Source organism: Sabethes cyaneus, chromosome 3 (genome assembly GCF_943734655.1).
Source record: "Sabethes cyaneus chromosome 3, idSabCyanKW18_F2, whole genome shotgun sequence".
Lineage (NCBI taxonomy): Eukaryota > Metazoa > Arthropoda > Insecta > Diptera > Culicidae > Sabethes > Sabethes cyaneus.
Window position 1 is genome coordinate 56565251 of NC_071355.1, and position 144179 is coordinate 56709429.

The 144179-nt window shown below is 40.3% G+C and overlaps 5 protein-coding genes across 15 annotated transcripts; 4 read left to right on the top strand and 1 right to left on the bottom strand.

The window, feature by feature from the left end:
* Positions 1-34415: 34415 nt before the first annotated feature.
* LOC128743057 (dynein axonemal heavy chain 3) lies at positions 34416-62280 on the top strand. The gene is made up of 18 exons (XM_053839570.1): positions 34416-34548; positions 34605-35119; positions 35209-35312; positions 48929-49652; positions 49724-50688; positions 50754-51273; positions 51345-52565; positions 52628-52946; positions 53003-53973; positions 54034-54472; positions 54535-54649; positions 54709-54913; positions 54976-57703; positions 57803-57932; positions 57998-60875; positions 60947-61573; positions 61690-61728; positions 61978-62280. Exons 1-18 carry the CDS (start codon positions 34416-34418, stop codon positions 62278-62280), a joined length of 12936 nt encoding a protein of 4311 aa, XP_053695545.1.
* Positions 62281-80494: 18214 nt separating this feature from the next.
* Positions 80495-89784, top strand: LOC128742582 (ammonium transporter Rh type A). Its single transcript, XM_053838984.1, has 5 exons — positions 80495-80669; positions 87964-88751; positions 88816-89049; positions 89118-89211; positions 89678-89784. The coding sequence occupies exons 1-5, from the start codon at positions 80495-80497 to the stop codon at positions 89782-89784; spliced, it is 1398 nt and encodes a 465-aa protein (XP_053694959.1).
* Positions 89785-97393: 7609 nt separating this feature from the next.
* Positions 97394-118558, top strand: LOC128741480 (uncharacterized). Of its 11 annotated transcripts, none has more exons than XM_053837330.1 (4): positions 107088-108373; positions 108451-108693; positions 117452-118084; positions 118151-118558. In XM_053837330.1, the coding sequence occupies exons 3-4, from the start codon at positions 117470-117472 to the stop codon at positions 118337-118339; spliced, it is 804 nt and encodes a 267-aa protein (XP_053693305.1). In that variant the 5' UTR covers positions 107088-108373; positions 108451-108693; positions 117452-117469; the 3' UTR covers positions 118340-118558. The 11 variants fall into 11 exon arrangements, with proteins under 11 accessions (XP_053693300.1, XP_053693311.1, XP_053693305.1 ...); XM_053837331.1 differs by having other exon boundaries at positions 108474-108693; XM_053837328.1 differs by having other exon boundaries at positions 107088-107653; positions 108300-108693.
* Positions 118559-127643: 9085 nt separating this feature from the next.
* LOC128739345 (uncharacterized) lies at positions 127644-132337 on the top strand. Its single transcript, XM_053834826.1, has 2 exons — positions 127644-131849; positions 131906-132337. The coding sequence occupies exon 1, from the start codon at positions 128119-128121 to the stop codon at positions 131827-131829; it is 3711 nt and encodes a 1236-aa protein (XP_053690801.1). The 5' UTR covers positions 127644-128118; the 3' UTR covers positions 131830-131849; positions 131906-132337.
* An 8204-nt stretch (positions 132338-140541) lies between these two features.
* Positions 140542-143779, bottom strand: LOC128742630 (leucine--tRNA ligase, mitochondrial). The gene is made up of 4 exons (XM_053839048.1): positions 143608-143779; positions 141751-143545; positions 141220-141695; positions 140542-141154 (listed from the first exon to the last, which is right to left on the bottom strand). The coding sequence occupies exons 1-4, from the start codon at positions 143710-143712 to the stop codon at positions 140852-140854; spliced, it is 2679 nt and encodes an 892-aa protein (XP_053695023.1). The 5' UTR covers positions 143713-143779; the 3' UTR covers positions 140542-140851.
* Positions 143780-144179: the final 400 nt, after the last annotated feature.

Below are 144179 nucleotides of genomic sequence, written 5' to 3' on the forward strand. Positions count from 1 at the left end.
AGATCAATCGATTTTGATGAAATTACAATTCTTCGTATTGAAGCAGCTATCCTCGGAGCTGCCAACTACACCAAATTGACATCTCAGCGTAGAAGCTGCAGAATGCTTAATTTGCAGATGCCAATTCCGGTTCCTGGAAAATTGAGACAATCCCATTCGTTCCGGTCCGGTATATCGAGAAAGCTCGTTGCAACGACCTATACGTAGCAATAGCCACAGGCAGATACATCGTGCGTCTACCGACAGTTGAAAATTCTGAAATAATCCTCAAAGAATCCAGACCAATCGCAGACCGTAGTCTCCTGTGCCTGAATAACCCGGGCAACCAAGAAGTCGTTACCGCAGAAATTCCACTAATCCGATCGCCACTTACGAACTACAGACCAGTGACATACGGAACGGCAAGTGCTTCATGCCTAAGAACAAAGACGGTTTAGCAGATTGCAAAGGATCATGATCAGAAATCATCAGAAAGCTCAATTCCGATGGGCTCACGCTGAAAAACATCTAACGCCCCGGAAGTTCTGAAGAATGTTCCGCCAGAAGATCTGGTAATTCAACCGCTACACGACGTGCAGAATGAGCAGACAAACTCCACAATCGGCCTTTTGTGGGATCCCTTGAATCAGCTTCGGTTTAAGGTTGAGTTGCCTCTCTCTGCGGCCATCCTCACCAAGCGGAATGTGATGTCTTACATCACCCAAATATTCGACATTCTTGGACTGTTATGCCCAACGACATAACATCGAGTTCTTTATGCAACGATTGTGGACACTGAAGCGTGATTGTGAACGGGGCTCTCTATTAGGAAAACTCCAATTTTCACGAAAACTGTTCCACCCTACCCTACTCTATACATTCTCGCCAATATCCTTATTCCTCGATTTAAACTGGCTTCTGAAGTCAAAAATATTCAGCTGCATTTCTTCACCGACGCTTCTTGAATCGCTTACGGTGCCTACAACCAGGCTACAACTATGCGCCGCAAAATTAGTCACTCAACTGGACACTGTACTACAGTGGCTACGTGCCTCTCCATATCGCTGGAAGACATTCGTCGTTAATCGAGTCTCTAAAATCTGAACTATGATGATTCACGCGGCTTAAATCCACCGGACCTTCTCAACTTATCTTATTGGTGGAACGACTCGTACTGCCTCGTGTTGAGTCCCGGTCGCTGACCCAAGACTATTCTCACGCTACTCTGAATACAGAAGACTTCAACAAAATAGTAGCATACTGCGTTACTGCGATATTCAACGATTGCGGAAGTGGGCAATGATTCATCGTTCTGGGTTGAATATCGCTACAATGATCGTGAGCGCACCATACTATTCGTTCATTCCACCACTCACCAAGTTTTTCAGACGCGTCCATTATCCATGTGCGGTGTGGACTATTGTGGACCGTTCTACTTAGAGGCTGCATGGCCATCTTCGTCTGCTTTTCAACTAAAGGTGTTCTAATCGAGTTAGTGAGTGACCTAACAACTCCTGCATTCTTAACTGTGCTCCGATGTCTTTTCGCCCGCCAAGCAAAGGTGTGGGAGCTCCATTCCGACAATCCTACTACCTTCAAGGGGGCCTCAAATGCTCTCAACCAAGGATGGAAAAAATCGCTTCTAGTGATCAAGATCATAGAAGCGATCAGATTCAGATTCATTGACATCACTACTTGTAAACGACAAACACTTTGTCGCGATCCGCACAGATTATAACAAACCTCATGTCAGATCATGTTCATTGCATGATTGCGTTGAGAAATATAACAGACTAGCTGACCCGACAAACTTCGTATTGCCACAAATTAACCTGTGTTGTACATAAATCATGAATCTCGGATGATCTTTGTCACTATCTCGAGTTTTGCAAGCCCCCCAGTGGGCGGCACTTCCGACGGCGGGTCACCGGCAACACTCGCGACCGGCTCGTCCTGAATGATCTAGTGTTACTATAGATAGTTTTTGTGGTCTTGTTATTGATTAATGTTTTATGGAAGAGTCTCGAATTTCTCGAGTTGGATTAGTTTTTGAGTTTCGCAAAAATTTCTGTTTTATTTGTATGAGAGTCCATATCCCCCTACCACAGGGGTGAGAGGTCTCTAACTATCATAAAATAAATTCAAGACTCAAAAATCTCCTACATGCTAAATTTGGTTCCATTTGCTTGATTAGTACTCAAATTATAAGGAAATTTGTATTTCATTTGTATGGGAGCCCACCCTCTTAAAAGGGAAAGGGGTCGTAATACACCACAGAAAAAAAATTCTGCCATCTAAAACTCTCACATGCCAAATTTGGTTCCATTTGCTTGATTAGTTCTAAAGTTATGAGCAAATTTGTATTTCGTTTGAATGGGAGCCCCCCCCCCTCCTAAAAAGGTAAGAAGTCCTAATTCATAATGGGAAAAATGGTTGCCTCCAAAAACACCCACATGCCAAATATGGTTCCATTTGCTTGATTAGTTCTCGAATTACACTCAAGTCTTTTTTTACACGGTTTGTTTTTTTCGATTACTCAAGAACGGTGTAACTTAGGGACCATTTACAAACTACGTGACGAATGTCGGGCCGCTCCCAAATGTATTGAGAAATAGATGAATGGTCCCTGTGTTGCCCCGTTCTTAATGATCGAAAAAACAAACCGTGTAAAAAAAGTACTTGAGTGTATGAGGAAATTTGTATTTCATTTGTGTAGAAGCCCCCCCTCTTGAAGTGTGGAAGGATCCTAATTCACCGTAGAAAATATTTTTGCCTCCAAAAACCTCCACATGCCGAATTTGGTTCTATTTGCTTGATTAGTTCTCGAGTTATGGGGAAATTTGTATTTCATTTGTATTGGAGCCCCCCCTCCTAATGTGGGAAGAGGTCCTAATTCATCACAGAAAAAATTCTTGCCTCCAAAAACACCTACACGCCAAATTTGGTTCCATTTGCTGGATTAGTTCTCGAGTTATGAGGAAATTTGTATTTCGTTTGTATAGGACCCCCCCTCCTAAAGTGGGGAGGGGTCCCAATTCATCATTGAAAAAAAATTGTCTCCAAAAACACACATATGCCAAATTTGGTTCAATTCGCTTGATTAGTTCTCGAGTTATGAGGAAATTTGTATTTCATTTGTACAGGAGCCCCTCCTCTTAAAGTGGGGAGGGGTCCTAATTCACCATAGAAAATTTTCTTGCTCTCGAAAACCTTCACATGCCAAATTTGGTTGCATTTGCTTGATTAGTTCTCGAGTTATGAGGAAATTTGTATGGAAGCCCCCCCTCTTAAAGGGGAGAGGAGTTATAATTCCTCTTATAAAGAGGGGAGGGGTCTCAATTCATCATAGAATAAATTCTTGTCACCAAAAAAAACACCCACATGCCAAATGTTGTTCTATTTGCTTGATTAGTTCTCGAGTTAGGAGGAAATTGGTATTTCATTTGTACAGGAGCCCCCCCTCTTAAAGTGAGGAGGGGTCCTAATTCAACATAGAAAATTTTCTTGCCCTCGAAAACTTTCACATGCCAAATTTGGTTCCATTTGCTTGATTAGTTCTCGAGTTATGAGGAAATTTGTATGGAAACCCCCCCTCTTAAAGGGGAGAGGAGTTATAATTCCCCTTATAAAGAGGGGAGGGGTCTCAAATTACCCTAGAATAAATTCTTGTCACCGAAAACACCCACATGCCAAATTTGGTTCTATTTGCTTGATTAGTTCTCGAGTTATGCAGAAATTTGTGTTTCATTTGTATGGGAGCCCCCCCTCTTAGTGGGGGGAGGGGTCTCTAACCATCACTAAAACCTTTCCTGGCCCCAAAAACCTCTACATGCAAATTTTCACGCCGATTGGTTCAGTAGTTTTTGATTCTATAAGGAACACAGGACAGACAGAAAGACAGACAGACAGACAGACAGACAGACAGAAATCCTTCTTTATAGGTATAGATACAGGCGATTGGCTGTGTGCATCGTATGAATCACAATACAAACAAAATGTGTGACCTTTTTTCTCGCAGCTAGGTAAGATGTAACACTGTGATCGACTGCTGAGACTGTTTAGAGAACAAAATCTTGTGATCAACGCTAAAGATTCACTGTTTGTCATGATCTGTGCGTGTGGCGATAACTCACAGATTTTATCAAAATCACTGATCTTCCATCCCTGCTCTCAACAGAATCTAGAGCATGCTGAAGGCCTAAGCCGCCGATCGTGAACAGATCTTCATCTGGTGTTCAACCAACAAAATAATTTGGAAGTTCATTTCGCCTAGAGCCCCACATTTCGAAGGGCTCTGGGAAACAGTCGTCAAATTGGTAAAAAGTCGTCTCCTCAAGGTAACAGGCAGCGTTAACTTGGTTTATGAGCATCTGCTGACCTTACATATATGCCTGACCCTCGTTCCGATATTGAGGGACCCTAATAATCTGAAAATTCTTACACCTGGACACGCACACTAGACAAGCACCTCGAATTCTTAAATTTCAAACTCGGGGTGCCCATTGTTTAATTTCGTCCATCAGATAGGTTATTGATGTGTGGATTAATGGTGGGAATACTGTTTACCGGACAAACGCTACTGGTGGGATCTGTTATCAAGATAGACTATTATATTTATGATGTTATGTTGTAATGGTGTTATACTAGCTGCTTGCCGATGTGTCGTCAACGAAAGCCGCTGACCGAATGACGATGCGCACCGTAAGGCAAGCAATGTTTCAAATACAACCTTTAAAATTATACCACGGATGTGACTCGAAAGCTGCCAGCCCGATGCGTCAATCACCAAAACCGCTGACTGAATGTCGATGAGCATTGCGAAGGCAAGCAGAAGCAATGTTTCAAATACAACTATTCCTACCGATATATCGTGACCGAATGACGATGTACAGAGCGCAGTAAAAGGAAGGCAAGCAGAAGCAATGTTTCAAATACAACCTTTCCTGCTGATGTGTCACGACCGAATGACGATGAGCAGCAAAAGGCAGGCAAGCAGCAGCAATGTTTAAAATGCAACCTTTCCTGCCGATGTGTCGCGACCGAATGACGATGAGCAGCAAAGGCAGGCAGAGGCATGCAGAAGCAATGTTTCAAATACAACCTTTCCTGCCGATGTGTCGCGACCGAATGACGATCGTTTGCTGGCGGATGAGTTGTTGGATTCTTCGGTTTGCTGGCGTCTCGCTTGGTGAATTTGGATATCTTCGTTGCCTTATCCGGGGAAGCAGCAACAGCTAGGGCGTAAATTAAATACAATGATAAGGGAGCTTAACCCATAGCTCATCTCGTATATATTTGTGTCATCTGTGCTAGGAAAGCATTGACGTGTGCTCGAAGTTTAGGAACGACGAGTGCTAAGAACGATCTTCACCGGCGTAGAGGAAAATGGAGTATGGAGACGGGGGATGAACCATGAACTGGCATAGCTTTATGGCGAACCCAGTATGCAAAATGTAGCTAAAGCTGGACGGATACGTCCAGGGTATGACATGTTGCAAGAATGCCGGAAATTTATCCTGGAAAGATGGTGTTTGCCTCAAATCTGGTAGGAACAAGACGACCAGGAGCGCAACGAGCAAGATGGTTAGACTAGGTGAAGTGAGATCTGGCGGAGAATACTTGGTGTCCAGGGAATTGGAGAGCCGTAGCCCACAACCGAGTTAATTGGAGAAACCTTGTTCAACAGGCTTTATTGTCTTAGGACGGCAAACCACTTAAGCAAGTAAACGTTCTAACATTGTCTGCCACAGTCCACAGCTCATTCCGTTTGACTGAATCGTACACCGTTGTGCTCCCAGAACTTGTCTAATAACTGAGGTAGGGCCAGGGATGGTTCGATCACTTAGACTCAATTTTGATTCATTTGACACTATCGTCTCAGCCGAGCAAAAATTGACAAAGTTATGTATGAGACATTTGTAGAACTCGTTATTATTTACAATTTTGCTGAATAAAGTGTTGCTGTAACTTTTGTAGTTACGGAGCTACAATGCTAGTACCTCTTTAGTAACTAAATGAACGTTCATTTAGTTACTTATGAGGTACTAGCATTGTAGCACTGTAACTATAAAAGATACAGCAACCTTTTATTCAGCAAAATTGTAGATCTAGTTATTATCTACAAATGTCCCATACATCAATTTGTCAAATTTTGCTCGGTTAGGACGCTACTGTCAAATGAATCAAAATTGAGTCAAAGTGATCGAACCATCCCTGGGTAGGGCAAACATATAATCTGTCATGGACTCATGGGGTGACCCTCAAGAAAAGCAGGTCGGTACGCGCTGACGAAGGAATCCGCTAACGACCTCAGTCTAGTCTTGGCAAAGTTGAGTAATGTAATCGATAGTTTTTACACTAGAGTTGATGCCCTTTTTTAAAAATAGGGTCAATGAGGCCAACCAACCACTCCTTCGATATTCGTTCTTCCTCGTAGATCTTGGCAATGTGCCAGAGGTAATGGCAGAGTGCTTCGTACAGCCGCTTATTCCCCGCTTTTAAAAGTTTAGCCGGGATACCGTCCTTCCCAGCACTCTTACCGTTTTTAGCTCACTGATTGCCTTCTTTATCTCCTCCTGTGGTGGTGGTTCAGCAGCTTCGTCATCGCTCACAATTCTTGTCATGTTTCCTGCTGATCTCCGCGTTTATCATTCCATTTAGCAGCGTCTGGAGTGCTTGTTCTACATGGCTGCTACCGCCCTTTTATCAGTAAGCAACTTACGTGCACTATCGTTACGTTAGGCATCGTGCCTAACCACCTCTCTCGTTTTAGTCACCCAACATTGCCCAATTAACTAGCACAAGTAAATAATAAAACTATAAAAATTTGTACGAAATTGTTTTTTTATGCAAAAGTATCCAGAACATCACAATTTGTTATGTTGATTCTATGTTGAAAATGCATTTTTTTCATTAAAATACATGATTTAGTCAAGAATTTTCTTCAGGTACACCTGTTCAAACATACTTTCACTAACAATTTAGATAGAATTACGCATGTCCCAGATATTCAAAACGCCATAACTCCCAAACTACCAATATTGTTTTTTCTAGTTTAGTGATTCTTATGTAGAATTTTATGGCGAACATTTTAAGCATATTTATTTGAAAATAAAATTGGGGGTGTTTTGAGATATTCGCATTTTTAGTTTTAAATTGCACAAAAATGTATGATTTCGACAAATTAGAGAAAAACAGATAACATCATTCGATTGCTCGCCCAAAAACCCATAGAAAAAGTATATTGGCATGACTTCACATCAAACTGTTTCAGAGATATTTAAACCCGTAAAACTTTTTTGACTTTTTTTTGAAAATCTGTAAAAAAGGAAGTAGCACCATTGCTAGGAGAAGGATTGATCAATCGGCATAAAACTTTGGGAAATTGGTTATGTGGGTCGGGATGAACAATTATGCCAATTTTGGTTAAAATCGCTGATGGTCGGATCCAATTTTTCCAATTTTTGTGATAGAACTTGAGATGGAATGACCCATATATAAAAATGTGCCGCTTGTGATATACAGTGCTTATAAAAATATTTTACTACAATTAGGCCTCTAAGAAAGTGAGTTTGACATCTTCAACTTTTGGCATTGCTAATCGACAGACCCGTTTAATTATTTTTTCACGTCAAATAAATGAATAATGGCCTCATCATTCGTTTCTGGACATGCAAGTGACAAATTGTTCGCTGGAAAAAATACAACTCGACAGACGCCTCCGAGATGCCTAATTTACGCGATAAGTTGCGGCGAACAAAATTAATGGAGAAGCTGTCGAAAACCATATTTTCTCGTTAAAGGCAAATTGGCATCAAGAAGCTAGTTAGTTCGTGACTGCTGCCGTGACTCGACTGTACGCCTCCACCCGGCCCATTACCCAGCCAGCCAGCTAGCCACCCTGAGCATAATGTGTATCAATTAAAGTTCCGTTGTTAGCATTGGACAAAATTTATGCAACAGTGAATCTGCGACCATCGCAAGTATGGATGTTATTTCCCCTATTACATAGCACGCTCCCCAACGGACAACGGTTCTATACGGGAATAAATTTAATCTCTTTGCTAATGGTGAGCCAGGTTGGACCATGTTCGAAATGCAATTAAACTAACTTGCCCGCCCATAGGATATAGCAGTCCCGTTCAGTTGGGTTGTCGTTTACAGCAGTACAAACACCTCATCCTCTATACTATCATCACGGGATTTCATAGAAGAAAACTGTATATTTATCACGGTACTACGTACTACTGTTCCGATGCTGACCGGTGTGTGTGCTCTGGAACGACATTCCGAATAGATACCTACCGGTAATCGCGGCTAGCGAAAAGTACAACGATATCAGTTTGCGATAGATTGGATGATTTGGTCGTACCTTCAAAACCGTGGGGGACAGATTTCCCGTCGCATGTTTTACGGAATAATTACCAACGATGTAAAATCAATAACGTGTAACCTGTTTCAAATTCAAATGTAATTGTACTTGCATAGTCATCCATTTAGGGAAAAATTGAAGCAGTAAAAAATTGATAATACAAAAATAAACTAAAATACTGTACTTTTTTAAATTCGGTAACCAGCTCAAATTGAATTCAAAACTAACTATTCTTCCCAAAAAAATCATCATAATGCATTTACCATCTGTTCTCTTTTATAAGTACGATCCTCACTGCACTGCAACGTTTTCATAAAACTGTGTTGGGTTGCATTTATTCATCTAGTTCGCTTCAATTCTCCCGTTGTCTGAACAAAGAGATCAATGCAGTAGCCACAGTTGGATAGAACAACTGCTTTCACTTGTTAAAAGCTTGTTACATGAGAGAGCCTCTAAAACTGATGATCAAACATTTCTCGTTGAAATTTAAAGTTTTAGAAATTTTATTTACAAATTTTTCACCTTTCAAAATATTTTCAATTTGCATCCACCCTACAACAAACCAAACACAAAATTGAATAGATTGTACAAGTCAAATAGGCAAGAAATTTTCCCAATGTAAACTATACCCATAATCCAATCCTCCAAAGGGACCACCTCTACGACCTTCGTCCTCGTCGTCATCATCGTCATCATCATCAGCATCATCATCACTATCATCAACAACAATAGCAATAGTAGAAAGTGCTGCATGGCTATAAAAGTTAACATCAACAACAGCACAGCATGGTTCAAGGCTGAAATCAAATAGTTTTCGAGCTTCGATTCGAATTGTAAACCCCGCCACAGTAGTGCTTTGGGTGGATGGTAATGGATCTGTTCGACGAGCACAAAACACCACTAGGAATCGGAAAGTTCTACTGCCAGTCAGCGCTGTGCTCTATAGTGGATTTTATTGAACGTTCTGGCAGTGCAAACTTGTGGTTACCGTTATGAACCGTTGCCCGATGACGGTGCCCAGTCGCAGGAGGACCACATGGCATGTCCAGCTTTTCAGTGGAGTTTCAAAATGTGCGAACGTATGATATGTCGATGCTCTTGATTGCACTAAATTCCAAACAGTTCAACTGTACCCAGTATGTGCCACTGTGTGTCACAAAAGAGCTTTATGAGGTTTGGTGGTTTTGTGGCGGACAAATATGTTTCCCTCCGTAGAGAATGCATCGGTTGTTCCCCTTCGTTTGGTTCGTTTCAAACTATCAATATCACCCGGCCGGATGGCGTTCGAGGAATGCGACCGATGAAAACCACTGGAAGAAATCCGAAGTAGTTCTATTCTGTTCTCAAATGTTGGATCAAATGATGAATGCATGCAACAATTGCTAGCTACGGGTACCACCCGGAAGAATATTGGTAACAAAATGATTATGGATTAAAATTGAAGCTATTGCCTCATAACTGTAACGAAGCAATCAACTAATGTTGGATAATAAATTTTGACATAGGTATCACAAAATTGGAATAACAGCAATAATAAAAACAGATCTGTCTTAAAATATACAAAATATGTAATATTTAAAATATCATAAACTTATAGTGCGGTAGGTAACATTGTGACAACGTGAAGGTAAATTCATTTTAGTGAAAGATTGTTCTTTGTGAAAGTTGGCAAAGTGTGGGTGGGAAAGGGTGTGAAACTGGGGTAAGGTCAGTGCTAGACGAATCGAAAGGGCTAGAGGGAAAAGTAGTGAACGCAATAAGAACAAGGATATTGTTGAGTCCTAGTTATCCCGCATTTGAGGCTTCTTCAAACACAATCAACAGTCTTTGAATTCAAATGTCAGAAAAGCATCAAAGAAAATACTTACTTGCAAGCAACTACTATAACTCAACTCGATATTCAGATATCAAAACATTATTTTTTATAAACTTGTTTCAACTTTTAAATATCAATTTCCCTAACAGGCAGTATAGTTAGGTTGGACATTTTAAAAAGTATGAGAATTTCCATTACAATACCAGATATACAAATGTCTGAAAGACAAAGGGGTCCCGAGTAAGATCTGGTACTTAGCTACTACGTACACTAGAATCTCTATTTTACGTTCTTTCATTTTACATGACTTCTTTATACTTGCTCGTTTTTTCGTCCAAAATTTGAATTATTGTTCTTTCTTTTTACGTCCAAAATTTGAATTACTGTCATCTCTTTTTGCGTCTAGAATTCGAATTGACTTCCTCGTTGTTCCATGTAAAATTTTAAATTGAAAGCCCCTTTTCTTGGGCGACTTTATTTACCTCCCTCCTTAGGGGACGTTAAACGAGACTTGACTGTATATAACGGGCGGCTTGTATACACAGGGTGTCATTCCATAATTTAAATTGTAGCTTACTTACTTACTTAAGTGTCCATGTCCGCCGGTCCGGTAGAACAAAGGGATAAAATCAGAGATTTTTACTATTGACAGATAGCCGCCTCTGGTCTGCCAGTTCTACGCTGTCCTTGCGAATTCCAGTCGAGTCCCAGATAACACAAAATCGTAATAGAAAGTTCACATTAAATCGTTTTCATGTCAATTTCACATCGGAATTACATAATGATTAGAGTATGTCAAACCGAAGTGAACAATAAGTTGTTTTGCAGTCGTGCGTGTCTTCATATACAATTCATGACTGTGATTTATAAAGCAGTATAGACAATTGCAATATTTGATTATATCTTAATCATATATTCAGAAGTATTTAGTTGCGTGTTATAAAAACTACGCAAAATAGAATTACAAATAGTTGTCAAAATTTTCGCACGTATATCGCCTCCACTTTGGTACATATATGTTCTTATATGGCGTGAAATATAACTTTTTCGTTCAGATATGATTTCGTATATCTCAGTTGTAATCGAGATACAAACAAAATGGTTTACTGGGGTGCTTCTCGAGTGCTCAAATTGTAGCTACCGTCACGAAAGTATGAAAGAATTTGAACGCTGGTAGCTCTGCCAAATTTTCATGGTTTAGATTCCAATAGATCAGAGGTTGGAAAACTCGCAAAATGAATATATACGCCGAGCATCGGCAAACGGTTTTTATCATGATAAAACAGCTACGCGAGTGGTTCAATTCGCCTATAACAATGAGCATCATACACTCACGCTTCATAGCATCGCTGAATATACGAATATCGTGAGCAACGCAAAAGTGTAAATTACTGCTTTCTGGTGCTTGTAAAGCCACTAACACTATTTTAAACTATTCCCTTTTCGTGGTAATATTGTTTTGAATACTTTCTGGCGTCCCCGGACATTCTATATCCGATAAATCGAACACACTCAATGTTCAATATTCAATTTTTGAACGAATTCTGATGTTCACATTGAGGTTCTGTTCGTGATAAAATTCAAAGCTGATGCGTGCATTATCGCCGAGGCAGGCGAATAGTGTGTGTTCATGAGGGATGTTCATCGATTCAAACGATCACTTTTTCGCGAATTCTCCAACCACTGCAATAGATACAAATCCTTGATCACTGATCATTAAGACCAAAATACACGCCGATATTCAGTAAATATTACTGGTATAAAAATCTTGTCTCGAATGAATATAGTTTCAACGTAATTCCTGAATATTGTTTAGGCTACCGCTTAATGGGCTGAGAATACCCTCCCGTACCCTATTAGTTCAATTTACCCAGCTACTATTCCAGCATGGACTGGTGTCTGTGTTTTTTAGATCCGACCGGCCGAAATAGCCTGAATAGGGATTAGCTGCTTTTCAAAAACAGATCTAAAGAGAGACCGATGAATAACTTGTCGGTACAGCAGACTCTCGGAAAAGTTAATCGATTGAGGAATGGGTCGATTAACTTTTCTGGGTAGTCCTAGAAGTCATTGAAAATGATAAATACAAAAGCGAAAAATACATTCTCGAATATAGGAAATACATTTTTATGCATCTGGAAGTTGTAATGGAATGAAATATGTAGCAAGATCTTATCTTATTAATACTTAGTTCGTTTCAGTAAGTTCAAAATAGTCGGTTATATTAGCTTACTTTTGTTTTTTCGTAGTCTATGACTACGTTTTGATAATATTCGTGCTTATTATTTGTTCTCTGCTGTTGCTTCTTTTGCATTTAAAAATCAATCTGAGTTTGCGCTTTTCCAGTATGTTATCAAACATCATGAAGTAAAAATGTGTCCGTATTAAACTATTGCTGCAACTGTCAGGTAAATGAATTTAATTTAATCCAAGTTATGATGCGACTCTGTATGAAACTGTGAAAGGCGACAATCAACCGAAAAATGAGAAATAAAGATAGAAGGTAAACACACGTGTGTGAACAACACACAACCAATAAATTCAAACTCTCAGAAAAGTTAAGACAAAAATTAACTTTTTAGAGTGTTGCCTGAGATACTGACTTTTCTGAACAATTAACTTTTCAGAGAGTTAACTTTTCCGAGAGTCCACTGTATTGCCTAGATACCGGTTCATTGAAGATAACTAGTTTTGCAGTGAAAACAGCTTGCTGCTGGCACTAAAGTATCATTGAATCGTGCATATACATTAGCACCAGAAGCAAGTGGTTGTCACTCAAATACTAGCTATGTCAACACGATAGAAGAGTTTCAGGCGCAACTGCATCACATCTTGGTAGTAGTGTAAATAAAGCACCGTATGCTGAAATTAAAAGCAAAAGGCTGCAGATTGCTAGTGAATAAAAATTGATTTACATTTTCATATCACAGGGGAATTTTTGTGTTCTTCCGTGATGAAAAGGAGTAGAATTGTTCTGTGACATCATATTCACAGCTTAAACAGCTAGTTGCTAGAATAAGTAAACGTGATCATAACGGTGTGTTTTTCAAACCATCATCAAGAGCGGATACGCGTAAGCGATTGCTGCTGGTTTGTTTCAGCCTGATTACGTACCAGTGGAAAAACAATGGTTTTGATGTTTATTGAATAAAATTTAGCAAGTTACTTACATTTACTAGTATTGTTATATAGCGGCAAAGTTTTTATTTGGGAAAGCGCAGCAAAAAAAGGTAATGTATGCCGAATTTAGTAGCGTGCTGGAAATACCCTCCCGTACCCTATCAGGTGATAATAAAGTGAAAGCTGAAGGTGAAGAAGCAGTCACCAGCGACGTTGCTCATATGAAGAATAATTGGTGAAACCGGCAGGCCTAGACCGTAACTGAAGAAGGTGTGCGCTAGCTGATGAACAATATCAATAGTAAAGTGAGAGAATATTTTCGAAATAATGATGAATAATTTGTTTCAGTTTTTTCATGAAATGTAATGTCAATACTTTTTATTGATCTTTCGAAAGTATCTGGATTGAAAGAATGGTTAAACATCCACTAGAGCCTTGCGGATGTCCAGGCCCTTTTTGGCGCCCTCAAGACCTAGCGTCCTTGGCGGGGGCCAGTCTGGCTACCCGCGCGCTACGGCGCTGTCTATAGGTCAATTCATTTGATATTGACATTATCTACATGAAAATTAAATCTAAAATTAAGTCTATTGCAGCATCCTGGACCTTGTTATTCTTCTACTGAAAGCGTGTAGGGTAACTTCCCATGTCAAATAAGTCTTCGACCAGCGTGAAGACACCGTGAATGACAGCGTGAACGATAGTGGTTCATAAAATCCGTACATGGTCCGATGGAATCTAGTTGTCACTTTGTCAGTAGACTCGATGAACGAAACTATCTACATGAAGCTCGAAAATCAATTCGAGACAGCAAACCCGGGGCATCAAGTTCATTATTGAGAAACTTGGCTACAAAAGTCGCTTGTTGATTCTTCCGATGACTCTCTAGTGTTTCCATGTCTAAAAGCTGGCATCGTTCTTCGTAGCGAGGAAGATTATCAGGTAGACGCCACGGTAAATGTCTTAGAGCGATACGGACAAATCTTCGTTGCACACGTTCTATTCTATCTGTCCAGCACAAGTTATGGAGATTCCAGATGATTAAAGCGTTTTCAAGTATTTGTCGTACTAATGCGCAGTACAATGTACAATGCTTTCAAGCAGTGCGGATCTTTAAAGCCGCGAGCGATTTTTGTGATGAATCCCAGTTGATTGAAAGTAAGCTTGTTATCCAACAGAACTCCAAGATCATGAATCTGATCGACGCGTTCGACAACAGCTCCGTTTATCTGATAGTCAAATGAGGAAGGTACATTACATTACAACGATAAAATGGTCGGTGTTAAGTCAGACCGAACCAAGTGACAAAATTCTGATTTCGAGAAAAACGAAGTCAAAGTTCGCTACTCTGGTATGTTTGTAGGTATCGATCGTTCAAAATAATCTCATATCTCTGGCTGTTTACAACATTTATGTAATCTGACTAGAGTAAAATGTAGCTTAGGAAATTGTTGATCGTGAGCTGTCATTAACTCTTTTTTTTAAATTTGCGACTTGGTCCAGTCTGACTTAACACCGACCAAATGGTTTAGCCACACATTTAACGATGCGTATTATTAGCTTGTTTCTGTTACACCGATCAGCAAAGGTGTCCAACAATGTTTGTAATCGGCGGCAATTATCGACAGATTTTACAACTAAATAGATCTTTAGACAGTCGGCAGATACTAGTACACAACCGGAACCTAGCAGAATAGTAATGTCGTACAAGGCGAAAAGCAAAGACCCCAAGTTACTACCTTGTGCGACACGAAATGCACGTGAAACTGTGGAATTCAGTGACATGTAAAGTACAGTCTGTAAGATATGAGTTCGACCATGAAGTCAGTCTATCAGATATACCCAGCTTGGAAAGCTTGCGCAAGAGTAACAAACCGAGTGAGGGTTATTTTCTGCTGAACTAGCATAGGGAAAGAAACCCTCACTCGGTTTTTTACATTTTGCAGATTGACCCCCGTTTGAAAAGTTGGTTCCGATTTGATGATCTACTGTGTCGAACGCGGCCTTAATATCTGTGGTTTGATAATGCATAAAACAGCAACTCCTATCCCTACCCATACGTGCTACTAGCCAGAATACGAGCAACTTTAGCGGAGATCGGGTAACCAACCCGTGTGAAAACTAAGGTCGTATACCAACAGGGAAGGAGGCACCTTGTTGTCTCGACACTATAAGATGGCAGCCCCATCACGAGACTCGGTAGCGTAGGCCCTAGAACGACTACCTATTTGAAAACAGAACAATAACAAGAGTCAAAAAAATTTTACTCGGAACATTCGGCATGGACAAAGACGCCGAAATAAAGACATGGTACCTGGAACTGCAGATCGCTAAATTTTGTTGGTGGCAATAGGATGCTGCTCGATCAGTAAGAAACCCGAAAGTTTGGCATCGTGGCACTACAGCAGATCTGTCACAAAGGCGAGAAGATGTAGAGGATCCGTGGTGGCAGAGCCCAATTATTCCAGAGCGGTGGAGCGACCAACGAGCTAGGAACGGGCTTCGTAGCGATGAGCAAAATGCAGGATCCCGTAATGGACTGGAAAGCGATCAACGAGAGGATGTGCATGTTGAGGATAAAAGGCCGTTTCATCAACTACACCATCATGAACGTACACTGTCCACACGAAGGTAGACTAGACGACGGGAAGGAAGCATTCTATGCGCAGCTGGAGGCATCGTACGATGGTTGCTCACCACGGGACATCAAGCTCGTCATCAGGGATATGAACGCCCAAGTCGGCAAGGAAGCAATGTATAGACCGGTGATCGGGCCCCATAGCCTGCATACCGACACAGACGATAATGGCCAGCGATACATCAACCTTGCAGCTTCCTGGGGCTTTGTGATCAGAAGCACTTTCTTTCCTCACAAAGATATCCACAAAGCCACCTGGAGATCACCTGACCAGCGAACTTCAACATATTCTCATCGAGGGCCTGTTTTTCTCGAACATCAACAGCGTATGCTCCTTACGGACCATTACCTAGTAGCAGTACATGTGCGCTCAAAACACAGCTAAACCTGACATGTGTAGGGACAAGGGAGGGGATCTTATCACAAACGAGCGCAAGGTGGTCGACAGGTGGAAGCAGTTCTTCGATGAGCATCAGCAACAGGAGACGCACCGGAAGTTAACCTTGAAGTGCCTACAAACGAAAACAGCGTGCTGGTTTCCGATCTCGAAGAGAACCGGCGAGAAATTCGACAGCTGAAGAATAATAGAGCCGCCGGAAAGGACTAACTCCCGGCAGAACTGTATAAAAATGGGCAAGAACCGCTAGCAACGGCACTTCACTGGATAATTTCAAGGTTTTGGGAGGAGGAGAAACTACTGAAGGAGTGGTGTGGAAGGTGTAGTCTTTCCCAACTACAAAAAGGGCGACCGGCTAGATTGCTGTAATTACAACGGCATCACGTTAGTCAACGCCGCCTACAAGGTGCTCTCCCAGATTTTGTTCCGTCGTCTATCTCCAATAGCAAGAGAATTCGTAGGGCAGTATCAGGCGAGCTTTATGGGGGCCCGTGCTACTACGGATCAAATTTTCACTCTCCGACAAATCCTCCAGAAACGTCGAGAGTACAACGTGCCCACACATCATATTTTCGTCGATTTCAGAGCACCATACGATACCGTTGAAAGCGAACAGCTATAGATTAGAAATTAATGCGTCGAAAACCAAATATATGGTTGGAAGTGGTTCCAGAGAAAGCAACGTTTGCCTCCCACGGACAGTGACTAATGACAGCGATGAACTGGAAGTGGTTGATGAATTCGTATATTTGGGATCTCTGGTCACCTCCTACAATAATACGAGTAAGGAGACTCAATGACGCGTTCAACCTGGAAATCGTGCCTACTTTTGCTTTTTAGGACGCTTCGATCAAGGAGCATACGCTGCCGCACAAACCTGGCGATTTACATAACTCTAATCAGACCGGTCGATAGTCCTCTACGGACTTAAGACATCAACGCTTACGGAAGACATTCGTGCACTTGCCATATTTGAACGAAAGGTGTTGCGTACTATTTTTGGTGAAGTACGAACGGAAAGCAGAGAACGGCGCAGGCGTATTTATAAGCCACGAGTTGCCGGCATTACTTGCAGAGATTCCCATCGTACACCTGGCACAAGTTGGGAGACTACGGTGGGCCGGCCACGTCGCAAGGATGCCGGACGGCTGTGCAGAGAAATCCGTTCTCTACCCTACCGGCACAAGGAATAGAGGGACTCAACGTGCGAGATGGCTCGACCAGGTTGAAGCCGCCTTACGTGTGTCAAGGCACGGAACGAATTGGCGACGAGTAGCCCAGGACCGAGCAATTCTTGATACGGTAAGAGCCACTCCGACTCTCGGTTGGTAAAGTAAGTAAGTAAGTAAGATAATAATTGGACCACAAGTTAGACTGTCTTGAGCCATGAACACAGATTTAACGCAGGGCGAATTGTGTTCCATCATTTAAAAATATTCAAAGAGTGGAATTCATAGATTGTTGTAGAAGTATCGAATTGTAGCATACACTTCGCCCTATCAACGATATTTTTATATAACATCAAAAGAAAGGTCCGTAGTATCAATATTAGGAGGAAAGACTGCACTTTTAGGTCAACTGGAGATCACTTGATCTTGATACTCTCTAAGAACGAATCGTGTAAAAACGATCACAATATGGCGATCTATTTACTTTGGTGAATAATTCGGGCGTCAAAATATCTATGAGTATTTCGAGTGAAATTAGTCTTGAACTTTCCGAGCTGTATTCCTGCAAGCTGTTCCTAGTTTTTTCTTCTAGGTTCTAAGTGTGATCTAATGCCAGTTAATCCTCGGTTAGGATCTCGAACGTATTCTTGGTGTAAGACTAGGAATGTATTCTAGTCTTACACCAAGAATACGTTCGACTCTTGAGTTACAGATCCTCCTAATTTCAAGAGTGAAAAAAGGTTCAAGGATTGATTGGCATTAGATCACAATCAACTTACTTTTACTTACTTATGTGTCCATGTCCGCCGGTCCGGCAGAACAAAGGGATGAAATCAGAAATCTCCACTGCTGACGGTTACCCGCCATGGCTTTTACCTGTCGCCAGGACAGGTTCTCGTCTACAGCCCGGATGTCGTTGGCTAAGCTCCGTCTCCATGAGCCTCTGGGTCTGCCTCTTCTACGCTGTCCTTGTGGATTCCAGTCGAGTGCTGCTCTGCAAACCTCGTTCGCACCTTTCCTCAAGGTGTGTCCGATCCACTTCCACCTACGCTCACGAATTTCTGTGGCTATCGGCCGTTGATGACACCGACGATGGAGTTCCTCATTGGATATCCAATTATCAGGCCACCAGGCACGAATAATATATCGCCGGCAGTTTTTGCGTTGTCTCCGCTGAGACGCACCACGTTTCGCAGGCATACAGCAGTACGGATTTAACGTTTGAATTAAAGATTCGGGTTTTCGTACGTAGAGTGATCTGGTTTGAGCGCCAAATGTTTCGCAGACCTGCAAAGGCACCCCTGGCCTTCCTGATCCGTGTGGCTATATCAGTCTTGGTACCACCATCGGGCGTTGTTTGGCTACCAAGATATTGAAAGACGGCTACCTGCTCAACTTGTTGTCCCGCTACTGTAAAGTTGGTGGAATTGTCAGTGTTCACTACCATAGACTTAGTTTTCGCTACATTGACTGTGAGACCTGCTGCCTGGGAGCTTTCGGAAAGGTCGTCTAACTTGCTCTGCATATCGTTTCGGCGTTGTGCGAGCAAGACAATGTCGTCGGCTAGGTCGAAGTCATTTAGCTGCTCCATCGTTAGAGGATTCCAAGGCAATCCACGATTTGGTTTACTGTCAATTGCTCCAACTAATATCTCATCCATAACTATGAGAAACAGAAGCGGTGATAAAATGCAGCCCTGTCTCACGCCAGCAGTAACCCTTATGGGGTCGGACAAGACGCCGTCGTGCAAAACCTTGCACGAGAACGCCTCGTACTGAGCCTCGATGAGATGGACTAGGTTATCTGGAACTCCTCTACGCCTAAGTGCGCCCCAGATGTTTTCGTGATTGAGTCGGTCGAACGCCTTTTCGAAGTCAACGAACACCAGCAGAAGAGAGTCCTTGAATTCGTTGATCTGCTCCAATATAATACGGAGCGTTGTGATATGGTCCACACATGATCGGCCAGCACGGAATCCAGCTTGCTGCCGCCGGAGAGTAGCGTCGATCTTCTCCTGAATCCGGTTGAGTATTACCTTACAGAGTACTTTGAGAGTAATACAGAGCAACGTGATGCCACGCCAGTTACCGCATTCCGTTAGGTCTCCTTTCTTAGGGACTTTGACCAATATGCCCTGCATCCAGTCCACCGGAAAAGTTGCGGTTTCCCAAATATTGCTGAAAAGCTGATGCATCATCTGGGCTGACAAAGATGGGTCAGCTTTGAGCATTTCGGCTGAAATACGATCTATCCCTGGCGCTTTATTGGATTTCATACTCTTGATGGCTGCTACAATTTCATCCAGCGATGGCGCCTCCGAGTTCACGCGATTTATTTGACGAACTGTAGGCGTCGTACGCTGCTGGTTTTGTTGGTCTCTGACATTTGAAACTCGGAAGAGTTGTTCAAAATGTTCAGTCCATCGCTTAAGCTGTTCTGTACGGTCAGTCAATAGCTGACCAGCTCTGTCCTTTAGCGGCATCTTTGTATTCATCCTGGCACCACTAAGGCGGCGAGAAATATCGTACAACAAACGGATATCAGTATTGGCGGCGGCGGTTTCTCCTTGTTCGGCTAGGGAGTTAGTCCAGGCTCTCTTGTCCCGCCTACAAGCACGTTTAACAGCCCTCTCCAGTTCGGCGTATCGTTGACGGGCAGCTGTCTTAGCCGATCTGGTCCGCGCTCGCTCAATGCCGGCTTTCGCCTCTCTCCGCTCGTCGATCTTCCTCCAAGTTTCATCCGAAATCCACTCCCTCCGCCCACTGCGCGTTTTGCCGAGGGTTTCATCACTGGTCGTGATGAAGGCGTTCTTGATGCCGGTCCATTGCTCTTCGACGGTTCCACCAGATGGCAACTCCGAGGCTCGAGATTCAAGTTGTTCAACAAAGGCCCTTTTCACCTCAGGATTCTCCAATCGGCGGACGTCGTAGCGACACCCAACTTTCTCCTCCCGTCGTTGGACACGCGCGACGCGCAGACGTATCTCAGCGATAACAAGATGATGGTCGGATGCAATGTCAGCGCTGCGTTTGTTGCGTACATCAAGAAGGCTCCTTCTCCATTTCCGGCTGATGCAGATGTGGTCGATTTGGTTTTCTGTTCGGCCGTCGCGGGAAACCCACGTGACTTTATGTACTGGTCTATGGGGGAAGAGCGATCCACCAATGACCATGTCGTTATTACCACAGAATTCTGTAAACAGCTCCCCGTTTTCGCTCATCTCTCCTAGGCCATGGCGTCCCATGACGCGTTCAAGGTCCGCGTTGTTTGAGCCAATATTCGCGTTGAAGTCGCCCATGTGAATTTGGATGTCCCACTTCGGGACTTTCTCAACCACGCTGTTCAGCTGGCTGTAAAAGCTCTCTTTCTCCTGCAGGTCGGCAGCATCTGTTGGCGCATAGCACTCGATTGCCGTAAGGTTCCTAACCCGTGTTCTAAATCTGGCAACGATTATTCGCTCATTTATTGGTTCCCACTTCATCAGGGCCGCATGTGCCCCTGGGCTCAGTAGGAATCCAACTCCTCTTTCACGAGTAGCATTTTCACCTCGTATGCCAGAGTAGAGCAAGACTTGCCCGGATGATGTCCTGTGTTCGCCAGTACCCGGCCAGCGGATCTCGCTCAGCCCCAGGATTTCAAGCTTCAGGCGGCTAGCTTCCCTTGCAAGTTGAGCCAGCTTGCCCTGCTGGGCAAGGGTCAGTATATTCCATGTTCCGATTCGTGTCCGTGTTTTCATGCTAAAGGTCGTTGCCAATAATCCGGAGAGATTTCTTCTTTCATTTTCATTAACTTTTTGTGTGTTCTGGTACAGTAGGCTGTTAACCTAAGGTCCTTATCGCGCTGATGGGGCTGCCATCTTAATGTGGGCGGGAGCCACTGTGCCCCCTTTCTTGTTAGTATACGACAACCGAAGTTGCGTACCCCAGCCGGCACCTCGTGGAGGTAGGAATAGGAGTTAATGAACAGGTTATGGAATGCACATGTTCACCCTTTGCCAGCCAAATCACAGATCACAATCAACACCTGGAAGAAAACTAAGTACAAACTAGATAAATTGAACATTATTTCCCATTTGACGGACATTTTTATTCATGTAACAAAAATTCGAATTTAATTACGCAACTTTCAAACCACATGAACAGTCATCATCAAACTTAGAAGTTAAGGTGTTGAAGAAATCTTCCTGTAGTAAATTTCATCATCAAAATTAATTCAGCCATCTCCGAGAAAAGCGAAAAGTGCACTTAAACAGAAAATCCTCAGTTGGCGAAACTGAGTCGAATGGAATCTAATACACGGCTCAACTGATCTCGTTTAGAAGTTGGGTGTTAACAGGAATTGCTAAAACTTTCTGGAAAGACAACAATTTCCTATCATCTTAAGCTTTTGCAATTAACTAAGACAGCAATAGATGTAAATACACAGTGTAATTGATTTACCAAGAAAACTGAAGCCATTAACTTGGTCGCTCGTATGTCGAACAAACATCCAATCGCTGTTGAATTATTTTTGTGCAAACTAAGTTGGGAAAGTTTCCCACCTTTCTGCATTTCCAATCAGCATGCAGCCAAAAAGTTTTTCCTCTTCCGGTGAAACCGTGCGCATTGTTTCACGTGCCAAGTGAAGCTTTATGCAGGTGATGTAGGTACCTACCTACTTTCTTACTGCGAACGAACGAGCCCATCGATCGCTCGGTGGAGGTGTCGTCGGAGGGGTTGTCGATGGTCGCCTTGTTTAGGAGGACGGCAGTAGCATGCACTCATCTCCCCGGGGTCCTTTTTCTCTCGGTTTCTTTATGCACATTTTTAATTAAATTACAGAACTTTACTTATTAATTTTCTTGTCGGCTCGTAATCGTGCCGAACAAAATAATGAACAGTCAGCCGACGGCCTCGCGGTGGCTTTATGAACAATGCAAAATGGCAGACACATTCGCTTTGGGGAGGGTAAATTCGACGATTCTAGTTTGGGGATTCGAAGGAGCTTTACCTACATCCAAATTAAATCTTCCTGCATTCATATCTAACTTATATGTAAGTATTGTTACAATCCGTACATTTGCATGTCATCATCGTTACCTTACTTTAGTTTATTCGATTCGAATGAAATCAAACTGAAAAAGGATAAATACACACTAAAAGGTATGAAAGCATCGAATCATTTACAATTTTTCTTCGTTTTCGGTTTTACTCTTTTTTTTGCGAATTGTCATCCAGAACGTGTGTTGATTACTGTCCGAAAGCTGACAGCCAAATAGCAACCCGCAAAGTTCCTCACAAAATAATACATTGTAATTGGATTTCTTCCATTTTTTTTAATTTTCAATTTTTTTCGCCTTCATCGTCGCGGTTACTGCCAAGTTTTCATTCCTGCGGCGGTTCCGTGTGCAACGGTTGCGAAAATTATCGAAAATTAAATTATAAATTACGGCAAGGAATTGCCGATGAACTTCTTTCGTTTTTCTTTCCAGATGCTCGCGGAAGGGAACAAAAAATGCATCTGCAAAAATATGCGGAAATTGTAAGAAAACCGACCCCGCAGTTTTCAGTGAAAGTTTGTCTGCCAGTTCATGCTCAAGCTCTCGGTCGATGTCGGCGGGGAAAAAGTGCAGCCATTCGTCCGACGGAGCTGTCGAGTTGAGAATTATTGTCAAGTAAGCTTAAAACATTTATCACTTCATCCGCGCGATCATCTCGACAACGAGCTGTTTTTTGTCCTTCCTTCGTGAAAATTTCATGTTTGGTCGTTCGTTCCGTTGGAAATCAACAGTAGAGGGTACCTACCCCAGCCAGTCAGCCAGGATTGGGAAAAGAATAAAACTTTGCAAATCTCATCAATAATCACAGCACACGGGAGGGCAGGGAGTGTATTTTTGCAGCTCGTTCTCGTTTCCAGCGCGCGCTCGGATTCCGTTCCGATCGAAAATGAAAACTTTTCCAACTCGCTGCCAGATTAAGTTTAGTTTAAGTTGTCGTTTCAATTGTTATAGAGCGTGTAGCTTTCTTTCGGTTTTTCGTCCGCAATCTTTTTTTTTTCCTCTTTCAACAAATAGAACTTGCCAACTGAGTTGGTAATTCGATTGATATTCGACGTTTTTTTATGCATGAGTTGTCAACAGATTGAAGGTTTTATGATGAAGTTCAGTTATTTCATAAGTTTGCGAGAAAATTTATCAATTCATCTTATTCTAAATGGTTAGTGCTATTTGAATTTGATAGTAACGGTTTGATTGAAATAAATAATTTGATAATCTAACGGTATCTCTACACTCAGGAGTTTTTTCACCTATGATTAGTTTTGGTTATGTGTTAAAATTTTGGAGGAAACATGAAATTATGCCAACCAAATTTTCTTAACTGACATTTAAGAATTATGATAGAAATTTGATTTAATTACCATAAAACTGAAAGAAAAGTTTCGTGAAGATGACGCCATGTCTGATGACTTTCTGATACCTTCCAGCAACTGTTTTCCGTATAATAAATGCAGTAACATATTGCCATTATTAGTTGACGTAAGCCATTGAAAGAGGCATTAGAATGCCAAAATATCAACAAACTTATAAGCTGACTGAAGCCGTATTAATCGGCACTGTTCTTTTCTTGAAATCTAGGGTAAGGGCACTATAATTCGACCTATGAAACCAACGCATAGCAAACAAAATGCAATATATCGTCCAAATAGCGCTATTTTTTCGAAAATATGATAGAATAGTACGAAAGGATGTATATTTAATTAACATTTAAAAGCAAATAAGTGTACGATTTATATTTTTTCACTCATTTTCTCGTTTCAATTCAATATCCCATTGGGCTAATTTTCGCCCCTTTGTTTTAGTTTTCGACCCTTGCGTGTTCTAATATTCGACCCAAGTACAAAGTAATGTATTTTCAAAGTCGAGGGTTGTTTAAATTGATGAATTTAATGCAAAAAAATAACTGCAGCATTTTTGTAATATCACATTGGTATTATTTTTTTTTTACTAAACCGTAAGCCTTGTTTTGTAGACTATTTCAATTACCCTTCTCCTTTGAATGAATAGATGTAACATGTTTGAAATGCAATCCCGGAAAACGCCTGAAGTCATACAATTGCTTTCGGGTCTGAATACTTTCCACTTCCATGGCTTTTGAACGATGGGTCGAAAAATGAAACAAGCGTCTTTGAAAGCATACAGCAGGCTGTTTCGACCGGTCGAAATCTGGAACACAAACAGTTTCGCGTTTCAATTTTCGTACTTTTTTAAACGTCTTTAATTACATCATAAAAAAACAAATATGCACTGCAACAAAAGAAAATTGGACAGAAATATTGCCTTTTCTTTGTATAATAACATATTGCATGAATTCAGTGTCCTAATATACACAATTTATGGAAATTTTGATTCCGTATCTGTTTTCACTAGACGAAAAGAAATCACTCGAACTCCAGTCCCAGTTTCATAAACTTGATTATTTGGACGTGCAGACGCAAATTTTGATGGGGTATTGCAAAATTTCTTGCAAAATAACAACCTTGACAATATCCTAAATAATAGCTTTTCTCTACCTTTTTCTCAGCAATCTATCTGATGAATGTTTCAGCAGTGGTGCGAAAACTAGCACAGGGTCGAAAACTAGATCCCTTACCCTATCTATTTTATTTTTATATTCTATCGAAGCATTCCAACTCGCTGACCAGATCTCCCACAAAGGTCAGGTGTAGGTAGGTGTAAACCACCATGGGAAAAGCAACCAATAACACAGGATTCATTTAGCGCATCGTTACCTGTATAGATTTAATTGAAAGACTAGTACATTTATTTATTGCGTGAAATCGCGTTAACAGCTGGCTGGCCCGTGTAGGTACGTGTTTGATTGGCTTTCATGAGGTCCAATCCCTGTGCAGACGCTCTCGTTGTGGTCGTCGGGCAGAAATTGATGCGTGGCCTAGCGCTGACCGTACGCGTCGTACACCGGTGCGATGGGTGATTTCGACCGAGAGTGGATTAGGTATATGAGGTGCGAATGGGCTAAGAATTACGTGAACTAGGGCTCTCTGGTCTGGTGAAATAATTCTGATGATGACCGAAACCGAATCATGCTGTTCTGTTATTATTAGCTACCCCGACGCATGGGAATGTTTATTGATTTATTGCTGTAGCATTAGAGTTAGAATAATGAGAATTATTTATAAATTGATTACAATTTGTGAGAATTTTCGCGGTGTAATTATGTTTCTATTAATTTTGGATTTTGGATTTTGAATTGTGTGTTTAAATCAAAAGTGTGTAAAAAAAGTGGAAAATGGAAATTATATATTTAATTTTCTGTGTAGATTAATGATGCAAAATGGAAAGGAAAAAGCTATATTAATTGGCAACGATTACATGGCAAGATATCTCTTGTTGTACCACCTGACAAATACAGTGAAAAATTTATTGCGAAATCAATTTTTAACATCTACAGTATCTTTCATGAGATTAACTCCTAACAATGAAGTGTAATCATTTCTTTACAGGTTAGCTCTGTATACACAATTGAACTCAATTCTCACATGCAGGGGGATCCAACAGTTGAACGCAAGAGCTGGTTGCATGCAAGAGCTCATACAAACAACACCTCGCGCGGATAATATCTTGCATTGTATGTTGCATGCGGTGTTAGAGGAGAGCGTCCTACGCTTCATGTCTTTAGCAACAACATAGAAAAAATTTAAGCCCATTTAGAATGACCTATTCTAAGAAAGAAAGCTCTGATAGTAAGTCAAGTTCTTCAATAAATTCTTTTATAAGAACATTCACATTCTCAGTTTCTAAATTAAAGTTTCTGATTGATATAGTTTCTACCGAATTGTTGACAAATTATTAATTGAAACGAAATTCGCACAAACGTACAGCATACCTACTGTGTGTGTTACCTGACTCACTGCGAATATGCGTTGTGTTCGCGGGATCATGTTGGTTCGAAAGGTTACGAAAAATATCACTTTTGTATCGAAAATATCGTTAATTTTGATCACTAAAAATGACGTACTTAGACGTTATATTTCAAGTGCCAGTAGTACGCAATAATTGTATCGTGAAACTAAATTGTTATTTATGGAACTTTTTACAAGTTAAATGCAATAACAAAAGCACAACTTATAACAACTCGTTTGTTATCGATATTAGCTGCATATGCTTTATCTATACCTATAAATAAGGATTTCTGTCTGTCTGTCTGTCTGTCTGTCTGTCTGTCTGTCTGTCTGTCTGTCTGTCCGTATGTTCCTTATAGAATCGAAAACTACTGAACCAATCGGCATGAAAATATGCATGTAGAGGTTTTTTGGGGCCAGGAAAGGTTTTAGTGATGGTTAGAAACCCCTCCCCCCATTAAGAGGGGGGGCTTCGATACAAATGAAACACAAATTTCTCCATAACTCGACAACTAATCAAGCAAATAGAACAAAATTTGGCATGTGGGTGTTTTAGGTGACAAGAATTTATTCTATGGTAAATTGAGACCCCTCCCCTCTTTATAAGGGGAATTATAACACCTCTCCTCTTTAAAAGGGGGGGCTTCCATACAAATTTCCTCAGAACTCGAGAACTAATCACGCAAATGGAACCAAATTTGGCATGTGAAGGTTTTCGAGGGCAATAATATTTTCTATAGTAAATTAGGACCCCTCCCCACTTTAAGAGGGGGGGCTCCTGTACCAAAGAAACACAATTTTCCTCATAACTCGAGAAGTAATTAAGCAAATGGAACCAAATTTGGCATGTGAGTGTTTTTGGAGACAAAAATTTTTTCTATGATGAATTGGGACCCCTACCCGTTTTAGGAAGGGGGGCTCCTATACAAAGGAAATGCAAATTTCCTCACAACTCGAGATTTAATCAAGCAAATGGAACCAAATTTGGCATGTGCCAGTTTTCTAGGACATGAATATATTCTATAGTGAATTAGAACCCCTCCCCACTTTAAGAGGGGGGGCTCCTATACAAACGAAATACAAATTTCCTCATAACTCGAGAACTAATCAAGCAAATGGAACCAAATTTGGCATGTGAAAGTTTTCGAGCGCAAGAATATTTTCTATGGTGAATTGGGACCACTCCCAACTTTAAGAGGGGGGGGCTCCTATACAAACGAAATACAAATTTCCTCATAACTCGAGAACTAATCAAGCAAATGGAACCAAATTTGGCACGTGGGTGTTTTTGGAGACAAAAATTTTTTCTATGATGGATCGGGACCCCTACCTACTTTAGGAGGGGGGGCTCCTATACAAATGAAATTCAAATTTCCTCATAACTCGAGAACTAATCAAGCAAATAGAACCAAATTGGGCATGTGGAGGTTTTTGGAGGCAAAAATATTTTCTATGGTGAATTAGGACCCCTCCCAACTTTAAGAGGGGGTGCTTCTACACAAATGAAATACAAATTTCCTCATAATTCGAGAACTAATCAAGCAAATGGAACCATATTTGGCATGTGGGTGTTTTTGGAGGCAACCATTTATTCTATGATGAATTATGACCCCTTACCTTTTTAAGAGGGGGGGCTCTCATACAAACGAAATACAAATTTCCTCATAACTCTAGAACTAATCAAGCAAATGGAACCAAATTTATCATGTGGGTGTTTTTGTAGGCAAGAATATTTTCTATGGTATATTTTCTATGGATTTCCCAACTTTAAGAGGGGGGGGGCTCCTATACAAATGAAAAACAAATTTCCTCATAACTCGAGAACTAATCAAGCAAATGGAACCAAATTTGACATGTAAGTGGTTTTGGACGCAAGATTTTTTTGTATGGTGAATTGAGACCCCTCTCTTCTTTAGAAAGCGAGTTATGGCCCATCTCCCCTTTAAGAGGGTGGGCTTCCATACAAATGAAATGCAAATTTCCTCTTATCTCGAGAACTAATCAATCGAATGGAACCAAATTTGGCATGTGGGAGTTTTAGATGGCAGAAGTTTTTTCTATGGTGAATTACGACCCCTTCCCCTTTTAAGAGGGGAGCTCCCATACAAATGAAATTCAAATTTCCTTATAACTTGAGAACTAATCAAGCAAATGGAACCAAATTTGGCATGTGGGAGATTTTGGAGTCTTGAATTTATTTTACGATAGTTAGAGACCTCTCACCCCTGTGGTAGGGGGATGTGGACTCTCATACAAATAAAACAGTAATTTTTGCGAAACTCAAAAACTAATCGAACTCGAGAAATTCGAGACTCTTCCATAAAACATTAGTCAATACAAGACCACAAAAACTATCTATAGTAACATTAGATCATTCAGGACGAGACGGTCGCGAGTGTTGCCGGTGACCCGCCGTCGGAAGCGCCGCCCACTGGGGGGCTTGCAAAACTTGAGATTGTGACAAAGATCATCCGAGATTCATGATTTATGTACAACACAGGTTAATTTGTGGCAATACGAAGTTTGTCGGGTCAGCTAGTAAACGAATAAAACGTATGGTTACGTTTTATTTTAATAACACGTAGGGTATGGGAGGGTATTTCGAGCACACTACTAAATTCGGCATACATTACCTTTTTTCACTGCGCTTTCCCAAATAAAAACTTTGCCGCTATAAAACAATAATGAAACGGATGTAGCACTAATAAGCTTTAATGTGTTATAACTATTTTCATAAAAATGTAAGTAATTTGCTAAATTTTATTCAATAAACATCAAAACCACTATTTTTCCACTGGCACATAATCAGGCTGAAAAAACCAGCAGCAATCACTTACGCGTATCCGCTCTTGATGATGGTTTGGAAAACACACAATTATGATCGCGTTTACTTATTCTAGCAACTAAACAGCTGTGAATATGATGTCACAGAATAATTTTACTTCTTTTCATCACGGAAGAACACAAAAAGCTCCCTTCTGATATGAAAATATAAATCAATTTTCATTCACTAGCAGTCTGTAGCATTTTGCTTTTAATTTCAGCATATGGTGCTTTATTTACACTACTACCAAGATGTGATGCAGTTGCGCCTGAAACTCTTCTATCGTGTTGACATAGCTATTATTTGAGTGACAACCACTTGTTTCTGGTGCTAATGTATATATACGATTCAACTAGCGCCAGCAGCAAGCTGTTGTCACTGCAAAACTAGTTATCTTCAATGAACCGGTATCTAGGCAATACCGACACGTTATCCATCGGTCTCTGTTTTGATCTGTTTTTGAAAAGCATTTAATCCCTGTGCAGGCTATTTCGACTGGTCGGATTTAAAAAAACACAGACACCACTATAGAAAATGGGCCCAATTTAGCCGTAGCGACTTCATCATTTCTCGCGACTATAACTCAAATTTAGTAGCGTTTCATTAAGACCAAAATACACGCCGATATTCAGTAAATATTATTCCATCAACTGGTATAAAAATCTTGTCTCGAATGAATATAGTTTTAACGTAATTCCTGAATATTGTTTAAGCTACCGCTTAATGGGCTGAAAATACCCTCCCGTACCCTATATTCGCAGTGAGTCAGGTAAAACAGTAGTATATAACTTGACATTCATACAAGTTTCATTTACGTTAAAAGTTTGTAAATTTTAATTTGTTTTTAAGCTCTGTAGGTCAACTGAAATATTACCCAAGGAACAATTTCTGCACAGTAAACGTTTATACGATAAGCTTTATTCAACTCAGGCTGAATAGCTGCTTCCAAAACATATCTAAACGCCTCTGTTAAATGCTTATGCACTTGGTTCTTTGAGCACGTTTGCTGATTGATTATCTACCTTCAAGGATGTAGCCAGAAAATGTTCTTAGAAGTAACCCCCTCTAAAAAAATCTAATATAACCTAACTTCGATAAAGCCTAAAAATACTTTTATATGTTTATGTCTCCTCGCCTTCAATTTATAAATAAAAATAGATAGCAGATTTGGCTTCCATTGATCGAGTTATTGAATTCTAGTGTCATTTAAGGTATCGCACGATAAGTTTTTGTTTATGGACAAAACTGGCCGCTGGTCTGGGTTATCCCGGAAGTCCCCGGAACTTGCCCATATATAACCCACGTGGCGCTAGGTAGTTGATCTGGCTGGCAGTGATCTAGTTTTTAAATTCTGGTGTAATTTGAGGTGTCGCTTGATAAGTATTTGTTCATGTTCGATACTGGCTATTTACCGCAGCAATAACTTAATCCGGAATATTTCCGGTTAATCCCAATACAGCGTAAAACTCCTAAAATGGTCGACAATGGGCAATGTTGCATAAAAATCAATACCGGCTGTGAATTACGTTCATTTTGGAAGTGTCATTGAAGATTTTTATTTACTTTATATGAGCGGTCTGCCTTTTAAAACTTTAAAAAGGCGTAACTCAAAAATTACTCATAGGAAAACTTTGAAATCGAACATTTTGTTCTAGATGTCATTTTTCTTCAAACGTAAAAAAGAGACTATTCGCACCATAATTTTTCGGAATTCTTGTTTTTGAAGGATGATAACTTTTGAACGCATGGTCAGAATGTTGTGATATTAGTATCAACATGTTAGCAAATCTGTTCTGAACATATTTCTCATATTGTCAATTCAAGCCAAATTTCGTATGTGGCTCTGGAGCTCCAAAAGCGAAGGCCGTCTACAGACGGTCTTACCCGTTAGAGGGTTAAACAGGTTTCCTAGGACTCGTAGAGCACGTGGGTTCACCCACTTCTACTCCAGACTTGGACTTGGACCTGAACTTGAACTTGGACTCGGATTTGGACTTTGGCTTGAACTTGAACAGGTACTTGTACTTACTTGCACTTGGATTTGGATTTTTACTTGGACTTGGACTTGGGCTCTTGGTCGCTTTGACTCTTGGGATTTTGGACATTTGGACTATTGGTCTCTTGAACTCTTGGACTCTTGAACTATTGGACTCTTGGGTTCTTGAACTCTTGGACTGTTGGAATCTTGGACTCTCGGATTCTGGAGTCTTGGACTCTTGAACTCTAGGACTCTTAGGACTCTTGGGCTTTTGGACTCTTCGGCTCTTGGATTCTTGGACTGTTGAACTCTTGGATTCTTGGAATCTTACACTCTCGGTTTCTGGGGTCCTTGGACCCTGGGATTCTTTCTTGGATTCTTGGATACTTGGACTCTTGTATTATCGGACTCTTGGAGTCTTGGACTCTTGGACTGTTGGATTCTTGGACTCTTGGACTCTTAGTCTCTTGGACTCTTGAACTCTTGGATTCTTGGACTTTTGGACTCTAGAACTCTCGTATACTTGGACCCTTGGAGTCTTACACCACAGACTAACTGATGTAACACTGAAGCCTCATTCCATCGCTAACGAATTTCCAATTTTCACTTAAGCCAAGACTTAAACAACAGTCGCTGCGCGAGAACACCGCCTGCACTGTTGCCAGATAATACACCAGTAAATTTATAACGTTACTAAATGTATAGCGACCTACTCTGCATAACGCGAAGACTACACCAGGTGTTGCTAGTGTTTTTTCCAAATTTTAGGGGTGTCATTGCAACACTATTTTGTTAGAAAAAATTCGAAGTGTTACGTCTGATGCTGGTACGTCTGTTAGTCTGTGCTTGAACTACTGGTTTCTTAGATTCTTGGAATCTTTGACTCTTGGATACTTGTACTTGGACTTGGACTCTTGGACTCTTGAACTGTTGGACTTTAGGACTCTTGAACACTTGAACTTTTGGACTCTTGTGCACTTGGACTTGGACTTGGACCTACACTTCGACTTGGCTTTAGACTTGGAGCTTGGTCTAGCGCTCAAAATTGGACTTCAGTAGAAACATGGATTTTTGTTTTGAACTAAAACGTGGACGTAACCTTGACTATTAGATTAATCAGGGATTGCGCTAAATAGGAAAAAATGTGGAACAACAATAGCAATGGTTCAAAGAGCTAACGCACATAACTCTCTCCAGACTGTTCTTCGACTTTCGGAAACATCCTGATGCATTCTGTAATCGGTTCATGAGTTTCAAAGGTGGTCCAAACGTGGTGAAACGGTATTTGCAGCAAACAAAGCTTAAGCATACTCGGGTAAGACGGCAGGTTATCAGAATGCCGCCATGGGAGATGCCGTAAAGCCAGTCGAATAAATCGTCGTAACACACGTTGAATCCGTAGGTTCCAAGTAAGATGACTGGGAAGCCAAACCAAATTACAGTTCTCCAGTAGCGAACGAACTAAGGCGCAATACAATAATTGAAAGCAGTGAACACCACTAAAGTTGCGCCCAATGTCAACAATAAATCCAAGTGGACGAGTCACCTTAGAAACAATAATCAATTATTGATTTGTGGTGTAAAACACTAAGGTTGCTAACTTAATCCACTCTGCGTAGTTCAATGTCATCGATAGTATAATTGAAGCAAATTGAATTTCTAATCCGGTGAAAGCTCATAACTTCACGATTTGCTATCCTCATAATAAACCAATTCAGTGTGCACCATTCAGCAAATAGATTGAGCAGATCTTGCATGTGGCGGTAGTTGTTGTGAAAGAAAAACTGCGGAAAACTCCGAGTTCCAGCAGAATCGCAACATCATTAAAGAACAATGGCAAAAGCTATGGTCCCATCGCAAGTTGCTACCTTGAGGAACAATGTATTCTAGTATTGCTAAGATATGAATGAAACCAATCAATCATTTTCTGGGATGCACCAAGTCATTGAAGTTTTCGCAACAGTATTGCATAGTCAGTCCGATCGAAAGCCGCTTTCAGCTCGGTATAGTTGACATCAACCTGTTTCTTGCATTTCCATTTACAAAATACACGTCGAAGTAACCTATAACAAATTAGTATAGACGGATCCAAGGTTAGTCACTCACCTTGGACGGATCGACCAGGCATAAAGCCGTGCTGAACAATGGATTTGTAGTTTTTAGTGCGAGACAGTATTGCACCACTGACAATTATTTCAAACAATGTTGATGCCGCAGAGAGACTAGCAATTCCGCGGTAGGTCCTTACATCATCACGATCGCCAGATTTACTTACTAGAAATATAAACCATTGCTTCCAAATGTCGGGGAATTTGCTTTACTTTGAAATACTTATAAAATATTGTGCATAAAGCCCCAAACTCGGAGAAGTCTACTAAAAATCACACAGGACACAGGTAACACACTGTTTTGGCCTGGTTTCGCGACATGCCGTTATGTGCGTTACATATTGGATTGGTATTCTGAAAACAACGCCGCGTTGGGCTCTGACGAAAGAAAAACTGTGGAAGAAGGTAACGCAGCCTACGATACCGAGAAATTCAAAACGGGTTGGAAAAATCGATGGAACAGTTGTTCAAAACCTGAAAAGGAATATTAGAAAATTAATGCGTGCCTTGGCCAAGTCTACCAAAAATTGACTAATTAATATTTTTTTTGGTTTCTTATATACCTAATTAAAATGAATTTGTTTCATCTGAATTCGGATTACTTCGTATCTAAATAATTTTTTTGTAAACCCATAATTTACGATGCGGTCCACGACTTAAATAAATAAATAAACATTTCAATCGTGGATACAGTCCTCAGTTAGCAGTCAGGCTACACGACATTCCTGAAGAGATAAACCAAAACAAACTTGTTGGACACTATTGTGTCACTCATAACTTTGAAATATCGTCCAACTCTCTGGCAGTGTACCTGTGGATATTTGTTTGGTCAACAAGCACATGGTATAAACAAGATCAACAAGTTGAATTTTTGTTTACAAACAGTAACAACAAATTGCTGATTACCGGCACCCACTTGTTGGAATTGTTTACCATGAATTTCATTCAACAAGTAGTTGAATGAAGCACGTGATTCGCAAAACCCTACGTTACCATCGTCCTGGCGACTACTGCGATTTCGTTTACGGCATTCAAACAAATTGACAGAATTTTCATTCTTAAATCGGAAGACCTAAAATGCATTAGTTCTGTGCTAATTTTCTAAAAACTTTTATAAAATATGTTGAAAAAGGCCAAAAAAGTGAAACCAAAAGCGAAAAGGAACATCGAGGATGTGCCGTTCTATAAATTTGTTTATCGCAGAGACGAACTGCCACTGGATCCGGCCAGGAGCTTCATAGAAGAACAAATTTGTAAACTAAGTCGAAGGTTTTTAAACTTTAAGCTTAATGAAACTACCTTTTTTCAGCAAAAATCAACGTCATAAAACCACCCTGCTTTAGCAGGGATTACAGTCTGCACCGCTATCCGAGAGGCGATGGTCGAGGATTTCGCGATTTACTGCTTCCGGAGAAGCTTTCCTCTACGGAAAGTCCCGAATACCCGCTGACCGGTTCCTCTTCAACGTCTCCGCTTCAAAAACATCTACCGGATATGACCGAACAGCTCGTCAGACTGCACAAAGATCTGCGGTTGAAAATTTTCCACGATCTAGCCCTTACCAAGCCGCTGCTGATGGGTAACGAGTTCTTCCGGCGCTACGGCAGGCCTGGTCAAAATGGCCGCCGCAAGCTAGCCGCCATTCGGCGTCCGAAACGTCCGAAACGTTTTCACTTCGACGAGTTTGCCTACCGTACGCCGGAAGAGAACGACGAAGCCTTGCTGCGCATCCAGCGCCACCTGGACCGGATGATCGCTAAAAGCATTCGCGAGGCGGAAAAACGTCGCCAGCAGAAGGAGGAGCAAGCGCGAAAGGCGCAAGTTGTAAGTGTGGATTTTCATTAAAACTACATAGCATAGTGTTTTGGTGAAAATTTATTAGGAAAAATTTGTTTGTTTTATTCCATTGTCAGTGTACTTCGAAGACCAAAGGAAATAATGTGTATTCAGTGAAGATTAAACGGAAACGGTTGAGTAATGAACAATACATCAAAAAACTAAAACTGGACGAGAGCCTGTAAGTACTGTAAACTAAAAATTTATGGTATTCTATGGTATATTCCTATGCTTAAGTTTTTTTTTCAATATTTGTATATTATTTAATGTTTCTGTGCTTAGAATATCTAAATAAGATTATTTCTGAACAGGAATATGGCTGGCGTTGAAATTGTCATCATGTTACTATTGATAGAACTTTCATACATAGGTTGAACATAACTAAGTAGAAGGCCAATTTGCTTTGAACTGTTTCTCACTTCCTACTGCTTTCTGAGTTTTTTTTTCAGTTTGGGGCAGTTCCGGAAAGTTTGGAGGGCTTTTGTCGTTGGTTACAATTTGCGTGGTTTTGGATCTATTCCTTATTCATTTTCCCTTACTTATAGGAAGCCAGATTAGGCCAAAACAGTACGGAGCAACTTTATTTGCTCAAAGCATGCAACAAGATTTTCTTTTCTTTTTCTTAGCTAGTGATGTCCGGTAATCGCTCGTTAATCGAGTAATCGATAGAGCATGCAATAATCGAATAATTTGTAATTAAATACTGCCGGCACGAGTAATTTATCAATCGAATAGTTCAAAAGGGATAAAAAAAATGCGAATAATCCCCATTAATCGTACATAATCGTTCGATTAATCGAATTATTAAACGAAATATTCGAATATTTATAATCGAATACTACTAGCACGAATATTGAACTAATCGATTAGAGCATACAATGCTAACCGATTAGTCGGTAATCGAATAATTGAAAATTTCGGACATCACTATTTCTTACAAACATTTCTCCACATAAATATGTATCGTAATTGACAGTGTCAGTTTTCACGGAATTTTAAGCCCGCCGGTGCAAATTGCTTGCTAAACCAAGTATGTTGTCGGGAACTATGACAGCTTTTTGTGTTCAAACTTATCTTGAAACTTTCCTTTTCTAATAGACATGTAAAACTCTTGATCTGAAATCTAGGTATCTGCTAGGAATCCGTCTTGACAAATGTTTCATCATCCGTGACGTGTACAACTTACGCGCTCTTGCTTTAGCCGTCATATTTTGCTTATCATCTCGATTAGGTTCACTGTAACCTCGATAAGTTGGCAGTCTGGCTCAATTCTTGCCTTTTTGCACTGTGATATTCCCAAGTTATTTCTGGTGCTTCAATTTTACCTAACAACGTTTATTACAGTCGATTTGGCCACTTTCAGCGAGTCAAATACGTCAGCATAAGGGTACCGTCAGAGTGCAAGCGGCATGTGACGCGACGCGACATTTCTTGCTGTAGTTATACGCGCAGCCCTTTTTTCGCCCGAAGCAGGACTGTGCATTTAGCAACATGAGAGCGAAGTCGTGTCGCGTCGCTGTCGCGTTAACTCTGTACGGGGCCTAAGTAGTAATGTCCGTTAATCGTTCGATTAATTCAACTAATCGAATAACACATGGAGTATTTGAATAATTTTTAATCGAATACTTTCAGCACGAGTAGTTGAATTAATCGAATAGTTCAATGAGTACGAATAATACACCAATAATGCTCGTTAATCGTTCATAATCGTTCGATTAATCAAATTAATCAAAGAAATATTCGAATATTTTTAATCGAACACCACTGACACGAATAGTTGAATTAATCGATTAGTGCAGACAACGCTCACCGATTAATCGGTAGTCGAATAATTGAAAATTTCGGACATCACTAGCCTAAGAATAATTTGGATTTTGAATATGCAGGAGCTAAGTTTAAATATACTGTTCCTCTTACTTCGACCCATTTTTTTAGAACTGAATTCAAACTGCACGAAAATGAAAAAAGAGGGGTTGTGTACAAGACACGACCGCATAGGTGACGCAGGACTACGTAAGTCTCTGAGCAGATAATAGCATCTATCGATGCCTGTAATACGATTCGTCATATATACATGCTAGATGCAGCATATATAAGGTTTGTTGAGACTAGCAGCAGGTTGAGATAATTCGTTTATTTTTAAATGAATGTTAATAGCGCCTCAAATCTTACCTCAACATCAAACACTATTTACATATATACATGATATCAAAAAATTGTTATATTAAATGCTTATGGTTGGCTGTGCTGCAGGTTCAAAAATCCAAATTTTTGCAAGACGATAATTTATTTACATCGTTTTATTCATTTTCATAATTGAAAACTATTATGTAAGTAAGTTAAAGTTGTTTGCAAAACGTTTTGTACTTTGCTGCCTTATACTGAGTTGAGTACTGATTAGTGAGTTTCACTTTCAGGACACCAATTTGGACTAGATTCAATGTTTAAAAATAAAATCGGTTGAAGAAAGAGGATGGTTTTAGACATTAACAAAATTGTTTACTTTCAGGACATCAAATTGGACTAGGTTAAATGTTTAAACGATAAAAACGGTTGCAGAAGATGAGTGGTGGCGTACTTCCCAAACACATCATATCAAATTGGTATAGATTTAAAGGTCGTAATCTTCGACCTGTTGGGACGGGGAGTCGGTCTTCTGCTTACTTTAACAAACTTCTCTGCTTCATAAATAGAACAAACCTATTCAGAAGCTGCCACCTAAACAAAATCTGTGAAATTTAAGCCAGTAAATATTTAAATGAGGAACAAAAAAACAAATGATCCATGGGCATTTCGTTTTCCTTCGTCACAAAATATGTGGGTGTACACTTTCATGCTTTTATTGTTTTATTTTTTAGTGCACCTGCCAGCGAATACTCAACCACCCAAAAGCGTGGTTTAAAAACCGATGCTAAACTAGCAAATCGAAAATGATAACATATGTAAAAGCCGGAGTTTGATGTCCCGAGAGCAAAGTGAGTTGAAAATGTGTACGATAGTCCGTTGTGAAATTTAAAGCAGTAAATATTTAAGTGAGGAACAAAAGAAACAAACAATCTATTGGCATTTTATTTTTCTTCGTCAGCTGCTAGCTAGAGTTGACTTCTGTTTTGAATAGATCATTTGAAACGCATGAATTGATTATAGTGATCACGAATTTCAATTTGCTTTACTTTCAGGACACAAAAAACGGATAATGCGTATCATCTTTGACTTGCCAGCGTTAGTATAGCGCTTTAGTCCTGGCCACGATTGTAAATTTAGTACGTGATATTAACGTACAAAGATAAAACAATATAAGCATAAAAGTCTACAACCACATACGCTGTGTGAGAAGTTAACGTAGGACCGTGTATGAATATTATAACGTAAGTCTTACTATAGGATGACAACAAATTTAGGGGCAGGCACACGTTACGAAATAATTAAAGGTTTTAATCGATAACAACTCTGACAGTTCTGATTCTGTACGAGTTTCAATGGTTTGAATACCAATCGAGTCATAAAATATTTCATACACTGTTCTACATTATCTCCTTGTACAACATACGTTGATGTATGTAGGGTGGTAACCAACCAACGTATTTTGCAGCTGTAAATAATTTGGAAACTTACAGCAAAATCAAATGGAAGGGAAGTGTCCAAATTATGTATAGATGCTGATGGGGTCCAAAATAGGTTAGTTACCCTACACTTTCCTGCTTTTGTTACCTCACCTGTTATTGCACTTAACGTCGAACTTTCCTACCGACAAAAAGCGTGGTTCGAAAGCCGATGCTAAGCTAGCAAATCGGAAATGGTATCATTCGCAGAGGCCGGAGTTTGATGTCCTGAAAGTAAAGTGAGATGGAAATATGTACGATAACTCTTTTCATTCCGATCAATTTATGGTTTTTTATGATCTATTTAAAACTGAAGATTTGTTGTAAAACCGTAATTGATGGAACATATACAATAATTGGGACGAACCAAATAATAAATAAATAAGATAAAACAATAAAAACATGAAAGTATACATCCACATAAGTCACATAGTTACCTTCTCGCACAACATATGTGGGTGTACACTCATGCTTTTATTGTTTTACCTATTATCGCGCTTACCATCGAATTACTAATCATTAAAAAGCGTGGTTCAGAATTTGATGCTGAAGCTAGCAAATCGAAAACGGTAACATACGGAAAAGCCGGAGTTTGATGTCATGATAGTAAAATGAGTTGTAAATATGTACGATAGTCCGTTGTGAAATTTAAAGCAGTGAATATTTAAGTGAGGAACAAAAGAAACAAACTATGGGCATTTCATTTTCCTTCGTTAGCTGCTAGCTAGAGTTGATTTTCAATTTGCTTTACTTTCAGGACATTAAACACCAGATAATGCGTATGTCATCATCTTGGACTTGGATTTTCTAACTCTTTAGTATAAAGTTCATGGCCACGATTGTTAGTTTAGTACGTGATAAAACAATAAAAGCATAAAAGTGTACATACGCTTAGGCTGTGTTAGAAGTTAACATAGGACCGTGTATGAATATTTTAGCGCAATTCTTACCATAAGATGTCATAACCAAATTTAGGTTCAAGCACACGTCACGAATAGTGATGTCCGAAATTTTCAATTATTCGATTACCGATTAATCGGTGAGCGTTGTCTGCACTAATCGATTAATTCAACTATTCGTGCCAGTGGTGTTCGATTAGAAATATTCGAATATTTCTTTGATTAATTCGATTAATCAAACGATTATGAACCATTAACGAGCATTATTCGGGGATTATTCGTGCTCATTGAACTATTCGATTAATTCAACTACTCGTGCTGGCAGTATTCGATTAAAAATTATTCGAATATTCCATGTATTATTCGATTAGTTTAATTAATCGAACGATTAATGGACATCACTAGTCACGAAATAATTCAAGATTTTAAACGTTAACGACTCTGCCAGTTCTGAACGGGTTTCAATGGTTTGAATACCAATCGAGTCATAAAAGTTCCATACACGGTTCTACATTATCTCCTCGTACAACATTCGAGGGTGGATATACACTTTCCTGCTTTTGTTGCATTACCTTTTAGTACACCCAACTTCGAATATAACCAATAAAAAGCGTGGTTCAAAATCCGATGTTGAGTTAGCCAAATCGGAAATCGTAACATAACATACGCAAAAGCCGGAGTTTGATGTCCTGAAAGTAAAGTGAGTTGAAAGCAAAGCATTATTCTGGTGATAATTCTGACGGAATACGACCTTTACGTGATATTAACGCACAAAGATAAAGCAATATAAGCATAAAAGTCTACACTCATATAGGCTGTGTGAGAAGTTAACGTAGGACCGTGTATGAATATTATGACGTAAGTCTTACTATGGGATGGCAACGAAATTTAGGGGCAGGCACACGTTACGAAATAATTACAGGTTTTAAACGATAACAACTCTGACAATTCTGATTCTGTACGAGTTTCAATGGTTTGAATACCAATCGAGTCATAAAAGTTTCATACACTGTTCTACATTATCTCCTCGTAAAACATACGTTGATGTATGTAGGGTGGTAACCAACCAACGTATTTTGGACCCCATCAGCTGCGGTACATAATTTGGAAACTTACAGCAAAATCAAATGGAAGGGAAGTGTCCAAATTATGTATAGATGCTGATGGGGTCCAAAATAGGTTAGTTACTCTACACTTTCATGCTTTTGTTACATTACCTTTTACTGCACTTAACGTCGAACTTTCCTACCGACAAAAAGCGTGGTTCGAAAGCCGATGCTAAGCTAGCAAATCGGAAATGGTATCATTCGCAGAGGCCGGAGTTTGATGTCCTGAAAGTAAAGTGAGATGGAAATATGTACGATAACTCTTTTCATTCCGATCAATTTATGGTTTTTTATGATCTATTTAAAACTGAAGATTTGTTGTAAAACCGTAATTGATGGAACATATACAATAACTGGGACGAACCAAATAATAAATAAATAAGATAAAACAATAAAAACATGAAAGTATACATCCACATAAGTCACATAGTTACCTTCTCGCACAACATATGTGGGTGTACACTCATGCTTTTATTGTTTTACCTATTATCGCGCTTACCATCGAATTACTAATCATTAAAAAGCGTGGTTCAGAATTTGATGCTGAAGCTAGCAAATCGAAAACGGTAACATACGGAAAAGCCGGAGTTTGATGTCCTGAGAGTAAAATGAGTTGTAAATATGTACGATAGTCCGTTGTGAAATTTAAAGCAGTGAATATTTAAGTGAGGAACAAAAGAAACAAACTATGGGCATTTCATTTTCTTTCGTTAGCTGCTAGCTAGAGTTGATTTTCAATTTGCTTTACTTTCAGGACATTAAACACCAGATAATGCGTATGTCATCATCTTGGACTTGGATTTTCTAACTCTTTAGTATAAAGTTCATGGCCACGATTGTTAGTTTAGTACGTGATAAAACAATAAAAGCATAAAAGTGTACATACGCATAGGCTGTGTTAGAAGTTAACATAGGACCGTGTATGAATATTTTAGCGCAATTCTTACCATAAGATGTCATAACCAAATTTAGGTTCAAGCACACGTCACGAATAGTGATGTCCGAAATTTTCAATTATTCGATTACCGATTAATCGGTGAGCGTTGTCTGCACTAATCGATTAATTCAACTATTCGTGCCAGTGGTGTTCGATTAGAAATATTCGAATATTTCTTTGATTAATTCGATTAATCGAACGATTATGAACCATTAACGAGCATTATTCGGGGATTATTCGTGCTCATTGAACTATTCGATTAATTCAACTACTCGTGCTGGCAGTATTCGATTAAAAATTATTCGAATATTCCATGTATTATTCGATTAGTTTAATTAATCGAACGATTAATGGACATCACTAGTCACGAAATAATTCAAGATTTTAAACGTTAACGACTCTGCCAGTTCTGAACGGGTTTCAATGGTTTGAATACCAATCGAGTCATAAAAGTTCCATACACGGTTCTACATTATCTCCTCGTACAACATTCGAGGGTGGATATACACTTTCCTGCTTTTGTTGCATTACCTTTTAGTACACCCAACTTCGAATATAACCAATAAAAAGCGTGGTTCAAAATCCGATGTTGAGTTAGCCAAATCGGAAATGGTAACATAACATACGCAAAAGCCGGAGTTTGATGTCCTGAAAGTAAAGTGAGTTGGAAATGTGTACAATAATTTATTCCGATCAATTCATGGGTTTTTATAATCTATTCAAAACTGAAGATTTGTTTCGTTTCACGTAATTGATGGAATATAATATATTTGAGGAACCTATTGTGATAGCGCACTAAAAGATAACACAATAAAAACATAAGAGTGTATATCCACACATGCTGTGCGAGAAAGTAACGTAAGAGCGTGCTTGAATATTTCAATGCATGTCTTACCATAGGGTGTCATGCCAAAATTAAGGTTCAGGCGAGCATCACGAAATAATGAGACTTTGAACGCTAATAACTCTGCCAGTTCTGAACGGATTTCGATGGTTTGTATACCAAAGAATTTGCACAACATGCGTGGGTATACACTCACGTTTTCGTTGTTTTACCTTTTAGTGCACTTAGCGTCGACCCCTGAACCAATAAAAATCGCGGTTCTGAATTCGATGCTGAAGCTAGCAAATCGGAGATGGTAACATACGCAAAAGCCGGAGTTTTATGTCCTGAAAGTAAAGTGAGTTGAAAGCAAAGCATTATCCTGGTGATAATTCTGACGAAATACGACCTTTACGTGATATTAACGCACAAAGATAAAGCAATATAAGCATAAAAGTCTACACTCATATAGGCTGTGTGAGAAGTTAACGTAGGACCGTGTATGAATATTATGACGTAAGTCTTACTATGGGATGGCAACGAAATTTAGGGGCAGGCACACGTTACGAAATAATTAAAGGTTTTAAACGATAACAACTCTGACAATTCTGATTCTGTACGAGTTTCAATGGTTTGAATACCAATCGAGTCATAAAAGTTTCATACACTGTTCTACATTATCTCCTCGTAAAACATACGTTGATGTATGTAGGGTGGTAACCAACCAACGTATTTTGGACCCCATGAGCTGCGGTACATAATTTGGAAACTTACAGCAAAATCAAATGGAAGGGAAGTGTCCAAATTATGTATAGATGCTGATGGGGTCCAAAATAGGTTAGTTACCCTACACTTTCATGCTTTTGTTACATTACCTTTTACTGCACTTAACGTCGAACTTTCCTACCGATAAAAAGCGTAGTTCGAAAGCCGATGCTAAGCTAGCAAATCGGAAATGGTATTATTCGCAAAGGCCGGAGTTTGATGTTCTGAAAGTAAAGTGAGTTGGAAATATGTACTATAACCCTTTTCATTTCGATCAATTTATGGTTTTTTTATATGATCTATTTAAAACTGAAGATTTCTTGTAAAAATTTAATTGATGGAACATAATACAATAATTGGGACGAACCAAATAATCTATACCTATAAAATCAGAACATATATACATGCCACATGCGTTGTATGTAACATTTATCAAAGTAGTAACATGGCATACGTTCAATTCTCAAAAGATTTCAGTTACTTATATGTGCATTTGGAAACAATTGAACAAAATTAAGAACACAAACTATTGCTTTCCTGCTACCTTACAGAAATTAAAGATTGTTTTTATTGCCCATGGTTCCCCACGTTGAAGGGATTTTACCAATTCAATCCTATTTTATCAACAGCACATCTTTTCACTACATTTCTAATGAAACAGCAAGCATGCACATTCATATACAGTCATATTATAACCGAACACTACAGCTGAAGCATATTTTTCCAACACAGATATCAAATTCGCCTAGGTTTAATCGTCTCGCAGTAAAGAATTTGCGATCTGTTGGGATAACGAACTTGTGTCATTTTTTCTGGTACACTTCCTTAACAAAGACATCAAATTGAACTAGGTTTAATCGCGTTCGTAAGAAATCTGTTGGCACGAAGGGGGTTTGTCACTATTTCTGGTGTACTTCCCAAGCAAGTACATCGAAATGGTATAGGTTTAATCGCGGTGTTAAGAAATCTTGTTGAAATGAGGAAACTTGGTCACTTGTTTTGGCTTACTTCCCAAGCACAGATATCAAATTAGTATAGATTTAGATCATCGTAAAGAATCTTCCAACCAATCACGAAGCGAGAATTCTGGTAATACATAGGTTCATTATTTACAATTTTTCAATAGATCAACATCAAGAATCCATACTTTTCTTCATTTGGGCCAATTCTTAGAAGATTTTCCACAAGAACCACTAAGCTATTAGCGTTTAAAACCTGACCACTTTTCAAGACAGATTTTTTGGAATGACACCCTATAGATACCAGCTACCTTCCTGAAAGACGTAGTCCTACGTCAAAAATGGATTTCTGTCTGTCTGTAAATAAATAAGATAAAACAATAAAAACATGAAAGTATACATCCACATAGTCACATAGTTACCTTCTCGCACAACATATGTGGGTGTACACTCATGCTTTTATTGTTTTACCTATTATCGCGCTTACCATCGAAATACTAACCATTAAAAACCGTGGTTCAGAATTTGATGCTGAAGCTAGCAATTCGAAAATGGTAACATACGGAAAAGCCGGAGTTTGATGTCCTGAGAGTAAAATGAGTTGAAAATATGTACGATAGTCCGTTGTGAAATTTAAAGGAGCGAATATTTAAGTGAGAAACAAAAGAAACAAACTATGGGCATTTTATTTTCCTTTATTAGCTGCTTGCTAGAGTTGACTGCTGTTCTAAATAGATCATTTGAAACGCATCGATTGATTATAGTGAACAGGACTTTCAATTTGCTTTACTTTCAGGACATTAAACACCGGATAATGCGAATGTTATCATCTTCGATTTTCTAGCTCTAGTATAAAGTTCTTGGCCACGATTGTTAGTTTAGTACGTGATAAAACAATCAAAGCATAAAAGTGTACATCCACATACGCTGTGTGAGAAGTTAACGTAGAACCGTGTATGCATATTATGACTTTTACAATAGGATGATGTAACAAAATTTAAGGGCAGGGATAGGGATACCTTACTAAATAATTAAAGATTTTGAATGGTAACCACTCTACCAGTTCTGAACGGGTTTCAATGGTTTGAATACCAATCGAGTCATAAAAGTTTCATACGCTGTTCTACATCAACTCGTACAACATACGTTGGTGTATGTAGGGTGGTAACCAACCAACGTATTTTGGACCCCATCAGAAGCTGTCCATAATTTGGAAACTTGCAGCAAAATCAAATGGAAGGGAAGTGTCCAAATTATGTTTAGATGCTAATGGGGTCCAAAATAGGTTAGATACCCTACACTTTCATGCTTTTCATTACCTTTTACTGCACTTAGCTTCGAACATTTCTACCGACAAAAAGCGTGGTACGAAAGCCGATGCTAAGCTAGCAAATCAGAAATGGCATCTTTCGCAGAGGCCGGAGTTTGATGTCCTGAAAGTAAAGTGAGTTGGAAATATGTACTATAACCCTTTTCATTCCGATCAATTTATGGTTTTTTTATGATCTATTTAAAACTGAAGATTTGTTGTAAATCGTAATTGATGGAACATAATATAATAAGGTCATTGCAAATCATTTTCAAAGTTTTTGTCACCCCTCTCCCCCCCCCCCCCCTTGGAAATGGGCTTGAAAAATCGAGGGGCAAAAAAATAATTTGTAGGATGAGTGAATTTTTTTAATAAAATCAATTGTCTGTGGGCCCTACAGCCTGAAAAACTCGAAAAATGAGTGTACGAGTTGCTTCTAGCACGAAATAGAAATGGAAGTTCAAACAGCGGAATTTCCGAAACTCGGCCAAAAAATTTTTCTTTCAGTTTTGTCTTTTTGTTCGTAGATTTTTGCATGAAAAATAACAACGTATTTATTAAAAGCAAGAATAGATTTGGTTTTCACGTTTAAACTTTAAGTAAAAATGCCTAAAATCCATTTTTTTGCTCGATTAAGAAATTCTGTTTCCCCCCCCCCTTCAGTGACCCACCACCGGAGGGACAAAAACTTAAATTTTTGTAATGGCCTAATTGGGACGAACCAAATACTAAATAAATAAGATTGTTTTATCTAGCATGAAAGTATACATCCACATAGTCACATAGTTACCTTCTCGCACAAGGCACAACATATGTGGGTGTACACTCATGCTTTTATTGTTTTACCTATTAGCGCGCTCACCGCTCACCATCGAATTATACTAACCATTAAAAAGCGTGGTTCAGAATTTGACGCTGAAGCTAGCAAACCGAAAACAATGGGTATTTCATTTTCCTTCGTTAGCTGCTAGCTAGAGTTAACTACTGTTCTAAATAGATCATTTAAAACGCATGAATTGATTATAGTGAACAGGACTTTCAATTTGCTTTTCTTTCAGGACATTAAACACCGGATAATGCGTATGTTATCATCTTCGATTTTCTAGCTCTAGTATAAAGTTCTTGGCCACGATTGTTAGTTTAGTACATGATAAAGCAATCAAAGCATAAAAGTGTACATCCACATACGCTGTGTGAGAAGTTAACGTAGAACCGTGTATGCATATTATGACTCTTACCATAGGATGATGTAACAAAATTTAAGGGCAGGGATGGGACACCTTACTAAATAATTAAAGATTTTAAATGGTAATGGTAACCACTCTACCAGTTCTGAACGGGTTTCAATGGTTTGAATACCAATCGAGTCATAAAAGTTTCATACATTGTTCTACATTATCTCCTCGTAAAACATACGTTGATGTATGTAGGGTGGTAACCAACCAACGTATTTTGGACCCCATCAGCAGCTGTACATAATTTGGAAACTTACAGCAAAATCAAATGGAAGGGAAGTGTCCAAATTATGTATAGATGCTGATGGGGTCCAAAATAGGTTAGTTACCCTACACTTTCCTGCTTTTGTTATATTACCTTTTACTGCACTTAACGTCGAACTTTCCTACCGACAAAAAGCGTGGTTCGAAAGCCGATGCTAAGCTAGCAAATCGGAAATGGTATCATTCGCAGAGGCCGGAGTTTGATGTCCTGAAAGTAAAGTGAGATGTAAATATATACGATAACCCTTTTCATTCCGATTAATTTATGGTTTTTTTATATGATCTATTTAAAACTGAAGATTTGTTGTAAAACCGTAATTGATGGAACATAATACAATAATTGGGACGAACCAAATAATAAATAAATAAGATAGAACAATAAAAGCATGAAAGTATACATCCACATAGTCACATAGTTACCTTCTCGCACAACATATGTGGGTGTACACTCATGCTTTTATTGTTTTACCTATTATCGCGCTTACCATCGAAATACTAACCATTAAAAACCGTGGTTCAGAATTTGATGGTGAAGCTAGCAAATCGAAAATGGTAACATACGGAAAAGCCGGAGTGTGATGTCCTGAGAGTAAAATGAGTTGAAAATATGTACGACAGTCCGTTGTGAAATTTAAAGCAGTGAATATTTAAGTGATGAACAAAAGAAACAAACTATGGGCATTTCATTTTCCTTCGTTAGCTGCTAGCTAGAGTTGATTTTCAATTTGCTTTACTTTCAGGACATTAAACACCAGATAATACGTATGTCACCATCTTGGACTTGGATTTTCTAACTTTTTAGTATAAAGTTCATGGCCACGATTGTTAGTTTAGTACGTGATAAAACAATAAAAGCATAAAAGTGTACATACGCATAGGCTGTGTTAGAAGTTAACGTAGGACCGTGTATGAATATTTTAGCGCAATTCTTACCATAAGATGTCATAACCAAATTTAGGTTCAAACACACGTCACGAAATAATTCAAGATTTTAAACGTTAACGACTCTGCCAGTTCTGAACGGGTTTCAATGGTTTGAATACCAATCGAGTCATAAAAGTTCCATACACGGTTCTACATTATCTCCTCGTACAACATTCGAGGGTGGATATACACTTTCCTGCTTTTGTTGCATTACCTATTAGTACACCCAACTTCGAATATAACCAATAAAAAGCGTGGTTCAAAATCCGATGTTGAGTTAGCCAAATCGTAAATGGTAACATAACATACGCAACAGCCGGAGTTTGATGTCCTGAAAGTAAAGTGAGTTGGAAATGTGTACAATAATTTATTCCGATCAATTCATGGGTTTTTATAATCTATTCAAAACTGAAGATTTGTTTCGTTTCACGTAGTTGATGGAATATAATAATTGTGATAGCGCACTAAAAGATAACACAATAAAAACATAAGAGTGTATATCCACACATGCTGTGCGAGAAAGTAACGTAAGAGCGTGCATGAATATTTCAATGCATGTCTTACCATAGGGTGTCATGCCAAAATTAAGGTTCAGGCAAGCATCACGAAATAATGAGACTTTGAACGCTAATAACTCTGCCAGTTCTGAACGGATTTCGATGGTTTGTATACCAAAGAATTTGCACAACATGCGTGGGTATACACTCACGTTTTCGTTGTTTTACCTTTTAGTGCACTTAGCGTCGACCCCTGAACCAATAAAAATCGCGGTTCTGAATTCGATGCTGAAGCTAGCAAATCGGAGATGGTAACATACGCAAAAGCCGGAGTTTGATGTCCTGAAAGTAAAGTGAGTTAAAAGCAAAGTATTATCCTGGTGGTACATTCTGACGGAATACGACCTTATATGATATGTACATTGTACAACAATCTGAGTACCATTCAAAACGTTAACCATAAGTGCGTCGTTTCAGCAAGCTCAAATATCTGCAAGCTCTGCTTCCGGAACATCCGGACGAACAGAAGCGTAAAATTCTGGACAAATTCGAAAAATCCTACGCAGCAGCTATTGAAGGTTTCGATGACAACATGCGCCAACGAACACTGAACCTTCTGGACGAGTTATCGGTGGAGAAAATCGAACATTATCCCTCGCATCTGATTAAGAAAATTCTTCCCCGCATCGATGACCGCATAGCGTATCTCAATGCAGCGCACAAGTTCATTCTGGAAGAGGAAAAACTTTGGCCCAACGTTCATCCCGAGGTGATGCTGCTGGATTATTTGTTCGATCCCGAACACAACGTTCGTCGCGATCAGGCTGTCTACTTGACTATTCTGCTGATGGATTTGCAGGAAGACTACCGGTATCACGTTAAACGATCTTTTCTACGCCATATTCTGCGTTCTGAGGAGGAACGCAATCGATTGCAACTAATTGTGGAACCACCTGAATTTCCTATAGCAACCTTGATTGCACCGGTTCCTTGGAAATGTTCAATACAAGTTGCCAAAAATCGCTTGGAGGAGGTACTGATGATCAACCACCCGGTTCTTCAAGCCATTAACTTACTCTGGCACAAGCTGTACGGCAACCTGTTGGTTGTGGACACTGCTAAGTTCTACAATACAGACATTCCAATGCATGCGGACAAAATCACGGAAACAATCCACGAAAGTTGTCGAATTACACGGGACGTGAGTTACGTTTTCAAACCATTACGGAAACATCCCTCGGATCTTTCTAAGCTGTTTTGTTAACCTTTCAGATATTGGTAAATGACTGGATGCCTCGTGTTGCCGATTTGGTTGATGTTATGCGTAAGTACTGGAAGGATCTGGTACCACGGAACTCCATACACGGTGGCCGAGGCACGATATTCTTCAACTGCATCCACGCGCTGACTTCCTATCATCTACAAGGACTGATCAAGAAAAGCTTGGATCACCTTGTTGATGCCTTGGAGGTGTATCGCGGCGGTGATGCCCCGGGGCAGATGTCCAAGCTAAAGAGGAAACCTTTCATGACGCTAACTGTATCCGTTGTTGGAAAACCGGACACGGAAATAGATAAAAATACCGAGAAGAGTGATTTGTCACTGTACGAAGCCGACGACGATGATCCCAGTATACTATCATCGGAATCGTCCGATAATCCATTAACAACGACCGCTGACGAGCGGAGAACTTCATTCATAATGAAGAGTAGCGGTAAAATTATCATTTATCCCTATATGGAAGAACTTCCCGATCTATTCAAGAGCTATTTCGTTAAGATCCTTAAAGTGGGTTATAAAATTCCTCGGTTGGAATACTATTTGACACAGGATAAGAAACTGTTGGGTTATCTGCACTACATTCGCGACGATAACGCGGATATGGAGAAGCTGTACGAAAGAGTTAAGTGCATAGTTTTGGCAAACCAAACTGGACCAACGACTTATTTGTATCCAATGTACGAGTACTATTTTCCCGTGTTGGCAAACAAAATGAAGGTCATAACCGAAAGTATCTTCTCGCAACGTGAGCTACCGTCCCTGGAAATCTTCAAAGATCTTGTCGACAAGTTTACCGAACTACTGCACGGCATATACTTTCTTCGGGATTTCATTCCGTTGAACCTGTTTATGCTAGATAACAGTCGACTTAATCGTGTTCTCGAGAACCTGGTTAAAGAACTGAAAGCCTTCGTAATCAATTACTTCATTACGCTCAACCAGGTCGAAAACCGTCGGTAAGTTCAAAGAAAATCAGGTCCACAATACGGAATACAGTATGATTCAATAACGTCGTTTGCAGCATCTGCGACGAATTCGAGGACATGTCCCTGCACGCCGGCGAACGTCCGAAAGAAACTCCGGAAGTGGTCGCACTTCAAAATTACCTAACGCAGTGCCGAGAGGAGCGAATGTACCAGCTGAAGACCGAGATCAAGCAAGTCGCGCAGCGTGTTCTCTTCCTCCTGACCTACGCCATACTCGATAGTAATATGCGAAATTACGAATTGGTTCGCGAGCGTTACACCCTGCTGATGTTGGGTTTTATATTTCCAGCCGAAGATATCAATCTGAACTCGCGTCTCTTTCTGTGGCCTCAGGAGCTGGAGAAAGTGCTTGATCTTAGTGGTGCCCGTCTTTCGGTGGTACGTGACAATCTGGAAACGGCACTTCGTGAGCGGCGAGTCCAATTCGAAGCCTATCTGAATACGGAGAAGAAAAAAATGGACCACTTCCGGACGCGCGAGATTCGCGAAATGCTCTCGCTGGATGATTTGCGGGAGAAAGTCGCTACCGTAGATGGTTTGATGTTGATCCTGGAGGTATTCGTATAGAGTTAAATACAACACTTTCATTCAACAAAGGTTTTGTTTGTTTATTTTTAACCCCACAGAAATGTAGCAAGGAGGCGAGAGAAATCAACTCGGATGAAAATTTGCTGCAGATAGATCAGTCGTTCTTCCCTGCGTTAACCGAAATGATCGATAGAATGGCGCCAATCGAAAAGCTGTGGCACACGGCATACAAATTCGATTCGTGCCATGAAGTATGGTACTTCGGGCCGTTCAAGGAACTGGACGCTACTGTCATTACGAGCGCGGTTGAGGACATGTTCCATTCAATCACTGTCCTACTTAAGGAACTCACAGGCAGCCCTCAGGCGAAACGTGTGGCTGAACAGATTCGTATGAAGATCGACAAGTTCAAGATCTACTTGCCGGTTATGGAAGCAATCTGCAGACAAGGCCTCGGTGAGCGTCACTGGGCGCAGATATCGGAAGAGCTTGGCCAGGAAGTGAATCCAGAGGTGCAGAACCCACTTGGACTTATGGTCGATATCGATATCATGAAGATCCAAAATCGACTGGAGGAAATTTCCAACGCAGCGGGAAAAGAGTACGAGCTTAACATACAGCTGGTGAACATGCAAGAGGAGTGGGTTGATGTGAAGTTTGTGTGCGTCCAGTATCGTGATTCGGACATATCCATTCTGTCGTCGGTGGATGATATCCAAACACTGCTGGACGATCACATCCTGAAAGCTCAAGCCATGCGCGGTTCACCATACATCGCTGCACTCGGAAGCAAAGCAACGAACTGGGAGGACAAACTCATTTCTATGCAGGATATAATCGATACGTGGCTGCAGGTTCAAGCAACCTGGATGTACCTGGAGCCGATCTTCAGCTCGGAAGATATTATGCGACAAATGCCTACCGAGGGCCGTCATTTCAAATCAGTTGACAAATTGTTTCGCAAAGTTATGCGTCACACGATCGCTGATCCACACGTTATCCAAGCCACCGACTATCCGGATTTGTTGAATGTGCTCAGAACGGCCTTCAAGGACTTGGAAGACATTCAACGGGGGCTGAATCTGTATCTGGAGAAGAAACGTCTGTTCTTCGCCCGGTTCTTCTTCCTGTCCAACGATGAACTGCTGGAGATTCTGTCCGAAACGAAGGATCCGATGCGAGTGCAGCCGCACCTGAAGAAGTGCTTCGAGGGTATCTATTCGCTGCAGTTCGATCAGCAGATGGAGATCACCGCGTTCACCTCCTCCGAGGACGAGCAGATTCCGTGCACTAGAAAAATCAATCCGGCGCTGGCAAATGTTTGGCTTCTATCACTTATTGTATCAAGGTAATGGGCTTACTAATTATTCGAATTTTTCAGGGCTTAGTTGAGAGATGGCTCAAAGAAGTCGAGGTTGTTATGTTGGAGAGCGTGAAGGAGCAAATTTGGCAATCATATGACTCATACTTCAAGGATCCACGCAAGATGTGGGTTTTGAACTGGCCTGGCCAGGTCGTTCAGGTGGTTTCCTGTCTGAAATGGACCGAAGAAGCGGAGGAAGCTATCAAAGAGAACAGATTGACAGAATACTCACAACGGTGTACGTCCCAAATTGGTGACCTAGTGGATCTTGTAAGAGGCAACCTATCGGCAGGGGCAACCATTACAATTGAAGCGTTAATAGTCGTGGATGTACATGGTTTGTTTGATTGCTATAAAAATTCGATTTGGATATTCGACTAATGGTCTTTTCAGCTCGCGATATAATTGATTTGTTGATTGGGAAAAATATAACCGATACCGGGGACTTCAATTGGTTCTCTCAACTGAGATACTACTGGAGAATAGACGACGATGACAAGCAAAGCTACGTAGCGTGCAGCATGGTTAATACAGATCTTAAGTACGGTATGGAATATCTGGGAAATACGGGTCGGTTGGTTACGACACCGCTGACTGATCGCTGTTTCCGGACCTTAATGGGTGCATTCAAGCTCAACCTCGGAGGAGCACCTGAAGGCCCAGCCGGTACGGGTAAAACCGAGACGTGCAAAGATCTGGCCAAGGCTGTAGCGAAGAAGTGCGTCGTGTTCAACTGTTCCGATGGGTTGGACTATAAAGCACTGGGCAAATTCTTCAAAGGTTTGGCACAATCTGGCTCATGGGCGTGCTTTGACGAGTTCAATCGCATTGAACTGGAAGTACTTTCCGTCGTGGCTCAGCAAATTCTGACGATCCAACGCGCCATTGCTGGAAAGGTGGTTAAATTTGTCTTCGAAGAGACTTCCCTTAAACTGGATCCTACGTGTAACATTTTCATAACCATGAATCCCGGCTATGCCGGTCGAACGGAGCTACCGGATAATCTGAAGGTGCTGTTCAGAACTGTAGCCATGATGGTCCCAGACTATGCCATGATTGGAGAAATAACGCTTTATTCCAACGGCTTCGATGAAGCCCGCATTCTGGCGCAGAAGATTGTCCATACCTATAAGCTGTGCTCGGAGCAGCTATCGTCGCAATCACATTACGACTACGGAATGAGAGCCGTCAAGTCGGTGTTAACGGCCGCTGGAGCACTGCGCCGTTCGCAACCTCAGCTCTCCGAGGCTCAGATCGTTCTTCGAGCGATTATTGATGTTAATCTTCCCAAATTTCTACAGCAGGATATTCCACTGTTTGAAGGTATTTATAAGGATCTGTTTCCCGGAGTGGATCTACCACCGGTGAGTCTTTCAGGTGAGTAGTTTTCTAATTAAGAAATTGATCAAGCTTTTCGCTTGCAGCCGGCTCGTGAAGACATCGTCCGTTTACTGCTGATCGAACTGGTGAAGCGTAAGCTTCAACCGACACCATGGTTTATTGAGAAGGTCATGCAGATCTATGAAATGCTTCTGGTTCGTCATGGGCTTATGATCGTGGGTGATTCCATGGGAGGAAAGACAACGGCCTATCAAATGCTAGCAGAATCTCTGCGGGAACTGCGCAAGGAAAAGGGACCCACCTGCGAGGAACAGGGAGTTAGCTTCAGGATCATAAATCCGAAGGCCATCTCAATGGGACAGCTGTACGGTAGTTTTGATCCGGCATCACATGAATGGTCCGACGGAGTGTTGGCCAACACCTTCCGCGAGATGGTTTACACCCACAGCATGGAACGGCAGTGGATCATTTTCGATGGTCCAGTGGATGCCGTGTGGATTGAGAATTTGAACACCGTACTGGGTAACGTGATCTGAATTGCTCTTTTTGTAGTAGTAATTAGGAGGTTCTTCTGTATCTCACAGATGACAACCGGAAGCTGTGTTTGATGTCCGGTGAAATCATTCAGATGACAAAGTTTATGAACTTGATGTTCGAACCGGCAGATCTCGATCAAGCATCTCCGGCAACGGTGTCACGGTTTGTAGTGGTGAGGTTTGTCCATGACATGCGAATAAAAACACGAAAAATACTTCCAGTTGCGGAATGATCTACATGGAACCGTCCCAGCTGGGATGGATGGCACTACACAAATCCTACCTACTATATCTTGAGGAGAAAGGAGTCAACGAAATCAACATCGGATTATTCGAGCAACTGGCGGAATGGCTCATTCCACCGGCATTGAACTGGTTAAAAACAGTGGACACTGTTCTGAATATGTCCGAGATGCATCATTATTCTGTTAGAGTTCCACTCAAATTGTGTTTTTATCCGTCACTAATCTAAATACTCTTTATTTTCAGATGCTTTCTCATTTCTTCTCGATATTTATATCACGAACATCAGCCTACAACCAGGTTTGGTTTCAGCAGATTTTCCTCTTCTGCTATGCCTGGGCGTACTTTTCAATCGTAACCGTTGAAGGTCGTAAAACAATCGATCCACTGCTGCGAAAAATTTTATATGGAGCCAACGAAGATCATCCAAAACCGAAGCATTTCTCCCTCAACCGAGGACAAATGTATCCGGAGAAGATGAACTTCCTCGACTACCGTTTCGACGAGCAGGAAACATGGTGGCCCTGGTTGAAATCGGAGGAACTGGTACTTCCCGATAGCTGTGCGGTTTCCGAACTGATGATACCGACTAAGGAAACCGGTTATATTCTCTACTGGACCGAAATGTGTCTTTCTGCCGGTATTCCAATCCTTTTGGTTGGTCCAACGGGAACTGGCAAGAGTGCCACCATTGCCAGCCACATTCGAGATCTGCCGAAGACGAAGTTCATATCCAACATCATCAACTGTTCGGCACGCAGCACAGCCCAACAAATGCAAGACACCATCATGTCCAAATTGGACCGTCGAAGAAAGGGAGTATTTGGGCCCCCCGTTGGCAAGCAGTGTGTAAACTTTATCGACGACGTAGCGATGCCCGCCAAAGACGAATACGGATCCCAACCACCGCTGGAGCTGATAAGGCAATGGTTGGACCATAAACTTTGGTCCGATTTACGGGACACCTCCAAGATAGAGCTGATCGATCTGCTGTTTGTCGGCGCAATGGGCCTTCTCGGGGGCAGCAACTACATACCCAAGCGCTTGTATCGACACACATTCATTGTATCTGTGGACTCGTTCGAGGACTCAACTTTACTGCGAATTTTTAGCTCCATCGGAGAGTGGCACTTCTGGAAGGGTTACCCAGATACGGTGTCCCGTTTGTGCAAAAATCTCAGCCAAGCGGTCATTGCAGTATATCGCGGAGCGATAGCGAACTTTTTACCAACTCCCGCCAAGTCACACTACTTGTTTTCGCTGAGAGATGTCACCAGAATATATCAGGGTATCGTATTGGTGCCGGCCAAGCGACTTCCGGATCCCGAGAAGCTAGTTCGTTTATGGGCTCACGAAACGTACCGCGTATTCTACGATCGGTTGATTGATGAAACAGACAAGCAGACTCTATTGCGTTTGGTCGACGATGCGGCAAATACTCAGCTGCGTATGAAGCTGGAAATCGCTTTCGGCGATCGCCTGGAGAGTGGCCAACGAGTTAACGACAAACACATGCGTGATCTTCTGTTTGGCAACTACATGGAACCGGATGCGGTTAAACGAGTTTACGATGAGGTGGACAATTGGGCGAAACTGGAGAAAAACATGAATTTTTACTTAAGCGAGTACAATGCCCACTCGAAATCACCAATGAACTTGGTGCTGTTTAGATTTGCAATTGAACATATTTCACGAATCTCGAGAGTTCTGCAGATGCCACGTGGACATTTACTGCTCGTGGGACTTGGTGGTGCAGGAAGACGCAGTTCGGTCAAACTCGCCGCAAACATGGCCGATGCAGTCGTCTTTCAGGTGGAAGTCACAAGAAGTTACTCGATGAACGAGTGGCGGGAAGACATGAAAAAGCTTCTCATGAATGCCGGGAATGAAGGAAAGCCGACCGTCTTTCTATTCAACGACTCACAAGCCAAGGAGGAAGCTTTTGTTGAAGACATCAATTCGTTGTTGAATACAGCGGATATTCCGAATCTGTTTCAATCAGATGAAAAGGCCGTCATTCTGGAGCAGATGCAGTTGATAGCTAGGCAAACCAACAAACCTATCGATTCAACTGCTTTGTCGCTTTACAACTTCTTCGTAGAAAGAGTGCGAGAAAACTTGCACATAGCCCTGGCTTTTTCCCCGATTGGAGATTCATTCAAAAAACGAGTTCGAATCTATCCATCATTGATAAATTGTTGTACGATTGATTGGTTTACTGGTTGGCCCGATGACGCCCTGCAGAAAGTGGCCGAGAACTTCATCCGCTCAATGGAACTAGATCAGGAAGCTCCGTCGGCTGAACCTTCTGCAACATCTATTCAACAGACCGAAGAAGACCAGGAAAAACAGAAAACAAGAAAGCTTAATCGACTCGAGAGGAAACTGGTCGAACTAGTCATGGTATTCAACCGTGGAGTGGTGGAGAGTTCCGAACGCTTTTTCCTAGAACAAGGCAGAAGAAACTACGTTACTCCAACGTCCTACTTGGAAATGCTACGGTCCTTCAATACCCTTTATCGTAACAAGTATTCTGAAATCATTTCCCAACGTGACCGGTACACTGTAGGGTTGGAAAAGTTAGAATTTGCCGCCGGACAGGTGTCGGTCATGCAGAATCAGTTGAAGGAGCTCCAACCGCAGCTTAAGAACACCTCGGATGAAACGGAAAAAATCATGGTCAACATTGAGCGCGAAACCGCCGACGCCGAGAAGAAGAAGGAAATCGTCGGAGCGGATGAAACGGCTGCGAACGAGGCAGCCGCATCGGCTCAGGCTATCAAGGACGACTGCGAAAGCGATCTGCAGGAAGCGGTTCCAGCACTGGAGGCAGCACTCATGGCGCTGGATACGCTCAAACCGGCCGACATAACCGTCGTCAAATCGATGAAGAATCCACCGTCCGGGGTGAAGCTGGTGCTGGAAGCGGTTTGTGTGATCAAGGGTATCAAACCCGATCGCAAGACAGATCCATGTGAGTTTTTTGTTTGGAGTTTTTGGGGTGTTCTATCGAGCAATCACTTCTGTTCTCATTTAACGTTGGATTCATTTCTTTAACAATCATTTATTTTAGCTGGTAAAGTATTGGAAGACTACTGGGGACCATCCCAGAAAATGCTGGGAGATTTGAAGTTCTTGGATAGTCTCAAAACATTTGACAAAGATAACATTCCGATTCCGGTTATGAAGAAAATTCGCGATGTGTAAGTTGAGTACTCTGTAGATACAAGAACCTTAACTGAATTATACGCTTTTTGTCTTCAAACAGCTACATAGCCGACCGCGAGTTCGTACCGGAGAAGATCAAGAACATCTCGATGGCCTGTGAGGGTCTCTGCCGATGGGTACGCGCAATGGAGATCTACGATCGGGTGGCGAAGATTGTCGCCCCGAAAAAGGTTGCCCTGGCGGGGGCCGAGGCGGAACTCGCGATGCAGATGGAGAAGCTCAACGCCAAACGGGCCGAGCTGCAGGAAATCTTGGACAAACTGCAGAAACTGAATGATTTCTTCGCCGAAAAATCCCGAGAGAAAAAGCGATTGGAAGATGAGATCGACAGCTGCGAGAAGAAACTGGTTCGCGCTGAACAACTTATCGGTGGCTTGGGAGGCGAGAAGAAACGCTGGTCAGAGTGTGCGCAAAACCTGCACCAATCACTGGAGAACGTAATCGGTGACGTTCTGCTGGCGGCCGGGTGCATCGCCTATTTGGGATGTTTTTCGACAGAGTTTAGAAGCAGAATCATAAGCGACTGGAACCGTATAACCTTGCAAAAAGAAATTCCGTGCTCGGAAAAATTCTCCTTAATCACGACTTTGGGAAATGCTTTGGAAATTAGAAATTGGTCCAACTGGGGCCTACCGACAGATGATTTTTCCGTTGAAAACGGTATAATAGTAAGACAAGCTCGCCGTTGGCCGCTCATGATTGATCCAGAGGGGCAAGCCAACAAGTGGGTGAAGAATATGGAAAAGCAAAATAATCTCAAAATCATACAACAGCTGGATCCAAATTATATGAGAGTGGTTGAAAATGCCCTAATCAATGGATATCCCGTCTTACTGCAAAATATTGGAGAAACAATTGACTCTGGACTAAATCCCATCCTAGAGAAAAACATCCTTCGCCAGCGAGGCGCAAACATGATCAAATTCGGGGAAGGCTTAGTGGAGTACAACGATAACTTCCGCTTTTACATTACAACCAGTCTCAGAAACCCGCACTATCTACCGGAGACAGCCGTAATGGTGACGCTGATGAACTTTATGATCACGGAGCAAGGTTTGCGCTCGCAGCTTCTAGGCACTGTCATCATCCAAGAACGTCCCGATCTCCAGGAAAAGAAAGAGTCCCTCATCATCGAATCCGCTCAGAATCAGGAAGCTCTGTACAATGCTGAAGCGAAGATCTTGCAGGTCCTTTCCTCGGCCGAAGGGAACATCCTGGATGACGAGAATGCGATCAACATACTTACCTCCAGCAAACAACTTTCTGAGGAGATCCAAGCGAAACAGCTCGTTGCGGTCGCTACCGAAGCGGAAATCGATGCTGCCAGGCAACTCTACATTCCGGTGGCACGCCACTCAGCGGTTCTTTTCTTCTGCACCACCGAATTGGCCAACATCGATCCGATGTATCAGTTCAACCTTACCTGGTTTTTGAACATTTTTGTCCAAACGATTCTCAAAACGCCCAAATCGGACAACTTGGACGAACGTTTACAGCTATTGATGGATTATTTCACCAAAGCTATCTATACGAACGTTTGTCGATCACTGTTCGAGAGGGATAAGCTCATGTTTTCCTTCGTTCTTTGCTCGGGAATACTACGCGGAGAGGGCAAAATAGACGATCAGGAGTTATCGTTTCTGCTTACTGGAGGACTTGCCCTTGATAATCCTTATCCTAACCCAGCCTCGGAATGGCTCCCGGACAAAGCATGGACCGATCTTGTTCGCGCAAGCTCGCTAGACTATTTATCACAATTGCGCGTCATATTGCAGGAAAATTTGGACGAATGGAAAGATTACTACAATTCGAGTACGCCGGAGGAGAGCCCGCTTCCGGCACCGTATCACGATTGCGATGGTCTGGCGAAAATCATCATACTGAAGTGCTTGCGCCCGGATAAGGTCGTTCCAGCAATGCAGAAGTTCATCATTCAGAAGATTGGCCATTCCTACATCGAACCTCCCCAGTTCAACCTGCGCACGTCTTACGAGGACAGCTCGCCTAGAATTCCGCTCATATTCATGTTATCCCCAGGATCTGACCCAATGGACAGTTTGTTGGCATTTGCAAACGAAAAATATATGGGAGACGACAGCCGGATCATTTCGCTCGGTCAAGGGCAAGGTCCGAAAGCTACCAAGACTATAATGGATGCCATCAAGCTTGGCCAATGGGTAATTCTGCAGAACTGTCATGTCGCAGAATCCTACATGGATGAACTAGAGAAGTTGGTAATGGACGCCAGTTTGTACGATAACGTACATCCTAAATACCGGTTGTGGTGTACTTCCTATCCTTCCAAAAAATTTCCGGTATCTATTCTGCAAAATAGTGTCAAAATGACCAATGAAGCACCAAAAGGGTTAAAATTAAACATGATCAGGGCCTATACCTCGGAACCACTTCACAACGAATCCTTTTTGGATGAGGCATTCCATGGAAATGCGGTTACTACGCGGGTGTGGATAAGAGGAGTGTTTTCCCTAGTGTTCTTCCATGCCGTTGTGCAAGAACGCTGTAAGTTTGGTCCGCTCGGCTGGAACATACCGTACGAGTTCAACGAATCTGATCTTAAGATTTCACTGATGCAGCTGAAGCAATTCCTGCATCAGTACTCGTATATACCGTTCGAAGGGCACACCTATCTGACGGGCGAGTGCAACTACGGTGGACGCGTAACAGACGACAAAGACCGTCGCCTACTGATGGCCCTGTTGAACCGAATCTACAATCCGGAAACCGTTGAGCAGGACGAATATCAGCTCTCCGAGTCCGGCACCTACCGGGTACCGGTTAATCCCATCAAGGTCGAAACCTTGGAGTACCTATCGACATTGCCACTGACCGCCCATCCGGAGGTGTTTGGTCTTCACGAGAATGCAGATATTACCAGAAATATAGATGAAACCGTTTCGGTGAGATTTATGTTATGTTTTATGCCAAATAAAGTATTTTCCTTACCAATTAATTTTGGGAATCCTTTCAGCTTCTCGACAGAGTCTTACTAACGCAAATGCAACTTTTTGCTGGAAAGTCATCTAGCGGCAAAGATGAGCAGAAGATCGACCCAGTTCTACAAATTTGTTTGGAAATTCTCAAAAAGATCCCGGAACCGTTCGACGTAGAAGGCACTGCCGAAAAGTATCCTATTCAATACATGAACTCGATGAACACAGTTTTGCGTCAGGAGCTAACCCGATTCAATCGTCTGATCGTCTACATCAAGGCTAGCCTGGTGGACGTCCAGAGAGCCGTTCAAGGACAAATCAGTATGATTCCTGAGCTGGAACGGGTGTATCGCTCCATGAAGATAGGCAAGGTTCCGCAGGCATGGCTGGCCAAGAGTTATCCTTCGCTTAAACCACTCGGTAGCTACGTCAATGATTTCGTGTCACGATTAGCGTTTTTCCAACGCTGGATCGATGACGGCGAACCGAAGGTTTACTGGATGAGTGGATTCTACTTTACTCAATCTTTCCTTACCGGAGTCATGCAGAACCATTCACGAAAGAATAAACTGCGTATTGACGATCTGGTAATGTCTTTCGAGGTAACGGAATACGAACAGGAAGATCGAGTGCAGAAGCGTGCCGAAATCGGAACATTCGTTAGGGTAAGTTGTACGAGTTTATCTATTATGAGTATGTATTGCACACATACACACACACATATTCAACACTAGTGTATAATAACACTTCTCCATCACACATTATTGCATGCCTTTCGCAGAATCGTCGCGGTAAAAATGAGGATTTTGTAACCTTTGATGTAAGTACAGGAACACTGTTGAACAAAAAAATGAATTTGTTTACAGAATCAAACTTAAACATAATTATTTCAAACGTAATTCGATGGTTTTTAACAACATCACAAGAACTTAAATATAGTTTATATACGTTATATAAAACCTGAATATTACTAGAACATTTCAGTGATAAAATCTCATACAAAAAAAATTGCAGTAAACGAATTATTACACCTCAGAAATTGCTAATTATAATTCCCCCGTCACAACAGGGTCTATATCTGGAGGGTGCCCGCTGGAACCGCGAATTGAAACATTTGGATGAATCACTGCCGCGGGTGCTGTACGATACGTTGCCTATAATTTCGATGACCCCTACGCCGAAGGAGCGCAAACCCGTTGCCGAGTGGAACCGCTACGAGTGCCCTATCTACAAGACCAGCGAACGACGGGGTGTCCTATCGACAACGGGTCATTCGACGAACTTCGTAATGTTCCTGGACATGGACAGCCGGCGACCGCCGGAACATTGGATACTTCGCGGGACCGCCTGTCTTTGTCAATTAGACGACTAATTCATATATTTCTTGGAACATATTTTTATCAATATTTTATATACACCATTACAGCTTTTATACGAATATTTCTAAAATAATCGATTTTACACACCATAGTGAGTTTAGTGCCAGCAAAGAAATAAAATTTCCTGAGTGTCTTAGTTGCAACGCAAAACAAACACAACTTATCATTTCGTCATATTACTGCCGTACATGCTCTTATCTTATCCCAATTACTTACTCATCGGTGTTGCGAGAACCTATGCTTCAACAATGTATACCATCAACACTATAATACAGATTTGATATCGTACTTTCTTATCTTATCAGCATATTTTTCAGAATTCACCTGCGATGTGGGAAACGCGCGAACAGGTTGCACAGTTGAACGTTCAAAACCGAGTGCCTAGTATTTGTTTGACTGCTTGATCTGTAATTCATTGAGTGTAAGACGACGCATTAGCAAGTGCAAATTGGTGAAAAAACAGCAAATTCGAACTTGGAAATCAACACGATGCAGCTATTCAAGAGAAAAGCTTTCTATTTCACGTTACTATTAGGTAAATAAGTTTATTAGATGAATTACCGTAGTGTATCGTGAAAACATTTCGAAATTGTGACTCATAGTGCAAACTTAGATGTAAGAAGAACCAATGAAAGTAAAATTCAAATTGTTCTAAATGACAATATAACATCCAATTGGTAATACCAATTCATAGTGACTACACTAAACGCATAATATTTCATCGAATGATCAAACCTGTGAATATAAATCCACTGTCGAAACAGTACTCTTCTAGATAAGGGTGTGGTTCATATTTAGCGTGTAATGCTTAAGAAACTCGTACCAAATGAAGCACATTACTCATTGAATCATTCGCCAATCAAAATGTGTAACCTCGAGCAATGGTACTTTATTTGTGGTATCTAACAAATAACAATACATTAATTTTGACGGTAGTGTGCGTGAAGGTTAGAACAATATGTTTTGAATGTGTTTAACTAAACTTTTAATCGACAGACAGGTGATTCAATAAAGGACTCTTCTCTATTGAACGAAAGTGTTAAAAACTGAATGAAATTCCTTTCAAGGTCTGCATTCTGTTTTCGAAACTTGACTTTCTGTTTTATATATGACAGATTATGCTGCCAACTATCAGAATACAGGAAAATTGCAGGGCTAGTGCTGCGATCCTATTGACTCTTACAGCCTCCCAGGATTGTTAGACCTGTGTCATATCTCGAGGCCAACTGGGAGGGGCGATATGAGTTATAATTCCGATTCAAAATAATAATCTCATAATATAGATACCGCTAATTCGCTAATTTGTGATTCGGTAATTGGGCGGTGCGTTAATTGGGCGTTCACTAGTTGGGCTGAAATGTCAAAATTCTCTGTCAAAATCAATCATTTGAGGGGTCTAGAAATGCGATTCGAGATCATATTTATTGTTGCCCATGGAATAATCCGCTGGACTCAACATCACAGATTACTTCTAACTTTTTTTAGAGGTAATGTGGTATATTTGCGCTTAATCGCTGTTCTTCCCGACGATACAGCCATTGCCTGTTTAAAAATGTACTAGTCATGTCAATAGTCGATTATTAAGCATCATACTTAAATGCAAATACAGCAGATCGAAAAGTTTACTTACTCCAATTTTAAGCTTAACCAGGTTTTCAATGTGTATTCCGAGTCACGAAAGTTTTCAAAATCAGAGACAAAAATATAATTTGCTTGCCCCTTAGGAAATTATTATTAACTGTCAGTCAGCCCAATTAACGAACACAACTCGATAGTCGAGGCCCAATTAACGAAATCTGGCTGTAGTAGTTTATTCTAATATCTATACGATAAGTTTCTTATTTTTCATCGGAATTTTTAATATAAACTTAAAAATTCACTTCAAAAATGAAACAATCAAATCAAATCCAAATTGGTGTTATTTGAAAAATCGTATAAAGATTGTAAAAAAATTGATATGACTGTACAGACAACAGGGAATGTCACGGTAATGATGTTTTTAGAAAATATAAGGAATTCTCTTAGAATCGCTTTGCTGAACGATACTTACATTTCAGGGACGTATCTTTGATAGTGATAAATATGTATATCAAACAGCTCTGATTTGACTCTGATCTGATCTGATTATGACTGCCGTCATCATTCTGGCAGAAAAAATCGTTTTTATTTTTCCATTTTCGGAAGACTTATATCTTCAGAAATGTTGTGCCGAATGTTTTTTTTTCGAAATCCGATCTCACTGAAAAGCTACAGCAAAAATTATGCCGAAATTTTTATACAATTTCAATTGGCGATTTTTGTTAATATAAACAGCATTTAAAAGAATTTCAAAAACCGTTACGTAACAATTTAGTTATTGACCTACGTTTCAAAATCATCATTCAAACCCGTGCTCCGATACTCCGTTGAATCGCAGCACGTACCGACAACAAGGAATGTTCTGTAGAGAGCCAGCTGGAAACAGCATGATAATCATTATTTTTGCATTAAAAAAATACAAACTCATTTTCAGATATACTCCACACCAAATATAATATGTATAACCTATAGCCCAATAACATTAATTGCAACATTCAAAAAAAATATCAGGAAAATCCATTATTTTTCGATCTCCCAAAGTAGGGTCTCTTTTAATCCTACTCTGAAACAAAAACCATGGTATCTCGCACAATTTTGCAGAAAACGCATGCTTTTTGTCAGTACCATGAAAAAGCTATTCAAATTTACCATGATTCTTGTACAAGTAATATGTTCTCAGATAATTTAACCATCTTTCATGGTCATATCTAGTAATTTTGACTACGATTCTGTTATTTTTGTTATGTATCAGGGTAACGCCGAAAGCAACGCATAGTAGTTTTGATCAGAACACTGCTTAAGCTAAACAGAAATCTTTTCTGCAAAAATTCACTGGTGTGTCCTCTTAATTTTACCCTCTAATATGGTAACAATTACCATGATTCTTCTTTCAGTGTACTATTGTTACCGTCATCCGGGGCGAGATTGTGCCAAAAAAGCATATGTTTTTGTTCTTTAGCTCAGTATACACGCAATTTAGGAACTAAGTTGATTTCAAACCTGTCAAATTATACTAAATTGTTCAATTTACAACTACCGTAGAGATGATTTAGTTACAATGAAACCTTATTTTACAGGAAGTGCATGAACTTTGGCGCAATCTCACCCCTTCTAGGGGGTGACATTGTGCCAAGAAGATAAAGTTAGGCTAAAAATCTAAACAGTGAACATTGGCATGTTTATAAACAATACACATAAATATCAGTATAAAGTAGTTCATATGGGGCCGTCCATGAACTAAGCGGACTATTAGGGACAGGGGGTCGGCCAAAAACAACGCATCATACAAAAAGTATGAACGAAAATAACCCGGGGAGGTCTGAAATAACTAAAAATGAGTTCGTACTCAATGGACAGCCTTTATATAGCCAGTAGCGTTTCGAGGGTTAACAAAGGGGAGATATATGAAGGGGTGTATCCCAAGGGGGCATACCTATTTGATCATTTATCGACAGTAACCATTACTTCGTTCGAGAACCCGCACCCGCAGAACACACCACGGCCCTCCCCCTCCTTAAAACTTGTAGTTTATATACGGTATAATATATTGGTCTTATATTAGAGTGTTTATTCAAAGTATCTGAACTTTCCAGAGAAAAAGTAAAAATTAGTTCAAATTATTCAGCAGACATATGATGCTGTTTGCTCTAAAATGGATGATGCAATCTAATCTGTCAAAATATTGTGCTCAATTGTAAAGAATGTGAGTGTACTGGTGTATACTGACGTATTTTTGTTGTGTATGTGAAATCCACAAATAGGATCGATCATTATGGCTTGGCACAATCTCACCCCCATGAAGCTCGAAAAGTACAAAGTTTCGAAAAATATTATTTTCGTAATCAAAACTTATCCAACGCATAATAACCTTTCAATACAATGTAAATGATTAGTTTATATACATTCAAAATAGCAAGTTGATGCGATTTCTTGTTTGGGTTGGTTTATGGGGGACATTTTTTACAAGCGTTATTTCCGAGTATTTTTGATCGCGAACTTTGAAGCCCTGTTTGGGCTAAATAGTTTGCTCATATTATCTGTGTTCCACTCTAAGTTATGAATAAATATGTTATGTTCATCATCAGCTTGAATTTAGGTCACCAGTTTCTATAGATATCATAAATTTTCACAAATAAACATTTTTGGTTTTTGGCCCAATCTCACCCCCGTGGCACAATCTCACCCCGGATGGCGGTACTGTGGGAAGTACTGAGTAGATTACCCGCGACTTTTTCGGTGTTAGCAGAGTTCTACCACACTCCCACCAATCAGTTGGCTGATTTACACTCTCATTCATACACCCATTTATTCAAAGGGTAAACAGAATCCTAACCTAACCTTAATTCTATGTTTTTTAACCAGTCACGCGCGGTTCGCTCAGGGTTAATAGTCAAGACAATTGTGCACCGTTAATGTATATTTCATAATGAATTAGGAATCATCCCAATCATGTCAAAATTCACGTTTCCGAGGATTGTTTGTAAAGTCTACCAGCAAGAATAGTCGTTCACTGTTCCTCAAAACGTTCCCAGTTACTGTCTCCATATCAGTGCTAAGAAATCTCATATGCAGTTTAAGCAATACGCCTGAATCGATGCAATATACTTCTCACTCTTTGCTGTTTCTAGTACGGATGAAATAAACTGAGCCAAACTGAAACCAACGATTCGATCGAATCACTTGCGTTCTTGTTCATGATGTTCTCTAAAATCATTCATTTTCGACAATTCGCGATGACGGCATTGAAAAAGATTTCGCAGGCTGCTTGCACTTACTGAAAATCTCATGCCGAACTGTCAACGTGTGCGTGATGACAAAAGCAAAAATACTTCCCTTTCTTTTTTTCTCACGCAAAATCTTGAACAATATCAGCAACGCCGTCACACGCTATGTCTGAAGGGTGCGATTATGCAACTTTGATGTACATAAAAATTTTTTTCACAACGTGTTAGTCCAGGTCTTCACGATTCAAAATATGCTAATTTTAAAAAAATCCATCGGGGAAAAATTGAAAAAAGTCAATTTGAATATTTTAGCTATAATCAACTGGGTACAGGTGTACGCACTTAGTAATTCCATGATAAAAAGTGCTACGATTTTGTTCAAACTTTGAGGATTTGTTCTTTTTATGAAAATTTTAGACCTGTAGTTTTTGTTTGAAGCTTAGGGTATATGCTCTTGGGATAGGGTGTGTGGACCACTTAGGGTAGTGCTAAAAATTATCATCTGTGTCATGACACCTACTCTTAAATAGTTAACTTTTGAATCGCTCAACCGATTACAACAATTTTGATAGCAGTTGAAAGGTACATTAATAAGTATCTAATAAAAACGTTGCATTGTAACCTATATTAGCTTTTATGAATAATATTGGTCTGAAACCCAAACCATCCAAACCATGGCATAATTACAAATACCTACAACAATAAGATCCCTCCTTTTATATTTTTTAAAAGCTTTAAATTTTGTACAAAACTTATCAAAAATCTAGACACGTTTATTTGTTTGTTTGTTTTGGAGATACAGTTTGGTAAGTGGGTTCGCCTATATCCGATTGATCTAACCCGATTGATCAGACTTTGACTGTCCAAAACTCAAATTTCTTCTGCAATATTTCTATTCAAACGATTGAATAGACACATACCGAAATCAGACAATAGAATTTAGAATGAGTTTCAATTGGGAGTTAAAACTAGACCACTATGGGCAAGGGGTCTTTACATATTGAAATTTTTATGCTTGGTTAACAGGAAATGACTAAAAGCTAAGAATTACACTTTTAACACTCTCGCTCACCAAACAGTGGACCTCAGTGGAGTGGAAACAGTGAACCTCTTGCTCATCAGTTTTCAAAAAAGTTGATTTTCAGCGAATCCTGACCTCTTCTTAATGTAATATATCCTAAATTTGCTATGAAAGAAATAACAAACAGCATAGTTTTATAAAGAAGAAAGACAGTGCTTTCAAATTAAGTGGAAATAATGTTAGTGGCCATCTCAGATCTTAGATAAAATCGATTGATGTGGCAAAAAGTCAATGTTTCACCTAATTTGAAGGCCTCATCCTTTCTTTTTACAAAGCCGTGTCGTTTGTTATTTGTTTATATAGCAAATTTAGGGAATATCACACGATAAAAATGTTGAAGTTCGCTAAAAATTAACTCTTTTTAATACTGTTTGGCCACTTGGTTAACGAGGAGTCCACTGTTTCGAGTTATTTCAAGTGAAATTCTCCATATTTAACAATTTTCATTCAATCAAGCACGAAAATTTAAATATTTAAAGACAGTGTTCAGTGTTCAAAAGAAGGTGTCATGACTATGATGCTGATTTTTTGGGCTACCCCAAATCAAGCGGGGGCACCCTAAGCACCAAATTAAAAATACGTGTCTAAAATGTTCATGAAAAGAACAAATCTACAAAGTTTGAACAAAATCGGAGCATTTTTTATCATGGAATTACTAAGAGCGTACACCTGTATCAACCGGGTACAACTAAAACATTCAAATTGGCTTTTTTCAATTTTTTCCCGATGGATTTTTTTAAAATTAGCATATTCTGAATCGTGAAGACGTGTACTAACACGTTGTGAAAGAAAATTTTATGTACATCAAAGTTGCATAATCGCACCCTTCAGACATAGCGTGCGTCATACCGAATACTGAATCAAATGTGAATCATTCACTCATTTTGGACTGCTGAAAACGGCAAACGAAATTACAATAACTGCTCAGAACTTGTTATTAATTTTCTTCAGCCAAGCTTTGGTTGATTTTAAAAGGCAGGCCATTTAAAAAACTAAACTTTGAGGTCTAAAATATCTGTCAAGAACAATAAAATTGACCGACAGGGTAGTTGAGCAATCATTCAGCACTGCAATTCATGAATAAATTGTTTTGAAGGGTAGAAAACTGAGAAAGACAAACACTTTCAGTAGTTCAGTAGCCATGTCCATGGGGTCAGAACCGGCGCTTCACTTAAGCAAAACAAGCAGTTGCTTGGAGCGCCACTTTGAGAGGGACGCCATTTCGGCTACATTAACCCTCTAACTAATTGTTAGAATTTGGGATACGGAACAGCTACCGGAGGAGTGGAAAGATGGGATTATCTGCCCGATCTACAAAAAGGGCGACAAGTTGGACTGTGAGAACTATCGAGCGATCACCGTTCTCAATGCCGCTTATAAAGTGCTGTCCCAAATCATTTTCCGCCGTCTATCACCAATTGCGAATAGATTTGTGTGGGACTTATCAAGCCGGCTTCGTCGAAGGTCGGTCTACAACGGATCAAATATTTACACTGCGGCAAATCCTCCAAAAGGGCCGTGAATACAGAGTTCCCACGCATTATTTATTCGTTGACTTCAAAGCCGCATATGATACCATCGACCGGAAAGAGCTATGGAAAATCATGGACGAGAACAGCTTCCCCAGGAAGCTCATCAAACTGATTAAATCTACGTTGGATGATACACAGTGCTGTGTTCGGATTTCGGGTGGATTGTCAAGTTCATTCGAATCACACAGAGGGCTTCGTCAAGGTGATGGTCTTTCATGCCTGCTGTTCAACATAGCGCTACAAGGTGTTATGAACCGAGCGGATATCAACACGCGGGGCACGATATTCAACATATCTAGTCAATTCGTCTGCTTTGCCGATGACATGGATATTATCGGCAGAACATCTGTGGCGGTGGCTGAACAGTACACCAGACTAAAGCGCGAAGCAGAAAAGATTGGGTTAAAGGTAAATACGTCTAAAACAAAGTACATGCTGGCCAGCGGAACCGAGGCCGAACGACACCGCTTGGGCAGTAGTATATTGATCGACGGCGATGAGTTTGAGGTAGTCAATGAATTTGTCTACCTTGGCTCACTGGTAACGGCGGACAATTATACCAGCCGTGAAATTCGGAGGCGTATTATCAGCGGAAGTCGTGCTTACTATGGGCTCCACAAGCAATTGCGGTCGAGCAGACTAAGTCCCCGTACAAAGTGCACCCTGTACAAGACGCTTATTAGATCGGTTGTTCTCTACGGGCATGAAACATGGACAATACTCGAGGAGGACCTGCGGGTGCTCGGAGTTTTCGAACGACGAGTGCTAAGAACGATCTTCGGCGGCGTACAGGAGAACGGAGTACGGAGGCGGAAGATGAACCATGAACTCGCACAGCTCTATGGCGAACCCAGTATTCAGAAGGTAGCTAAAGCTGGACGGATGCGATGGGCAGGGCATGTTGCAAGAATGCCGGACAACTACCCTGCAAAGATGGTGTTCGCCTCAAATCCGGTAGGAACAAGACGACCAGGAGCGCAGCGAGCAAGATGGTTAGACCAGGTGGAGCGAGATCTGGCGGAGAGTACTCGGTGTCCGAGGAATTGGAGAGCGGTAGCCTTTAACCGAGTTACATGGAGAAATTTTGTTCAACAGGCTTTGTCTTAGGACGGCAAGCCACCTAAGTAAGTAAGTAACCCTCTAACGGGTAAGACCGTCTATAGACGCAAGCATGGAAAAAATCATATCAAACAGCATTCATTTTGAAATCATCGACGAACCTGCTCATCGTAAGGTTTCAATCGCACTGACCATCTCTGTACAAAATTGCACACTCCTACGAACGAAGAAGAACCAGCAAAGCAAAGGAAAATATGCGACAGCGTTCGTTGGTGGTTTTGTTCACGCGATGGATCTTTCGTGCGGTGTGTTAATTGCACTACGAACGCTCGGCAAAAGATTCATTTTTGAATGCATTCACTCAGTCGCAAAGAATGTTCACAAAACAATCATTTGAATCTTTCTTGCGCGATCGTTCGAATGTTTCTTGAGCGTTCGTTATTAACCCCTCTATGCGGTCGGCGCAGTGCGGTCAATGAAATAATCGTAATTTTTCATGGTTTCCAATATTGTTTCACCAAATTTAGAAATATTCTCTTCATAATCCCTACAGATCGTGACCATATGTCATTCGGTTCTGGATAGGGTTGGGATAGCGGCCGTACCGGAACCGGGAAAACCGCTAATACCGGCTGATTTTCCAATACCGAATACCGGTACCGGCACGGGAGAATACAGGTTGTTTCGGCACCGACCAATAATGCAATTTTTCTAACATTCGCCCACAAAACCGAAGTGGTCGAACATGAGGAACGGGATTGGCGAAATTATTGGTAAGGCACCGCCGAGCGTTGGTTATGCGAGTAGAACTGAAGGAGAAATTTGAAAGGACTGTAGAAGTACAAGGCAGTGGCAACTTGAAGGGGCTCGATTAGTCCCGTATTCCAAAAAAATTTGGCTATATGAATTGACTTACTTCGAAACTAGACGTTTGAAGGCAAGTATTTGACTATGCTTATGATACCCTGTGTACAGTCTGTCCTACGATGATAGATTTCGAGAGGAGATTTTGGGTGTCGAGCAATTTTGTTACAAAGGCTTATTGCCACATGGAGAATTTGAAATGCATTGAATATTCTGTGCAGCTTAAAGTCGAATTTTGAAACCGCTAATTTGATAACGAACCTGTTATCTTATCTAAACCGGTACCTTAGTATTATTTCCGGACACTGTGCTGTTAACTTTACCTAGAGTTAGTAGAACATTTTCTTTTTCTTCAATTTTTCCATGAAATAAGTTCATATAGGCTATCGAAACTATGTATTCTGAAGGGTATTAAATTGTTTTTATAACCAGGTGGTTCCATCTGTACCGGAGGTACAGTGAAGTTTCGAATTTGGCATGGTTCGATTTTAGCATGCCTTGATTTTGGCAACACAAAATATTTCCCTTACAAAAATATGCTTATATATCAGTCAGTTTCCGCACACATGCTTCAAATGACGCAAAAATGATGTCCTCAGAATGTTCATGAAAAAAAGATTGCTGTTATAGAATGTTTCGAATAATATTTTTATTGCCGTAGGACTACGTCTTACCGCAGGTTACCAAAAACTTACTTGCACCGGACAGATTACTCTTGGCAGACTTTTCAAACATAAAACTGTTGCAATCGTTGATTAATAATATTTACTCAATTTCTAACGCATTTACATTCAATTTTTTCATATCAAAAAAGGGTCTCGATTTTGGCACCGCTTCGATTTTGGTTTCGATTGCCCAACATAGGCGACACGCATTTGTTGCCAAATTCGAAATCCCACTTAACGAATGAGGAACGCTAACTTTATCTCGGTATGTTGGAATTCAGACAATAGAAAACGTTACTGTTTTCAGCAAAATTAATCAGTAGAGCAAGATCTTAAGATCGGTGGACAAAGTTTTATAAATTTGTCACCAGGCAACATTATTATTTGCGTGGATTATGCGAGCATGTCCGTTAATCGAAGTTGATATGTGTATCGAAAGGTTGAAAACTCTTGGGTACCGGTATTACTAGTATTATTGATGTTTCCAGTACCGAAATACCGGTTTTCGAAAAATACTGTCGGCACTCCCAACCCTAATCAGCACTCAGTCCAGGTTTGAACCGCATTGAACATCTCTTGAAATATGATTTAAAGGCAAAGTTTTCTGTTTTGTTTTGCTACATAACTAAAAACCTAGATAATATCATATCTATAATGAGAAATCAGTCGGTTTGTAATCAAAATGACTTAACGGGAAATGAACAGTCATTAACTTTTCGTCAGAAAGCCCAATTTCGGAAGCAGTTTTTGGGCCAAAAACAGGAGTTTGTTTCTTAAAAATATATTTACTGCATTTTTCTTGCCAATCGGAACATAGAAATACATTTTCATGAACAAAATTTTTGTTTCAAACAAAAAACTGCTTTTGAAATTTACAGAATCAACGACAGCTCGTTTCACCGAGCTCTTGTATAAATAGGGTCAGCAATATTTGAGAAATTGGTTAAACGGACCGATATGACGACAGTCATATGATTTGTTCAATGATTTGTTAAAAAAAAATAAAAATGTTTCTAGCAAATTTTAGAAATTCGACAAAAAATCGTTAAAAGCTACATGTTAACGATCATCTGAATAATTCTGGGCCGAATAGCATGTGGCTTAGGTCTGCAGGAAAAATGCAATTAGGAAAAGCATTTCAAAAAAAATTCCCAAAATGAGTAAAAAGTTTTGAAAAATTAAACTCTTGTACCGGAAAGTTGTCTCTATGGTTTGATACAGGCATGCTTAATGATTTTTGTAAACATGCTAAAAAAGCGCAAAATCAGGTTGAATTTAAGGAGAAATGACTCGTCATTGATCCTGTAAATTTCAAAAGCTTTTTATTTGAAACAAAAATTCGCTGTGTTCAGATTGGCAAGAAGAATACAGTGAATATGTTTCTATAAACAGAACCCCGCTTTTGGGCCCAAAAACTGCTTCCAAAATTGGGCTCTCCGATTATTTTTAATGACTTTTAGGATTACTTAGAGAAGTTAATATTTCGAAAAACTACAAGGTATACAGCCCTAAGGGTTGTACGAAAGGGTGACGTAGGACTATATCAGATCATCAGATCAAAGACTAATGTAAACTGTATTTCTAGCATATGTATGTTTACAAGAATCTGTGAGTGCCATTGTTTAAGTGAATGTTTAAAAGAGAAGAGCGAAATATTCAGATTCAATTCTTCATTGAATGCAATGGTGGCTTTCAAAATACGTGGACGGGGTTTCATAAGTACAATGCAGGCAACCTTTCTGACGCAGAGATCAAAAAATCACTTGTGTACATCATAAAGGTTGAAATGGTAATGATCACTGTCTTTTGCTCCGAGAAGGTTTTACTAGTTTACTTTCACAGCTTACCGCTTGTTACATAACAGAAAATATGGCGCATACACAAAAATTTCTGTTTTATTTGTATGAGGGTCCTTATCCTCCTACCACAGGGGTGAGGGGTCTCAAACCATCATAAAATAAATAAATTCATGGCTCTAAAAAACCCCACATGCCAAATTTGTTACCATTTGCTTGATTAGTTCTCGAGTTCTGAGGAAATTTTTGTTTCCTTTGTATTGGAGCCCCCCTCCTTACGCCCTCCTTAAAATTGTTCAGTAGTTTAGTAGTTATTACCATTTGAAATCTTTCATTCAAACGTTATACTTCTATTTTCATTTTCACAAAGTGCTACCCAGCCCCAGTATAGTAAACAAAGACGTAGTCCTACGTAAAAAGTTAATCGACCCGATCGCCAATTAATTAACCGTTCCGAGAGTCTACTGTACATCTAACCATCACTGTTATTCAGCAAAAATCACTTTGAAAATTGTTTTACTTGATGCCATACGTGACCAACATCGTTAACATGATAAAACATGAAATAAAATAATTTAATGGACAGATCGGTCACACAAAGCCCGCACGACCAATTTACATCATTTCATTTTTATTGAGCCTGTTAATAATGAGCGATACCTAAATACATAAAACAAAAATGGCAGGATTATTCCGTCAATACCATTACAAAATCTGCTAAAATATAAGCTTCAGTCAGTGCCTTAGTTTAAAAACTATATTGAATATTCCTTGCATAGCTACGCATTGCGCGGTTTGCGCTTTACCAACCCAGCAGCAAAGATTCTTTTATTTCGTTCAGTAAGAAGATCGTTGAACGCAATCATTTGGATTCGCAATCATGGTTCGCAGATGATTCTTTCCAACACAATCTTTTGATTCAAACGATTCTAAATGAACCTCGATACAACAGTTCCGATCTTGTTTGAATCATTCGCATTCTCTCTGCTGTTGGTCGGCGATTCATCGGTGAATTCACTTTGTAGGGTTCTGTTCGAGAGCTTGCATGTGAGCGAGAATGATTGAAAGCAATACTTCGAAGCAAGCAATATATTCACCAAAAATAATGTGAGTGAATGAATTTTTCCATGCTTGTAGACGGCCTTCGCTTTTGGTGCTCCAGAGTTGCATACGAAATTTGTTTTGAATTGACAATACGCAAAATGTGTTCACAATAGATTTCTTGACATTTTGATATTAATATCACAACATTCTGACTATGCATTCAAAAGTTATCATCTTTCAAAAACAAAAATTCCGAAAAATTTCGAAAATAATTAATGCGCGAATATTCCCTTTTTTACTTTTGGAGAAAAAGGATATCTAGAACAAAATTATTAACCTTAAAAATTTTCCATGAGTAAATTTCATGCTTTATTTCAATTTTGTAATGTATTTGAATTGAAAAAATATCCGGGTAGAGCGTTAGACATGAAAAACGAAAAAGAGAAAAAGGACTTTTTGTAACCTAGCGCTCCTCCAGATAATTATTTTTACATGAAAATCAGAATTTAAGGTTCTTTTGAGTGCACTTTTATGATAAAATAGTCATTAGCTTGATCACATCGTTTTTACGATGTTGCCCGTTAGAGGGTTAAAAAACTGGAGCATTAAATAAATAAGTTGTTAACATAAAACTTTCCTCCCTCTCCTTTAGCAGCATAGAGCCGAGAGGGTCGTGCGTTGAGCCTCTCGAAACATTTCTGGTGCCAGTGAAAAGAACGGATTACACTGCACAGCCGTCCAGTATCCTTGTGTCGTGGCCGGCCCACCTTAGTCTCCCAACTTTCACCAGGTGTACGATGGCAATCTCTCTAAGTAGAGATCCCAAATATACGAACTCATCAACCACCTCTAGTTCATCGTTGTCAATAGTCACTTTCCTTAGAAGGCAAACGTAGTTTTCTCTGGAGCCTCTTCCTACCATATATTTGGTTATCGACGCATTGATTTGTAACCCAATCCTTCTAGATTCCGTCTTTAGTCTGGCATCTTTGTTTTATTAACTTTTTATACCGTCCCTCCGCCAATTGTAAAAAACCACCGTTATAAAAAATTAGTATGCCTGATAAAAGACAAGGTTGGTCTTCGCGACAGTTTGTCATGAAACCCTTTCTCGTGCATTATCTACCATAGGTTTTCACGCTCGATTGTATCGCATGCTGCTCTGAAATCCATTATAATATGGTGAGTGGGCACGTTCAACATACAACATTTCTGGAGGATTTGTCAAAGAGTAAAAACTTGATCCATAGTAACAAGGGCCCCCATAAAACCCGCCTGATACTACCGTATGATGTCTCTTGCTATTGGGGATAGACGATGCAAAAAAATCTTGGATAGCATTAACATTGTCGGCGGCGTTGCTCAGCAATCGAGCCAATCGCCTTTTCATAGATGGGACAAATCACACCTTTCATTTATTCCTCTAAGCTACTAGAGCTACTCTAAGCTACTCATCCTGCCTAATCCTTGAAATTATCCAATGAAGCACCGTTGTTAGTGGTTCTTTGCCATTTTCGCAGAGTTCTGCCGGGAGTCGGTCCTTACCGGCGGCTCTATTATTCTGCAGCTAACCGATTTCTCATCGGATCTCTTCCGAAGAGGACCGGGAACCGGCACGCTGCTTTCGTTTGTAGGTTAACTTCCGTTCCGCCCAAAACTGTCGGAAGTACAATATGACCCCACTACATATTTTAGTCTGTTTTCAGGAAGTACAGTTAAATAGAAACAGCTATAGTAAACAATGCACTTGTATGGATTTTGGAATAAAATGACTGATCAAATCTATTTTGGAACAATTGATGTGCTATATGAGCATATTGGGGACTACGTTGAGTTTCTTTGGATGTCGCCCCGGAAGTTTCGGCAAGTAGATGGGCTGTGCTGTATGTCATTTAACATCGTTGTTGATTGTGTGATCCGGCGAATAGGCATCGAAACGAGAGGCACTATTTTCTACAAGAGCTAACTCCGAGCCATCGCAAAAGTTTTCTATGCTGTTACTAGAAACTTTGGAACGGCGTAGACCAGCGGTTCCCAAATGGGGGTTCGCCAAAACTTTAGTTCACTGCAGAATAGTATAGGGAAATCCGTCAGGGGGTACGCGAACCAAAAAAAGGTTGGGAACTGTTGGCGTAGACAATCTACGTTAGGCCAAAAGCGGAGAGTGAAAGAGAAGAGCTAAATCAAAACATCTAAAATCCAATATATGATAGGTAGGCCCAAGATAAAACGCAAGGATACGCAAGGTGCCTTCTTCGTTGTTGGTTTCCGAAACTTGATTATACCAAAAAGTTTTACAATTAAACTGAATAAAGCGTCTCCGTCAGTTTCAATAAAAAGAAGACGCAAGGTAATTTTTTAGCTTACCTCAAATGGCTGCTGATAACCCATGTCGCTAGCTCAATAAGGGGGGTTGTGCAGTCTCCTTTTGTCTAGCGAAATAACTTTTTCGTTCAGATATGATCCCGTGTATCTCAGTTGCAATCGAGATATACAAACCAAATGGTTTACTGGGGAATAAAATTTAATTGCTTTCTTTTCTAGTCCGTTATGCATATTTTGAAAATCTTTTTATTATACGAGAAGAACATACATATGCATTTCTTAAGGTATAATTGTTTTAGTATTTCATCAAGAAATAGATGTAATTAGTATGCCACCTAAGAATACCAATAAATTTACTGCCGTTAATATTGCTTGTATAGGGTTGTAAAGTTGTATAGGGGATAAAAGCACACAATAATTATTATAGAGCGGTAATAATTGTTTTTGTAAGTTATCGTATCGATCACTGAATGCAAGCTATATGATACCACGCAGAACCTTGTATTGACACTACAATGACCGCCACAACTTCATCTATTCGATAATGACAGCTAGGACATTGGTAGGTAATTAGTTTAATATGCATATCGATTCACATTAATCCACATGTGCAAACATAGTTTATTATGTCAGAGGGAGAGATAAAACAGTCAATCATTGGAAAGAAAAAAGTCAATCAAAGCTCCGATGTCAACACACCGAAATAAAAGATTAATTTTTGGAGTAAATTACAATGAATGTCATCTAAATTGAATTGAAAACTAACGCAAATTAATAACTATTTTAGACATCAACGGATCAAGCTACAATTTTCTGAAAAGTTGATCTTCGGAAAATTTTCTTTGAAACTACAATGACATTTTTATAAAAATAGTTCTTTCAGATTGTAAAAATGTAAAAAGTTTCGTCTTATATTTTACTGAATTCGATACAAACTTGAAACTCGTTAAGGTATAGATTAGACTCGATCATCCGAACCCTTGGAATTCTATTTTAGAGTCATTAGTAATTCTACTTTAAATATGGATAGTCGCGTCTCTCAGGTTACATCGAAAATTTATGCTTTTATTTCTTTTTTTCCTACTTAAATTTTCAAAATTTTTAATTCATTCAAAATTTTAATTTTTTAAAAGGTTATTCAAATCATTTCTATGACTTTTTCGAAATTTAAAAAAATCTAACATGCAAAAAATCTTTTTATTTTCAGTGGTACTGAGCATGTGCTTGGATGAAACCGAAGCCAGACGAAAGATTCTTCGTGGTCGCCGCACTATTAACCGCACACATAAACGTAAGAGTTGAAACTTTCTCGAAAACCTGTAAACTTGACAATCATACTATTTTTTTTACTTTTCAGGAGGAACTGCAATCCCAGCATGGGCAATTGTTACACTAGTCGGAATTGCGAACATACTTCTTGGCGGCATTGCCTATTTGATAATGCGTAAAACGATACTACAAACTCCGATAGAGAATGTCAACTCATACACGCCCGCAATGATGCAGGATGATTCATAAAATTCCCACCTCCCACCATCATTACTTCAGTAGAAGTCGGAGTTTCCTTTGAAATGAACCACTGAAGCGATTAACTTGTGCGTTATTCCCCGTTCTACACTTCAAAAAACAATGGAAAACTTTTACTTAAAATACCACAAACATAATTTAATGACAATGTACACAATCCGTCTGAAACTGATGCAAATTAGGTTAAGCGAACACGAAAACAGTTGGTTGTAAACCCAATTTACTCTACGAATAAAACTAACTAAACCGTTAGTACAATATGATTTATCCACAGGACATAATTAGAGAAATAATACTGACCATTGTTCGTAACACATGCATACCAGGTCAGGAATCGTTGCATGCATCGTTTATCCTCCAATTTCATTCTGCTTCCATTAGACGACTAAAGCCAACCCATCCCATCGCCGGATGGATGAATTGTTTTCCGAACAGTCTGTTTGTTTTTCACATTTCATTTCAAGGACCCTACAAAAGCAATCGACTTTCTCATAAATTAAACATTCAAACTCTTCACCAGAATCAATTACCTACCACCACCCGTCGTAACAAGCACACCAGAAAGCGTATGTTAGTCCAAGGCATCAGGTTTTGAAGGGTGTGTTTGATATGATTGACCATCGAATTGCCACAACATTGAATATTTTATCGTTGGTTTTAGCCGACCGACAGGCCAGACTGCACGCACGGTGGTACTCGTAAGGAAGATCACGTCTCAAGTGGGAAAAATGGGTATTTCAGAAATACAGAAGCGAATACACTGCTATGACCATCGTTTACTCACTATCGAAGCTAGTCTACCAGTTACAAATTTCAGAGCGTTATCAAACCACCCAAAGCTGGACCAGCCTGGATGGAAAGGGCGTCGGTCGCGGGTGATCGGTGAAAAGGCAAGATATGTGCTCGAAGACCAGGGTACCGTTGCGAATAGATGACGCAGCCCTCGACGAAGGTCAACAACGATCGCGTTGGAAACATATTTATCATCGCAAATTCGCACTTCTAAATAGCATAAATGTGATAAAAATCTGCAGATATGACAATATTAGCCTAATCTATTCATAGTGGTACATTTTCACTTTTCCAGTTGGTTGTAGCGATGATCAACATTCAGCACAGTCCACTGACGCTGTTCACACAGCGGCGCTGCTCTGTGGGCAGACGTATTTGCGGAACAATTTAGATTTAATTTATACCGCTCGAAGGGGCCTGGAAACAGATAATACACTTCAGAAGTTGGTTCGCTGTCCATCAAAATAATCGTAATGCGAGCGCGAAACGGCTAGATAATAGCCGTGCATGTAGATTTTTTCAGGGGGAGACCAACGACCATCATCATCATCCCTGACTTCCTTTGGGTTCAGTCCATTGCCGACCGTCGGCGGATAATCACTCGAAAACGGAACTGGATCACGAACAGCGTTACACACTTTCGGGGGGTGTGTCACATTGCATTGATTTCCTTATTCTAGTTTCATAGTAAGAGAAAGTGTTTGACTAATCTGCAACAAAATGCATACCCCGGGATCCTCGTCGGCAGGATATGTACTACTGCTGATAGTGCAATTGGTGTTCATAATTGTGTTTGGATTTTTTACTGATTATTCCGAGTCAATATTGCCGAAAAATGTGACAAACATAGCCTCGGAAGCTGCCGTAGAGGAAAAACCGTTACCGAAATACCCACGTGAGTGTTTTGTTATTATGTAATGTTAACGCTAGTGACTTATCTAATTAGAAACGATCGACAAATTGGACTAGCGGAACATCACACCACATTTCGACTAGTTTAAAAGCGAATGCAAGCCCGAGCCCTTAAGTCACATTTGTTGAAATGTGATCGGAAATCGTGAATGGCAAAATTTCTTGAACAATATATCACCAATCAAAGTAAAACTTTTTTATGCTAACCATCAAATTAACAAAAAGTGATATCTCGGTTTTAGGAAAACTGTGTTCAGCCTCTTAGCTGCAGAATTGATTTCTTTCAGAAGCAAATTTCTAATATCCTTGATAAATCCTTCAGGAATGTCAAAATGTCTTAAAATATGCGAGCAAAAATCACGTAAACACACTAAAACGAGAGATAAATTAAAATAAAAAATAAAATAATTAAATTTAAGAAGTGAAAAAGACGAGAATCTGTTTACTTGAAATAGTAAAGCGTAAACCTGCATTAACGCGGATTTTTTTTTGAACGGTTTTTAGTTACGCAAAAAAGACTTGAGTGTAATTGTTTTTGCACTTTAAAGGATTATTTGAAGATCTATTTGGATCCGTTGGATGTACCTTAAAATTAAATAAAGTATTCTTGTGGACGATTTTTTCCCGTCGTATTAGTCATAAAAAGCTGTAGAGGTAAGATATTTTTTCACTACTTTTGCAGTACCTTGATCAATACAAACTAATCAAAACACGTTGTGACACTTACGTTGACCAATGTCATAGATTGACTAACTGTAATAAACTGTAATAAAAATTATTATAAATTTTCTAAACCTGTAAAGAATTAAAGATTTATGTTGTTTATACACTCCTTATTTTTCCAACCCCCGAATTATTTGAAAGATAAGTATGGTGAACGTTAGATCCACTATTTACGTACCACCACGGCCTTTTAGCACTCTTAAAATTGATATGCTGACTTAGGTTGAGCGACCTGGCGATCCTGACAAATGTTAACAATTAACACCTTCGGAATCGTCGATTGCGAAGGAAACGGACTACTCCGGTGTTATTTGTCACTGTTAAATACTATATACTATATAAAAAATATATTTATTTATTTATTTATTTATTTATTTGAGAAGGGAAAAGCCCGCTGGGGTGGGACAGCTTTGACATTCCTTCTCCAGTAGGCACAAAACCTCCTATCTTTTTGTACCTACAGTTTCCACCAAATGATACATAGCTTTTTTAACACTTAAAACTACGAATACATTGCATTAAATACTAATTGTACAAAAGTTTGAGCTTAGGAGTAATAATTTACTTATAACATGATTAACAATAGTTACATTTATTTCAAGGCACGACGAATTTTTTCTTTTAAAACGGTACGAGATAAATTAAAATCGAACACACTGTAACATTGATTAAAAACACGACACATGCTACTGAGAGGCTCGTTTCTAGCGTAGTTGGTAAGTGAGACAGGCAGGTAGAGAAAAGCATGGGATCGAAGTTCTACGGCGGATGTTTATGTTCAGCAGTTGTAGAATGTCGGGGCAGTCAATATATGATGTTAGGATATTGGAGATAAAGGTAGCCTTGGCAACCTCACGCCGTAGTACCAAGGTATCAAGACTAATAAGGTTACACCGATCTTCATAACTTGGAAGATTTAGAGGATCATTCCAAGGTAGAAGTCGTAGGGCGAAACGCACAAATTTACGTTGAATGGCCTCAATCCGTTGAATGCTATTTTGATAGTACTGATCGCACTGAAGAACAGTACAAAATTTTTAAACATGGAATGCTCGTAAACTGTTTAGTGACTCTGAATAGGAAACCAAGATTTTTAGAAGCTTTAGAACAGATAAAAGCTATGTGATCCTTAATGTCAATTTTGAATCTAATAAAACTCTCAAATCTTTTACAACGTTTTCCCGCGTAAGAACAATGTCCGAGATTTTATAATCAAATGATACGACTGATCGTTTGCGTGTAAAGGAGATACAAGAGCACTTTGAAGCATTTAACACCATTCTGTTGATATTGCACCAATCAGCAAAGATCCAACTGCGATTGTAAAAATTGGGTGTCCGAGATATTCTTAATTATGGAAAATAGTTTGAAATCATCGGCATACGATAATTTCATGCATTTAAGGGTAAGATGAATGTCATTAAGGTACAGCAGAAAAATGTAAGGACCTAGATGACTTCCTTGTGGCACACCAGATGTGACAGAAAAAGGTAGAGAAATAGTATTTCCAATTTTAACGGACATAGTCCTACCGGTAAGATATGATTCAAACCAGTTAAGGATATTGCCACTTAATCCAAGCCTCTGAAGTTTCGAGACGGCGATCTGATGATTTATTTTGTCGAAAACTGCTGATAAATCCATATAGATTGCATCGACCTGAAGATGGTTTTGCATTGAGCGAGCAATGAAGGATGTGTAGGAAATCAGGTTAGTACAGGTTGACCGTTTGGATACGAAACCATATACGACTTTTATCAATGTAGCTAGAGAAATTGTAAGTAAGGAATTTCAGAACAACCAGCTCGAAAAGCTTTGCAATGACACAGAGTGATGCTATTCCACGATAGTTTGAAACGATTTGTTTTGGACCTTTTTTATAGACTGGAAAGACATATGAAGTTTTCCATGCGGTAGGGAAACTACCCGAAAGCAGAGATATGTTGAAAGTGCGGACCAGTGGAGTACAAAGAGCCAAACCACAATTCTTCAGTATGATTGAAGGAATCCCGTGTAGTGCCAGAATTTTTTTGGATTATTACGAAGGTTCAGTTGAATTTGAGTTTGATATGAATTAAACAGTAACTTGTTTAAACGCTTATAACGGTTATTTAAAGATATGTAATGATACTTAAGCTGAGTTGTACGAAACTTTGAAAGTTTTTTGAGCGCTTATCTCTTGGCAGTTTTTAAAGTTTTAAGAGTGTGATTTGACCAAGGAGGAAAAGTAGACTGTCGTTTGATTTTCTTTGGAGTAAATTGATCGATAGCGTACAACAGAATGTTGGATACATTTAGAGCTGCTGACTCAGCATCACAGCCGTCGAGTATTGAGCTCCAGTTAAGGTTGGAAAGAAACTCGTTCATTCTCAAGAAATCAGTTTTACCATAGTTATAAGCTGGATCGTCAGCAGTGTCTTCGTAAGTGAGTGGTGTTAATTTATGGAAAAAGATATAAGGTGGTAATATGATTGTTCATTTTCCAGTGAAATCATACTGATAGAACTAATTGTCATCATATCAATATGTAATGAAAAGGTAGCCTATGAACCTTTTTAAAGTTTTCTAAAAAAATAAGGTCGTTTGGAAAACTAGCCTGGACTCGGAAGAGTAAGTCCCGACCAGGGCTTCGACTGATCCTTTTTTTCTGCCGCAGTCACACCAACGCGCATTCAAGTTCACACCGTCCGTTTAGTGGAATACGAACGCTATGCATAACACAAATGGCAGTTTGCTCAGTCAAACGCCGATTGCACGCAGTAGAACGAACGCGTTCTAAAGCTTTTTAACATTTTCGTTTCGATCAAGCTGCCTTTACCGTTTGGAGCAGCGAATGACTGCAAAACAGTCAAATGACTAGCAGTCACCACGCTAACGAAAAGCAACCGCACAATCGTATGATTCAATACTACAAATAAAAACAACCACTACATGTGCATGGAAGAAGTCGGTCGGACTCCGTCCAATACAAACGAATATTTTGCTTGCGTCGGACCGACGTCCGGGTGACAAACTATTACTGTAAGCAGCCGATTTGGAGACAAAAAGAGAAACGAAAAAATACGTCACCGCATGCTTCCAGTCAGTTTGCAGTTTATATTCTCAAAGCGCAAAGCAAAACGGGAGATCGACTGTTTGCTTTTAGTGAGATGCCGCATGAATTGTAAGACGGCAGCTTGACTGGATTGAAAAAACAGTCAAATGATCGTTCAAAAAGCGGAGTTTGAATGCGAAAAGTTCGCATTCACGGCAGTCACATTCAACTTGCGATCCCTTTTCAAGCCCTGGTCCCGACCAATTCATGCCAAGTAAAACCTGCCGCGTTAGTCAGAAAGTAGAACGGCCAACGGTGGCACAAAGTAACAAAAACGAATCTAACAATGCGCGGACCAGTTTCTCCAAGGGTGCGCGTTTTCGAAGTTGAAATTTGAAAAAAAAAGCTTGATTTGGAAAACAAAAATAAGCATATGAACCTTTCTTCGAGGCTTGCGGATAAATTTGAGGTGCAAGCAAGAAGATGCATCATTTAAGTAGAAAATTTGCTGTATTATCGCAGCTGGAAGTTGTCCTATTGGATCGTCTTTTCTAATTGGAATTTCGAGCAGCTCACATGTCTTTCTAAAGTGCTCTAGATTTGTATTTTCTATACGGTTCAACCTCAAACTGAGGAGAGTGCATGCCGAAGCCAAATTTTTGAAACTTTTGCACTTTTCTCTTTATCAAGTTAAGTGTCTTTATCAAGTTAAGTGTAAGTGTAGTACCAAAGATAGTCAGCAAGACCTACCGGCGACTTTCACCAGCAAACATATACATTTTCTACATGCTATTTAATTAACACAAAACTGTAAAATTCCGCTGCACGTAAATTCGACATCAAAGGACCAGGACCAGTTTGTCTATCAAATTGCGTTTAATTTCAATGATTACAGAGATATTAAAAATCCTTTTTGACAGTACACAGTTGAAATAATCATAAATAATTATCTCAGAAAGCTCCGGAGTACTGGCCGGATTGCACTTTTTGGGAACGACTGACAGGGATGGCACCTCCTCAGAAGAAAAAAAGTGAAGAGAAAAATTCAAACTGTGCTCAGTCTTCAACGCGATTTATTCTGCTCCGTTTCATTTTAACTGTGCTCTTTCTTGCTGAACGCAGTTGTATGAGCAACCGCACACTGTGCTACTCATTGAGGAGAATGTTAATACACTTTGAATAAGTTGATGCGATGCGCTGACGTATGACAACTACGGGTAGTTTTAACATGGGTAGTGCGTTGAGAAAAAACGACTATTGTCAGTAGCGATCATTACCATCAGAAAAATATTAATCCATTAATGCAGTTGAATCATGATTCTTACATTTAGTATATTCAGTTGAGTTTGGCTGCCCGTGAACGCAACTGCATCATATGGTTAGGCATGTCACAACGGCAACAGTGCGAAAAATGTTATTTAGATATGGCAACATTTGAATTCCCATACATATGCTTCTTGTCGCGTACCAACAGGAAAGTCCCATTATAAACAAAGGCAATTCTCCGCTAAGATTCAAAATATAACGACTTTTGATTGTCTTGACGCCTCTGAGTCTATAGCTGCTGTACGCGCACCGGTTGTTTTGTTTCCAGGTTTACTGCTGTAGCTACCGAGAGGACCGGGAGCAAAACCGAAAGTTGCTCATTTAAAGAGCGCATTAAGAAATTTTTCTGCACGTTAGTTTTTCTCATTGTGTTTAGTCTGTTTCTCATTGTGTGGATTTACTTCTCATTTCTGAAAGCAGTTCTGCTCATTGTGTGGAACAAAAAAAGTTGCACTTTTTGCACAATGAGTGAGGAAATAACAAGCCTGACGACTGTAACCCATTGTCGTTGTACCGCTATTTGGCCGAATTTGAATAGTGGTAGTCTGGCAACCCGGGCCAGAAAAAATCGGATACATTGCGTTTTGTAACAGCAGAAATAAGCGGCAAAATTATCCTCCACACATATTTGAGTTACTACCTACTAAGATGATCTGAAATAGTTATTGATTGAAACAAAAATGATTTCTTTCTGTCTTCAACCTGCCACTAGAGGGTTAGTCTAAGTTCGCTCATTTCATTTGGGTCATGGTCAACTCTACTTGGCAGGCTTGTTATTTCCTCACTCATTGTGCAAAAAGTGCAACTTTTTTTGTTCAACACAATGAGCAGAACTGCTTTCAGAAATGAGAAATAAATCCACACAATGAGAAACAGACTAAACATAATGAGAAAAACTGACGGGCAGAAAAACTTCTTAATGCGCTCTTTAAATGAGCAACTTTCGGTCCTCTCGGTTGCTACAGCAGTAAACGTGAAAACAAAACAACCGGTGCGCGTACAGCAACTATAGACTCAGAGGCGTCAAGACAATCAAAAGTCGTTAAATTTTGAATCTTAGCAGAGAATTACCTTTGTTTATAATGGGACTTTCCTGTTGGTGCGCGTCAAGAAGCAAATGCATGGGAATTCCAATGTTGTCATATCAAAATAACATTTTTCGCACTGTTGCCGTTGTGACATGCCTAACTATATGATGCAGTTGCGTTCACGTGCAGCCAAACCCAACTGAATATACTAAATGTAAGAATCATGATGCAACTGCATTAACGGATTAATATTTTTCTGATGGCAATGACCGCTACTGACAATAGTCGTTTTTTCTCAACGCACTACCCATGTTAAAACTACCCGTAGTTGTCATACGTCAGCGCATCGCATCAACGTATTCAAAGTGTATTAACATTCTCCTCAATGAGTAGCACAATGTGCTGTTGCTCATACAACTGCGTTCAGCAAGAAAGAGAAAAGTTAAAACAAACGACGACTGGCTTGTTAGACCAGTTTCGTACCGCAAGGTCAACTGTGGAGCCTCTCTCACGGAAAATTGGAGAGAGGGAGCTCCAAATCTGTGGCCATCGGCTTACGGCACATAATCCCTGCGTGAGTTCTACTTTTCGGCTCCGTAAAGACTTTACACCCCAGTAAGAATTGTCGGACGGACGTCGTCCGACATATGCCAGCTTTATGCTGTTACCGTTTCGCTTCTTTACCCTATACCCATAGGTATGATTACAGAAAAACGCAACTAGATAGTAGTATACTAGAGTTCGGTATGAATTGGTTTATATAATTTTAGAGGTAGGTTGGGTACGCGTTTAATTGGCTGTTAAAATAATATGGTTATAAATTAAAATGAATATAAATAAACTTAAAATCCTAGAGACTAAATGAAATATATACAGTAGGAAACGATTAAAGCTAAATTAAAATTCCTCCGAGTTATCATAAGGTTGACTCCTTATGCCCATAGAATCAATAAAGTGTCGTTTTGCTTCACCGATTGACTGTCCTGCCGAAAACATAAAGTTTAACAGAGATAAAAACACAAAGTAAACAATACACTCGAAACTACTTCTACCCAAGTTTTCAAGTGAAAATATCCAATGGGTAATTTTCTACAGCGTTTTTTTCCGTGATGCAATTTTATGTGGGTCACCCTTTAACCTTCATGGGCATTTCTATCTATTCGCAGATTTCCAGGACATCCACGTGATGATCTTCATCGGTTTCGCCTTTCTGATGACCTTCCTCAAGCGCTACGGATTCAGCGCATCCGGTCTCAACCTGCTGGTCGGAGCCCTAGTGATCCAGTGGGCCATCATAATGCGCGGCTGTTACGAAATGGAACACGGCAAGATACCGCTGTCATTGGATAACCTGATCGGGGCCGATATTGCTGCGGCAGCCGTCCTGATTAGTATGGGAGCACTGCTTGGCCGTACCACTCCGCTGCAGTTGTTGATCTTGGGTATCATAGAAATTGCAGTGTTCGCGGCCAACGAGTACCTTCAGTTGGAACTGATGAAAGTCACCGACGTGGGCGGTTCTATTACTGTGCATGCTTTTGGAGCATACTTCGGACTGGCTGTGAGCTTCGTTATGAGACCGAAGAAAGAGGATGCCAAGGCCGGACCAATGGAGTGTTCCTCGTACAGTTCGGATATTACGGCAATGATCGGGACCATTTTTCTGTGGATTTTCTGGCCAAGTTTTAACTCGGCTTTGGTAGATGGTGCCCAACAGGAACGAGCCATTATCAATACCTATCTGTCGCTGGCTGCCTGCACCGTAACGGCGTTCGTAGTTTCGGGATTGGTTTCACATGAGAAAAAGTTCGATATGGTACACGTGCAGAATTCAACACTGGCTGGAGGAGTGGCAGTGGGTTCGATTTGTAATTTGATTATTCATCCCTTTGGAGCACTGTTGGTGGGTTTCATAGCCGGAGTAATCTCAGTTTTAGGATACAGATTTTTAACTGTAAGTAGAGAAATTGATAAGGTAATACAAGGTAACAAATTTTAACCAATTTTTTAATTCATAGCCATCGATACTTTCGAATCTTCGGATAGCAGATACGTGTGGGGTAAATAATCTCCACGGTATGCCGGCACTACTTTCGGCAGTGTTCTCCGCCATATATGCTTCACTAGCAACATCTGAAACATACGGAAGCTCTCTCATAGAAATTTTCCCTGCAATGGAAGCAGTCACTCCTGCGATGAACTCCACTGTCACCGGGGAATCAAGCAAAGAAATGCATGAATTTATCATTGGGGTCTGAACATGCGAATATTTTATTTTGAACTTATGTGAACAGAGAAATTACTTCTAATCTCATTTCAGGGTTACGGCCGAAGTGCAGCAAAACAAGGTGCATACCAGCTATCGGCTATTTTATTGACAGTGTTGATTGCCATTGTTGGTGGATTATTCACAGGTAATTTAGTTTTAAAATCACCAATAATGAATAAGCTAACACTACTAACTGACCATTTCTAAACTAACATTTACGCATCTAACCCAATAAGGCCTAGTATTAAGAAGTCAATACGTCGGTGGTGTGCTGCCAGCTAAACAACTTTTCCAGGACGATTTGTGGTGGGCGGTGGAACCGCTAGAAATTAAAGTTGAGACGTTTACTTCATCGCCTCGCCCAATACCTTCACTACACATGTCAAACGCCCAGGTTCCGTTTCTGATTCTCAAAGCGGATTTAATTTTTAAAAGAGCAAAGAAAAAATATCGCAAGTAATGATTAGGACCTCGTGGCATTCTGTTGTTAAAAATTTTCACAAAAATTGGCTTGGTGCGTGTCCTGATTGCATTACATGTGACATTGTTGCTTTCGAAAATCGAGCACCGTGAAGGAAACATTCACTTCAATGCACTCCCTTTTTTCACAGGCCTAGTTCTAAAGTCGCCGACGGTTCGTCAATTGGAAAAAGATGAGTTGCATAAGGACGATGCATACTGGGAAACACCCACGGAATCAATTGCAAGCTCCACCTGAAATGGGCTTTTTGCAGAAGAATCTACCCGACAGTATTTGTATTTGTAATAAATTTTACTCACAATTAAATGTTTTGAAAAATCAACACGCTGTTTATGATTTATGATCACATAATTGTAAGCAAAATATATCGCTTTTATCATCAAAGTTTCTACTGAAAGTGGAAATGCAGAACAGCGGAAATAAATTAAATGAAAACCACAAAACAATTACCCTATGCTGACATTCGCAGATTATTGTCAATATATAAATCACCCACAATAACCATTAATCCAATTTGCTGTCATCGGGCTCGAAAATAGAAGACTGCAAAGTAGACAAGATAATTGACATCACAAATTTCAGAGGTAAAAACCAGGCTATGATAGCCGCAATTCACGATACGACATCGATTTTTGACACCCGAAAAAAATAGTTGATTGGCTTTGTTCGGTCAATGCCAACTAAAATTACGCTAACGCCTATCTCATTAGTTAACGGAATTTGCATGCGGTTCCTTTATGCGTGCCGTAATAGGGATAAATACGACAATAATACGGTTCATAAAAAAACAAGCAATTTTTAGTGGAATCTGTTATATTCAAGAAAGCTCGCTTTCTTACGAAATTTGTTTCTTTGTTTCCATGTTAAATCAAAGCACCTGACCAAACTCGAGGAGCTAACTAAGTGCTGGCTGTCTGTCTAGCCAGCACTAATAGGAAACAGGAACGCGAATGTATTTAGCACACCCCCGAAGCCTTACGGTGCAGTGGCTGCTAATTTCCATTAACACAGTTGCGTTGCTAAGAAGTGTGAATCGTTGAACTGGCAGCTAACAACACAAAGGCTTCCTAGGCTAACCCATGCGGATGTTTGATCTGAATAGATTTATTTTTTTCCGAGTTTCAGAATTGAAAATGATTTTAGAGCACGCATAATTCCAAAATTAAAGTAAATTGAGAATAGCTCATTTAATTATAAACCGAAAGCGGGTTGAAAAAAACACTCTCGTTTGAATAATCGTATAATGAGGGCGTTCGAGTAAAAAAATGAGGTTTCAGTACGGAATATGACCAAAAATGTTGAAACGTCGAAATCAAACGTTCAAACCGCTAAACAACATTCGAATCTGCGAATCCATCGGCAGAAACAGAGGCAGCTAAAACAAATCCCAAAATAAGGAGTATCAAACAGGTCCAGAGTATGAAAACTGTACGATAAAGCATCGTAGCTGGAAATTCCAAGTGCATAATAATGGACGACAAAACATACGTCACATTCAAATTTAATTCCTTGTCACAGTATTATACAGTTCGAGAAGGACAAGGAACCAGTCTAAAACATCCATCCATGTCGAGAAATTTGGTAAAAAGATTATTCAACGAACAATATGTCAAAAGGCCCAATGAGCAAATGAGCGATTCTCTTTAAGTCTCCTCTCTTACGTTAGTCTTCTTACAGCGGCATAAACGCATTTCAACCCAATTTTTCTCAAAGATTAGCTGACCAATAACGCCAGCAACCGTTTCATGCTAAACAGATGCATTCAAGTACATTAGCGGGTAAGCGTCAGAGACGAGACACAAAGAGAATCTCTCATTTGCAGATCGGACCTTTTGATATGTTGCTCGAGATTTGTGGCTGCTAAAATATCTCAACTGATCATTACAACTGAGGTATGAAATAAGGAGAGTCACCTAGAAGGAGCGTCAAATATAGCTCTGACTCTTTAAATGCCCTGCCTAGCGCATCCTCGAAAATCTACGTCAAACGATGACGATCGATGGCCGTGGACGAGTTCTACGACAAACTCGGGGAGTTAAGGACACATGAGTGAGTCCTTACGAATTGCAGGAAAATAATAATGTTTTATAGCAACTGAATTCATGAAACATTTGAGCAGGAATGGTTCGATTTTTTTACTTGCCTATTTTTTTTGTTTACCTTTGATTCATTTCAGAGTCATTCAATCAGAGTTTTGTCATTTGGTTCGGTGTTAAGTCAGACCGAACCAAGTGACAAAACTCTGATTTCGAGAAAAACGCGTTCAAAATTTGCTACTCTACATGGTTTAAAGGTATCAATCTTTCGGAATCATCTCATAACTCTAGCTGTTTGCAACATTTATGTAAACTGATTAGCATAAAATGTAGCTTGGAAATCTCTTGATCGTTTGCTGTCACTAACTCATTTGTTTTAAATTTTACGACTTGGTCCGATCTAATTAAACACGGCCCGTTTGAATAAGTTGTATATGGGACATTTGTTAGTATCTAATCTAGCTACTAGTTGATTGCCCGATCTAACTCGGGTCCTATTTTCATCTGTTATTGTAAATTCTCATAATGCAAGAAACAAACAGCTTTTTCTCGTTTAAATGTGTCTAATTCCTATGGCAATTTTTCTCCGGTTATCCCCCAGCCACTTGTAAATCTGTCTTCTCGATAATCCCTATAAATTGACACAAAGTCTTTTTTACGTTATTGAACCTCCTCCTTGTTAATGACCACCCTATTCCCCTTTTCAGAAATCCAGCAACTTGTACAACTGCTATCGTTCCAAATACAAGAGAAACGTAACCCTTTACCCATTTGAACCTTCTTCTTGTAAAAGACTGCCAACCCCCTTACTTACTTTTGTCAAAATTGATACAACTTTGTCAAAATTTGCTCAGCTGAGACGGTACTGTCAAATGGAACAAAATTGAGTCGAAGTGATCGGACCATCTCTGGTTTGACCTAAATTATTCAAGAACGCTACTCTCGGCTTTCGCTCCTAGTCTTTTATCATCCATATTTGTTTTTCCGCCTTTCATCTTCCATTTTTTGTCGTTTGATTTTTTTGTTCATAATTTTCTATCGTATTCTAGTCATTTTTCGTTAGTTTTTCAAATACCTGTTACTCTGTGTTTTTAATCCTTTTTAACATCTGGCTTTCTGGCACCTTCATGTGATTTTTTTGTGCCTATTTTGGTTGCTCTTGATGGCGTGTTTTTGTCTCGTCGTTGTTCTGCTTTGGAATTTATTGTCGCTTCTCTGGTGATGTTTCAGTGTCTTTTTATCAAATTTATGACATTTACCGCTGTCTTTTTGTCATCTCTTTGTTGTCTTTTCTTCGAATTCGTCATCTTTTCCTTTTCTATCATCTTTACAGGATCTTTTTGCCATCTTTCCATTGTATTTTCATCGTCTTATCATCATTTTTAACGTTAATTTTCAACCTTTTTTGTCGCTTTTTTGACAGCGACAGTGACAAAAACGGTAAAATTTTTGTTTTGTAAAATATCAGAGACAGCTGACCCTAAAATCCATCCGAAAGTATGGCTGTTCCTCAGCGGAGCTCGAACCTGTCATCAAGAGACGCGAAAAAATGGCTGGAATTTGGCAATCATAGGTCCAAAAACCTAAGCAAAGTACTGGTCCATGGCGCTAAGCAAGATCTAGAGGCTAGAAACAGGCAAAAAAAAATTTTGATTTTATATATGATGAAACGTACTGCGAGGCCGTTTTCGAACATTTCCCTCGTTCGATAAGCAGAGTCGGCAAAAAGGTCGAAGTGTAGTTGTAGCTGTTGACTGAAAAGTGACGCTATCGAGACTTCTAGAGCCAAGAACCAAGATATTTATCAAAGGAGTGTTTCAAGCAGATTGCCATTGCCATTCGATCAAATAGTAGTGGTACAACGACAATGGCGTCACTGAGCTCCCTAAGGAAGGAGTGGATTCCAGATTGTATCCCAGATTGATTGAGGAATACTAGTCGGTTTTCTGTTTTTTTGTCATTATGATTCATCTGACATTTAATGTCTTAATGAATTTACCAGTATAAAACCTTAATTCATGGCATGGCAGATCTAGAAAACTTATTTTTAAAACAGTGATGGGGTTCGTTAAAAATATACATCTCTTCCACCAACGAATGCAGACGCGAATGCATGCCGTGACTGGTTCATTATATCCGAAAGATAATCTATGTAAATCGGGAAAAGCAGTGTATCGGGACGTAATGTCCTTTGCGAGGCCCGCAAATTCAAAGCCCAAAGCAGCCAGGGGGAGTCGATCTTACTATCCAATCAGTATTGCTTGTTGAATGGTTCGTCGTCGTGGTTCGTTCGATGTAATGTATCTAATCTTAGTCGTCAACATCGGTCAGGGTACGAAGAAAGGTCAGATGGGTTGCGCTATTGAAAATGCTTTAAAACCAGCCTGATAGAACGTTTCTGGATGCGATCGATTCGAATGCTCCAATATGCTTGATGTAAGCACCAAACTACATATATCGTCTTTAGGCAGTGAGGACCGGTAAAATCCTTTGCAATTTTCGAAATAAATCACAACTGACGAGGAGTTTCAAAGTGAAAATAGAAGCTGGCTGCAAACTAAGTAAGAAAACAGCTGGTGCAAAGGTAACAGACCTAATTCTACTTTCCTCTGACACAACCAAGACTCTGACACATTCAAGACTAGAACCTTATTTTTCATACCTATACGCAGTCGAAGATTTGCTTAAAGTAGAGGTGTTGAGGACGCTGCCCAGATAACACAAAATCGTAACAGAAAGTTCACATTAAATCGTTTTCATGTCAATTTCACATTGGAATTGTATAATGATTAGAGTATGTCAAATCGAAGTGAACAATAAGTTGCTTTGCAGTCGTGCGTGTCTTCATATGCAATTCATGACTGTGAATTACAAAGCAGTATAGATGATTGCAATATTTGATTACATCTTAATCATATATTCAGGAGTATTTAGCTGCGTGTTATAAAAACTACGCAAAATAGAATTACAAATAATTGTCAAAATTTTCGCACGTATATCGCCTCCACTTTGGTACATGTTCTTATATGGCGTGAAACTTTTTCGTTCAGATATGATTTCGTATATCTCAGTTGCAATCGAGATGTACAAACCAAATGGTTTACTGGGTGATAGTTGTTTACGTGACACCATTCTGCAAATTGGGTAATAATGCTTTGCAGTAGTAGATCTTTCACAAAACAAACATCACTAAAACAAGTTACTAAGTTACTTCCATGTACGATTCAGTAGAAACTAACTTTACTAAGACCTGCCCATTGATTACGTGCGTTTGAAGCCGGCAGATGCTGCCAAACGATTCAGTTTTCAAAATTGGCAGAGTTATACGCATTTACAACCTTTTATTTGAACCAGTGAATAACATATTTGTTCCCATAACATGCCACCTTATTGAAGGACGACGTTCTCCCAATGTCGAATGTTTCAAAAAACTATAAAGGACTAGAGGACCCGGCGCGCGTTGCTACGCCATTCTAAAAAGGGGATACATGCATAATCCTGAATATTTGATTAATTGTAATCTTGCAACCAAGAGCTTTCTTTTTGACAACCCAAGGTATTCCTAAATCATGCCGCAAATTTCTAATCCAACGCATCAGCATTTGTGACTCGAGCAGCAAGTCCAACGTAACGATTTGGGTTTTATTACCAACCCTTAAAATGGTAATGTTGGCAAAATCGTAATAAAATATCAGTGCAGTTCGATTGAAATCAGTTGAAAACTGGTCAGAAACCATAAGCAAAGCCATGGGTTTATACCGTCTTTAGACATTACCCTTCTTTATCGACAGACTTCGCAGCCGGCTGTTAGAGTACAGGAAAATTACGGGGCCAGTGCAACGATCCTATTGACTCTAACTAGCAAGCACCGCCTAGCCGAGATTCGAACATACGACGACTAGCTTGTTAGACCAGCATCGTACCTCGAAGCTAACTGGGCGAGTTCAGAAGTTTCAGTTGGGTCAGAAACCATAAGCTTAGTGCAATCTCAACATTATTTTCTTCATATTTTCATTTCAACAATGTATTTTGTTTTTAAAATAAGTATTATATTATCTTACTTTTATTTAATTTGACCCATTATCTAGGCTTCACCGATATATTCTTAACAATTTTGTTCCAAATTTATCTTATATTTTAGTATGGACGGCAACACGCGAGTTCGATTACTTTTTGAATATTGCAAAAAATTCGGTTTAATTTGTATGAGAACTCTCCTCCCTCCCAGAAGGAAGAGGAATCTCAATACGCCATAGAAAAAATTTTTGCCTCCAGTAACCCCCAAATTCATTTGCTTGAGTAATAGTCGAGTTATGGGGAAATTTGTGTTTTATTTGTATGGGAGCCCCCCTCTTAGAAGAAGGAGGTTTATCAATCTATCATAGAAAAAAAAATTCTACCTCCAAAAACATTCACATGCCAAATTTGGTGCCATTTGCTTGATTGGTTCCCGAGTTATAAAGAAATTTGTCTTTCATTTGTATTGAAGCCCCCCCCCTTCTAAAGGGAGAGGGGTTTCAAACAACCATAGAAAAAAATCCTGTCTCTAGAAACCCCTCATACCAAATTTGGTTCCATTTGCTTGATTAATAGTCAGTTTATGAGGAAATTTTTGTTTTATTTGTATGGGAGCCCCCCTCTGAGAGGAAGAAGGGTTCTCAATCTACCATAGAAAAAATTTCTGCCTCCAAAAACCTTCGCACGCCAAACTTGGTTCCATTTGCTTGATTAGTTCCCGAGTTATAAAGAAATTTGTGTTCCATTTGTATGGGAGCCCCCCCTTCTAGAGGGGGGAGGGGTCTCAAACCATGCTAACAACATTCCTCACATCAAACGCAATGTGTATACCAAGTTTCAACAAAATCCGTCGAGCGGTTTGCGAGTCTATACCGGACACACGAACAGCATTTCATTCTTATATATATAGATATTCGAAGAATATATAAAATTTATACTATGCATACACACATACATACATACATACATACATACATACATACATACATACATACATACATACATACATACGTACATACATACATACGTACGTACATACATATAATATATATATATATATATATATATATATATATATATATATATATATATATATATATATATATATATATATATATATATATATATATATATATATATAAAATGATAGCTAATGATAAATTATAAACTTGTATTCACTTCATATCAAGTGGCAAGTTTGTATGAATTTCATCATTTAAATAGATTAAAAATAATCAAATTTTCAAATGTTTGAATCAATATCAAATTTAATTGTGCATTATGTAAAAATTACGTATGCAGACGCAGTCATAATGTTGCTGGTTTTATTATACCCCAGAGTTCAAAAAAGTTGATAACTGATGCACAAAATTTCAATCACACTGCGATATTGAAAAATATAAATATATGTGTGATACAAATACATCTCTCAAACTCCTAGAAAAAAAAACATAAAACCGTATGTGGACAAGTATTGTCATATTTATATTAAATTTACATAACAACTATGTATGCGACGTCAAAGCTTTTCATATTTTTCTCGAGCGAAGTGGAAAGAAAATCACAGCGAAAATATCACAAAAGAAGGATGCCTATAGCTCGATATGATTGAAAGAAAACTGAAATACACACAGAACAGTACAGTGCAAAATCGAAACGAAGAAAGTCGACACACAGAACGGAGCTAATTTAGTTGCGCTCGCACACCTGTCGCGGTATGTACACATACTGGAGCAGCTGAAAGTCTCAACTGAAAGATACACGCCAGCCTGGGCAGGACAAGTGGGTCCACACGCGGCTATACCGCACCCGAGTCAGTCAGTTCGCTATAACCAACCAGCAAGCCAGCCAGCCAGCCAGCCAGGCACGGTGGTTATAGAACAATTGAAATTCCATCCGTTAAATCGATACACTACAGCTAGTCGTACGGTAGTCTAATGAACCACCGAAGGAAACCGGAGACCGAATGGATTCGCATCGCATAAACGTAAGCTATCAATTTTGTTGTTCACACGACGAATGCACATGTGAAACGCACGAGACACACGAACCGCATACAATGCTGCAAGTGGTTTTAGATCAGGATTCATAGCTAGACGTGCAAACAAACGACAGACGCAGTGAGAGTGCCACTTCGGTTATCGATAATGATCAATACTTATAGCGAAAAGTGGGAAAATAAAAAGAAATGCAGACACACATGTGAGCAGTGCACTGGAAAATAGAAAACCTAATGAACATGAGAACAATGTAACGGAAAATAGTGTACGGTTGTTGGGATGTCGATGTGCTATACTTAGGGAAGCCTATCGTGTAAGATAAGGTTATTTTCGTCTGTGCCAACCAAGCAGTAAGGACTCCAAACTGATTATTTCAACACGGTCTGGAAAACCAGTTTTAATATTGTTTCAAAGTATGATTGTAACGTCAACGACAAGACAATGCAATCCAAGTATATTAGGTAGATAAAAATCACCGAGAGAAGTTACTTCAAATTGCTTTGTGTCTACACCAATTTAGTTGAAAGTAATGCTTTCAATCAGGGATGGTTCGATCACTTTGACTCAATTTTGATTCATTGACTAAGTGAACGTTCACTTAGTTACTAATGAGGTCTAGCATTGTCGCACCGTAACTACAAAATTATAGATCATAACTACCCGAAAAAAAATTTACAATAGGACAACAATAGGTTTGATAGTCTGGTTATCTTTTCGGACGATAAATTTTATTGTTTTTACTGTATTTTGTATCCTACTGTTACCATAATTTTTATCTTCGTGTAATGGTTATTTTTTTCCGGGTAGTTCTAGGTACATTATAACTTTGTCAAATTTCGGTCGGCTGAGACGGTACTGTCAAACGAATCGAAATTTAGTCAAAGTGATCAGACCATCCCTACTTCCAATACTAAATATATTAATGTAATTATATTTATAGTTTTTTGGCTCGAAATTTATAGTGATTTTAAAGATATAAATTTTTATAAAGGAATAAAATTGCGATAATACAGTGGAGATGCATGGTGTTTTGTTTTTAGCTGCACCTGCAAGTAAACAGATATTTTTCGTGTCCGTTTACTTGCCAGTAATATCCGTTTCGTTGCCATGGTAACCGTGTAGCACGTTCTGGATACCTCGGCGGAAGTAGTCCGTAAAGCCAGATGGGCCATAAAGGTAGGATACTCCTGACAACATTTCCAGAACGGATTACATAGAAATGACGATTTCTCGATTATTTTTCGACAGATTTTCGTGCTCTTTTCACCAGTCAAAAAAAAATTTTACTGTTGAATGCAATTAACTTCATCTAAATATGTCTTATATTGTAAAAGTTATGATCGTTTGGTGATTTTTAACAACAAAATCCATACCTATATGGATTTTACTATGTGATATATTCAATCTAAGTTAAAGTTACTACATGGCATCATATAGTAGGGTAGATGCTCCATAAGTCACGCCTCTAAGCACAATGTGGGATATAAATTTATCAAATACAAGGTATTTGTCACAAGGCAAGACAATTGCTTTCGTTGTACGAGAAGCTTTATAAAGAAAAAATGAATTTTCCAATTGAATTATATTGTACCAACAGTTGCGCTAATGTTTCCTTAATTAAGTTTGGTGTTCCTTTAATTGTGTTATTCCATATACATTTCTAGGTTGCTAAGTGAAAAAACATCGTAGCAAAACTATAGAAATGAGCGCCTATAGTTGTGCGCTCCAACTGCGCGTATAGTTGCGTTAGATTTTAGAAAATTGGCATTTTAGCAAATAATGCTTTAATTTTAAATGGTGTAGTCTAACTACCAATACTTCTAAAAACCTGTTTTATATAATGAACGTAATTGTTTTATCTAAAATGATACGGTGACGAAAATATGCATTAATAATGAATAGTAGCGCAACTATTGGTACTACCACAACTATTGGATCAACTACCCTAATAAGATTTAATATTAAAATTTTGGATTCAGTATAGCCATCGGAGAAGTGAAAGGATGATATTATCTATATAATTCAAAATAAACACAACAAGCTTTACTGTGATAACTATCGTACTATGACCATTCAGAATGCTGGTTACAAAGTACACTTCCAAATTTCAAAGCTGTGTATGATACCGCCGACCGTAAACAGCTATGCAAAATCATGGATGAGAACAGCTTTTCCGGAGAGCTATCCAAACTGATAAGAGCTACGGGGAATGGTACGAAATGCTGTGTGCAGATTTCGGTTGGATTGCCCTTCGCAGAAACCCAAAAAGTTGTTAAATCAAAACGAAAACATTCTGCTACCCCTTCTAATGTATTTCTCGATGACGCTGAAGCAAATAGGGTTTATTTCTAATTCCCGTCGCAGTAAGGAAAGCCACTCTAATTTTTATCATTTCTTAGGTGGATTTAATGAATACTCCAAAAGTTCTTGTGCTGATTTGACCAAAACACACTTATCTTCCGATCCGTGAACTTTGAAATCGCTGAAAAGTGATTATCAAAGCATATTATTGAAATTACGCAACTGACTATATTTCTAAAATTCGTCGTACCGTTTTAAAATCCGTCCATCAAAATTTTTCATCGTCCGAACTAAAAATTACAACAATGTTTACGAAGCTAACGCACATGTATTTGTGTAGGATGGCATGACAAATGTTATTCTGCAAAATATCTGCAGATCAGGCAAGTTTTTCTGGCTGTAGAATAACGACAATGCCTTGCGTGAGTTATTTTCATTTGTGAATGACGAAAATTAAAACGATTAGTCGACATTTTTTCTTCGTCGCACGAAAAAACGTAGGAAATTTGGCTGGTACGACTTCTTTAATGATGAAAAGCATTTAAATAAATCTCAGCTCACTTTGATTGATCGCGTATGATAGACAACAAACTGAAATATTAGGGAATAACTAGTTTTGCTTTGTGTGTCATAAAAATGCTGATATTTTTAATAATTTGTGTCGGATAGGACGGGAATAGGCAACTACGACGAAGAAGCAACATACCCTAGTATTTTGGAATCGTGTGAGCTGCTCGCGAAATTTTTCGCGTCCGTATTCGCAGAAAAATCTACATCTGATTCGCAGGTAGTCGCTGCATCTGCAGGTGTTCCTGCTGATTCAGTGGATATAAGTATATTTGAAATAACTTCCGATATGGTTCTATCAGCTGCTAAGAAAATGAAACGTTCATGTTGTCCTGGACCCCATGGTATTCCGGCTCTAGTCTTCACCCGTTGTGCACTTGCATTAGTGGATCTGTTGTGCTAGATATTCAACAAATCATAAGGACGGAAAATTTCCGACGATCTGGAAGCAGTGATTCATGTTTTTAAAAGTGGCGACCGTCGGAACGTTAGAAACTATCGTGGCATCACTAGTGTTTCTGCTGCGTCTAAGCTTTTTGAAATAGTAGTGAGTAATTTTCTTCTTACTAGAACAAAATGCTATATCTCCACCGACCAACATGGATTTATGCCTGGTCGATCCGTAAGCACAAACTTATTGGATTTCACATCTACTTGTACAGCTCACATGGAACAAAAGGCACAAATTGATGTGATCTACACGGACTTAAAGGCTGCGTTCGATCGAATTGACCATAAAATACTGCTGCAGGAAATTAGCGCGACTTGGTGCATCTCAGTCGCTTACGAAATGGCTCAGTTGCTACCTGTGTGGTAGAGCCCTTTGCATGCAGCTCGACTCGTGCTTCTCTTCCCAGTTTATCAACTGGGGTGTACCACAAGGTACCAACATGGGACCGCTTCTGTTTTTGCTGTTTGTAAACGATATTGCTTCGCTGCGTGGAGTTAGATGCAAGCTAATGTATGCTGACGATTTGAAATTATATTCCGTATTGTATCCGGTTTCAAAGGCTCTTGGATGTGTTTGTAGGCTGGTGCAAAAAAAAAGGCCTTTAACAGCATCAAAAAATGTCAAGTAATGACTTTCCACCGCATCGCCAGTCCGGTTGTTTTCAACTACCAAATAAATGAGCATGTACTCACAAGAGTCGATCAAGTCAATGACCTTGGGGTACTGCTTGACACCAAACTCACGTTCAACTCACTTTCAAACATTTTGAAAAAATCATTATTTTTTTATTTCAGATTTTGATTCTGCAATCTTTTCCGCTTATTTTGAAACTAAATTTGTAATGATTCGACCACGGGAAGTGGTCGAAAAACGATCATACACATAAGCATTCCAGTGCGGCGTGGAACAACTTCGGCGCAATAAAACGCCGCTCCTGAAAAACCAAGACTTTTATAACTTTTCAGCTTCGTAAACAAAACACAGCTTGAGAAAAACGAAAAAGAAGAAAAATAGATGCCTGAAAAAATAAAATTTAGTCTTCTTTTTCTTTTTTCTCTAGCTGTGTTTAGTTTACGAAACTGAAAAGTTATAAAAGTCTTTGCCAAGCTACTACCTACAAAACAAAAAAAAAGTTTGTTCCAATATGTTGTGTAGTTTCTGAGAAAAAGGTACATAAAGTTTGAAAATCGTGGTTTTCTAGGAGCGGCGTTTTCTTCCGCCGAAGTTGTTCAACGCCGCACTGGAATGCTTATGTGTATAATCGTTTTTCGACCACTTCCCGTGGTCGGATCATTACAAATTTAGTATCAAAATAAACGTAAAAGATTGCAGAATCAAAATAAAAAAAATATAAATAAAAAAATTATGATTTTTTCAAAAATTTTAGTCGTTTATGTCCCCTTAAATGGCGAAATCGATTCACCAGCCATCCTGTCTCTCATCAACTTTCGTGCATGGCAACGTGCCCTGCGCTCCACCGAGATTTCATCGGATCACGTTTGGATCCTATCAGCCAATAACCGCCTGCATCCGGACTTTTTCTATTATTGAAAGCTTATTTGAATTTAATGAACCGTCACACAAGTTCCCTCAAAAATTGTATGGTGTTAACTTTTTATAAACCGACCAGAAACATTCAATAAGACAATCCGTGTCAGTTGTTTTACAACTAAATAAACAAATAACAATATTCCTGTTCCACTTGAACATTGCTGTTGCAGTTGAAAACTGTAATAATCGACGTGCGACATTCGGTTTTATTCTGGTTCAATGTGTCGCAACTACGTCGCAGGTGGTGCACTGTATAGCGCGTCAATGTGCGGACACAGCGCACCACGTGCGACATAATTGCAACACACAGAACAAGAATAAAACCGAATGTCGCACGTCGATTATTACGGGTTTCAACTGCAATAACAATAGCACAAGAAGGCCAGATGGATCATGGATTTAATTCTGGTAATGGCTAATGCCAGATTTTTAGAGTGCTTTCAGCGTTTAAAGGCATAAACAACATGACATAAGCATTGATTATTACTTTTAGGTGCGCAAAATTAGGAACAAACTTGCGCAGAATTAGGAACATACGCAAGAAACTGCGTAGAATAAGTTAACAAAACGAAATATATACTGAATTGTTGATCAACTTTTAGTACCCATATTTTTTACCAGATATTATAGACCGTAGTACTACACGTTGCTGCTATAAACGTTGTTAATAACAGTCTAGAATGTCTATAATAACGAGAGAAACATAAAAATATCTTAACAGCGCAGAACATGGTACGTTCAAGGTAGTTGTACTATTTTCAGAACTCTTGACATTTGGGATGCACTCAGAACAACCTAACAAACAAAAAGTATGAAGGTCTGTTTGTAAAGGCACGAACGAGGGGCTCACGTAGAACTACGAATACAAATTCAATTCAACACAACCTGACATTTTGCTACTGTTGCGCTCACTCAAATTTGTAGTTTACTGTTAAATTCTCCGAAACAATCCCATAAATTTGATACAAGAAGACAAGTTCAAATTTCCTAAATGCCCATGCTTAAATTAGTTTAAGGAGCATGCTTACAACTATGGTTAAACCGAAAAAATAAAAAACTATTCTGATTCGCATTCGCCAATATCCACGGAATTGTTGATAACACCATTCATTGTGATAAATTGATTTGAAGTATAATTGTCTTACAACTATCATGTAGACAGCCAGTTAAAATATCAGTTAGCTAACGTCCTCTTAATTTGATTAGTTCCTTTCGACACACTACTTTACAGCTATTTGCATACTTGACAGAAATATAATTGAAACTATTTATTTATTTATTGTCAAGATATATGGGCTTTGCCCGTCATCTAATATAGGATATAAATATAAAATATAATACCAAATACAAAATAATATAACATGCAGAGCTTTTAGTGTACATGTAATTGACCTCTCAGAAATAGCCTAAGTTTTTCCTTAATAGTATCAGTCGACATATTTAAATTTAGTACATTTCTAAAATTGTTCATTAGCTGCATAAAGCGATAGGCTGGTTCATTGCGCGCGTAGTTAGCTCGACGGTGTTCTAGAGTGAATGGCCTTGGTCTTCTCAGAACTACTGTACTCTGGTTAGCAGTTATCCTGGATTTCAAATAATCGCTGTCGTATCGTCCTCTCTGCAAATTGAGAAAAAAGCTAACGTCCACAATCTGGTATCTATTTTCCAGAGTATCCATATCCAGCAGACAGCACAAATCTTTATATTCCGGAAGATTTCCTCTCCAATTTGTTCATGTATGTTGCATACATTGGCCTCCACACCACACTTGCGAATTCTAATTTTGATCGTACCAGGCTCACATATATAGATTTGATCGTATACGGGTCATCCAGTTCTGTTGCGAATCGTTTTACTACAGCAAATAGTGCAAGACACTCGGAAACCAGCGTATTCACGTGATCGTTGAAAGTCAACCCTGCGTCTAGATTGACTCCTAAGTCCTTAATCCTGCTCACTCGTTTGATGGTTTTTCCATCCAAGCTGTAGTCGAATATTAACGGATTTGAGAAGCGTGTAAACGTTATGGTAGCACATTTTTCGTTGTTGATTTGCAACTTGGATGCTGAACAGAAACGCCCAAAAGTTTGCACATCTCTTTGAAGCTTTAAGCAATCTTCATGCTTTATCACTGGATAAAAGAGCCTCGTAAATTAATACGAGGGCATTGTCAATTGCGGTAGGCAGTTCATTCATCAGTAGGATGAACAGAAGTGGTCCCAAATGACTGCCTTGTGGAACTCCTGATGTTACATTGTAAAGTTCTGAGTTTGCACCATCTACAGTAACGTATTGCTTTCTTCTGGTCAAATATCCATGAATCCATGTTATCAAGGAGCCACCAATACCGGCACGTGCCGCGGCTATGCAAACTATGCAAAGAATTGCAAGCAACTAACTGACGCAAAGCGAAACGCTCAAAAACTATTCTCGGATAAGACAGTTGCTGATTATCCTCGCATTGAGAATTGCTGCGTCACGTCACATGCACAAATATGAAATACCCCTTCAGCCCTGTTTCCGCGCAAGACAACAGTTCCGAACAAATTCTTGCAATATATGGATGCAATCTGATAAAAAAAGGATAATCATTTTTCTACGACGTTTCACATTCAGGACATCAAATTGGACTTGTTTCAATTAAAAATAAAATGGGTTAAAGAAAACGGCTGGTTTTGCACTCTGACGTACTTTCCAAGCACAGATATCAAATTGGTATAGGTTTAAACGTCGTAAAGTATCTTCGACCTGTAGCTTTTTCTTTTTTTTTTTGTGAAAGGAAACAACACTAAACATCTATTGTGATATGTGCCCCGTTTTATTATAGCAATGTTATCAAGATGACGCATCACTATCAGAAGCGATTGTAATTGTTTGACTAATAGCATTTGTCGAGCCCGGCGATGCACTTCGGATGAAGTGCACTACTGCGCTGGGAGTTGTTCTCTAAATATCAGAGGGTCCTAACAGCCCTCTTTCGAAGAATCTTAATCTTTTATAGAAAATTGCTGGACATCGACATAACAGGTGTTCCAGCTCTTCTTTTTCTATGCCACAGAAGCGACATATATCATCTTGAAGTTTTTCCATAAGCTTCAGATGATAACGGCTCGGACAGTGTCCTGTTATAAGACCAATATAAATGCTTAGATCTTTCTTCAAATGCTCCAGGATATTGCGAGTCATTGAAACGTTTGGAGATAAGCCGCAGGCAGACTCAGACTCAACAAATTGATGAGATGATGGTCCGAGTCTTGCAAGCGCATCAGCTCTTCCATTTCCATCGATCCCACAGTGACCTGGGACGCAGTACAAGTTGACTTGGTTACGACAAGACAATTTTTGGAGTGATTGAATACATTCCCAGACAAGTTTTGATGTGCATGTCGCCGACTTTAGAGCATTTAGAGCTGCTTGGCTGTCGGACATGATGCATATATTTGAATGTCTATAGTTCCTGCGCAAGCACACAGTCGTACATTCTAGAATTGGTTGTCTTTCAGGTTGTATTATATGTTGTATGTCAAAGCCGGACCAGTTACTCCTGCTCCCACTTGATTGTCCATTTTTGAACCATCTGTATAGAAAACTGTCTGCCTGGACGAAGATCGGGACCACCCAAGAATCACGTCTAGGCTCAAATACACGGAATTTTCGATTGAAGTTGTATTTTTTCTCCATCCCATCTTCATTATTGATAACAAGAGGATTGATACTAATAGTTTTTAGAATACTGAGCAGGCCTGTTAGATCACCTTTAAAGAGGTTCATTGATCTTTTGATTCTCAGAGCGCTCTTTTTAGCTTCTAATTGTATAAACTGATGTAATATGGAAGTATATAGAGTAAAGCATCCAATTCCTTCAATAGTGTACTTCTCATTACACCTCTTATTGAGAGATCTTTCATTTTTTCGTGACGCTCGCATTTTTTACTCTTTGGAATGACATCCTATCTCAAACCTTACCGTAAAACTAGCCCTACGTCAAAATAAAGCCTTTCTTCGAGAAACAGGGCGAAACAGGTTTTTGATTTTAAAATAACTAAAATACCTATTTACCATATATGAAGGTATAGATCTTCGATAGTTTACAAAAATCTTGTTGGTAATATAATTCTTGTAATTTTTTGGAAATTTAGGAAAAACTAGACTCAACAACAATCGAACTAACTGTTTAAAAGTTTTGATCTTTAATATAACACTAATTTCAACCAACAAAAATTCAATAAAAATACATATAGCCTTTTTGAGTAGAGTAGGAATGAAATAAACTGAAACTCATCCATTTCAATAACGGAATATTGACTGGAAGTAAAACTAATCAAATGTTCAAGGCAATTAGATTTTCTGATAGATTAACCTAATCGACAGCACATATCGATGAAAATGATCTCATCGCACCATTTAAACAAACCGCAACAATTCGATAGCAGTGTAGAAATCTTAACAACCCTACGGCACCTAGGAACATTACGATATATATGTACAGCCCGCCACTCGACAGCGATAATGCCGGCGACGACGATACGAGTCCGTGCGTGTGTTGGTAACCAGACCGGGCCACAATCGCTGGCCAGTCCAATGTAGGTGGCCGTACACTATCCGTCGCGGGACTGCCTTTTGATTTCTAGTAGCGTGGCATAGTACACGCGTGCAGTGCCGCTTCAACGTTGGCCAACACACCACTGAGGCCTGAGCTGCTGACCGGAGTCGATGATCTCACGCACGGTACAACCCTCACAACTAGTTCGCTCGCGTTGCCAGTCAGCGCTTTCACATACGAGAGGAGTTGCCTGCTGGCTGGCTGGTGCCGTGTCGTGCCGTGCTCTGGTTCGGATGTTACCCAAGTGAACTGTATTTTCGCAAAAGTGTTTAGGCGTGCCTCGCGGGTCGCGTCTCATCGGAATGGGACATGTACTTTTCTACTAGCTTCTTTGGAGTGCGTGCCTGTGTAAATAATGATATCATACACCAGCAAGTCATATCGAACAGAATGATATTCTTGAAACCGTGTTTGAATCGACAGGAAAATTGAAGGTAGCGAACCAATCGGTGTTTGTGTTTAACTAGACAAAATAAGCATTCAGAAGTGTGAATTGAGATATGTTATCTGTGAAGGCAAAAAATTACGTATTTGGGTGTTTTCAATCGGAATACCTGAACTAGGAGTAAGAAGATTTCAAGTGAGTCTGCGTACTGTGAAAATGTAATGCAAGCTAGATCATGAAAAAATAAACAAACGTCGTTGAACAGAATGCTGTCAGTCAGGCATAAGGCGTAAAATGTGATAACTTTATCCAAGGAATCGTCATAAAACAGCACTACATTTAACTTTGCTCAATTGCTTCGAAAATACTATTAGTTTCAAACTAGCCAACCTAACATCTTTTGCGGTAACAAAACGAGGTAGCAGAAAAATGACTCATCATAAGCGATTTCATTTCGCGGTCAGATGGGAATTACACCGTCAATTAAGTGCTTCGATGCATTAGATTATTAATTTGTATAGTGAAGAATCAGTCGATCATTTTTGAATTACCGAATTGCTTTCTCATAGTTCCATTACTGAACCAATAAGAAACCTAAAACTAAAATAGTTTGTCCTGTCCAGCAAAAAATAAACACCGATTAAATAATTTCTAATCAATCGCCCACGAGTGATGCCACTGATAGTGACGCACACAGTTGAGATTATATTCACGGATACAGTGAAGGTTTATTTAACCTAAACTCGGGAAACATCGCCTTCGCTCTATATTCGCGAATCGGTGTGGAATCGCGTTGGTGGGTGATGCAAAATTTCGCTAGCAAACGTTCGCTATTTCGCAGTTTCCTCTCCATTAGTTTGTCCGGTGTCGAATGTAGGAAGAGCTGCAGCACAGTTGTGCGCACTCCATACGTAGGTATGTGCAAATTTACCGGGGTAATTACGCTAACAAGCCAAATACGAAGTAAACAGCCAAGACAAGTCAGCAAAAAGTGATGTGTGATTTGAACATATAGGTCTACCTAACGTGTGTAGTGAGCGAGGGTCAAACAACACGAGTAGTGCAACACGAAAGTAATCAGATCTCCGTGCGCTGGTGCTGGGTGAAATCGCGGGCGAAACTTCAGGTTGTAAACTATCACGACATCAGGAATCACTACAGAGCATACTTTCCCAAGCTTATCAACAGGAGAGGAACCAATCTGTGAGTTCGTATTGTTTCATACCCTATCGAAGGTGTGTACCTACTTAACTTATGGCCGAATTAATGGAATAATTTATCAGAGTACAAAAAATATTTTTGCACTGAAGCAGCAATTAAAATTTTCTTTGTTTCTAAAAAATGTGAATGACTGAAAAAACTGGTTAGATTTCAGAATGTCGTAAAAGAATCTTGATCCAGCCCCTTTGCAATTACGCAGTGCCGTTTGGGTCTGATTTAATGCTATTCTGCATTTTTTCCAACTTCAGACTCAACTATGAAACAAAAAATCCAATCCGTTTGTTCGACGACTGGTTTATTAACCTTGGCGATACACTGAAAATAAACCATGTTGAGCAAGCATCGCTCTGCTCAAACGTTATATCCCAGAACAGGTTCGAGCTGTTACGATTTGTGAGCATATGTTTATGACGAAGTAAGCGAATGCAAACCTATTAATACGCCTCCGTGCACGGCACGTGGAACGTGGCACAGTGGGGCGACTCCGTACAAATGCAGGCCAAGCGAAAAATCTTTCTAAATTAAGTATGAAAAACGGTTTCAAGTAATTTTGGGATGCCATAAGATTTTTATATTAGAATATTTTTATTTGTCTTAAGGGCGATTTTGACTGTTTTATAGAACAAAACATTTTATAAAACAGAACTGATATAAGTTTTAATAAACAACACAAAATCACATATTAGTAAATATCGAGCAAAATTTGAAACTTTCCCTCTTCTTATTAGTTTTTTTAATCTTCATCTTCATCTTACTTACTCACTTAGGTGGCTTGCCGTCCTAAGACAAAGCCTGTTTGAACAAAGTTTCTCCATGTAACTCGGTTGAGGGCTACCGCTCTTCAATTCCTCGGACACCGAGTACTCTCCGCCAGATCTCGCTCCACCTGGTCTAACCATCTTGCTCGCTGCGCTCCTGGTCGTCTTGTTCCTACCGGATTTGAGGCGAACACCATCTTTGCAGGGCAGTTGTCCGGCATTCTTGCAACATGCCCTGCCCATCGTATCCGTCCAGCTTTAGCCACCTTCTGGATACTGGGTTCGCCATAGAACTGTGCGAGTTCATGGTTCATCCTTCGTCTCCATACTCCGTTTTCCTGTACGCCGCCGAAGATCGTTCTTAGCACTCGTCGTTCGAAAACTCCGAGCACTCGCAGGTCCTCCTCGAGCATTGTCCATGTTTCATGCCCGTAGAGAACAACCGGTCTAATAAGCGTCTTGTACAGGGTGCACTTTGTACGGGGACTTAGTCTGCTCGACCGCAATTGCTTGTGGAGCCCATAGTAAGCACGACTTCCGCTGATAATACGCCTCCGAATCTCACGGCTGGTATCATTGTCCGCCGTTACCAGTGAGCCAAGGTAGACAAATTCATCGACTACCTCAAACTCATCGCCGTCGATCAATATACTACTGCCCAAGCGGTGTCGTTCGGCCTCGGTTCCGCTGGCCAGCATGTACTTTCTTTTAGACGTATTTACCTTTAACCCAATCTTTTCTGCTTCGCGCTTTAGTCTGGTGTACTGTTAAGCCACCACCACAGATGTTCTGCCGATAATATCCATGTCATCGGCAAAGCAGACGAATTGACTAGATTTGTTGAATATCGTGCCCCGCGTGTTGATATCCGCTCGGTTCATAACACCTTGTAGCGCTATGTTGAACAGCAGACATGAAAGACCTTAACGAAGTCCTCTGTGTGATTCGAATGAACTTGACAATCCACCCGAAATCCGAACACAGCACTGTGTACCATCCATCGTAGATTTAATCAGTTTGATGAGCTTCCTGGGGAAGCTGTTCTCGTCCACGATTTTCCATAGCTCTTTCCGGTCAATGGTATCATATGCGGCTTTGAAGTCAACGAATAAATGATGCGTGGGAACTCTGTATTCACAGCCCTATTGGAGGATTTGCCGCAGTGTAAACATTTGATCCGTTGTAGACCGACCTTCGACGAAGCCGGCTTGATAAGTTCCCACAAATCTATTCGCAATTGGTGATAGACGGCGGAAAATGATTTGGGACAGCACTTTATAAGCAGCATTGAGAACGGTGATCGTTCGATAGTTCTCACAGTCCAACTTGTCGCCCTTTTTGTAGATCGGGCAGATAACCCCATCTTTCCACACCTCCGGTAGCTGTTCCGTATCCCAAATTCTAACAATTAGTCGGTGCAGACAGACGGCCAGCTTTTCTGGTTCCATTTTAATAAGCTCCGCTCCGATGCCATCTTTTCCAGCTGACTTGTTGTTCCTTAGCTGCATGATGGCCTCCTTAACTTCGCCTATCGTTGGGGCTGGGACCTCTTCCTCGTTTGTTGCACCGTCGAAATCGCTTTCCCCGCCGCCACGGTTCTCCGCCTAGACGCCATTCAGGTGTTCGTCGAAGTGCTGCTTCCACCTACCGGTCACCTCACAATCGTCCGTTAGAATACTGCCAGTCTTATACCAACACATTTTGACTCGCGGCACAAAACCTTTGCGGGATCCGTTCAGTTTCTGGTAGAACTTCCGCGTTTCCTGAAAACGATGCAGCCGCTCCAACTCTGCATATTCCTGCTCCTCCAGGTAGCGCTTTTTCTCCCGAAAGATTTAGTTTCGCTGCATCTTCTTCTGTTTGTGTCTTTCTAGTGTTCCAACGGTCCTCGAGGGGGGCTTCGTCCAGCTCGTCCTCTTCCGGCTGCGCAGCTTCGAGTGAATGCGCGTAGTTTGCTGCGACGTCCGGCTGCTTCAGCCGCACGAGATCTAACCGAGATTGGCGTCGGTACCGAATGTTGTTCACAACGGAGAGTCTTGGGCGCATCTTAACCATCACTAGGTAGTGGTCCGAGTCAACGTTAGCGCTTCAATAGGATCTGACGTCGATAATGTCTGGATTCTGTAAATCTGTCTTCTTCATCTTCATCATCATCATCGTCTTTCTTCTACTTCTACTTCTACTTCTTCCTTTTCTGCAGAACCACTCGTTCCGTGATTTTACTTCGATAGTAATATAACGTCCTCAGGAAGATTTTTGAAGGGCCCTATTATGTAAGTCATGTCGAGCAACTCGACTCGACTCAGTCACTTTCAAGTGTCGAGTGTGGGGAGATCGGGTAGCATAACGGCTCGCTGAATAACCAAAACTGTGACAGAATTAACTGTAACAGCAAATTAAAGTACGTGGTTCTCGGGGCTACGTTTGGCACTTTTCAATAAAATCATATGCTTCTAAATTTGGATACACAGCATTTTCCCATGAGCATAATCTTATGGGAAAAACCTTCCCCGATAGCCCTGCCTTAAATATAGGCTTTAACGTGGGAACAGAACATTTCTGGAGTCTAATTACACTCGGACCAACTTTGTGAAACCAATATTGAACAAAAGCAGATGTGTTTCAACCACAGCTAGCAACGGACGTTCTTGTAGTTAGTCTGCTACCTGCTTAGACTGCTAGTGCCGTTAAGGCCCAGACCCAATGCATACGGATTTTACTACGTTGCGGCAATTTGACAGAAAATCCATGGAAAAACTGTCAAATTTCCGCAACGTAGTAAAATCCGCATGCATTGTGTCTGGGCCTTTAGCCCATTCAGAGAAACATTTCCTACTCGCTAAACAATTCTACATATACACCAATGCGACCACCTGTAAAGATTGGAAAACCGCAATGTTACATCGGAGAACATAATGTTACATGGCGACCGTGACAGGACTCAAACAAGCAATCTTCGAATTGTGGTTAATTATGTCCAGATTGTGTTTCCACGTTTACGTTTGCGTATTATATGTTCTCGTAATTTTTAAGATCTTATTGTTTTTTTCTTGTACTTCTTCTGTCAAGCTTCCTAACGGCATTATATTTGTCTGGATTATTACATGACCACGAATTAGAATTCTCTGCATTGCAATCGGTACCAGGCCATCTGCTAGGCCTAGCAGTTAGCTGCCCTTGGTGAAAATCGTGCCTGTGTTTTCGATGCCCGCTCGTCGGATAACCCCCTCGAGAGCGATGTTGAATAACATGCAGGATAAGTCGTCACCTTGCTTCAACCCACGGCGCGTCCCAAAGGAACTCGAGAGTATCCCCGAGCTGGGCACGAAACACATAACTCGATCCAATGTAATGTAATGATGTAATGATCAGTCGCGTCAGTTTATCCGGAAAACCGTGTTCATACATCATCTGCCTTAGCTGGTCCCGATCGACTGTATCGCATGCTGCTTCGAAATCAAAAAAGATTGCGGCTTTGTTGGTCTTCAGCAACCCGATTTCTCGTTTGGCTTCTTGGAAATCTGGTGCTGGGACATTACTATCTTCCTTGGGCACTCCTGGGTTGACTTCCGTTCCGACTCCTTCTGCAACTTCGCCATTGAGGTGTTCATCGAAGAACTGCCCCAACCTGTCAACCACCTCGCACTCGTTTGTGATTAGATTGCCTCCCTTGTCGCTAAACATGTCAGGTTTCGGTGCGTAGCCCTTCCGAGTTTGGTTCACCTTGTCGTAAAACTTGCGCGTGTCATTAGCTTGGAATAGCTATTCGGAATTCGGAATAGTTTTGCGATATCAAAACAATAAGTTTTGAATTTTTTGGATTAATGTGTTCTTAACAAGAAAATACTATGAGAGTATTTCTAAAACTTTAAATTTATTTACACCGATGATGATTTAAGAGCTAATTTCAGGATTGACAAAAAATTTGCTCACAGTGCGTTTCGAATCCATATTTACTGTAGTATCTAAAATTCAGTCGATATACAATATGAAGCATTCAAAACCCGCCAGGGCATGTGGCTCGCTGGTACTTGTACCTTTGAAGTCCAGCACCTCTATGGTTCAAAGGTACAAGTACCAGCGAGCCACATGCCCCGGCGGGTGTTGTGGGTTCCAATCCGGTTATAATCTCAGATTATAGCTTGGTTCGATCCATGCACCTTCCAGCATTGGACAAAAGGTAGGAGTCATAACGACAACTTGTTAAGCGTAGCTACCAATTATCCCCCACCCATCACCTTTTCACTCTTTCCCTTCCATTTAAAAAACTTTTCATTACTTTGCTCTACTGTCCCTTCATCAATTGTAGAACCACCGTTTCAAAAAAATATTGATATTTTTGTTAATGAAATTATGTTGCAATACTTGTCAACTGATGCGGCAGTAGTGCCAATAGTGACGAACCTTGGCTTCAAATCTTTGAAACGTGTTTTAAGCGACAATAGCACACTTTTTTAATTAATATAAAATTGTGGCATACTATGATACAATTACTACATATTTAATGAATAGTATTTATTCTGCACTATTTTTTGAAGAACTTTTTCTTAGACACTGCTAAAATCCGAGCTACCGTTAGACTTCTAAGCAAATTTTGAGATATTGCGTTATTTAAAAAAATGCTAAAACATGCCGAAGTAAGGCCATTACAAATATTTTATAAAGTTTTTGTCCTTCCGGTGTTGGGCAACTGAAGGGGAGGGCGAAAAAAGATAGATTTTGTTATTCGACCGAAAAAATGCGTTTTAAATATTTTAACTTATAAATTTAAATGTGAAAACCAAATCTATTCTTGCTTTTCATATAGACGTTATTATTTTCCTTGCAAAAACCTACAAAAAGAGACAAAAATAAATGGAATTTTTTTGCCGATTTTCAGAAATTCCATTGTTTAAATTTCCATTTCTGTTTCGCGTGAGAAGCGTCAACTCAACTCGTACGCTCGTTTTTCGAGTTTTTTAGGCTGTTAAGTCCATAGGCAATTGATTGTATAAAAAAATTTAACGTATAACCTACAAATTATTGCTACTCAATAGAGCATTACCAGGTATGGCCACGTGGAGGCGCTAGGTAGGGGCTTGGGATGGCTAGAGCTGTATTGGACGCTCCTCATTTGCCTTCCCCATTTCATACCCAAAATATAATGGACTTTAATTTAATTTATTTAAAATAAACTTTAATTTTTTGGCTGATGGCCAGAGATTCCCCCCACTGTGCGTGCTACTAACAGCCGTTTACATTTCAAATAAAGATTCAGATAAATGAAGAGGGATGCACAAAAATACAGAAAAATATGGAACATAGTTTCCTATCAATGAATATAGGAACATTTATCGTTAAGGTGAAATTATTCGTCATCGATTCCGCCAATTTCAAAAGCAGCTTTTTTGTTTGAAACAAAAATTCTGTTCATGAAAACATATTCGCTGTGTTCAGACTGGCAAGAAGAATGACATTTTTATAAACAGAACCTCGCTTTTGGGCCAAAAACTGCTTCCGAAATTGGGCTCTCCGACGAAAAGTTAATGACTGCTAATTTTCCGTTAATGCAGTTTTATACGAGGCATTTCATGTTAAATGACGAAATGACTAAAAAAAATTTTTTCCGGTAACCGCTTTTGATCAATCTTTCTTGTATGTTTCAGTGCTGTCCGCTGCTTCATATATGTTTCCTCAGCTTTACCTTTGTCATAACCCACAAAGCTTTGATAAACTGAATCTCTGGGCAGTTAGAAATACAATGGGGTTTTATTATCCATCATAACTCTAGCAGATGTTTTGTTCTGCAGTTTGTCGAACCGGATTACAATCTTTTGCTTTACAGATTCAGCATATATTATGCTTTATTTTGCATCTGCATCTACTTGCGACCAGTCTGAAGGTCCATTTTCTCCTTGGTACTCAAAAGGAACTTTTTAGCGCATCTTGCTTTTTATGTGCTATTGCACATAAAAATCAAGATGCGCTAAAAAGTTCCTAATGAAAAAAAACAGCATTCGTGCACTAATTGCATTTCCCGGTTCCAATATTATGAACAAAATCATGAAATCATAAAACATGAATTGCTGTAAAATCATGACTGAACTTCCATATCAAGCAATACAAAACCATGAATAATAATTTATGATCTTGTGTTATGATGTACCGCAAAAAGATCGACATTATTCAAGGTGTACTTTCATAAATCATAAGCTGGAATCTTAAGATCATAAGTCATTGTGCTTATTTTGAAGATTGAATTTCTTTCCGTGTACCTTTTAGCTGCTCATCCGCTAGTTGCACTAAAAAGTTCAATTAAAAAGAAGTTACGTAGTTGGTTGTTACGTAATGCTCTTTCTGCATTACGTACCCAAATATGTCCAACACAAAATAGCACAAATTTTATCTTTAAAAACTTCAATAAACTGCACATATATTTATAAAGATTTTAGTTCGTTTCCGCGCTTGCGTAAGTGTATTTGAAGATCTTTTTATGGTAGTAACGCATTACGTTTTAATTTTTAAAACATAGATATGCTGGCAACCCTCCCAGTTGGCCTCGAGGTTCTGAAAAAAATGAAAATAAATTTCTATCACTAAAAAAGCATTTTAAAAACTATAAATCAATTTTCCAAAAAAGACCATTACAGAAATTGATGAATTTGTTTTAGTATAGGTACCAGAAAAAAAGATAATTCAATAATGTTTAATGTAATAAAAATTCTTGTAATGTTAATAGGTATAACTATTTTCTCAAAAATGTAAGTTTTTTTTGTTTTTGTTATAAACCCTTTAATTTCTTATTCGGGTCTCAAAAATGTAAGTAATCTGCTGTTTTTTATTGAAACAACATCAAAACCACCTCTTCTTCCACTAGAACTAGCTTTAGGCTTAAGAAATAGAAGCAATTGTCTAATAGGCTGAAAATACCCTTCCGTACCCTGTCTTGAACGAAAAAGTTGTTTTTGTACGACAAACAAACAACTTAAATAAGCATAAAATAACGCAAATGTAAGTCCTACGATGTGTTAAGTTTAATTCGTATCGCTCTTATTTTTGCCTTTAAGTAAACAGAGCACGTAGAAACGCATTCGATGTGCAACACTGCTAGCTTATTGGTAACGATAAAAAGTCATAAAAAATTGCAAAACATCCGAAGAGTAGCAGGGGCTGTAGTTCAACAGTTTATTTGGATAATATGTGATCCAATGGGTACGCACGGTATAAAATTAAATATTTTAAAATGATTGTTATGAGATTATACTATTTTTTTTCTAAAATGTTCTTTCGTTGCTTTGTCATTTGTCATTTTTTAATTTACATGTTAAATGATATGACTGTAAAATAAATCTTACTTTTACTGAGAAAAAGCGAAATACTTTTTGAATTCATAAAATTAAATAAAATTAAAAGTCACACAAACTAAGTGTAAAAATTTCCACAAATATAATTGAAATATCTGGCCACCGACCTATCTTCGTTAACCGCTCGATTGTGAAATGTGAACTCCAGCGATCGAATTATTTGATTTCCTAGTAGTATTAAAATAGATTTATCATTGGCAAAGTCTAAATTTTTTCGGCACATTTTTCATGTTTATCCATTGATAACGGTAACTGATGAAAGCTCTTAAATTAGCATTGATGTTTGAATAACGCTGATAAGATTGCAGTCTGTTGCACTAAAAATCCAGCTGCACCTAGGTATATCTCAAAAAAATTATCGCAAAACCGAATTAAAAAAGCCAAGTTGATGTCATATGTTATGAAACTCAGTAGATTAGATTATCGGAATATAAAATAAAAAGAAAATTTGCCATCAAGTTTCAAGAAGCTACTTTAGATATAGGATTTCACTCAATTCCAAATGGACGGACGAGTATTTCTCTTTACTTCTGCTTAACCTGTTTCCGATAGAAAATTTAAAATGTATAAAAAATTGAATGCTTTAACACAACAACTCTACTCTACAAATTCTTCAATAAGCACTAGTAAAACATACGATACTAATCTTTAGTTATTTGCCTTTATTTCAGATCAATCATCAACCGGTCATGGAAATAACACTGTCGGTGGACGAAGAGAATGCCCTGACGCTCTACGAAGAGCTTGAAAGGACGGACATTAACATCCTCAACTTGAACGTTGACTGTTGCTGCGGATTACTACGGACATCCCCCTTCCACCAGCAGAAATCTAAATCCAATTCCCGGGAAAAGCTCCGGACAGACTCCGGAGTGTCCTGTGAGGATGAAAAACATGCCGACGATTGTTCACAGACTTTAGAGCACAACACTGACGACGACTGCCAAGGCGCGAGCGACCACGAGTCCGGTTGCCTTCGTCATAGCCATGAACACCTTTGGCACAACCAATCGGAACAACAATCCGGTTCCCGTAGCAAATCTAGTCTTAAGCGGCGGGACAACCGGTACCAGAATTTCAGCCTGCTGCAGTCTAACATTCTGAACAGCTTTCAGCTACAGAACTTCCGGCGAAAAAACAGCAGTCCGTACGATTCGGCCAATTCATCCGGACAAACCAGTTACAGCTCTACTACCTCCAGCATGATCGAGGATATCTCCGATAAAATCGAGGAAATAGGAAAATTGGATACCAACATTCATTCGCTAATGTACAAATCCGTTGAGGTGCATAACGACATTTTGGTAAGAATAAATAATTAGTTAATCCAAAATGGACTGGTTTTTAATCATAAATTATTGCAATTTTAGTCACTGGAAGCAACCACCAATCGATTGCTAGCGGACACCCGAAAACTATCCGAAGACCTCGATGACGTTCGTTACCTGGACGACTTGATAACAATTCTCAATGGCGACATTGGTCCAGTGATTCACCGTGAATGGCCCTACCGTATCCTGTTCGATACTCCAATAGAGGAAGGAACTGCCGTTACGTGATCGCTAGACTGCAGTGGAAATTTTGCGAATATTAAACACAATTCAGCGTGTTGGTGAAAAATGAACGAAAAAGCAATAAGAAGTTACCAAAACAGTCAAACTACTTCTACTATGTATCAGTAACTATCCAATGTAGCCAAAGAACTCTAGCAGGGACAGCAACAGGTAAACAGTCAAGACATTTCTACATCAAATATGTGAATACATTGATAAACTAATGCCATTCAATCGTAATTGGATTGTCCACTTTACTGAAACGTATCCGCTTCCATGAACATGGTTTCACACCCCCGCAAGAGTGAGTAAATTGACCAATAACATTCTGTTATATATAATCGCTCGTGATTATTTAACACTATATCCAAAGCACAAAAGTAAAACAACTGGCTATGATTCTGTCACAATCCACCTAGCAGTGTAACAATTTTGTGAAATTATTGGTGGGTGGTCCATGATTTAACTGTTGAACAAATCAAATTTTAAAAATTGAAATTTATTCATGCATTATTGCGGAAGTTTTTAAACACAGACATTCAGACATTCCTGACCAATTAAGCGATAGATGATAAATGACAAGTCACCAATTATTGCTGGAAGCAGCACAGTGGTGGAAAGCACAGGAATCTTAGCCTGGATTAGATTAATTTTATTAGTTCGCATGGTTTACGATATAAACGATGCTATACAGGAAACTTTTACTAATCTCGATCGGGAGTGATTGTTAGAGCCAATTCCACAATAGTCCTGTTAATAGTCGGCTGTAAACTCTGTTGAATAAACGCAAAAAATCAAGTTCTGAAAACGGAATGTTTCACCTAGACTTTGCTTACATTGCATTGCGGCACCTTTTTTACCGTCAGAAAAGTTCCGGTTAGTTTTTAAATCAAAAACAGAATAGTTACAACTCTCAACCAAGTCTAAGGTTTTTATAGATCCAACTAACCTACCTAATGTTATAAAAAAGTAAAAATGCAGAGAAAATTAAATACCATCCTCACATAATATCTTAGGTTGGATCACATTCCATTTATTGGGTCAGTTATATACGAATAGCTACCTAACCATTCACCAATGAAGAAAAGATTAATCTTTCATTTGATTTAACACAATTTTTTCGCCAATGTTAAATTGCCGTGAAATGAAGATTTTCTGTGCTTCAAAATGGTTTGCCCCAAATCGAATGGGTAAATAAATGCAATGGAAATAAACGAAGGAAACAGCAGATAGTTTACAACAGATAGTGAAAATAATTTTATTTATTGCTACAAGTCTTCGGCACAACGCAGTACAGACATATCTAAAATGGATGAAAATAATTCATCAATCTTCTACCATTGCTGAAAGCAATACGGTACTGAAAACAGGATTAGGTGCTTAAACTCCTAGGTTTGTCCGACCATAACCAGATATTTTCAATTTCATTTTAGAACTAGCTGATTGACCGATCTTACTCGGGGCCCCTTTGTCTCTCAACCACTTGTACATCTGTTATTGTAACGAAAATTCTCATAATACAAGAAACAGAATCCTTTTTTCATTTGAATGTGTCTACTCCCTTTGACAGTTCTTCTCATGTTGTCCCCCAGCCACTTGTAAATCTGACTATCTGACTTCTTCCCGGTAATCCCTATAAATCAACACAGAGCCTTTTTTACGTTTTTGAACCTCCCCTTTATTAATGTGCACCCTATTCCCGTTTTCAGAAATCCAGCAACTTGTACAACTGCCATCCTTCCAAATACAAAAGAAACGCATCCCTTTTCACATTTGAACCTTTCTCTCCCCTTGCAAGAGACTATTTCCCTCTTTTGTCAACCCCCCTGCGCTGATTTTTTTGTGCCAAAATACATGTGTTTGACAAACGACGTTTAATAAAGAACAATCCAGAAGTTCCGAAGCTATGGCGAAACATACATTGATACTCACGTTCCTCGTCCCCCTACTTGTCGGTTCTTTCCCAGTCGGCTCCACTTGAGTCACGTAGCTAAGGCTTGTTGCGACAAAATTTGGACATCTCAATTTTGCAATAAAACAAATTTGCTAGAAGTTTAATCCATGAAACAATTTTATATCATTTATGTGTGTATCGTTAATAATTATCAAACAAATTAACATTATTTATTTGGTCTGCATGAAAAATTGGCAAACTTTGGAGTTTACCCTTGCCATGAGGGTCAGTGCAGACTTGTTGGCAACCAATTTAGCTGCGTTTGTCCAAGATTTTCAAAATTTATCTATAGTTGTTGCTTGTTGTTTGTGCTGGGACAGCTCTCTCTTCACCAAAGCCCAATACCGCTCGATGGGGCGTAACTCTGGATAGTTAGGTGGATTCGCCTCCTTCGGTACAATATGGACTCCATTAGCATCATACCATTCCAAAACATCTTTGGCGTAGTGACAGGATTCCAAATCAGGCCAAAACTGCGAGGGTACATCATGGCTGTGTAGGAACGGTAACAATCGTTTCTGTAGGCATTCTTCACGGTATATTTCCTTGTTAACCGTTCCCGTAGCGATGTAACTTTTGCTTGCTTGAACACAGCTGCCCTGCAATACTAAATATTTTTTGGAGAAGTTGGCGTTCTTCTTTGTCCTAAAATGCTCTGCAACGCTATTCCGTTTCATGGCAGTGTAAAAAGACATACCAGGAAGCTGTTTAAAGTCTTCTAGGACATACGTTTCATCGTCCATTATAACGCATGGAAACTTCGTTAAATATTTGCGATAAAGCTTACGAGCGCGTGTATTGCCGTCGTATTTTGCTTATTATTATGGTTTGGCACAGTCCTCACCTTGAAAGTCTTCATGCCTTGTCGTTGCTTAGAAGTGTGCACAAATGTTGGCGACATTTTTATTTTACGAGCAATGGTACGTACAGAAAGATCTGATCTCCTCCGTAATATTTGTTTTACCTTCGCATCCTTGTGGTTGTTCCTCAAATCCATTTTTGTTCCACTTCCCTTCTTCCTAGCTGTTGTCAAGCGAGTATCGAACGATTTTAAGACACTGTGAACAGTGCTTGGAGGAAATCTAAGCTTTTTGGCATGTTTTACGATACGATACAAAACAAAGGTTTTTTTTACTATATATTCCTTTTCGGTGGAGCCCTCCTCTTTTCTCAAAGTCACTTGCACAACTTCAATCGGTTTAAATGCAAGAGAAACTGAACCTCTTTTACTTAGCCCCTTGCTAGAGCTCTCTCTATTTGTCAACCTCCCGGTGATGATTCTCTTATGTCAAGGAACATGTGTGCCAAGTTTGATGAGAACCGTCCAGACATTTCGGAGTTATTGTCTTCGCCCTGTTAGAAAAATACATAATTTAACTAGAAAAAGCTTTCTAAAAAAAAATTCAAAGCGGAAAAAAACTGTGAGTAAAAAGAGCACAAAAAAATCTATTTTGATCTCAACGCACGGTCTCGATGACAGTTCTGAAATCCAGAAGTGGCCAACGATGACACGTTGCGAAGATCCACCTGTAGTTGACGATCAGCGAAAAAAGAATATGCCAGCCATTGTTCTTTCATCCGGTGTTTGCGGTGAACGGGGAGATACAGATATGTACAGTCAGAAATGACTGCTAGAAGCTGCCGCCTTCATTGAGTATCACGCGAATAAGGATGTGGTCTTTTTATCTGAACTGGTCTAAGCCCATTGTGCCAAGAGATCACTGCACTGGAGGAGAAACACTCATTGAATTGAATACAAACGTTGTACCGAAAACCATGAACCCTCCCAACGTCCTCTATCTGCGACCGATAGGAAATATTTAGACGAATCTGAAATGAAGGATCTACTCTAATTTCATGGCCAAAACTGAAAAGCAGCTAAACGCCAAGGTGCTAATGCCACTTGTTGAAAAACTTATGAAACTTTTTCCACCGTTTGAAAGATCTTGGTCTGTGGATCAACTTAGCTGAAAACAGTAATTTTTTTTATTGCTGTAATCCCCAATATACCGAGATAACAGGTGTTGTACAAAATACAACAGCGCGAGTAACGAAGGGCTAAAGTTCCGGTCATCTGACGTAAAGCCGCCCGCTTCAAAGTATTTTTGTAGAAGGCTTAATAAACGAAGGATTTTAGTAAAATTGGTTCCGTTGAATTATTTTTTGTAGTTTGTTTCATCGCCATTCAAAATTATTCCATTACCGTCATCCGGGATACTTGCAACACTTCTGCGCATCACGCTTTTGACAACTCTAACGCATTTGTTTGTTTACATAACCATTTGTAGCCAATGGCGTTTAAAAGAAGGGATGTTCACCTATTGTTTAGTTAAGTTTATTCCATTATATCGTTGTTTTTCTTGTTTTTATACGATTGGAAAGTAATTTCACTTTCAGGGTAGGAAAAATGGATGTGCAAAGTTGCGTCAGTTCATTGGCACGAAATTATTTTTTATCGTTTAGTTCCTGTACATAAATAGTGCATCATATAAGCTAACAAATAGCAACTTTGAGCTTTGTTTATATTTTGAACTTGGAGAAGTAACGATGAATTCGTGGTGTTACTTCCAATATGGCGCGGCTTGCAGCACTTGTAAAAGAGTTACCTATCATAATAAACAGTATATACAAAGTAAGTTTGCATCTGTACGATGTTATTTTGTCTACTGCCATCTCCAGAAAAAGTAAAATAGTGAAACATTCCACGTGCCTTGAAACGGCAATTTGCAATTCGCCGACATGCTGCATTTTCACCGAATATCTTTGAAAAAGCGATAGACAAAATTGGGAAACAGAACATGCCTCAAGTATGTCTTGTTTTACTAGAAATAGACTCAAAATATCTAAAAATAGTCATTCGCGGTTTGAAATCAAATTTAAAATCATAAGAAACGCAAAATCAGAAAAGTGTTGCAAGTAACCCCGTTTACTGGGTAACTTGCAACACCTCTGTTTTCGGTTCATTCTACAGGCTCATCTAGTTATTCTAGTTGATAATTTTTCTCATAATCATAAATCAAAAGTACTGATCACTATACAATTTTTGGCTACTTACACTTGGACCTAAACGGTACACTTCGAAAGTTATACCAAGTCAAAGTTCAAAAGTATTGCAAGTATCCCCGGATGACGGTATCCATTCTACACAAACTCGTCTGTTGCACACGTTCTCATCCTTCTTCCACGACGGCTGACTTGAATTGTGGACAAACTGCTATTCGTAGGCATAATTTGGAGCCACGGAAGACTCAATTCTATTTGGTGTAAGATGAACCAGGAATGCAAGTATGAATGGAACCCGTCTTTTTCTAATTCCGTTTTTCTATCCTGGAAGACCAACTGGAGCTAGTACTTACTAACTTAATTGGCCTAACGTCTTATGACAAGGCCTGCGTCGCATAATCTCTCCATCTATTTCGGTCCATGGCAGCTGGTCTCCAGTTCCGCGTGCACCCAGTGCTCCACCTGGTCTTGCCACCTAGCTTGATGTGTCCCTCTTCAGTTTGTTCCTACCAGATTCGATGCGAAAACCATTTTTAAATGATAGTTGTCCGGTATTCTACACACCTCCATACACTGTACTCTTGCACGCCGCCAAAGATGATTCTTAGCACCCGCCGTTCGAAAACTCCGAGTGCTCGTAAGTCCTCTTCTAACAGTGTCCGCGTTTTCGTGCCTCCTAATTAGGGGTTTGTACTGTGTGCACTTTTTACGGGGGCTCAGATTGTTCGACCGCAAGTGTTTGTGGAGTCCGTAGTAGGTCCGACATCCGCTGATAATACGCTATGTAATCTCATGGCTGGTATTGTTGTCCTTTATTACCACTAAGCCAAGGTATACGAATTCATCAGTTACCTCAAACTCATCCCCGACGATTACCACGGTACTGCCCAAGCGGGTCCTGTCGCGCACGGTCACAACCGCTTGTATATACTTCGTTTTAAACGTATTTGTCTTCAACCCAATTTTATCTGCTTCGCGTTTTAGTCTGGTCTACTGATCTTCCATCGCCTCAAATGTCCTACCCACAGCATCCACATCGTCAGCAAAGCAGATAAATTGACTGGATTTATTGAAAATCGTGCCCCGCATTTCCATCGCCGCTTGTTTAATAACACCTTCAAACGCAATGTTGAATAGCAGGCAACTGGAACTAGTCTCGATATGAAATTACCGAATGTCTCCAAATTTGCTGCCTGAAAACGGCTTTCATAAGCAACCCGCCGACTCAGACATATTGATTAGAAAAACTGGTTCCCGCATCGGAACCAGATTCGAGAGGAGATCTATCTGATGAACCGCGACAAGATTCAAGGTGTTGAGTCGGCTATGTCTTAACGCCAACGGGTTATCAATCTTGTCAATTAGTGCGTGGAGCAGAAGTACGGGTCCAAGGTTTCTTTGTTTATTCTTCATCAAAAAACTTACATGGTCCCAGAGGATAACTACTTCTTTTTTTTCTCTTTATTTTCGAGATTTCCAACCGTGGGCTGGTTCATCTCGTACGGATAACGACTTAAAATTAGTGGTCAAGATTATGAAATAAACATGAACATAGAACATAAATAAAAAATGCGTCAACCAATTTATTAGATCTATACCTAGTTCTTTGCCAATTGTTTGATAATACTCTGTAGAATGTTACTGTAGCTCGTGCGGTGGTGCAACATCCTCTGCTAGGCAGTGTTTCGTGGCGAGCTAGACTGTGCGTCGAGTCACTCAAAAATTCGCGGGCAGTCTATTTTCGCACTCAGAGTGTCGGCGATTAACATTGCTCTGGATGCAATCCTCCGTGTGAAGAGAGTATCCAGGTGGATAAGCTGGCATCGGTTTTCGTAGTTCAGTAACCCGGATAAGCCAAAAAGATTCGCATAGATTCTCTGGGATTCCTCGCATTGGAATCTTGTATAAGAATCTTGCAAAAAATTCGTACAGAATACCTTGCTTATAAAACCGGGATTCTTGGATTAGAATCCAAAAGGCGAGTCCCCACGATACCTATAACTCGGTAAAAGAATCCCCTTTACTATTAAATACGAATCTTCGGGAATCTGAAACTACTACTGTTTTGATGTTCAAATGAATGGATTAAAAAGTATACCAAATTTGACAAATTATATAAGCTTCGATGTTCTCTTCTGATAACCACAGGCAAACTGTTTCCATCCTGTTTGCTGTTAAAATCTTGCACAGCTTAGCAACATGTAAACCGACACTAATCATAATGTGTCCTTTTACTGCATCAAAGTAATGACTCACTTCCGCCGTGAAGTGAACTAATTAAAAGTAATAAAAATGCTAACTTAACGGGAAAAACTTAGCTCGCTTTGTCAAGCATTAGTTTATTCCACTGTTGACGGTGACTTTCACGTAAATCACGCTAGCGTTTCGTGCAACCATCAGTCGGGAAAGTCCACAAGTCATTCAGTGAACGGCCATGCTAAATATGGTATGTACATCTGTCTATCCTTGTATACCGTCTAGTACTGATCTAAGCAACGCTCATACAAAACCACACAGCCACAGTTTTGATGTAGTTAAGGATAGACCTCCGGACGGAGCATTGAGCCAATAAGTCACCTCATATGAAATGCACTTTCCTACCGTTCAACCGCCCGCAACAAACCTTTAGCAATTCCTTCGTAGGATGCGCTTCAAAGGACATACATACATGCAGACTATACGAGCAGGACTACCTTTTGCCTCAACCAACATGAAGGCAATTGATCGGTCATAGTCGCGACAACCGTTTCCCTCCCACGTAGCACCGCGCTGCGATGTTTGCTACCGAACATAAACAACAAAAAGTGATTCCCGCAGCACGCGGTATGGGAAATTGAAAAGTGCCACCCACACAACTGTGACCGGATTGCATTGATAGCTTTTTCCCGAGGGGCGCAAGATCGCACTCACTGAAATATGTTAAAATGTTATTTGTATTAAATTTCAAGACATTTTCTTTTTGCTGGTCTATGATGATGGAGCAAAAAACGATGGTATTTTGTACCGATGGACCCCTGCAAATGAAAGGCACATCCAATAACGTGCTTTTGCACCTATCATAATAATAGCAAATGTGTTTGCAAATAGTTTGCCATTCATATGAGCAGCGATAACTTGCAGTGTAAATCCTCCTATCAGGTACAACAGCAAAGATTTGAAGAATGGCTTTTGAACATTATGATACCTTTTCCACCCCAATCGTTCAACGGTGCTGAGCGCACGCGAGCTACCATTAACATCGCCGAGCAATTTTCCCTTAACAACATTCACCAAATTGCTAGGGCTTTTTGTTTATATCTAACCTCAATAGACAGTACCGTGCTGCATCGATATCCGGACGGTTGAGCAGGTCACTACATTGTAAATATGCTCCGTAACAAATAATAATAACATAACGATTATTGTGCCTTGACCTATTGAAGTATTTAAAACATATTTCACAGACAAACAGTTTGCTAGAAAGTCACTGACCACATCAATTATTTAGATCTAAAAATGTTCTTAATAGATTACTTACTTTATTTGTATTTTTTGTCTCTCTTTGCCTCATTTGTCTTTCTTCGATATTTCAAGCCAGTCATCGTATGTTCGAATCTGGACTGGGAGGTGGAACACTAGCTCCGCAATTGTCCTGTAGTTTAACAGCAGGCTGCAAACCTGTAACTGTCGAATAAAAAACAGCAGGTCAAAGTCCAAATGTGAAATGTTGCCAAAGTCCAAAATGTTGCATCAAAAACATTTATGGGTTATCTTCCAGGGTAGTTTTTGGAACTCTAAAAGCGATTATTCGGTCCTACATTTCCTCACGCATTTCCTAAAAAAGGCATTAAGCAGTTATTATCAATAGTTAAGCTAATCTGGACTGAAAAAACTCAATCTATTGATTGAATAGGTGTAAAGCGATTACTGTAATTAATTATTGAAATACACTCTATTTAAGCACTAAGTGAATGTTAATGCTAAGCTTGAGAAACGGTCTCCTAATGATAATAAGTTTACAAACTACTTTTGGTAATCTGAAAAAGTCGCAGCAAAAAGACAAGTTTTAACAACAGCGTTACGTTTGGACTTGTTTAAGTTATCTCGCACAGCCTACTTAACCACCGAATACATTTAAACAATCTTTCAAATATTTGAAAAGTTTCCTGTTAATGTTATTGAGGTTTTCCGGATATTGGTACGGCCCGGATTTTGGTGCAGTCCGGTAGAGCCAGTATTGAATTCGCGCACTGCCGTCAAACAAACTCACACATTTACTCACTCACTCGCGCCTATCCTGGCGTTTGCGGGCCCCAACTGCTTGCGGCTTTGCTGCACAACACAACCAACGGCAAGAATTCAGTTCGTGGGACGACAACACAAACGACGCACGCGAGTCGGTGGTTCGGAACCGTTTTGGCAATTCCTTCGCAGTGTAGTTGGTACGGAGAAAAGTTTTATCCTTTGCGAGAAAATTGCCCGAAAGTAGGCAAAGTAGTGTGTAGCGCAATACCTACGGTGCTATGTGGCTTTCCGTGAAGTGCCGTCCATCTCGTTTCCGGTGGTGGCATTATGTGTTTCTAATAAGTGACAGTCAATAATTGTACCGAAAATGAAGAGTTATGAAATTAGTTTGAGTCAATGGATAACGTTTTTCAGCAGTGGGATTATGAGTATTCCTTGAGGTGGTAAGTGGGTTGTGAGGGTAGACGTGGGAGGTCGTACGCGGATAACTAACTAACCGAAATACAACTACCAGTGCAGTTTTACGAGCTAAAGAAGAGTATCAGAAAGACAGCCGATAAAATCCACGGCCAATAGAAGCAAAAGGCGAGTGCAATAAATTCAAATGAGTACATCAAAACTTCGGGGAAAATCGGCAGTTCATATCAATGATAGTGTAATCAGTACCAATACTAGCAGTTCGCACAACTCTTTGCTCAAAATTGAATCTGTCGTGCCAAAGCTTACCGCTCGTATTAGTAATACTAACAATTTGAGCCATTCAAATAGGCTCAAAACGTTTCATCGATCTCACAGCACACTAGGAACTTCCTATTTGAAGAAAGCTGGCGAGAAAAGGCTTTTCGTCCCACGCGAACCCGTAAACGACCAACCAGGCGAGTCACCAAGGGACCAACAGAATCCTAGTCATAGCGAGCCACAACCGGATGGCTCAGTTTTAGTTCAAAATGGAATTACTACTATAAAACGATCGGAAAGGGATCGCGAAAAACATCCGGACCGAGTAAATCTTGATCGAAAGGGTCTCGGATCTATTCCAATTATTGATGATGAGCCCAACCTACGCTTGCTGTCACTGCAGCATAATCTCATCAATACCTTTCACATACCTGCCGAAACGGATTCGAACAACAATGAAACGAAACAAGCAGGTCACAGTGCATCAACTCCGGTTAATTCGGTTAACCAGAACCAAGCAAAATCAACTGCACCGACGGTGCCGTCGAATGCCGCGAATAATGCACACAAGGAAGGCTCCTCGACGAGCACCCCTACAGTCACTGCCACTGCAAGCAGCTCTCCGTTTGCAACCAGCCATAACATAAAGCAATTCCTTCGTCAAAAATCAACATCTCGAAATCAGCTGTACATGAACAGCAACAACATCAACTATCTTTCCAGCAAAGTTACCTTAGGCGCCAAGCCAGTCAATGGCCTCACACACGCCAGCAACGGTCAATCTCCTACAAGTGCCACAAGCCCAACCAGCACCACGTTCCTGCAGAAGCCATCATCCATCCTGCTGACTGCTCAACACCGAAATCTACTAAAAAGGTCCAATAGCTTCATCAGTAATGCAACATTATTTCCCTCTCCGCCCGCCCACCAGCAGCAAACCGCAGCCAACGCCGCAAAGCTGAAAAATAAACTACTACTAACACCTTCCTTCAGCATCGATAACCTAAATAGTGCAAACGAGGTGAATGTAGTCCACGATGCCACCAGCAATGGGAACAGTAATAACAACAGCGGTAAAACAACCCCAACCAACCCACCACCGCCCAACGGTGTCAATCACTACATCAACCCCCAGAGTCACATCTCCCCGATTCTATCGGCGGCGGAGCCGCGGTACAATTTGCAAAATCTAGTTTTTCTGGATCTATACGACAACCAAATCGAGAAAATTTCCTGTTTGGATGGCCTAAAATGCTTGACGGTGCTTTTGCTGGGCAAAAATCGTATCACTGACATCGGTGGTCTCGCTTCTTTACGCCAAACGTTACGAGTGCTCGATCTCCACGGCAACAAAATAAGCAATATTGCATCTAAAATCAACCAACTACAAGAGCTGAAATCTTTGAATTTAGCCGGAAACCAACTACGGCAGATTAATGCTCAAGATTTCAACGGGCTGGTTAACCTGAAGGAACTGAATCTGAAGAGGAACCGAATAAGAAAGATAAACGGTTTCGATGACCTACGCAACTTGGAACGACTGTGGCTCTGCCACAATGACCTGCAGTGTGTTGAAGACATGTCAGCGATCGCGAAAGCGATCAATCTAAAAGAGGTAACCATTGAAAACAACCCAGTGTCGCTAGCGGGAGACTGCGTTTCTTTCCTGGTCAGCTATCTACCCGGACTGGTGTCACTCAGTCAGATGCAGATAACCGAACAAGTTCGACGAGCAGCTTCCGCATGGCGCAAAAATAAAGAACTGTCCGATATGAACTACACAAGCCTCTCCACCGACGTTTGCCAGAGCATACGACGGGAGGAAATAATTTCCAACGCGAGAACAAACTGGGAACTGCTCCGATCTCAGCAGACAATCGCTTGCCGAAACGTTCAACGAAATACTAACAACAGCCAAACAACGGTCAACAAGGACGCAGATGTAGACTCAACGCAAGCTATCGCATCCGAATCCAGCAAGCCTTCCATTAAATCCAAAAAACCCACTGCTAACACTAACGGATCGACCGTTGCAAACGTTCAGCGGCCGTCTCGAGCTGCCAAAAAGACACAAAATCGCAAGCTCATTCGATCTTCATCGCAAGATAATTCCGGATCGCAGATTTCTGAACAAGGCGGCGAAGATTACTTTCGACTGCCACCAATTCTGGCTCCATTCCTGGAGCAGAATCCGGTTACTGTTGCCTCAACTAATAAAATCGAATCATCCGAATCCAGCACTTGCCTGCATCCGGATTCCAGCGTTTCCAGCGCCTTCAGCTCGGATAACGAAGAAGCAAACTTGAAAGATACCGACAAAAGTTCACCAACGGAAGCAATTCAAAGCGAGCTCCTTTTAACACCCGTGAAAACACTAGACTCATCTCCATCGAAAATTGCTCCTAATGACGGGGTCAAAACTACCAACTGCGACGTCACAATACCAGTGGAACTCAATTCTGTAATCGCAAGTCCTCCAGATGAAGCATGCAACGATAAAATGTCCACACTTTCGACGATATCGTCAAAGACGGCATCCGATTCCAACGGTACTGCATCATCGGACGATCGGCACACCGCACCAACAAAAGTGCGCAGCACTGTACCGGTCAAACGATACGGTATAGGCACGCTGGTTCGTACAAACACCGCCCGAAGCTCCGTCATCAACAATGCCAACACCCTAGCCAACACATCGAGCCTAGCAAACCCCAGCATTCCTACTCCAAGTTCCTCAACAAGCGGCCCAAGCATATCCGGCAGTGCGGTAGCTAACACTACCTTTGTTCCATCGACCAAATCCAAGGTAACCGAACGAGAGCGGGAACAAGGCGGCGACTACCTAATAGAAATCTGCGGCCGATATCTGAACGTCTACGGAATGGGGGCCTTGCGCTTCATCGACAAACAATGGAACACGACAAAGGCCGGCGACGTCCACACGGTAAAGTTCAGCTACATTAACTTCAACAACATCACGGCGATTCTTTGTAGAATAAAAATTCGTTTCGTGAACGCAGAGAACTTTATCTTTCGTGAAACGAACATATCCTGTCTGGGACAGATCAACGCACTTGCCGAAAGTCAAGGAATTGCTTCGTTGACCATCGACCCAGAGGGGAACCCAATTGCCAGCAAACCTTGGCGTAATTATGCCATTTATCGACTATCACACTGGGGATTGAAGCAGGTCAATGGTTTAGAGATTTCCGAAGAAGAAGTACGAGCAGCGGAAGATATGTATTCTGGACTATCCGATTTGGTGCTGTGGTCCTTACCGGAGGGGCTGCTACAACCTCTGCTTCAGCGCCTCCGGTTAGAGGAAACAGCGCACGCCACAAAGATGACCGCTAAAGAATGGTTGATGCAAGCTGACTCCTCCCTGAAGAACATCGTCGGTAAGGAAGCACTACAGTGGAAAAAACACAGTACCAACCCAGATGATACGGTAATGCGTGCAAAAGGCAAAGCATACTTCGCACGGATGCTTGACAACACCTGCAACGCAGTCGACAAGCTGCAGCATCTAGAACATATGTGGCCAACGCTACTGGTAGAAATGATACGAAACACTTTGATAGACTATTCGCAAATCGATGTGTACGTGCGAAGTATGCTACAAGAGCTGCTCAAATGATGTAATGCCGCTGGAACAAGGTAATCATGATTTCTTTTATTCGTAAAGTTTATAAAATATGGTTTTATCCTTTCAGCCATTCCAGCACTTCAACCGCCGCAACAACGACCAGTAAGAGAGTCCTAGTTCTAAGACGAATCAAGCAGCAACGCTTCGACAGAAAATAATAACAATTTTTCCGCACATCTGTGTTCAACTATATCAAATTTTTAGATGCTTCCACACGAAGAGCTCAACTTTAGTAGACTTTACCCAATTTACGATAGTTAAATTCTGTTTACATCGGTTGTCAACAAAACAATAGCGTAGAAAACCCTAGCGAATCAATTTGATCTTAAGTTGTAAGTTTTTTTTCCCTAAATTCTAGCGGCAATTTTGGGCACTGTTAGTTCAGTTTACCCTACATTCGTAAGTAACAACAATGATAATACAGACGACAATGTCAGAAAGTAAAGTAGCAATTTACGGAAGAGCAACTCGCAATAAATCAAATAAAGCAAATACAAACAGTCGGCAAAATGTGTCTAATTTCGAACTAATTTCACAAACCACAACACAATGCAGTGCGAATGATTTTTTTATCGCTTGAAAAAATATTCAGGTCTTACGACCCTTGTCTGAACTTTAGCCTTAGCCAGGGTCGATTTAAGATAGATATCGGCATGTGCTTCAGCTCTTTCGTGGGCTTGGCGATCAGCTGATCCGTTTTGGCCACGAAATTATTAGAGCAGGCTTTCCGCATGAAGATCGCCCAAGAACTTTCTATTGCTCGCAGATGGAGAACGTTGGGAGGTTTCGGTCGCTTACGGTTTTCGGTACAACGTTTATCTTCAGCCAGTTAATCTGCACCAAGTCCGGCCAAAAGTCTACATTCTTCTTCGCGTAATACTTCTTGATTCTTCTGACAGCGCCTTCGTATTGTATATTTCTCCGTTCTCCGCAAACCTAAAAGAAAAGAGCAAAGGTTTGGGCACTTCCTTCTCACTGATCGTCAGCCTTCGGTAATTTGATGTCGGAGGTATATTTGATGACACTGATGAGATGTCCTTGATGAGAGACGTAATGTCCCAACCGGTAACTGAACAGTACGCACGACGTCCAGCACAACATCCACTTATACTACCAGAATCTAGGCGGAATGAAGGCAAGCTTCCACGACTATCTGCTAGCGTGTGTCAATAGTCCATACGATATACACCTCGATTCTACATGCCAATTGGGTACGTCCCGATCAGAGACATCCCGGTCGACGTGTGTTATAGCCTACGTTGTATTCCGATCGAAGCCCAATTTCTGATTGGATCTGAGCCCGATTGGTACGATTGGATCGCCACTATAATTAGATTTGCTAAAACCTGGCTCGACGAACAAACCTCCTCCACACAAATCTTCGGATCGATATACGAAGTTTTTCCGTTGTAACCTGGCTGCGCACAACAACCTGAAATCAACGGCGGCGACGTTCAAATAGCAGTTCATGGCCAACTCAAGGCTTATGTCTGGGAACACAACAATTGGCTACCTGTCGAGCAAGTTTGGGTGACTATAAAATTATCCGATCGCTCTTTATGCTTGTGCACCGTCTATTTTCCACCTGATCGGGTAACGCCGTTGTCCTGAAGAATCATATTGTATCGGTCTCTTTCTTCGTCAGCCTCCGCCTCTGACGATTTGCTCATTTTGAGTGTTTTCAACCTTTCCTGGATTAATTGGCGCGAACGCGGCAACGGTCGTCTGTTCGTCGACTTCAGTTCTTTAATTCTTCGCTCGGTCACCACCGAGTTGGTCGGCTGTATAGTACGGCCACTGTGCAACAAATTAACAAAATTCCCAATGAAAGCGGACACTACTTGAATCTTTGCTTCGCTAGTGCTCGCCGCCAGTCTCCAGAATGTATGTTGGCGCCAAATGGCGGCAAATGCCCGGTGGGCCCCAATAAAAATTTTGTCGTTACACAAAATGAGATTTTTCAGAATTTTTATTTCAGTTAAACTCTTTCAGCGACTCACGAATGTTCAATTGCTGGGGCCCCATGATTTATGAAATCACCCGATTTGATGATTGAAAGTTCAGCTTCAAATGGGACTGTTGGGGCCTCGAACTGTAAACCAAAATTTCTCTTTCAATTAAACTTTTTCTATGACTCACGAATGTTCGATTGCTAGGGCTCCATGATTTATGAAATCGACCGTGCTGATTTTGACGCGATTCAAAGTCTATTAAACAGTATCCCCTGGAATGCAGCCATAGAATAATGTAAATACTACCGCTTTGACCTCGCGTATTTTAAATTATATCATTGACCGCCACATGCCGTAAAAGACGACACACATAGGGCCGCACTTGCCTTTGATAAACGCTACGTCGTCTTAAATTCGAAAAAAAAGCTTACCTTGAGGAGGTACTCAAGGTATACAAGCCAATCACTGTGAAAGTTAGGATCTCAGGATCGTTCACTGCTCATTCAGGAATCCCACAAGGCAACAGTCTCGGTTCTTTAATATTCCTCATCTTCAATGACGTCAACTACCTGCTTACAGGTCCGCAACTTTTGTTTGCAACCCATCTCAAGTTGTACTCAAAAGTTGGAAATCTATCCGACGCCGCTGTTTTTCAGGAGGCATAATCGACCTTTGCGAAATGAAGTGTCGACAACCGCATCCTACTATACCCCAACAAGTGTGAAAGTTGAACCCATTTGCCTTTGACTACAGGCTGTCAAATAAGCCATTACGTCGCAAAAATTGCGTCAATAATCTGGATTACTGCTGGACTCTAAACTTACTTTCAAACAGCACACCGCCTTTATCAAATCTATAATACTGCGCTCCGATTTGGAGTCCTTACCATCAAAAAATGGAGTTGGCCGAATCGAGTCAGTGCAGCGGAGATTAATTCGTTTTGTCCTTCAGAGACTTTCGTGAAATAACCCCTTCCAACTACCAAGCTATGAACAACGCTGTAGACTCATTGACCTAGACTCCCTGCATATTCGTCGTGATGTGAATAAAGCGATTATTGTTCCCAATTTGTTAACCCTTCTATGGAAAGAAAAATCGCTTTTTAACTATAGCACGAAATTTTTAGGTTAAGTGTATCATTTGAGTCACAAAGCTTGTTGATATTTTGTGTATAAATAAACAAATAAACCACTATCTGGCTCTCAATACTTAAACAACGTTGAGCGTATACTGAAGCGTAACACCAAGTCATTCTGGAAATATGTTAGAGTTCAACGGAAAGCAGATCAAGCAGGCCGCTTTGAAGTTAAAAAGCTCAACTTTCAGTGAACCGGATGGTATACCTTCAATCTTTCTAAAGAACTATACCAATGCCTCGATGGTTGCTCCAATCCGACTTCTATTTAGCTCATCGTTTAGCTCTGGTATATTTCCTTATGCTTGGAAATCCGCTTACATGTTTCCAGTATACAAAAAAAACATAGACAACAAAAGAGCTCTGCTTTAAATGCATTATCGAAACTCTTCGAGCTCATTGTAATCGTATTTTTTTGAAACGATGGTTCTACAATTGATGAAGGGACGGTAGGGGAACGAAATGAAAAATTTTTTTTTGGTGAAGGAGGGGGAAGAGCGGAAAGGAAGGGGGGGGGGGGTATTGGTAGCTATGGACAAAAGGTAGGAGTCAAAATGACTACTTGTCAAGCATAGCTACCAATACCCCCCCCCCCTTCCTTTCCGCTCTTCCCCCTCCTTCACCAAAAAAAAATTTTTCATTTCGTTCCCCTACCGTCCCTTCATCAATTGTAGAACCATCGTTTCAAAAAAATATTAATATATGTATGACCTCATTCCAAGGTCAAGACTAAAATCTTGAGATTAGTCTATTGTAATCGTGCCAATTTCCTCGTTCGTCCAGCGGTGCATCCTATAATTCGCACATAACTCATAATTGCTAACTTGTTGACTTTCCAATGTAACATTTTTCCTTATAAATCCTTGACCCGGAGCAAAGTTGTAAACTAAGTGGTTAACTTATATCTAATAAACAACAATTACTATTACATCTATATTTGGTGAACGGGACACAACTCTTAAGGCCCAGACACAATGCATACGGATTTGACTACGTGGCGGCAATTTGACAGAAAACTCATGGTAAAACTATCAAATTGCCGCAACGTAGTAAAATCCGTATGCATTCTGTCTGGGCCTTTATAGTTTTTACAAAACTGATAGTTTACCTTTTAAACCGACCGGTTTCGGGAAATATATCCCATCAACGGGGTGATATCCAACTAATTATCTCCTTATCTTACGTTAGCACGCTACTGAATTTGCAGTACAATTACATAGACCAAACCTCGTGTTTTTTTAGTTTTGACCTTCAAATGCGATCAAACATTACAATTACCTAACCAACGAGCAACACGGATTCATGCCCAAGCGCTCTACGTCTACGACGTATTTCGAAAAACTGAATCATCAAATCGCGGTCGCAAAACTGCACAAACTGGGTATTGGAGGGCATTGATGGATTCATCTCACCGGTTTTCACCGCTTTTTCTGGAGCCCCACAAGATAGCCATCTCGGACCATAGGTTTTTCTTATTTATTTTTTCGATGTCAATATAATGGCTGGCAAAGGGTAAACATGTGCTTTCCATAACCTCTGTTCATTAACTCCTATTCCTAACTCCACGAGGTGCCGGCTGGAGTACGCAACTTCGGTTGTCGTATGCTAACAGGAAAGGGGGCACAGTGGCTCCCACCCACATTAAGATGGCAGCCCCATCAGCGGGATAAGGACCTTAGGTTAACAGCTTACTGTACCGGAACACAAAAAAGTTACCGAAAATGAAAGAAGAAATCTCTCTGGATTATTGGCAACGACCTTTAGCATGAAACCACGGACACGAATCGGAACATGGAATATACTGACCCTTGCCCAGCAGGGCAAGCTGGCTCAACTTGCAAGGGAAGCTAGCCGCCTGAAGCTTGAAATCCTGGGGCTGAGCGAGGTCCGCTGACCGGGTACTGGCGAACACACGACATCATCCGGGCAAGTCTTGCTCTACTCTGGCATACGAGGTAAAAATGCTACTCGAGAAAGAGGAATTGGATTCCTACTGAGCCCAGGGGAACATGCGGCCCTGATGACGTGAGACTGAGAACCGATTAATGAGCGAATAATCGTTGCCAGATTCAGAACACAGGTTAGGAACCTTACAGCAATCCAGTGCTATGCGCCAACAGATGCTGCCGACCTGCTGGAGAAAGGGGTTTTGCAGCCAGCTGAACAGCGTGGTTGAGAAAATCCCGAAGGGGGACATCCAAATCCACATGGGCGACTTCAACGCGAAGATTGGCTCAAACAACGCGGACCTTCAACGCGTCATGGGACGCCATGGCCTAGGAGAGATGAGCGAAAACGGGGAGCTGTTTACAGAATTCTGTGGTAATAACGACATGGTCATTGGTGGATCGCTCTTCCCCCATAGACCAGTACATAAAGTCACATGGGATTCCCGCGACGGCCGAACAGAAAATCAAATCGACCATATCTGCATCAGCCGGAAATGGCGAAGGAGCCTTCTTGCGCGGACCAGATCGGCTAAGACAGCTGCCCGTCAACGATACGCCGAACTGGAGAGGGCTATTAAACGTGCTTGTAGACGGGACAAGAGAGCCTGGACTAACTCCCTAGCCGAACAAGGAGAAACCGTCGCCGCCAATGGTGATATCCGTTTGTTGTACGATATTTCTCGCCGCCTTAGTGGTGACAGGATAAATACAAAGATACCGCTAAAGGACAGAGCTGGTCAGCTACTGACTGACCGTACCGAACAGCTTAAGTGATGAAGTGAACATTTTGAACAACTCTTCCGAGTTTCATATGTCAGAGACCAACAAAAACAGCAGCGTATGACGCCTACAGTTCGTCGAATTAATCGCGTCAACTCGGAGGCGTCATCGCTGGATGAAATTGTAGCAGCCATCAAGGGTATGAAATCCAAAAGAGCGCCAGGGATGGACTGTGTTTCAGTCGAAATGCTCAAAGCAGCCCAGATGATGCATCAGCTTTTCAGCAATGTATGGGAAACCGCAACTTTTCTGGTGGACTGGATGCGGGGCATATTAGTCAAAGTCCCTAAGAAAGGAGACCTAACTGAATGCGGTAACTGGCGTGGCATCACGTTGCTCTGTATTACTCTCAAAGTACTCTGTAAGGTAATCCTCAACCGGATCCAGTAGAAGATCGATGCTGCTCTCTGGCGGCAGCAAGCCGGATTCCGTGCTAGCCGATCATGTGTAGACCATATCACAACGCTCCGCATTATATTGGAGCAGATCAACGAATTCCAGGACTCTCTTCTGCTGATGTTCGTTGACTTCGAAAACGCGTTCGACCGACTCAACCACGAAAACATCTGGGGCGCACTCAGGCGTAGAGGAGTTCCAGATAAGCAAGTCCATCTCATCGAAGCTCAGTACGAGGCGTTCTCGTGCAAGGTTTTGCACGACGGCGTCTTGTCCGACCCCATAAGGGTTACTGCTGGCGTGAGACAGGGCTGCATTTTATCACCGCTTCTGTTTCTCATCGTTATGGATGAGATATTAGTTGGAACAATTGACAGTAGACCAAATCGAGGATTGCCGTGGAATCCTCTAACGATGGAGCAGCTAAATGACCTCGACCTAGCCGACGACATTGTCTTGCTCGCACAACGCCGAAACGATATGCAGGGCAAGTTAGATTACCTCTCCGAGAGCTCCCAGGCAGCTGGTCTCACAGTCAATGTAGCGAAAACTAAGTCAATGGTAGTGAACATTGACAATTCCACCAACTTCACAGTAGCGGGACAAGTTGAGCAGGTAGACGCCTTTCAATAGCTTGGTAGCCAGACAACGTCCGATGGTGGTACCAAGACTGATATACCCACACGGATCAGGAAGGCCAGGGGTGCCTTTGCAGGTCTGCGTAACATTTGGCGCGCAAACCAGATCACTCTACGTACAAAAACCCGAATCTTTAATTCAAACGTTAAATCCGTACTGCTGTATGCCTGCGAAACATGGTGCGTCTCAGCGGAGACAACACAAAAACTGCAGGTATTCATTAACCAGTGCCTACGATACATCGTTCGTGCCTGGTGGCCTGTTAACTGGATATCCAATGAGGAACTCCATCGTCGGTGTCATCAACTGCCGATAGCCACAAAAATTCGTGAACGTAGGTGGAAGTGGATCGGACACACCTTGAGGAAAGGAGCGAACGAGGTTTGCAGAGAAGCACTCGACTGGAATCCACAAGGACAGCGTAGAAGAGGCAGACCCAGAGGCTCATGACGACGCAGCCTAGCCAACGACATCCGGGCTGTAGATGAGAACCTGTCCTGGCGACAGGTAAAAGCCATGGCGGGTAACCGTCAGCAGTGAAGATCTCTGATTTCATCCCTTTGTTTTGCCGGACCGGCGGACATGGACACATAAGTAAGTAAGTAAGTAATATAGTGCATAAGTCGGCTTGTGATCGCCGACGACATGAAACTGTTCTCGAAAGTCAACGACTCATCAGACACTCTCGCACTCCAGGAGTAACTGTTAATACTCGCTGGGTGGTGTAAACACAACCCCGACAAATGTGAAGTGGTTACGTTCTCGAGAAAGCTGAATCCTATAATATTCGATTACGGACTATCAAGTCTACCTTTACGCCGTGTGGATTGCGTCAAAGATCTTGGGCTACTGCTCGACTCCAAATTGATATTCAAACAGCATGTCTCGCTCAACAACTCTGGATTCAATATACAATACAATATTTATTGTTTAAAACCACTCTTCTGTGCGCTGGTTCGCTCCAACCTCAAATACTGCGTACCCGTATAGATCCCGTGTTACCCAAAACGGTGCCACCTTGAACGATCCGCTCCGGTTACCAAGCTGCGACAGTAGACTCGGTTATGATTCCCCGAAAAATCTGCACGAAATCTAAGATCTTCCGCTACAAACTCTAACATTTGAAAATTTGTTAACGAAGCCAACATACTAACAACAAATATTGTCGTACGCCCTCAAATATATATTCTGATATGATTACGTTAGTCTCATGTTGTTCCTAAGGAGAAGGAAACTGAAAAAATGTATGTTAAGCGTAGCAGTTCTTCGATCTGCTCTTTTAGATCTACCCTCTGGCCTCTATATTCTCGAGGAATCCGTTTGTGGTAAGTAATAAGTTCGTGAAACGTGAAAAAGCAGAGAGTGCCGAATAATTAAAGTCTACCGAAAATACCGTCCCTTATTTTGTGTGTTTGATCCTCTATTAATTTTAATTAAGTGAGAATTGAAATTAATGGAAACAAATTTGAAAAAAAAAACAAATACTAACTACTTACCTTAATCAACTGGATTCTCCATATGTGTGCCACTACGAACGATATAAACTGTCTAAACATTTCAAACGCCACCATGCCATCAGTTCTTCATCTTTCTAGGCTATTTTAATTTTTTCAACGTCGAAATATAGCGTCTTGCAAAAGCGATCTTAGTCTTTTCCGTGAACAAACTGAGTCAATATTGGGCGGACGTGCTGGCATACTTTGGCCGTTTCTTGGATCTTGCAGACCAAATTCAAACATACATTCTAGGATTCTACAATTCTTTTTTGCTTTTTCTCTTCCAGGACCTACAATTTTCTTGTGTCGATCAGTGAAACTAAGAAGTTATTCGCACTTCTTCCGTCCACCTTGCAATTTTCTTCTTTTTTCTTATAGGTAATTCTCCATTGTGGCATTTCTTGTGTGCCATCCACTATATACTGATTATCTACGTATTCATTTTGAATATTTTAATACAAGTATAACAAAATATGTAAATACCATAATCCTGTTTTCAATTCTTTTAGTTTCAATGCTCCTTCTGTCTGTTTGATATTCGTATTTGTGGCCTATGAAATCCAGGGAATCGTTCAGATCTTAACAAACTTATAACATAACATACGCTTTCATTTCTACATCAGAACACACGGCTTCGTTCGGTTATTTCAGTACGTTTTATATTCACTATTGATTAACCTCTACTTTCTGGCCCTTTTTTGATTTTTTAACTTTCTTCGCTTTTTTACCTTTAACCTCCGGTTCATCAGAGGAGCTTTCTGCGTCCTGGTTGGATGACTGTTCCACCAGGATATTCAAAATCGCATCACAACTGGGATATAACACAAAATTAGTGCTGCGAACTTTCCGTCGTCCAATATACTTTAACACAGCTGGTTGTTCGAAGGCAATATCCAGCGACTGCTGGTGAGTGAGTTGATTCAACTCTTTTGTTGGTACCTTCACCAGGCAGCATTCGTAAGCATTGACCTGAAAAATAATTAAACCACAATTAATATCCAATTTGAATGTAGTCGGGGATTTTAAGGTCCCACCTTAAAGGTCAAATCTAGCTCGTAATCCTCTTCAACCACAGGCCAGTTCTGCTCAAACAATCCTTTCTCCCACTGAATCTCTTCCGAGCTGACGTTCAATCGGTGAGGGAGCGCCAAGAACCGCTCCCACAGCTCAGACGCAAAGTGCGGGGCCATTGGAGCTAGCATAATTATTTGCGCTGCAATCGCACGTTCGTACTGTCTGCTGAAGGCCACTACATCCGGTCCCGCTCGACGGATTGCGTTCGTTAAACCCTGCATCTTGGAAATGCCCACACTCAACTGGTGTGAATGGCGATAGTTAAATGTGGCACCCGCGACAAAGTAATTTCGTGCATCCCACAGTTTTTGATCATGTTGGCGAAATTCTTCCGTTTCCGGTGCTGTTTGTCCTTCGGCTATTTTTAGCCGAAGCAATCGGAAATCGTGCATTGTCATCCAAATACGCTTTTGCCAGTTTAAAATACCCGGGAATGCTGCAAAATAATAGTTGATTAATAGTGTCGAGCCTAAGAAGCCAACTAATATTACTTGCTTCCGACCAGTTTCTGTGCGAAGTTGGTGCAACATCTGCTAGCATAATTAGTCTTAAAGTATCACACCCATGCTGCTTTAGTACATCCAAAGGATCAACACCATTCAGTTTCGATTTGGACATTTTCTCCCACATAGCCACAACCGGTTCCCCGGAAGTTTTTTCTATTGCTTTGTTCTTTTTATCATCTACGATATCAACCTCCGATGCCGGAAGATATCGACCGCTGCCCTTCAAGCGGAACGAACGTCCCATGACCATTCCTTGTATCAGCAGTCGCTTGAATGGTTCCGGCGATGGCACTAAACCTTTACTGTGCAGATAGTGGTTCATAAACCTTGCATAGTACATATGCAGAACGGCATGCTCCTTGCCTCCGACGTAAAGATCCACAGGCATAAGTTGACGCGCTCGGTCTGGATCGAATGGATGCTTCTTGTTTGTGGAATCCAAGAACCTTAAAAAATACCAAGAACTATCTACAAATGTATCCATTGTATCTGTTTCGCGCCGTGCATCTTCGGAACCGCACTTAGGACAGTTAGTTTTAATCCAACCTTCGTTCTGAGATAGGGGCGTTCCTACACAGTCAAGTGGTAGCTGAACCGGTAACATAATGTCCGGTACAGGCACAGTTCCACAGGTTGAACAGTGTACAATGGGAATAGGAGTTCCCCAGAATCTTTGGCGGGATATTAGCCAATCACGCAGCTTGGAACTCGACGGATAAACGTCTGTTTCAAGATCAGCGGCTTGTTGCAAAATGTTTTCTTCGCTGGAATCGCCTTGGGCCCCAATTTCTGTTTCACATTGGTATGAAATAGCTAGCTGACGATCTGCTTCAGCCGACGCTACTCCTAAATAATAATCGCTTCCTTCAGGAAACTCTATGTCATCCGTGACGATAACAGGAATACGGCGTCTCGAAATTGGATTTTCAACTTCTATACTTAATCTGCCTGATTTAACATGTGACTCATTGAGCAAATTTGAGGATCTAACAGCAACAAACAGTGCTTCTTTTATCTGCCTTGGGTCTTTGACCCAAACAGGAACGAAATCATGGCTTCCAGCTACTTTGAGATCAAATACATAACCATCACACTCACCAATCCAATGTTTTTGCAACTTTATAATATCCTTCCAATCCTCCAGTATAGGATCGGAAAGACCATCATACAGTGATTTGGCAAATTTCGTTGTTTTTATAAACCACTGACTGAGAACTTTCTTTTCAACCTTCGCCCCGGACCGCCACGAGCAGCCATTGGCATCAACCTGCTCGTCAGCCAGCACGGTTTCATCAACCGGATCCCAATTAACGAGTGCCTTTTTGCGATACACCAAGCCATCATCGTAAAGCATCAGGAACAGCTTTTGCGTCCACCGGTAATATTCCGGATCACAGGTCGCAAATTCCCGCTGCCAGTCAAAGCTGAACTGCAACATATCGAACTGTTGCCTCATTTGCGCTATGTTCTGCTTAGTCCATAAGTCGGCAGGAATATGCCGCTGCATGGCAGCATTTTCCGCCGGTAAACCAAACGCGTCCCAGCCCATCGGATGTAGCACATTGGCACCGGTTAACCGGTAAAATCTAGCCATTGCGTCACTAATCGTATATACCCGTACGTGGCCCATGTGAAGATTTCCGGACGGATACGGAAACATGGACAGTACGTAGCGTTTTGGTCGACTAGTGCAGTGTGGGTCAAATCGGTGGTCTCCCAAGTTGCTACGCCATTTTTGCTCCATTTCCAGTTTCATCTCAGATGTGAGCTCTCTGTTTGTCTAAAAAGAAAATGTATTAAACGCATTTATTTAAACGGAGTTTAGGACTCTGCAGCATTTACCATAGAGTTTGTGGCAGAGCAAAACCTTAGGATACATCGTTTGTCTAGCTCGATCCGCAAATTGCGTGGAACTGTTTTTAAGGAATAAATTTTTAGAAGACTCATTACTAAACAGCGTATTGGAAATAAACTGATTCCACGAAACCTGGTGTTACAATGTTACAATCACAAAAACGCCGCTTCCATTACACAACACGAGCAAAGCAAAACGAGCAAAACCAAAAGCAAACACGCCAAATGCGGCAAGAGAAAAGTTTTGCTGTCAAAAGCACGATGATCAAAACAAAATTATGAATGAACAAGAAGAACAACGATTAGAAAACACGATATCAAAGCAAAATTTTAAAAAAACAAACGGCAAACTGACGCACACACACACACGCAAAGTGTAAGTCCAGAAGTGCCAGATTAATTCAAATTGTGGCAACGCAACAAGTGCTCGATGTCCAGTAACTGCTCGAACTTCTAACTGAACTTGAATGGCCAAGCTGCTTGCCAAGCTGGTCAGTGTTGCACAAAATATGCTGCGTTGCATATATTTATTCTGGTCGAGATTCTGTCTCACGTTGTTT

Coding starts and splice junctions, on each gene's coding strand:
- LOC128742630 (XM_053839048.1), bottom strand. CDS start 143,712: ATGAGTCTTCTAAAAATTTATTCCTTAAAAACAGTTCCACGCAATTTG. Junction 141,696..141,750: donor CAGAAACTGGTCGGAAGCAA/GTAATATTAGTT, acceptor ATTATTTTGCAG/CATTCCCGGGTATTTTAAAC. Junction 141,155..141,219: donor AGCTAGATTTGACCTTTAAG/GTGGGACCTTAA, acceptor ATTATTTTTCAG/GTCAATGCTTACGAATGCTG.
- LOC128743057 (XM_053839570.1), top strand. CDS start 34,416: ATGTTGAAAAAGGCCAAAAAAGTGAAACCAAAAGCGAAAAGGAACATC. Junction 34,549..34,604: donor CTTCATAGAAGAACAAATTT/GTAAACTAAGTC, acceptor ACCTTTTTTCAG/CAAAAATCAACGTCATAAAA. Junction 52,566..52,627: donor TCAATCCGGCGCTGGCAAAT/GTTTGGCTTCTA, acceptor CGAATTTTTCAG/GGCTTAGTTGAGAGATGGCT.
- LOC128741480 (XM_053837325.1), top strand. CDS start 97,567: ATGGATTCGCATCGCATAAAC. Junction 97,588..117,451: donor TGGATTCGCATCGCATAAAC/GTAAGCTATCAA, acceptor CCTTTATTTCAG/ATCAATCATCAACCGGTCAT. Junction 118,085..118,150: donor AGGTGCATAACGACATTTTG/GTAAGAATAAAT, acceptor TTGCAATTTTAG/TCACTGGAAGCAACCACCAA.
- LOC128742582 (XM_053838984.1), top strand. CDS start 80,495: ATGCATACCCCGGGATCCTCGTCGGCAGGATATGTACTACTGCTGATA. Junction 80,670..87,963: donor ACCGTTACCGAAATACCCAC/GTGAGTGTTTTG, acceptor ATCTATTCGCAG/ATTTCCAGGACATCCACGTG. Junction 89,050..89,117: donor TGCATGAATTTATCATTGGG/GTCTGAACATGC, acceptor ATCTCATTTCAG/GGTTACGGCCGAAGTGCAGC.
- LOC128739345 (XM_053834826.1), top strand. CDS start 128,119: ATGAGTACATCAAAACTTCGGGGAAAATCGGCAGTTCATATCAATGAT.